Source organism: Eumetopias jubatus, unplaced genomic scaffold (assembly GCF_037043125.1).
Source record: "Eumetopias jubatus isolate StellerSeaLion01/CBP00866 unplaced genomic scaffold, mEumJub1_p1.0 scaffold_4, whole genome shotgun sequence".
Lineage (NCBI taxonomy): Eukaryota > Metazoa > Chordata > Mammalia > Carnivora > Otariidae > Eumetopias > Eumetopias jubatus.
In genome coordinates, this window is record NW_028274810.1 from 177,770,851 (window position 1) to 177,915,029 (window position 144,179).

The following is a 144,179-nucleotide window of genomic DNA, read 5'->3' on the forward strand; positions in this document are numbered from 1 at the left end:
ATGTCACTCATTTGTAATACAGGCAGGTTCATTCATTACTTTTTATTTCATTTTGAGTTCCCTGAACACCATGGCTGGTTTCAATTATTTTTGGACTACGGAAAACACTACTATGGTTCGGAGTCAGAGCTAAACAAAATCGTATACTGAAAGAGGGGTCACTTGTCCCAAATACACCATTCCCAATCCTCCTTACTTTCCACACTGAACCCACTCACCCTCTGTAGGTAAACAGTCTCATTAATTTCTATTCTTGCTGTTTCTTTTACACAAGTGAGCAGATACATGCCTATTTTCTTATATTACCTTCTTTATTATATTATGGTAACCCATAGACACCCTTGCACTTTGCTTTTCTCACTTAATATAACCTGGTTACGATGACATCAATTCATAGAGCTCTTCCTCATGCTTTGTAAACTGTGTAGGACTCCCTTGGGTGGATGTACTATAGTTTATATTCACTCACTCTATGTATAGACATTTAGGTCATCTCTCCAAAAACGTTGCAGTGAGCAACTTCGTGCATTACGCGTGTGCTTTTTGCACTGCTGGAAGGTTATTGTTGGGGTATTTTCCTAGAAGTGAGATCGCTGGGTAAATAAGTAAGTACATTTTGGTTTTCTTCGGTATGACCAAGTTCCTCTCCAGAAAGGCAGTACTAGTTTGCACTTCCACTGGCAACATCTGAGAGTTTTTCACCAACAGAGTGTGTTGTCGTGCTTTAAACTTCTTCCAATCTCACAGGTGAGAAATGTTATGTTTTAATTTCTGTATGTTTGAATTTTCATATTTTAGGGCTATTTCAAAATCTTAAGGGTGAACTTTTTCCTTTTTTTTCTATCAAGATTTTGGTCCTTTGTCCTTCAACTTTAGTAGGAGTTGGCCTCATGACATTAGAAAGCTTATGAATACTGAAATACACACACTGGCCCTTTAAAATTTCCCATCACGACTTCAACCAAGTACTGTTATCTAGTAAATACCAATGTAATACGAAACCTACCATGGGGCTAGTTTCCATTTTCATTTGAACACCAAGGCACATTGTAAACTCTTTTTTTCTAAGAAACACAAGTTGGTATTTCAGTTTGTCACTTTGTATAGTCAATTATTATAAAATAAGATTTATTTATTTTTTTTAGCTTATATAGTCAAACCCTATCCTGTCAACCTTAGTGCTGAGCTTCGAAAGGGTTCCACTACCTATGAGAGAATGAGTATTTAATGTGTTCCAAAGCCAGACATAAATCATTGAGTGATTAGACACAGTATCATTGGTATCATTTACATTCCCACCCTCTTGACTATGAGAAGATAAATAGGGACTATTTTCCTGTTAACAGGCTATTTTAAAATTAAAAACAAACTGTGTATGAAGATTCAGTTCAGCTCTCATGCGGTTTGAATTATGTATCAAATTATATGCTACTCTTTCAAAAATTTGCTCCTGATTCAGTTGTCTTAAATTCAGAAGACAAATAGTAATGCTCTGTCTTTATGAAGATTATGACTTTGGAATGTTACATTGGTAAGACATTAAAAGTTGTATTTAGTTTTTTTAAGGACTGATTTTCTAGCTCTTACATGTGTTCACAGATGCTGCAAAAATGGATCAAAGATTAATTAAAGACTCAATTACGGTATTAAAGATTCAATTACAGGTGCGGATATTATAGTATTTATGACAGGGCTAATAAAATGAGCAAAGAGGAGAAACCAGACACTAACACTGCTTTGTCAACTGACGTAGTAAAGGACTCATCACACATATTCCTTAACGGTAGATGAGATTTGTGGAGAAAGTGGTAATGGATTATAGAGAAGTCTACTACTCACCCCTGCTGCCCAAGACGGAAGCGGATTAAGGTTGCTGTGGTAAGGGCTGTAGGAGGGCTCCATCTTTTCTTAAGGTATTAAAATACACGTGCTAGTCTGCTGTTGTTTGTTTTTACCATTTGTTTCTCCTCCTATACATGATTTATAAAAGAATTAGGGGAGATGGCATGGAAAAGACACACACCGAACTTTTGGAAAAGTTAACGGTGGCTTAAAACTAACAATTTCCAAAGAATCATCTCCTTCCTGGGATAGAGCAGAACAAGTCCTAATCATTCAAACTTTTCCTACTCATCATTAATGACAGTGAATGGTAAGATCAGTGAATTTTATATGACGACTTTAAGGAGTGACAAGTTTATAACAATACTCAAGAAACTTGATTTCCTCTCACCTTTCCCTCTGGCCTCCAGGAGTTCGTTAAAACAAACCTAAGATAACATTAGGTGTTTTCCCACAAGAGTAATGGCAGAGCTTTGACGGAGTATTGCTGGATCTTCAGGAAAGACCTACAGAAGGTTGAAGTCAGTGAGTGAATTGAAAGGTGTTTCATACTTAGAACTTTTTTTAATTTTTTTTTTATTAAAGATTTTTATTTATTCATTTGAGGGAGAGAGAGAGAGAGAGAAGAAGCAGGGGGAGAGGCAGAGGGAGAGGGAGAAGCAGACTCCCTGCTGAGCAAGGAGCCCGATGCGGGACTCGATCCCAGGACCCTGGGATCATGACCTGAGCCGAAGGCAGACACTTAACCATCTGAGCCACCCAGGCGCCCTCATACTTAGAACTTCTTTATAAACCCTTCTTGTAGTTTGCGCCTTTGTGCTGGTTTTGAGAGGTAGTAAATACTTGCTTGCATCATCAGTCACAAAAAGAATTTCAATATTGTGAAGAGTTTTATCACATTTAAGCAAAATTTTTAAAAAGGGTGTTAAACAGGCTGACCCTTTAAAAAATATGCTCAAATAAATACATGTGGACGGACTAAAAAAATGATGCAGTCATAATAAAAAAAGGAACACTTTTATACATAGGATTTTATTTTGCACTGCTGTAACAATTTCATTATAGACCAAGGGGGAGAGAGGAAAAAAAAAAGGATAAAACCACCACACTGAGTAAATTACTAAAGCTTTCCTACTTTTGACAGGATTTTCCATCTGGTAGATTTATTGTCATATCCCCTTCAAAACAGACAAGATGCTTACCATATTTTAAAGATTACAGGTTGCCACTGAAAGAAAAATTTTACACAGTCACTGTACATCAAGGTTGAAAAACTGTCCTGCATGAAAAATATACTTAGAAATCATGTGAATAAAAGCAAAAGAAAACATTATTGTGTTTAAGGAAAGATTAAAGTCCTCATAATGTGCCATCTAAATGTGGACATTCATTCTTCTTGGAGTCGCTTAGGTGTAGGGAGTTCTTGCTTCTGCCCATTTCACTCATTATACTGTGTTTTTACCCAACAGTATTCATTAAGGCAAACAAATCCTTTTCCGAAGAGGTCTTAAAGAAACTGTGGACATATAGCAAACTTTTGGCATTAAAACAGGTTAACACATACATAGCCTTTAGTAATGTACATTAAGCATATTTTCTTGGACTAGTGACAAGAAAAGATGAACATGCTTGTTAACAATGTCAAAAAGTTTAAAATTCAGTGTCCAAGCAATTCCTAACAATGCTTCTGTAGCTTTAAGCTCTAAACAGTATAGAATTTATGCAAATGCATTAAAGAATTCAAGCTTGGCAAATTACACCCAAGCAGGTTAAACTGTATATACAGAAAGGAAATGATAAATACAGAAATCAAAGAGTCCTTCTGGTTTTCCTTATAGCCTTGAAAATTGACAAACTTTCTGAGGACAGTTCTAGAATATTAAACAGTAGGTCACCACAGGTGTGAAACCGAACCACACAAACTGATTTAAAATACTCAAGATGACTTTGTAGTGTTTTAATACAGTTTTCAGTTCGTAGGTAAGGGCACAAGACAACATTTAACAAAAATAATCACATCAATTGACCTAGAAATCAAATGCAAATAGATATGAATACAATCTCCAAAATCTGTCTTTTTAAGTGAACATTAACCATTTATTCAAAGTTATACAAGAATTTGAAGGATTAAGAGTCTCCTGTGACATAAAGCCATTTCAAACAGCTTCATGTCTCAGCTGAGCAGGAGGAGAGAGCGAAAGAGGAAGTGAGTAGCCGCATCTCGGCAGCGGAGACAGTAAAAACGGGCTCAGCAGCAGCCCCCCCCCGCCTGCTGTCCTCCCTGATTGCCTGCGTGTGTGGCGTTCGTAGCAGCGTGCTGAGGGCCAATTTTAATGCCGTTCGCCTGAAACAGAAGGGGGAAGGGATAACAAGTGTTAACCGGACCCGACCAGCCAGTACAGCTTCACTAAATTTGAAGAACTCCACTGAATTCCTTTTATTTAAAAAAAAAATTTTTTTCCCACTGAATTCTTAATGATGTAATTTTTACATCATTAAGAAAAAAAGACCTGCAGATTTTTGCGACAATTACAACCGTATCTCTGAGGGGATGTTCCTTCCCTGTAAAAATAATACCGTGGAAATCCTTCTGAAAAGAGTTCTTTACCCTACCAGGCCGTTGTGAGTGGACAGAGCCCGGGCAGTGCCGCTTCCCTGGGTGCTCTCACGATGGAGACACTGTTTAAAACGATGACCGCAAGTCACCTTTAAAGATAAAAACAGGCCCAGCCCTAGGCCGCTCTAATACGACGTCAAAGCTTTTCTCGAGACAGCGTTTCTGTTCCATGTTGAATCAGCTGTGCAGGCTGAGGGCATGTGAGTGTTCTGTGTCATCAATAATTTCTATGATCCCCAAAGACATGGCAGCTTGCCAAGAACCCACACACAGAGTAGTGCTTTCATTCATCAAACTCACACTTCTGTCTTAGCCCTCACTCCCTCGAGTGGGTTTTACCTACAAATACAACACTTTGAGAAAAGTAATACAGTAGCTTCAGAAATTAAGCTCTTAAGGAAACTTTACGTCACAGTAAATCTCAGATTTATAGCGCTTGGCAGTTGCTCTGCAACAGTAGTAGCCTGGGGGTTTCTGGCAGTCGCTCGGTATTGACAGCAGCTGATGTGGTTTCTTTTCGCTCTTTTGACTCCTCTTTAATAAAAAGCATGCCCTATGGCTCATTGGTTTTGCCCCCTCTGGGCTGGTAGCAACTTCTTGAGGAATCAAGGAGTCAGACTTGGCAGCAGGCCAAATAAATCGCACGGCCTGTTGGCTCCTGACAGCACAGTACAATCGAAGCTCCACCGGGCACAGCAAAGCAGTCAGCTACTATATGAAACCAGACAGGAACAGTGAACGTGCCCTTTTAAACACAGGCCCAATTACTGCTCCATTTATCCGGCATTAGTCTCTGAATGGTGGTGGCTTCAAAGTAACTCCAAATCTACTGCCCTATAAGCCCAGAAGATAGGATTTAGAAAACAGAGTACTCCAGACGAAAAGAAATGAGAAAATCAAGTACTTTTTGGAAACCTTAGGCAAAAGTGTTGTTTGTTTCAGCAAAGAATGTCAAAGAGCCTCATGTATGTACACGCCAAGAGCCACACATGCAATGAAGGATCCCTAACACCAGGCTTTCCTAATTGTGACTGTGGGAGGGCTAAGGGTTTTCTCTTGGAAGCACAAAGTCTCAATACGGAATGACAAAAATATTTGTGTAAAAGTAAATAATCTACCATACATCCACATAAACATTCTGAAATAAATCAGTCAGTGCAAGGTGGGGATTTAGGTCAGAATGATAACCTCTGGTAAACACTCTGAATTACATGCTTCAAAGCTTTGCATTTTATCCTAATCGAATTCATCAAGTAATTTTACAAAGGAGACAAAACCAAAAACAATGCCAATTGCCAATTATATATATTAGTCTCCTGAAAACATGCTATGTTTTGGAGTCATTTCCAAACTGGGTATTTCCCTCTTTCGTACTAGACAATAGAGAGAGCATCCTCCATCAGTAACATAGTACATGCATGTACACAGTAGAAAATTATTCCCCAAAGCAGATGACACCATATGGATGCATGGATGAAAGTGGATTTTCTTCTCTCTTTGGAGGGTTTTTTTGCATTGCTTGCAATAAATGGTCACTTATCTTAATCCATTTTCACAAAGTGATGCTCTACTAAGAACATAAAAACATTTACCTATTATAGAACATAGGACAAATTTTCAGTTGGAGGATTATAAACTAATAATGTGTTAACTGACATCATAGACCCATTTTAGGAATTTAAAAAAATATAAACTCATGAATCCATGTAGTAACTAAAATTCAACTCTAAATTAATACTAGCCAATAGTATTTATTTATGCATAATATATATACCTCGTTATTAATGTCAAAGACTCCTTCTTGGATTTTCTCATAAATTTCTTTTGCTGTATTAATAAATGCCTGAAATATAGAGAAATTGATTCGAATTATTTAAAATCACAGTAGTAAAAGAACATTATGTAAAAACTCTGTAGAATATCATAAGGTTCCATACAAGAAAATCAATCAATGTAGTACAGCCTGTTTATTAATAAAGGACAAAAACCATATGATCACTTCAATACAGGCGGAAGAAGCATTTAACAAGTTCCAACAACCTTTCATGATAAAAACACTCAACAAAATAGGATTAGAAGGGGCTTCCTCAACAGCTCCTATGAAAAACTCACAGCTAACATCATACCAAGTGGTGAAGACTGAAAGCTTTCCTAAAGATCAAGAACAAGGCAAGGATGTATATGAATGTTCACAGCAATAGCCAAAAAGTGGAAACAACACAAATGTTAATCTACTGATGAATAAAACCCAAAAGGTGGTATAACCTTATAATGCACTATTACTCAGCCATAAAAAAAAAATGAAGTACTCGTTCATACTACAATGTGGATGAACCTTGAAAACAGACCACACATAGCATGATTCCATTTACTGAAATGTTCAGAAGAGATAAATCCATAGAGAGAAATAGTAGATTATTGGTTGCCAAGGATTAGGGAAAAGGAGAATGACGGCTAATGCGTATGGGGTTTCTTTTGGGGTGATAAAAATGTTCTGGAATCAGATAGTGGTGATGGTTGCACAACCTTGTGAAAACTCTAAAACTTAACTGACTTGTACTCTTTAAAAGGGTAAATTTTATGGTATATGAGCTATATTCCAAAAGAAGAATTCATCACTGGAGGGGGTGGGCAGGGATACCCCAAATATTAAGATGTTTTATACAAAAAGTGCCAATGCTACTGAAGGTGTTTCTAAACTCACGTTCTAAACTATCCCATCGGAGAGAGCACATATAATAGCATTCACATTCTAAGGTCCTCTTCAGTGAGCATTCTCTGAAAAGTCATAAAACAGGGCGATTCTCCGCTAGCACTGCCACAGATTTAATTCCAAATTTAAAAAGTAAACAGGCTGACCTGGGTGGCTCAGTCGGTAAGCGTCTGCCTTCGGCTCAGGTCATGATCCCAGGGTCCTGGGATCAAGCCCCGCATCGGGCTCCCTGCTCCGCGGGAAGCCGGCTTCTCCCTCCCCCACTCCCCCTGCTTGTGTCCCCTCTCTCGCTGTGTTTCTCTCTCTGTCAAATGAATAAATAAAATCTTAGAAAAAAAAAAGTAAACAGGTTCACAGAGAGGAACCAATCCTACCTCTCGTCTTTTCCACACTGGAAACATCTGACTGCTGAACTTGCCACTGGAGCTTTTGTTTCCTAATTAACAGGACTGATCTGTTTTCACCTTTAAAGGCCTTACAGCTCCCCAGAGTAATCAATCTACTGCAGCTCAATTACTGCACCAAGAACACACCAGTCAGCGGCGGAGACGCGAGTGACTGCGGCAGGAGTGCAGAGATATGAATATGCATAAACTCTAAGTGGCTGATCGAATCATCAGAGAGGGTCATGAGAATTTGCAGCAAAATAATGAGAAGAATTAATCACTGCAGATTCACAAGGCACTTAGGAAGCGAGTGTGCTTTTTGTGTGCACGGGAGTTACAGTGAAGGAGAAATTGGCTTCCAGCCAACTCTGAATTGATTCACATTCCTCAAAATTGAAGTTACCCTTATAAATAAGGAAAAACTTAACTTTATTTCCAATAACATGTCAATTATGGTGATGGCCTTAGAAGCCAGGCTAACTAAATACTGAAGTCAACAGACTCAAATTCACAGGGCTCGAAATCCTTAAAGGGGCCCCCGCATGTGTACATCTCCCTTGAACATCAGACAGAACTACAAGATCCCATAAAGGAGTTATAACTTCATATAAACAGCAACTGTATTATAAAATACATTAAATGTGCCAATTTATGGAGAGAAATGGACATTTTTGCTAATCTGTTGATGAATCACTTTAAAAACTGGCTCAAGAAAGCTGTGCTATATGAAATTTTCTAAGTCACTACTAATTTTATGACCTGAACAGTACTTAATATTTATTAAACACCTTTAAGAACAGTTGTACCCAATGGACTTAAGATGTATTTTACATCTGAAGAACATGCAATCAACTGAAATATATACAAATGGTTATATTTCCTTTCATAATTCTCATCATCTCAATGAAACAGTCTTTAGACAATGCTACATTTACTTGCCATTCAACTCATGACTACGTGCTGAGAACATTGAAATAAAATATCTTCCACTCCTCTGGGCACATTATAAAGAGAATATTATATAAATGGGTTGTTTTGTTTACATGATGGCAAAATAATTATATTTAATCTGTATTATTAAATGATTAATTAATGATCAATTTTGATGAATCATTAGTTTAAAACCCAATGTGACTAATGCAGACATTAGTTCACATGTTTTAAAAGCCTGTGGCTATCGAATGAAAACTGCTGAATCCCCAAATATAACGAACATTAACCAAATACTGTTAAGGCTTATTAGAGATGAAATGAAACTTCTAAGAGAAGAGCCTTGGGTGTTACAGACATCTCTGATCCCTAGAGCTGCAAGCATCTCAAGAACTCGGAAAGACAAGGGATGCCTCTTTACAATAACTGGCTAGAACTTTAATTGCTCGTTTCACTCTACTCACTAAAAAGCAATCCCCGCATATGTTTTTCAATGTAGCGATGTAACCATGTGAAATACCCCTAGAACACAGACAACAATGAGGAAATGAGCAACCATTTAACAAGATACTACAAAGCCTTTACACTAAAGCTCTCATGTTTTCATAGGATAGTCTTAACTTGAAATTCCTTCCAGTTCTAAACATAATTTTAACCAGTTTCACTTCTGTATTTCAGGCCATACAGATTCTGAGAAGGGGGCAGGATAAAGAAAAGGGGAAGGGCGCCTGGGTGGCTCAGTTGGTTAAGCGTCTGCCTTCGGCTCAGGTCATGATCCCAGGGTCCTGGGACCGAGCCCCGCATTGGGCTCCCTGCTCGGCAGGAAGCCTGCTTCTCCCTCTGCCTGTCGCTTGCCCTGCTTGTGCTCTCGCTCTCTCTGACAAATAAATAAAATCTTAAAAAAAGGAAAGAAAGAAAAGAAAAGGGGAGCATGCATGAGGGCGTGTCTGTGAGTGGCAGGCGGTACGAACCTGTGCAGTATTAGGGGCAGAGGCAATGGGGGAGCCTGCATATGGCGGCAGCTGTGGGGACAGCAAACTTGTGGACACCTCACAGCTCCTGATGGCAGAGTACAAGTGCTAATGATGATGGTCCACGTCATTGAGAGAAGCTGTAACCTGGTAAATTAATCTACCTGGAATACTTAATTTCTTTATTATCAGAAAAATGAAGCAAGTTGATGGCACACCTACAGAAAATTTTTAACATTAATCAGTGCAATACTTTCAAAGCATAACAACCTAAAGATCACTGTTTTGTGACACATAAGTCAGAACTGTAAGCAAGAACACTGTATACTTCTATACTCCACAAACAGAATCAAATCTGAATATTAACAAATGGGTTATGGAACAGGAAAAAAAACATTTGCTGAGAAACTGATTTCAAAAGATTTCATTGTTAGTACTGTGAAACAAACAATATCTAGGCAGATCCACAACTACCTAGCAGAAACAGATTTCCGCGTAGCCAATTTAATTTGGGGGAGCCTCTTGCTTTCCCATGCAGGACTCCACTCCAGGATCAGAGGCCTGACTCTCTCATTTCACCATTAGCTCTCCCCCTTTGCCCTACTTTGATTAATTGCCATGGTCAGTTCTTTACCTTCATTGGCCATTAATTGCCTTCCAGCTCACACACTAATCTTTCAGCCCTTGGCAGTAGTCATCTGACTGGTCCTAATACCTAAAATTAAGTCAATTTTCAGTGACTTCCCTAGCAAAAACTAAAAGAAACATAACCACAAAGACTCACAAATGCATTATAATTCAAATAAATATTCAACACACAAGCTGATGCCTATCCTATCCATTTGTCATTCACCCAGGGGTACCTATTAAATTGTTACCTTAGACTCAGCACAGCCCTAGGTACTATGGGAGATACGGGGAGAGGAGGACAAAGTTCCTACTGCTGCTGAACTACAACAACTCAGTTGGGAGAGTCTAAGCACAAGGGCTTAAATCTCTCTTGAAGATGCAGGAAAAAGAAACTTTCTGCACTGACAGAGGGAGAGAGTGTGCAGGGCAGGACCGAGGCAGGTCTAGATGTAGGCCAAGGACAATGTGCGCAGAGGGCCTTCCTTCACAGCTGAGGAGAGAGAACAGAGGCAAAGGGGAACACCGAACAATGTTTCATTTTTATTATGGTTTAACAGTTTTTAAAGCAAAATACTGAAAACAGATGGTCTACAACAGAGTAAAAAATCTAAATTATTTCTTTATGTCACATGCTGCCACCTGGTGGCAAGAGAAAAAGTATAACATCTGACAGGTAAGAATTCCAAATAATCAAAGTATCTCAGTTTCATTTAAACATCTTGAACAGGGGTAGACCTGGCTGGCTCAGTTGGTAGAGCATGTGACTCTTGATCAGAGGGTTGTGAGTTCAAGCCCCAAGCTGGGTGTAGAGATTGCATAAAATCAAGTATTTAAATAAATAAACATCTTGAACAGACAGATGCTATACAGCAAAGTACCCTGTGAAATCAGTGATTCTTTAGTTTTTTTCTTAGAACTGGAAAATTTGAGGTAACTAAAATATTGTTCTCTATTCCTAATCAGTGCTATGAACATTACAGGTGTCCATGTGACGACGCTAATAATAACCAATATTTACTAAGTACTCACTAATGGGCTGGTCACTATGCTAAGTCATTTGCATAGGTTTTCATTATTTCTGCAAGAAATTCAAAATATGTATAAAAGGAAATTCATTTTAATTTTCTTTCATTTGCTTCCAAGAAGACCTGTGGGATGAAATTATCCTTTTAAGATTAACAGAATGGCCAAGGGTGGAGCTTAGAACCAGACTGTCTAGGTTCTAACTCTAGCACCACCTCTTACTAGATCTGTTGCTTTGGACCCACTGCTTAGCCTCTCTGTAGCATGAGGATAATATGGTGCCTACTTCATACCATCACTGGGAGGATGAATGTGTAGAGCACTGAGAACAGTGCTTAGCAAGTGGTAAGCACTCATGGCTCGTTAGCCTTCAGCATCATAAATGTGTGAGTGCAATGATGTGTGGGGAACAACAAAAGAGGGTACACATGTGAAATGCGAATGTGTCCTGAAACATGGCAGACAGGATCAAAGAGAGAAATAGTGATCAAGGGGCGCCTGGGTGGCTCAGTCGGTTAAGCGTCTGCCTTCGGCTCAGGTCGTGATCCCAGCGTCCTGGGATGGAGCCCTGTGTCGGGATCCTTGCTCAGCGGGGAGCCCGCTTCTCCCTCTGCCCCTCATCCCGCTCGTGCTGTATCCCTCACTCTTTCTGTCTCTCTCTCTCAAATAAAATCTTTAAAAAAAGGTAAAAAAAATGGTAACCAATATTCTTCAGTGAATTAAAATAACTTGGTTAAATAAAAACTAAACATTAGAAAAGTAGATTAGCAATATACAACGTGTACAGTGAGCCCTGAAAAGAAACTATATTGAGATACGGCTTAAATATTATGCAAAGACAGGAAAGTCTTGTGAAAAGAACACCAGACTAGAAGTTAAACACAAACTCCTTCAAATTCTTTGGCTTTAAAATGTTCTGAGTCTAGGGGCGCCTGGGTGGCTCAGTTGTTAAGTGTCTGCCTTCGGCTCGGGTCACGATCCCAGGGTCCTGGGATCGAGCCCCGCATCGGGCTCCCCGCTAAGCGGGAAGCCTGCTTCTCCCTCTTCTACTCCCCCTGCTTGTGTTCCCTCATTCGCTGTGTCTCTGTCAAATGAATAAATAAAATCTTTAAAAAAAAAAAAAGTCTGAGTCTATCTGATTTCGTTTCAGTAAGAGAGAACTCATACATACATCATCCAATACAATGGCTTTCATACTGTATCTCACAGACACCTTGCAGGGGCCACCACTTGGGATGAGGTAGGAAGTAGGGAGAACCCAGTGAAAGGAGAATGAAATCCCTCTTTCCCCCCCTTATCTTCCATAGCATCCCATTCTGCTTTTCTTTCTGTTTTATTAGAAGAAAGAGGGCCACTGCTAAATCTACTATTTACAGTAACTCTCACTTTATAAACAGGACTGAGCTGCAGAAGGAGAAACGACTTGCCCAAGACCATGCACAACTTGCAGCAGAAGCAAGATTAGCAGGACTGACATTCTGCCCACATTTATCCTCCCTTTATCAGGATCACTTATCTTTAACACAACTCAAAGGAATTTTCATTTTTTTATGTTTTCATTTTATTTTATGATGAATTTATAAGGAGGCAAGGTTGGCCATGGGGAGACCAGTACAGAGTCTAAAACAACAATCCAGTTAAGAAATGAAGGCCCAGTTGGTTAAGCAACTGCCTTCAGCTCAGGTCGTGATCCTGGGGTCCCGGGATCGAGTCCCACATTGGGCTCCCTGCTCAGCAGGGAGTCTGCTTCTCCCTCTGACCCTCCCCCCTCTCATGCTCTCTTTCTCTCTCTCTCTCACATAAATAAAGTCTAAAAAAAAAAGAGAGAGAAACCAGCTGCTTGGGGCGCCTGGGTGGCTCAGTTGTTAAGTGTCTGCCTTTGGCTCAGGTCAAGATCCCAGGGTCCTGGGATCGAGCCCCGCATCGGGCTCCCTGCTCCATGGGAAGCCTGCTTCTCCCTCTCCCACTCCCCCTGCTTGTGTTCCCTCTCTCACTGTGTCTCTCTCTGTCAAATAAATAAAAAATCTAAAAAAAAAAAAAAGAAAAAAGAAAAAAAAGAAATGAAGGCCTGACAAATTAATTGTGGCAACAAGAATGGAAAGCAAAGATCAAACTTAGTATCTACTTTGGAGAAATTAACAGGACTTGGTAAATAATAGGGAAAGAATGGTAAGGTATTTAAGGGTGACTCCACTTTTGGCTAAAGTGACTGACACGGAAGAATATGCCATGAATTGAGATACATAAAGTAGGAGGGGCACCTGAGTGGCTCAGACAGTTAAGCGTCCAACTCTTTTGATTTTGGCTCAGGTCATGATCTCAGGGTTATGAGATTGAGCCCCATGTCAGACTCCGCGATCAGTGGGGAGTCTGCCTCTCTCTCTCTCTCTCTCTCTTCCTTCCTCTGCCCCTCCCTCTGCTAGTGCTCTAAAACAAATAAATAAATCTTTAAAATAATAAAAAGGTAAAAAATCAGGTTTCAAGGAGAGAATGAAGAGTTTATTTTAGTCACATGGAATTTCAATGCTTATGTCAGATACAAGTGGAGAGGTCTTGGTAGCTGGTGATCTAGATAACTGTGTGCTTATATATGAATATGCACTATAAATGTTGGAATATGTAAGTGTGTGATATGCACATATCGGCAGGACTTTCTCCAGTAATGTTCAGCTACCTTAGTTTAGTCGAGAAAGCGGATGTAACTTTCAAAGTTAGTTTGGCTTGGATGATCCAAATTCTGTTGTGTGATGGCCAAGTAAGGGGTGGAGAAACTGACGCTATCAGCAAAATCTTCCCATTAGGGGAAGAGAGTAATAAATATTTATTAAACACTCCTCCAAGGATGCTGGAAACCTGGTATGGTCAGGCCAAATTTCCAGTGAAAAATTTGTATGGTACCCTTGACACTGAGAACAGGGTGAAGGGGACAAGAAGATGTCCTCTCAGTGCAAATTAAGTCTGGAGGTACTGGGATGGGACACGAGCATATTCAAGGGGCCTTGAAATTGGTGTTCTTAGGTACACAAGTCATGTGTTTTCCCCTAAACATAGAAATCCACCTATCCTGCCAGTTTAGATGGCTCGGCAAGCTACTGTAATCTGTCTTAGGGATAGCCAGTTGACTATGCTTTCCAACTATTATCTTGGCTCTATCTTTTATTGTTTTTGCTTAGCTTTTATTTATTTTAGAGAGAGTGTGCCTGAGAGAGAATATGAGACAGAGAGAGAGAGTGAGAGAGAGCACGCACGTACACACAAGCAAGGGGGAGGGGCAGAGGGAGAAGCAGATTCCCTGCCAAGCTGGGAGCCTGATGCGGGACTTGATCGCATGACCCTGGAATCATGACCTGAGTCAAAGGCAGACACTGAACTGAGCCACCCAGGTGCCCTTGGTTGTATCTTTTAGTACTTTAGCAGCTAGGCCAGGAATTGCCAGCCTTGATTTTTCAATAGTTTAAGATATTTTACTTAAAGATTTTTAAGTTTATTTATTCATTTAAAATGTCACCTCTACACCCAACATGGGGCTCGTACACATGACTCCAAGACGAAGAATCGGTCGCATGCTCTTCCAACTGAGCCAGCCAAGCGCCCCTCAACATATTAAGTAATCTCTACACCCAATGTGAAGCTCAAACTTACAACCCTGAGTTCAAGAGTCGAGTGCTCCACTGACTGAGCCAGCCAGGCGCCCCAAGAGCTTAAGATATATTTTTTTTAAGATATTTTAAATTATTAGACTCTTGCCTCAACACTGTTTGATGTTTATGTATTTTCCTGGGTTCCCGTAAGTAAAACTGATGAACATAGGGAAAAATAATCGATCAAATGGCTAAGAGTGAGAGTATCTGATATGGAGACAACTGTTAAGCAAATGGCAAATTTAACCGCAATTCACACCACAATCCTCTTTGGAATCCTAGAGGGAATATAATACTGAGTTTTGGTAATATACAACTCTGAGAAAATGGAATTTTCTCTATAGAGAAATACACAGAGAAAGACAGGGAAGGATACAGATAACTACATACACACACAGCAGAGTCACAGATATAATTATAATACAGTAATACATCACTTCTGGGGCATTTTGAAATTTTCATGAAGTTAGCATGAGGCTTTTGGGAAGGGGTATTTTTCCTAGCCTGCTGTGATCTTTGTGACGTTTATTCCTGGGTCTAAAAAAAATCTTTTCCAACTACCAGGACAGTAGGTAGCTACTGAAAGAAGCTCCTATCAAAGGAGAAGCCAATCTGTTCTTCTGGGTTTTCAAAAATCTCATGAGTTTTAGAATGCTTAGAGCAAAGAAGGTTTAGGACAGAATTCCACCTACATACTACCGAGTGGGACCAAAGGATAAAAGATTAAAGACTGAAGGAAAAAGGACAGAAGTAAATAAATACTTAACCATCCAAACATTTATTATCTACTATGCAGAGGAGAAAACTGTGCTAGGTGCTGGGAATGCAGAGATGAAAAGACAGTCCGTGTTTTCAGAGAATGCTGCCCTTATGTTGAACCAACATAAAAAACAAGCGTCATGACAGAGTGCTAAGATAAATTCCTGCTCAGGAAGATTCAGGAATGAACACAGAGAAGAGAGCATATAATTGTTATGTGTGCATGTGCGTGGTGCCTAGTGGTGGAGCGGGCAGGGAGGGTGTGTTGTGTGTCATGGCATTCCAAGAGGAGGTATGAGACTTTGTTATCCCCTTGAAGGATCAGGTAGGAAGAAAGGGCATCTCAAGGGTCAAAAATACTTTCTGTGGAGGCGGGTTGAAAGAGCACCACCCAGCTGATGAGCTCTTAGAATAGCATAGAGGGCACACTGTAAGGAGATGGCCAATAAGGGAACTTGTTTTCCAAGCTAATGAGTTTGATTCTGAAGCTGTGGGGAGCCCACTACACACGGTGTTAATAAAATTGGGGAGTGACATTCAATTTTCATTTTTATGAAGATCTCAGAGGCAACAAATGTAGAGGATTGAAAAATTAAGACAGGGAATCCAAGAGCAACGACAGAGGAGAACAACTTGGGGAGATATTTAACAGGTAGAAATAACAAGACACAGTGGAAAGCAATATATATTCACCACTGAATTATAAATGTCATTATAACTGACTATAAAGGGTTAGGGAAAAAGAAACACTTCAGGACAGAGGCTACTGAAGATTCCAATATCCCGAAGGAACTGTTTAAGGTAAGAACAGAAAAGTATTTGTTAGGATAGGCAATTAGGAAGTCCAGGGTAGCCTTGGCCACAGTAGAGGAAGTCGACCTGTGAACTGCGGTGTGAAAAAGGAGGAGGAAATGGAGATGGAGCTTACTAGAAGAAGCGAACATATCCAGAACTGGGAATGACAGGTTGTTGTTTTAAAATGGTTTAACCTTGATTATGTAATTATATGCTGATAGCCTAGAGGAGGAGAGGATGAAATCATTTGAAGGAATGTTTCTGAGGAACAGAAAAAGACAGTAGTCTCCCAGGTTCTTCTGTTAGGTAACAGAGCTGAAAGAACTTCAGTCTCCACACTCCTCAAAGCCTGACCAGGAGAGCAGCATGGACAAACACGAGACAGCTGGTTCCAAATGCAGGCTTTCAGGCCACACCCCTGACCTATGGAATCAGAATCTTCATTTTAACAGGATTCCTAGGTGATCTGCGTGCATATTAATGTTTGAGAAGCGCAGCTCTAAATACAACTGATTTGAGGGAAAAATTGTTTATTTTTATTTTTTTTTAAAGTAAGCTCTACATTCAACGCGGGGCTTGAACTCATGGCCCCAAGATCAAGAGTCATATCCTCCACTGAATGAGCCAGCCAGGTCCCCCTGGAAAAACATGTTTTTATAAGGTATTCTGAGCTAAGGAAAAAGCAGTCTCCACACCACCAACTGCAACCCATGTTACCATGAAGTAAGAGAATAAGCAAAATAAAAAAGACGTTCATCTTTCAGATATTACATATCCCCTATTCCAATTCTATTTTCGGGGGGAGAATGGTTAAATCACACTGGAAACCTCTAGGTTAAATAAAACTGAACAAGCTTAACAGGGGGTTCTCAGAAACTGATAAACTACTGTGAATTCTGGTTTTCTACAAGGGAGATACACACCAGCTCCTCCTCAACACATCTGACCATGGAACCCTATGCAGAGGTGATCATTTTATTATTTTTTAAAAGGATTTTATTTATTTGAGAGCAGAGAGAGAGAGCGTGAGCAGGGGGAGTGACAGAGGCGGAAGAAGGAGACTCCCTGCTGAGCAGGGAGCCTGACGCAGCACCCGATCCCAGGACCCTGGGATCATGACCTGAGCTGAAGGCAGATGCTTAACCGACTGCGCCACCCAGGCGCCCGTAGAGGTGCTCATTTTAATTAATGCTCCTCAAAGAAGGATAGAATAGTCTTCAGTACTGCTATTCTCTACTGTATGGCACCACAGAAAGGGGATAACAAATGTGAAAGAACTTTGACAGCGTGCCATACAAACATACAACAGCATTATTTCAGATACTTGGCATGTTTTAATCACCTGAAAATTCTTCTGAAATAAATTTTCCACTTATGAGACACTCTTCTAAATGCGGACACCACATATGTGCCCATCACTGGATCCGGTGACAGAAGGAGCTTCTTGTAACCTTCATACCAGTGCCTCAGTTTGTCACAGAGCAGACCACAGAGGCCAGATTTTCCCAGGACACTGGAGAGTAGAACGCCAGACAAAGCTGTGGTTCTACAGTGATCTGCCAGAGGGCGGCAGCTGAGGAGGTGTTTCCATGAGGAGCCAGGGCAGTTACCAGGTACACATGATATCTTGGTGTCCTCAATGACCTTCAGGTCTCAGTTGAAAACAGGAATCAAAACTAATATTCAAAAATATTTACTGCCGGTCACATAGCCAATTCTTAATTCTCCTATCAGCAGAATCTTCAGTAAAATGGAGGTCAAAGTAATTTTTTTCTTTTTTGTCAGCCAGAGATAAAAGAGCCTAAATCTCATTTTCCTAAAATGTAATGACACTATAAATGCTCTGTATACTCAGTGTGAATATTACTTGAATAAACCATACTCAACTAAATGGGTTTTTTTTTCCCTCCACATGCTATGAACTCAAATATATGTGTATAGTGCCCAAGTATCATGTTTAAAAAATCAGTACTAGAAACTGAAAATGTAAAGAATTAAGTTCTTATCTCCTATTACTCCTATTACTGTGGGAATACCATACAGACAAGACTATTTTGGTTGAAATTGGCTTTCTGATTTCATTGACATTGAGGGGATGAACTCCAGGGTGTATTTCTACTATCACATTTATGGGTGTATTTCCTCAGTGAATAACAAAAAGGAATTTTAATAGCACGTTTAGAGCTATCCCAAGTTATATTATGAAGTGACTAGAATCTACTTCACAGGAAGGATGAATTCCCTTATTATAACTTGTAACTCAGAAATTGTAACTCACAGTTTGGAAACTAATATATTTAAACACCGCAGTTGTATACTATAGTAGTTTGCTAATACAGAGAGGTTTTACATGGAGAAAGCTTTCGGTTTGTGTGTAGATAATAAATGTTTATATGTGTATTGGTATTAATGTTATATATGATTTTTTAAAAAGATTTTATTTATTTATTCATGAGAGAGAGAGAGAGAGAAGCAGAGGGAGAAGCATGCGGGACTTGATCCCAGGACCCTAGGATCATGACCTGAGCCGAAGGCAGATGCTTAACCATCTGAGCCACCCAGGCGCCCAATGTTATATATGATTTTATAAATAGTAGATCTTGTCTGAGGAATTTTATTTTTAAGGTATTTTATTTTTATGCTCGCTAGAAAAAAATTTGAAAAATATTTTTTTTGGGCGGGGGGAGGGGCAGAGGGAAAGGGAGAGCGAGAATCCCAGGCAGGCTCCTGCCCAGTATGGAGCCTGATGTGGAACTCAATCTCGACCCTGAGATCATGACCTGAGCTGAAATCAAGAGTCAGATGCTTAACTGACTGAGCCATCCAGGTGCCCCCAAAAAATAATATTTGAAAGTACAGTCTTGGTGTCATTTTAAATTTAAGATCCCCGCTGAAGATCAGCAGCATAAATTTGGGTAAGAGCAAAACAGTTGGTATAGGAGAGGGCAGAGTTAAGGAAAATATAAAGTTCAAGTACTATAAGTAGAGCAGTGCTGAATGATGGGATTAGTGGTCACAGGTCAGAGAGCCCATCAAACAGAAGTAGAAGTGGTGTCACTTCCTAATAGCACTTTGTCCTCACTCCCTCCCCAGACTGTCAATGAAATAAAGCACTTTTATTTCAGCAGAGGGAAGAGGGAGAGGGAGAGAGAGAATCTCAAGCAGACTCTGCACTGAGCTTGGAGCCTGACTGGGGTGGGGGCTGGGGGGCTCAATCTCACCACCCTGAGATCACGACCTGAGCTGAAATCAAGAGTCGGATACTTAATCAACTAAGCCACCCAGGCGCCTCTGAAATAAAGCATTTTTTAAAAAGATTTTATTTATTTGAGAGAGAGAGAGCACAAGCGAGAAAGAGCATGAATCGGGGGGGGGAGGGGTAGAAGGACAAGAAGACTCTCCCCTGAGCGGGGAGCCCGACGTGGGGCTCGATCCCAGGGTCCTGGGATCGTGACCCGAGCTGAAGGCAGACGCTTAACCGACTGAGCCACCCAGGCCCTCTGAAATAAAGCATTTTTAAGATCATCATACATCATCCCACCTACTTCTAAATGAATAAAGAGGATGCATGTATGACACAGAGTTGTTGGTGCTTCACTTCATGGGTTTTAATTGTATCCTGTCATTCTGGCTCAGTGTTTTTCAACCTCAATACTACTGATACACCAGACAATTCTTTGTTGTGGGGAGCTATCCTAGACATTTTTTTCTAACACCAGTTTGGCTGTTCTTCCCCTCAAAAGATCCTTCATAGATGAAATCATTTAGCTGAGTAGTAAATCCATGGACTAATAGCAAACTTACTTCCAGCAACAACTCAACTAATGCTGGAAAAATGCTGTCATCTGATGCTGCAAATTAATCAATCTCTTCCAGGGAAGTATAAGAGTTAAAAATTTCATGGTCTCTACTTGACACTATAGTAACTAGATCTTGATTAAAATATAAAAATAGATCAAAGCATAACAACAGAAGGCAACAGGTCTAGTTAATAAACAGAAAGGAATCATCACTCCATCAGGTTTAACCTTAATGAATAATGTAGTTAAAACAAATTTTTTTTTTTAAGATTCCATTTATTTGTCAGAGAAGAGAGAGAGAAAGTGAGTACGCATGCACACAACCAGAGGGAGCAGCAGACTCCCAGCTGAGCAAGGAGCCCACTGCAGGGCTCAATCCCAGGACCCTGGGATCATGACCTGAGCCAAAGGCAGATGCTTAACCGACTGGTCCACCCAGGCGCCCCTAGGTTTAAATTTCTAAAAAGAACTTTTAGTCAAATGGTCCATGTTCAGGACACTGGCTCTGTATAAATCATTCTATCTTTTAACATACAGAAGTCCCCCTTATCCATGGTTCTGCTTTCCATGGTTTCTATTACCCTTGGTCAACCATTCTCCAGAAGCAGATGATCCTCCTCCTGATGTACAGTCAGGTCAAGAGCAGCCTAACGCTACATCACAATGCCTACGTCACGCACCTCATTTCGTCTTATAACACAGGCACTGTACTGTCTCACATCATCACAAAGGTGAGTACAGTATAGGACGATGTATCATGGTTATGTTTTTTAGATTACTGTCACTGAAATATTTATAGGTAAAATATTTCTGGAATTTCCTTTAAAAAAAAACAGAGGACATAATAAAAAACATCGTCAAAATGGTGATAACTTCTGAAGCCAGATGACAGATGATAGATATATGGATTTACTTTTTTACTTTAAGTGGTGACAACTATTTAAATTGATTTAAAATAGCACCACCAACCTTACTGTGAACTGACCAAAATGCTTTAATATGGGTGATGTAGAAAAATAAACTAATGCATAAACATATCCTGTCATATAAATGCTCCTTACTTAATGATGTACTTAATTGGGTTTTAACGTCTGACATGCACAAAGGTCATAAATGAACTCTGTTTTAAAAAAAATACTAGATTATTTATGAAAGTGCAAAACATTTAATGTTTAGCCCAATTTTGGAGTTCTTCCCTTAGTTACTCTGCTCCATGTAAAACTCATTATTATCTTCCAACCAGGTCTTTCTTATTCTATATAGCTCAGCTGTCTCTTTTATGAATATTAGTATAATTTTCTTCAGTTACTTCTGAACAATCTTACTAAGAAAGCCTATGTATGCATAATTAAAGACTCAACAATAACTTTATTATTTGTTAGGCATAAGCTTTAAAACACATAATATTCAGCATAGAAAAACCTGGTTGTTGTAAAAAAAAAAAATTTGCTTTGTGCAAAAATGTGACAGAGATTCACCAAAGAGCCATACTTAAAAAAAAATTAGTAACTTAGTAATTTGAAAAAGAAATTGTGTTCTTCGTAAATTCAAAAAATATCACTTAAGCTTTTATAACTATGCTCCATATCTCACACTGGTATTTTATTATAATACAACCGTGAGGCTTCTTAATCTTTAATTAAAAAAAAATTGCCACTGTGATTTTTAAGAACAGGTTAACTTTAAAGTTGTTTGTATGTGGTTATTATTATTATTGTGTTTTGATCAAACTTTTCTGAGGTAACTACAGATTCACATGCAGGTTTAAGAGACAATACAGAGAGATCTTGTGTAACCTTTACCTGGTTTCCTCTAATGGTAGTATCTTGGAAACGTATAGTACATTGTTAAAATCAAAAGGTTGATAAGTGATACAGAACATTTCATTATAAGGATCCCTTGTGTTGGTCTTTTTATAAACATACCCACCTTCCTTCCACCCTGACACCCCCTCTTAAACCTGGCCATGACTAATCTGTTCTCCATTTCTCTAATTTTGTCATTTCAAGAAAGTCACAAATAGAACCGTACGGTATGCAATCTTTTGGGTTTGACTTTATTCACTAAGCATAGTTTTCTGGAGACTCATCTATGTTGTTGCATATATCAATAGTTCATCCCTTTTTACTGTTGAGTAGTATTCCGTAGTGTGGATGTACTATATAACTTTGTCTAACTATTCAACCGTTGAAGGACATCTAGGTTGTTTTCAGTGTTTGGCCATATTGTGAATAAAGATGCTATGAACATCTGTGTACAGGTTTCTGGGTAAACAGAAATCTTTGTTTCTCTGGGATAAATGCTCAGAGGTGCAACTGCTACGTAGCATGGCAGGTGAACGTCTAGTTTTTCTTTCTTTCTTTCTTTTTTTTAACATTTTATTTATTTTATTATGTAAGCTCTACCCCAAACATGGGGCCTGAACTCATGACCCCGAGGTCAAGAGTTGCATGCACTACTGACTGAGCCAGTTAGGTGTCCCTGAATATACAGTTTTTAAAGAAACTGTCAAACTGTTTCTAGAGTGGCCCTATCATTTAACATTCCCACCAGCAATGTATGAGTGATCTAGTTTCTCCATATCCTTGCCAGCATTTGGTGTTGTCACTTTTTTAAATTTTAGCCATTCTGATGGACGTATAGTGGTATCTCATGGAGGTCTTAAGTTGCATTTTCCTAACAGCTGGTTGACGAGTATCTTTTAGAGTGCTTATATGCCTCTTATATATCCTTTTTGATGAAATCTCTGGTCATGTCTTTTGTCCGTTTTCTATCGACTGATTTTTTTTTTTTAATTATTGAGTTTTGAGAGTTTTTTATTCTAGATACTAGTCCTTCGTTGGTATGTGGTTTACAAGTATTTTCTCCCAGTCTGTAGCCTGCATTTTCATCTTTTTACCAGGCTCATTCATAGAGCAAAAGTTTGAAAAGGCAAACATAGATTTTTCCTTCTATGGATCATGCTTTTAGTGACAAGCATGTCTATCACTACATCCTGAAGACTCTCTCCCCCCCCACCAAAGATAAATAGCTAAATGTTTTACATTTAACTCCATGATCTGATTTTAGTTTTTGTATAAGGTGTGAGACTCAGGTTCATTTATTTTGTCTATGAATGTCCAATTGCTGGAGCACCATTTACTGAAATGCTTATCTTCCTCTATGAGTTGTTTCTGCACCTCTGTTAAATTATTTGGGCATATCTGTGTGGGTCTATTTATTCTCTATTCTGTCCCACTGGTGTTAAGTATCCATTCCTTTACTGATATCACACAGCCTACGTTAAGGCTTGAAATCAAAGAGTGATTCCCCTACATTAAGGCTTGAAATCAAAGAGTGATTCCCCTACTTTATTGCTTTTCAAAATTGTTTTAGCTATCCTCTATCTATATTTTATAATAATACTGTCAGATAGCTACCAAAAAATCTTACTGGAACTTTGACAGGTATTGGGTTAAGCCTCTTTATCAATCTGTGAAGAAGTGACATCTTTATTAGATTGAGTACTCCAAACAATGAACATTGTATGTCTCCTTCATTTATTTATATCTTTCTTTCATTAGCATTTTGCAGTTTTTAGCATGTATGTCCTGTTCTGTATGTTATTTTTAGATTTATACCTAGGTATTTCACTTTCTTTTTGTGATTATAGATGGTATTGTATTTTAAATTTTGGTGTTCACTGCTATATACACAAATACAATAGATCTTTTTAAAGAGTAAACTCTATGCCCAACATGGGGCTCAAACTCACAACCCTGAGATCAAGAGTCACACACTCTACCAACTGAGCCAGCCAGGAGCCCCATATATACAATAGATTTTTATATATTTGTCTTGTATCCTGTAATTTTTTCTTTTTTCAGATTTTATTTATTTAACAGAGAGAGAGACACACTGAGAGAGGGAACACAAGCAGGAAGAGTGGGAGAGGGAAAAGCAGGCTTCCCATGGAGCAAGGAGCCCGATGTGGGGCTCAATCCCAGGTCCCTGGGATCATGACCTGAGCCGAAGGCAGACACTTAACAACTGAGCCACCCAGGTGCCCCGTATCCTGTAATTTTCTTGAACTCACTTATTAACTAGTGTGTGTGTGTGTGTGTGTGTGTGTGTGTGTGTAAATTCCTTGGGATTTCCTAGAGACAATCATGTTAGTCACAAATAAAAAGTTTTATTTCTTCCTTTCTGAGTTGTCTGCCTTTATCTCCCTTTCCTGCTTTATTGCACTAACTAGAACTTCCACCAATATCTTAAATAATGGTGAGAGCAGACATCCTTGTTCCCGATCAAGGACTAAAAGCATTTAGCCTTTCATCGTAAGTGTAATGTTAGCTGTGGTTTTGTAGATGCTTTTTTTAAAAAAATATTTTATTTGACAGAGAGAGAGACAGCTAGAGAGGAAACACAAACAGGGGGAGTGGCAGAGGGAGAAGCAGGCTTCCCGCGGAGCAGGGAGCCCAATGCGGGACTCGATCCCAGGACCCTGGAATCATGACCTGAGCCGAAGGCAGACGCTCAACGACTGAGCCACCCAGGCACCCTATTGTAGATGCTTTTTAATGAGCTGAGGAAGTATTCTTCAATTCCTTTTTTTTTTAAGTTTTAAAACATGTACAGGTGTTAAATTTTGTCAAATGCTTTTTCTGCACTGATTGCTACAGTGTGGTTTTATTTCTTCACCTAATTAAAATGGAGATTAGATCGACTGGTTTTCAAATACTGAACCAGCCTTGCATCCCTGGAATAAATTCCATTTGGCCATGATATATATATGTATGTACATGGGTATGATTTCATATATTGTTGAAAGTCTATTTGTTGATACTCTGTTAAGGAATTCTGCTTATACATTAATAAGAGGTATCAGTCTATACTTTTTTTTGGTACTTTCTTTGGTTTTGGTTATTATCAGTGTAATATAAGCTTCATAAAATAAGTAGGGAAATGTACCGTTTCTTTTTTTTCTGGGAAAAGATGCTGTAGAATTGGTGTTCATTCTTTCTTTAAATGTTTAGAAAAAAATAAATGAATGAGTGTATGTTTGGTAGAATTCTCCAGTGAAACCATCTGGACAGAGAGATTTCCTTTTAGGGAATTTTAAAATTATGAATTCAAATTTCCTTCATAATTATATAGGACTATTCAAATAATCTATCTCAGGGACACCTGGGTGGCTCAGTTGGTTAAGCGTCTGCCTTTGGCTCAGGTCATGATCCCAGGGTCCTGGAATTGAGTACCGCATCAGGCTCCCTGCTCAGAAGGGAGTCTGCTTCTCCCCCTGCCTGCCGTTTCCCCTGCTTGTGCTCAGTCTCTTTCTTTCTCTGACAAATAAATAAAACCTTAAAAAAAAAAAGGCAAATTAAAAAAAATTATCTCACATTAGTTGAGTTGTAGTAGTCTGTGTTGTTTTTTTTTGGCCATTTTATGTAATTTATTATATTTATGTATTGTTCCTCTGATGTCTGCAGGATCTGTAGTTTTATGTTCTGTTTTGTTCATGATATTGGTAATCTCTGCCTTCTCTCTTTGGTCAATCTTGATAGAGGTTTGTCAGTTTTAATGACCTTGAAAAAACACAGTATTTCATTCATTTTCTCTATATAATTTTCCTGTTTTCAATTTCATTGATTTCTGCTCTTACCTTTATTATTTCTTCTATTTGCTTTGGGTTTCTGAGGTGGGAGCTAAGATTCTTGATTTGAGACTTCTATTCTATTGCATGCATTTAATGCTATACATTTCCCTCTCTGTACTGAATTACCCGTTACCTATGATTTCTGATATGTTATAGTTTCATTTTCATTCAGTTCAATGTATTTTTTTAAAAAGATTATTTGACAGAGAGAGAGACAGCGAGAGAGGAAACACAAGCACGGGGAGTGGGAGAGGGAGAAGCAGGCCTCCCCCGGAGCACAGAGCCCTACTACGCTGGGCTCGATCCCAGGACTCCGGGATCACGACCCCATCCGAAGGCAGACGCCCAACGACTGAGCCACCCTGGCCCAGTTCAGTGTATTTTTTTTTTTCTAATAAAAAAACCGTATTTACTTAGAAGCATTCAGAATGTCAACAAAACAGCTGCAACTTTTTTTTTTTGCAATTACAGAGTGATATTCAGTTAACAGAACAACAATTATCTCGTAGAAGCTGCATCAGAGACAACTGAAGATGAAAAACTACCATCCCCATATATAAGTAATTTGTGCTGTGCACCAACAAGAACCTGCTTTAAATTTCCATGCCAATATACAGCCCCCATACTGTACCAGGCAAGGTTAGTGGCTATTGAAACTACCACCACCAGGACAGGGCTATCTTAAAGACACATTTGGTAGTGTGTTAACTATACAAAAAAAGACACTGTACAGTTTAAAAACAAATCTCACACAGCCTTACATTTCAGTTTTTTTCTTTAAAAGGAGTGAGTTGTGTACAGGGGGGTTAAATGCTTTATAGAAAAGGAAAAAAAAACTGCGCTAGAACCAACTTATTCATCATCATCTTCTTCTTCATCTTCCTCATCTTCCTCTTTTTCTTGCTCTCTTCAGCCTTGACAACTCCCTTTTTTGCCGCACCAGGCTTTCCTTTAGCTCGGTATGCAGCAATATCCTTTTCATATTTTTCCTTCAGCTTAGCAGCCTTCTTTTCAAAAGGCTGCTTGTCATCTGCAGCAGTGTTATTCCACATCTCTCCCAGTTTCTTTGCAACATCACCAATGGATCGGCCGGGATGTTCTCCTTTGATTTTTGGGCGATACTCAGAACAAAACACGAAAAAGGCCGAAGGAGGCCTCTTGGGTGCATTGGGATCCTTGAACTTCTTTTTTGTTTCCCCTTTAGGGGGGGATATAAGTTTTCATTTCTCTTTCATAACGGGCCTTGTCCGCCTTTGCCATGTCTTCAAATTTTCCTTTCTCTTTAGCAGACATGGTCTTCCACCTTTCTGAGCACTTCTTAGAAAACTCTGAGAAGTTGACTGAAGCATCTGGGTGCTTCTTCTTGTGATCCTCTCGGCAAGTTTGCACAAAGAATGTGTATGATGACATTTTGCCTCTCGGCTTCTTAGGATCTCCTTTGCCCATGTTTAATTAGTTCAGTGTATTTTTAAGTTTCCTTTAAGATGTCCGCTAGACAGAGAGAAGTGTGTTGTTTAGTTTCCAAGTCTTTGGAGATTTTTTTTCCAGTTATCGCTTATTGATAACCAGACTAATAGAACTGAAAGGAGAAATAGACAAATCCATAATCATAACTGGAGACTATTAATGATTTCTAGTTTAATTCCACTGTTTAGTTTAGTTCCAGATTTCTATTGGTTTTTGCTTCACATGTCTTGCAGCTCTATTGTTTGATATATACATATTTAGGATTGCTATGTCTTCCTGGTAGACTCATAATATCCCACTCTGTCTCTGGCTATTTTCTTTGCTCTTAAGTCTACTTTATTTGATATAAATAGAGCCACTTTTGTTTTCTTCTGATTAATGTTTGTATGATATATCTTCTCCAATAATTTTCTTTTCAACTTGCCTGTATCATTGTATTTGAAGTGAGTTTCTTATAGACACCCACGTAGTTGGGTCATGTTTTTTAATCCTCTCTGCCAATTATTTTTTGATTTGTGTCTTTAGATCATGTACATTTCATGTCATTATTGCAATGTGAGGGCTTATGTCTGCCACTTTGTTTTTTGTGGCTGGCTTTGGTTTTCTTTTTCCTACCTTTCTGAGGGTTAATTTGAACCTTTTTAAAAGTTTCATACTGATTTACCTATTGTTTATTAGTGTACCTTTTTGTATATTTTTTAGTAGTGACTCCAGGTATTACATTTATATACATAAGACTTAATATATAAATATAAAAAACTTAATCACAGTCTACCAGTGTTGTTCTTTTACCAAATCAGGTGAAGTGTAGTATAGTACAGTACCCTTACCTCCCCTGATATCCCTTTCTTCACCATGGTATTTCCTGTATGTACACCAAGAACACATTAGACATTATTGTTCTGCTTCACTTGTCAAACATAATTTGTAAGACTTAAAATGTTTTAAGAAAAATCTATCGTAATTATCCATACTTTTGGTTACTGGTGTCCCTTCAAAGATTCTTTTATTTCATTTCTGTTAGATAACTTCCATTAGCCACTGTTTTGTAGATCTGCTATTAATAAGTTCTTAGCTTTCTTTCATCCTGATAATGTTTTCACTTTTCTTCATTCCTGAAAGGTATTTTTGCTAATTCTACCATCCTGAAAATTATTCTCTTTCAGCTCTTGAAATTGCTGTGTATTTCTTTCTGACCCCACTGTTTCTGATGAGAAACTGCTGTCATTTGAATTGGTAAGTTTCTTACTGCTCTTGTCGTTTTTCCTTTGTCTTTAGCTGTCAGAGATTTGACCGTGGTCAGAAGTTTGGCGTGGTGTGGATTTATCTGGGTTTTATCCTGTTTGGAGGTAGCTCAGCCTCTTAAATCTAGGTTTATGTCTTCTGCCACACTTTGCAAGTTTTTGGTCACTGAGTACTTTTAGAGCCATCTTCTTTCTGCTTTCCTTCTAGGAATCTGATAACACAATGCTAGAGTTTGTGTTATGGTTCCACAGGTCCCTGATGCACTGCTCATTTTTTTTCCCCAGTCTATTTTCTCTCTGTAGAATAGACTGCGTAATTTCTATTTTTCTATCAATCAGTTCACTATTTCTTTCCTTTGTCCCCTTCATTCTGCTGTTGACCCCATCCACTGAGCCTTTTTTACGTTAATTATATTTTTTGTTCTAAAATTTCTATCTGGTTCTTCTTACTTGAATTACTTTTGCTGAGACTACTTTTCACTTGTTTCAAGAATGCTAATTTTTTTTTAAGATTTTTTATTTTTTATTTGACAGAGAGAGAAAGTACAAGCAGGGGGAGCAGCAGGCAGAGGGAGAGGGAGAAGCAGGCTCCCCACTCAGCGGGGAGCCCATGTGGGGCTTGATCCCAGGATCCCGGGATCATGACCTGAGCCAAAGGCAGACACTTAACCGTCTGAGCCACCCAGGTGCCCAAGAATGCTAATTGTTGAGGCATTTTTATGATGGTTGCCTAGAAAATCTTTGTCAGTTCTAACATCTCTGTCATCTTGCTGTTAGCATCTATTGATTTTTTTTTTTTTTTTCCCATTCAGTTTGAGATCTTCCTGGTTCTGGGTATGAAGAACGATTTTCTAATGACAGCTGGACATTTTGGGTACTGTGTTATGAGACTCTGGATCTTACTTAAACCTATACTTTTGCTGGTATAAGGTTTCTCTGACACCAATCCCACAGGAAAATGATGAGTATGGGAAACCTCATTGAAGTAAGCTGATGGTAGAAGCAGCACCATAATTTTTTCTGCCTTGTTTGGCCACAGTAGAATAGTTATTTTCTAAAAGCTTTCTGTCTTGCTAGGCTTTCCTGGTCCTTTGGCTAGAAAGTAGGCTTCTTTTTCCCCTCTGCACCTGCTGGCTTTTCTGGATTGCCAGTTTCTCTAGAACCCCATCTGAAGAAAACCAGGGGAAATCACTGCTGTGTCACTTTCCTCAGACCCCACGGCCTCTAAGCTGGTCAACCTACTTCCCTCTACCTTTCAGTCTTTTTGTAATTGTTTTACATACAATATTCAGAGTTCTAGCTGTACTTGGCAGGTGGAAGAGGTGAAAGGAAGTCTACTCCATTCTTCTAGATGCTGAAGCCCTTTGGTTATTGCTTTCACGCTCAATCAGTTCCTAAGTCATGTAGAGATTCAGATTTGATTTTGCCCTTTGTGGATCACAAAATGGTTCTCCACCTTCTCAAAATACTTGATCACGAAATATTTTTTGCTTTTAGGTAAAATCTCATGGAAGATTATATTATGTAATGCTTGTCTATGAATCTTTTAAAAATGGAATTCAAAAAGATTATTTCTTAATATCCTTGGTTTCTGAGAAGCAAATTAATTTACATAATTAAGTTCTCTCATGAGTATAGGAAATTCCTGCCCAGATCAAATTTAAACAATTATTTTTATTATTAACACAGAACTTCTGTAATAAGTACTGCCAAAACATTAATGGAATTTATTTAAGTGTTCAGCCAAATGAGAATAGTAATTCGCTGCTTACAAATACCTACTGTTACTAGTTAAGAATAAAGAAAATGAACACAAAGGCATGAGAAACAGAACTAGAAATCTAGGATTACTTTCTAGTATTTGATGTTTTGTCATTTGACATCACAGTATTTTTTTTTTTCTTTTTAAGTTTTATTTATTTAAGTAATCTCTACACCCAACACAGAGCTCAAACTCACAACCCGGAGATCAAGAGTTGTATGTTCTTCTGACTAAGCCAGCCAGGTGCCTCATAGTATGAGTTTTTTTAATCAAAATGTATTCAATTTTGGCCTTAGGGTTCTCAAAATCAATAATAATCCATAAGGATATGTTTCAGAGGTCCTGAAATCCTCACAACACATTGGCTTATTATGATTTCCAAATATAACACCTCTCTGAAACAGGCAGCTTGACCTATTTTAAAGTTGAACAAAGAGAACAAATTTCTCTCTGGGTTCACTATACAAAGTGCAATATTACTCTTGTATGTTATCAAATTGTAATTACTGGCAACAAGTAAAGCATTAATTGGTGGCTAGGAAATGTATTAAAGGACAGTCACAGAGCACCTCATCAAGTATAGATAAGTATAAATCATACTTTAGAATTTTCCAGTGAATATACCAATGCTATTGAACTACTGTAGTCAATTTCTAGGTTCAAAAGTTAATTAGAAGAGCCCCAAGTACATTCTTAATAAAAATTTACTCACTGTTTACTATGTTAAAGGCATAGTGTTAGCTGCTGCCTAACATCTTATTCTCTGCTATCCTTAGAAAAATGACATTTTAAAATCATTTATTTTTTAGAATCCCTTTTTGTAGCTGCTAAGATTCTTACCTAGAAGGTGGGAAGTAGAGCATTACTCTAGGCAAACTACTTATTTTTTTAGCATCTTTCCTGCCTTTTACAAAATAGACTGTAGCAATACTTTTACCTTAGAGGTAATTATCTACTCATCTATGTATAGTATATAAATACCATATCCAAATACAGAAAGCATAAAAAGAACATGATGTGTTCAGAAAACTTGTAGCAGTTCAGGCTGATCAATGGAAATAATTGAGACACTTTAAATTTTATTAAAGATGGCAGAATTCCCATGCTTTATATAATGTTACAAAGAAATAATATAATACCTTCCCTATTTAAGCAAAAGTAGAGAAAAATAGCTACAAATGTTTAGTATCTTGATACATTTCCAAATTTCATTAGTGTTCATTTTTTCCCTCTAGGACAAATATATGCAAAGATGTGTTAAAGCATTTTGGCTTCAGGGGAAGGCTCTGATTTAAGATGAATGTTACAAGGCAAGGCATTTCAAACAGAAGAAATTTTCCTACTCTATGATATTCAAAGATTAAAAAGCATATGGAAGATGTATCCATAAGTGAATATTAAAGTATACATTTCAATTAAGTGAGAAGATGATGAACATTTAAAAGGGACTCTTATTTACCTCTTCTACATTGGAAGCAGTCTTAGCAGAAGTTTCCATGAAGATAAGTCCATGTTCTCGTGCAAAAGCTTCACCTTCTTCTTTTTTTACTTCTCTTCTAGATTCTAAATCACTAAACATAGGAAATAAAAGGCCGTATTATTAACCATTACAGTATAAATAGAGGTATCTGTGGAAAGTGTACCAGAAGATTCAAAGTTGTGCTGACTATTCTTCCAATTAATTTTTAACATATAATAAACAACTGCATTATTTCGGGTATTATGAAGGTCAAATGGCTAGAACACAGTGCTTAGTGTCAACAAACAAATGATCCAAAAGGAGAAGGTTCTGAGTTAGAGTCCTAGAACACTAAAAGTAGAGAAACCTAAATGGAACACCTACCCAACATCTTGCTCTTGATTATAGTAGGTTCCCAAAGAAGGGAACCGTTTTACTCAAAATAATAATTCAAGAGAGTAGAGCTACACTAGTCTAATCTTTCAGCCAGACTGAGTCTCTATGAATGTGATTTAAAAATAAATCACATAATTTCCAGAAGCTCTAGGAAACTGCTTAATAAAATCCAAAGTACTAAAGACACATTAATTAGATTATTAATCTTGGTTTAACTCCTAGTAAAACTGTTAATAGAAAAAGGGAGAGTGAAACAAAAGTCTAAGCTAGAAGTTTTGGGGGAAAGCACAGTATTCATTTTTATCGTACGGAAACTGTATTAGTAAGGTGGGGGTAAAGTAGTGGTCTCTTTCAAGTGTGTTTTACTGTAAAAATTTTAAAACTTTATTATAAAGTATTTTTTATTACTATAAAATATTTTAAGCACACAAAAAAGGATGGAGAATAATAGAATACCCATGTACTTCCATCTAGCCCTGACATTATTTTGACACATTTATATCAGACTTCTTCACTGTGGAGAAATAAAATCAAGTTACAGTTGATTCGCCTCCTGTGCACCTGTCTGTTCCTGATCTCATTCTTCCCTCTTCCACCTCAAAGGTAACCACTTCTCTGTATTTGGTGTTTTCACTCTCTTGCATGTTTTTTATATGTATAATCATGTTTATAGCCAGACAATAGAGGGTTTTTCAGATGTAGCTATTACTCTGCAATGTGTTAATTTTGACGTGGGTCAAATGACGCTTTTGAGATTTATCAACGTAATAGATGTAGATCTAGTTTCTTAATGTTTTATTGCTATATTATATAGTCTACTGAATGAATGCAACACATTTTTAATTGTCCATTTGACAAAGTTATTTATAACTTTCCATTATTATAAACAATGTTACAATAAAAATTTATACATTTTTTTTTTGGTGTACATGTGCCAAAACTTTTCCCACGTGGTGAAATGTTAGAAAGTACTGTATTTCCCAAGTACCGTATTTGGTGTACATGCGCCATGACTCAGAACAGAAGAGAGAAAATATCAGAGTGTATTACCCACTGTTTCACGGAATTTTTGTTTTTGATGTAGATATACATATATTTGTGTACCAGGATACGATATAAAATGTATTTATTTTAAGTCAAATCAGAAAGCTCAAAAGCCATTGCACTTGAATATATACTTAGTACAAAGGCGCTTTCCAAAACAGTTGTGTAATTTATACTCTTAGTGGCAATGTGTGAAAGCTCCCATTGCATCACATCCTCCCCAACACATGGTAAGATCACACTTGTTAATATATGCCACTCGGATGAATGTGAATGGTATGGTACATTTATGTTAATTTTCCTTTAGTTCAGTATTAGTTTCATAAATGCCTATTATCATCATTATTAAATTAGAAATACAGAAAAATCCAAGAAAAGGAAATTATTCCTTCATTCAACAAATATTTACTGAATACCTTTTATAAGCCAGGAATTTTAGTAAGCACTTGGGATGTATTAATGAAGTCAGACAAGAAAGTGTACATTTCCAGTAGAGGACAGACAAAATATTGAGTAAAGAATATAGTATGTTAGGAAGTGGTACATGTGGAAAAGCAAAGTAAGCAGAATCAGGAATGCCAGGGAGAGGAGGAAGGTTACTTTATAGTGTAGTCACCCTAAAACTGACTGACTTAATCTTTCTTCTTCGGCCTGTTTTTCTACCCAAAAATGACCTTTCTCACATATATGCATAACCATGCTATATCTGCAATTTCGTGTCCTAATTTTCTTCACTTAATATTAGGATCTGTATCATTATATCTTTTCCACAAACACAATTTTTAGTGACTAATTAATATCCCATCACAATTCACTTAACCATTTCCTTCGATGATGAGGAATAAAGTGTAAAACTGGTACTGTGAAGTGTTTTACATGGGTTATCTCATTTAATGCACTTGACAGATGAGGAAATGGAGGAACAGAGAGTAGGTGAAACCACCAAGGTCACAGTCTAGGAAGAGCTGATGGAGGAGGTAGAATCACCATCCGGATCACTGTGCTCTACAAGGATTACTTTTTCTGATAATAACTGAAGAAGTTTTTGTCAAATATGGAAAAATACAAAGAAAGAAACTACCCATAATTTCAATTTCCATAGGTAATTAATATCTTGAATACAATTCTATATTATTCCTTTATTACTGGCTATTTCTTCCTACTGGAAGATGCTCATACCCACGACTGTATTTTACCTTTTTTTCATTTACTGTATATTGTGGATCATTTTCCCATTATGCAGTCTTTTACAATACTATTTTTACTGAGCATAAAGAATGGTGGTATTTTATGCAAACTGACATCACACAAATTAGGGATAAAACAAAACAAAGATGTTTAAAGTCTTATTCACCTAGTGTTAAGTTATATCACCGTTTCAACTTTACAAAATTCACCAGGAATTGGACACCTTTAAAGCTGGCTGGCCAGATAAGCTCTCAGTTATGTTTACAAAATTGTCACTTAGCTCATTATCAGTAACTGTTGTTTATGTAATTGAAACTTTTGAGTGATTTTGTAACTTTCACAGTTGTTATACTTTAAAAATAATTTACAATTTATAAAAATTCATCTAAGCATTTAGTGGTGCAAGTGCTCAAAAAACCATTCCTAAAATTCTGAAATGTTAGAAAGTCTGATATACAATATTACGAAGGGACCCACAAGAACGTGATATGCTGTTTAGATGCCCATGCTATGAAATACTAGTGGTAAGATGAGAACAAAAAGGAAGACAAACTAAGTTTACAAATACTATAGCACAGGTAGGGATAATATGCCCAACTATAATCTGAGGGCCTCCTGTGTGCCAAGCCCTATCCTGTATCTGGGGACAGACTACTCAGCAAAATAGACAAAAATCCCAAACCGCCACAGGCCTCAAAGAGCTTATATTCTAGTAGGAATAAAAAATGGGGGAAAAACACTAGCAACAGTGATGTGGTAACATGCTCCTGGAATTCAGACCCCTTATCTGACAGTCATTCTTAAGGGAAAATTAGCTTTCAATTACACAAAATCTTCAAGAAAACACCTCTCCCCTTAAGTACCCTTTATCCTATTTTAAGCTTATGGCATATGTTATTTAAACAATACTGTATTTGGGGATAAAATTATTGTTTTCCATACCATTATCTCTGATTGCATTTGCATTTGCAAATGTTATCTTAGCAGAGGGTTAAAGACTTGTACCTTTGAGGGACTATTCAAAACAAAAAAAAAAGGAAGTAACAATTTAGGATGCATGATCTTTTTTTTTTATCACACCCTTCTTTACTTCGGTTGTTTCTTCAGTTTTCCAGGCATAAATAAAACATTTAAACTGTTTTCATTACTTAATTATCCTTCTTTCCTAAACCATTCTCTTAATTCACACCCCCTTTTTGTTTAAGGTTTATATTATAATCCTTGACTATTTAAGAATTTTTCATCTTTGTAGACTCTGCTTCCTATTTCTTGTATAACCAATTTAAAATGCCATAGTAAGAAAAATCTGTATCATCTGTCACTCTGACTAGGTCACTGCCCTTCTCAAATCCCTTCACTGGCTCCTTACTGCTTAATGCATCTAATTCAAAAATTGCCTATTCCCTGTTTCCACGTCTACCCCAATTCACCTCATCTAATAATAATCACCTCATTTATCTCTGTTCATTCCCATTCACTCTTTGCATGTCATACATTCTTTGTTCCATTCTCCTAGTTTCTTCCTTAAAATGTCTTTCCATAGCTACTATATATACTCTTATAAGGGCCACCCACCTACAATCATTAGAAATACCTCTTGTATATAATATGCTTTTTCTTTTTTACATTTAGACTGTAAGCTCCTCATGGGCAGGAACAAAATTTAAGCCATCAGTAAGTTGCCACCCACCACGTCTGAGACACAAGGAAAACACTGGTAAGATTAAAAGTATGAAAATTCTCTTTATTCTCCAAATATTCTCCTCTTATTATTTCACACATCACCACTGAATGGTAGTATGAATACTTCTATATCACAAAGACTAAAGTTGCCCTACAATAGTCTTAATCTTAAAAGCTTTATTGAGATCATTTAAACGAGGAAAGAATAACCATGAAAGGCATTGAGCAAAGGCCAAGATGATAGATATTTCCAGTTACAAAGAAGTGATCAATAATTTGCCTTTTACAATTGAAATATCACTTAAGTAAATATTTTCTCTTATCAGCAAACCTTGATTTCTATTAAAATAACTCTTTCTAAAATTAAACCTATACAGTAAAATGCTATTTGCATTCTTACTATTTTTACAGCTTTATTGCAGTCTAATTGACATAAAAGAAACTGCACATTTAATATAAAATGATGAGTTTGACATGTTTACCTATGAAGCCATTCGCCTCCCATAGGTTTCCTCATACCCCATTGTAATCCATCCTTTCCTCCCACTCCCTTAGGTAACTAATGATCTGCTTTCTGCATTTTCCAGGATTTTATATAAATGGAATCACTTGATATGTCTTCATTTTTGTCTGGGTTTTTTCACTCAGCATAATTATTTTGAGATTCATCCATTTTGTTGCACATATCAATAGCTCATTCTTCTTTATTGCTGAGTGGTATTCCATTGTATGACTATATCACAATTTACCCATTCACTTATTATTTGAAATGTGGGTTGGTTTCCCACTTTTGGGCTATTACAAATAAAGCTGGTAGAATATTTGTGAATAATTCTGTGTGTGGCCCTATGAAAACATGTTTATATTAGATAAATATCTAGGAATGGAATGCCTAGGTAGTACGTTAGATGTTTACTTTCTAAAAAAACCATCAAATTGTTTTGCGATGTGGTTCTATCATTTTACATTCCTAAAAGCAGTATAAGGGTTTCAGTTCTACATCCTTGCCAACACTCGGTATGTTAATCTTTTTAATTTTAGCTATTTTAATGAATATGTAATGGTATATATATCATTGAGGTTTTTTTTTTTTTAAAGATTTTATTTATTTGCGTGAGAGAGTGACAGAGAGAGAGAGAGAAAACATGAGCGGAGGGGAGGGGCAGAGGGAGAAGCAGACTCCCCGTTGAAATGGGAGCCTGATGAGGTGCTCGATCTGGGGACTCCAGAATCATGACCTGAGCCAAAGGCAGACACCCAACCAAGTGAGCCAGCTAGGTGCCCCATCATTGAGGTTTTATCTGCATTTCCTTCAGGATTAGTGGTGTTAAATATTTTTATGTGCTTACTTGCCAACAATACATATCTTCTTTAATAGAGTGCTGGTTCAGATTTTTGCTCATTTAAAAAAACTGGGTTATCTTTTTATTAATGAATTGTACCAATTCTTCATATTAGATACAAACATTTTGTCAGATATAGGTTTTATGTTATAATATTTTCTCCTAGTCTGTAGCTTCTCTTTCATTTTTGAAACTTTTTTTGGGGGGGGGGCGTCTGGGTGGCTCAGTTGTTAGGCATCTGCCTTCGGCTGAAGTCATAATCCCAGGGTTGTGGGATCAAGCCCCACATGGTGCTCCCTGCTCAGTGGGAAGCCTGCTTCTCTCTCTCCCACTCCCTCTGCTTGTGTTCCCTCTCCGCTGTGTCTGTCAAATAAATAAATAAAATCTTAAAAAAAATGAAAAAATAAAACCTTTAAATAAAAAAAAAGAAACTTTTTTTTTTTAAGAGCAAAAATGTTCAGTTTTGTTGAATTTGAACCTTGAACAACATGGGTTTCAACTGCAAGGGTCCATTTACGTGTGAATTTTTTTCAGTAAAATATAGTATGGTACAGGGGAATGCCTGTGTGGCTCAGCTGGTCAAGTGTCTGACTCTTGATTTTGGCTCAAGTCATGATCTCCAGGTTGTGAGACTGAGCCCTGCATAAGGGTCCATACTGGGTGTGGAGCCTGCTTAGGACTCTCTCTCTCTCCCTCTGCCCCTCCCCTAAATTACAGTATAGTACTGCAAATGTATTTTTTCTCCCTTATGATGTTCTTAGTAACATTTTCTTTTCTCTAGCTTACTTTATTGTAAGAATACAATATATATAAGACATACAAAATATGTGTTAATCAACTATTTGCTCTCCGGTTTCTAGTCAACAGTAGCCTATTAGCAGTTAAGTTTTTGGGGAATCAAAGTTACATGCAAATTTCTGACTGTGTGTTGTTCGAGGGTCAAGTATACAATTGTTTTATCTCCCTTTTATGCCTTTCTTCTGTCCCATTTAAAAAATGTTTGACACATCAACAAAACTAAAAGGCAATCAATGGAATGGGAGAAGATATTTGCAATGACCTATCAGATAAAGGGCTAGTCTCTAAAATCTACAAAGAACCTACCAAACTCAACACCCAAAAAATAAACAATCCAGTTACAAAATAGGCAGAAGACATAAACAGACATTTCTCAAAAGAGGGCATACAAATGGCTAACAGACACATGAAAATATGTTCAACATCACCCATCATCAGGGAAATACAAATTAAAACCACAATGAGGGGGTGCCTGGGTGGCTCAGTCAGTTAAGCGCCTGCCTTCAGCTCAGGTCATGGTCTCACGCCCCATGTTGGGCTCCCTGCTCAGCAGATCTACTTTTCCCTCTCCCCACTGCTCTCTCTCTCAAATAAATACAGAAAATCTTAAAAAAAAAAAAAAAAAAAAGAAAAGAAAACCAAAAGCGCAGCAATGAAATACCACCTCACACTGGTCAGAATGGCTAAAATTAACTCAGGAAATAATGGATGTTGGTGAGGATGCAGAGAAAGCGGAACCCTCTCATGCTGTTGGTGAGAATGCAAACTGGTACAGTCACTCTGGAAATCAGTATGGAGGTTCCTCAAAAAGTTAAAAATAGAACTACCCTATGACCCAGCAATTATACTATTAGATGATTTGAAGGGGCATATGCACCCCAATGTTTATAGCAGCAATGTCCACAATAGCCAAAATATGGAAAGAGCCCAGATGTTCTCGATGGATGAATGGATAAAGAAAATATGGTATATATGTATATACACACACAATAGAATATTACTCAGCGTCAAAAAGAATGAAATCTTGCCATTTTGCAAAATGTGGACGGAACTAGAGGGCATTATGGTAAGTGAAATAAGTCAGCCAAAAACCAAATACCATATGATTTCACTTGTGGGGAATTTAAGAAACAAAATAGGTGAACACAGGGGGAGGAAAGGAAAAATAAAGTAAGATAAAAACAGGGAGGCAAGCCATAAGGGACTCCTGACTACAGGGAACTGAGGGTAGCTGGACTGGAGGTGGGTGGGGGGATGGGGTAAATGGGGGATGGGCATTAAGGAGGGCCCTTGTAATGAGCACTGGGTATTATATGCAAGTGATGAATCACCAAATTCTACCACTGAAACTAATACTACACTGTATGTTAACTAACTTGAATTTAAACAAAATCTTGAAAGGAAAAAAAAAATGTTTGACAAAACCAGAGTCACTAAAATTGTTTTCCTCTAGAATTTTTAAATATTTTTATTTCTTACATTTAGGTCCATGATTCACTTCAAGTTAACTTTTGTATATGGTGTGAGGTAAGGGTCAAGGTTCATTTTTTTGATACGTGGCTATTCAATTGTTCCAGCACCATTTGATGAAAAGATTATCCTCTCCCCACTGAACTGCCCTGGCACCTCTGTCAAAAAATTAACTGACTGTGTGTGTGTGTATGAATATACTTCTGGACTTCTCTATGTCTATCTATGCCAAAACTGATTACAGTACCTTATAATAACTCTTGAAATCAGTATAGTGAAACCAATAAATCCCCCAACTTTGGCTATTCTATGACCTTTGCATTTTCATACAAATTTTAAAAACAGCTTGTTAATTTCTACCTCCTTAAAAAAAGCCTAAAGAATTCTGATTGGGATTACAATGAATCTTTAGGTCAATTTGGGAAGACCTGCCATCTTAAAAATATTTAGTTTCCCAATCAATGAATACCCTATATCCTTCCATTAATTCAGGGTTTTTTTGTTTTTGTTTTTTTTTTTTTGACTGAAGGACTCTACAGTTAAGAAAGTAGTCATCTCACATAGGGAGTTTAGGAAGACCATGGTAACTACAGCTTACAGCTGCGGGATCAAATAGCTGTGAAAAAAATACTTTCTTAAAAATTATTTAGGGATTATTTATTTATTTTTAAAGATTTTATTTACTTGAGAGAGAGGGAGCAAGAGAGAGCGAAAGCAAGCATGAGCTGGGGGGAGGGGCAGAAGGAGAAGGAGAAGCAGGCTCTCCACTGAGCAGGGAGCCCGATGCAGAACTCGATCCCAGGACCCCGGGATCATGACCAGAAACGAAGGCAGACGCTTAACCGACTAAACCACCCAGGTGCCCCAGGGATTATTTATTTTTTATTGAGATATAACTGACATATAACACTGTGTAAGTTTAAGGTGTACAATGTGTTGATTTGATACATTTACATAACACAATATGATTACCACCAAAGGGGGTCTGCTTCTCCCTCTCCCACCTCCATCACATCACATAATTATTCCATTTTGTAGTGAGAAACATCTTTGTACATATTATGCTTTTCTTTTTCGTACTGGGACTATAAGGTCCTCATGGGGAACAACTAATTTTAAGTCATCAGTAAGATGTTACTCACCATGTTTCACACAAGGAAAACACTGGTAAGATAAAAGTACGAACATTTAAAAGTGCCAATTTTATTTGTTGCCACTGTAATTTTCAACTAAAATTAGTGAAAAAGTTTCCTACAATCTTTAAAGTTTAGAGAAACTATGGCCAAAAAACTCTTTTCCCATGTACTATTATTTTAAATGTAGAGCACAGGGACATTCATTGCAAATAATGCTCTCAGGAGTTATAAGATGAAATAAGATTAAAACAAAAAACCAACATTAGAATGACACTAATGTAAAGCCTTACTACTAAACAATATTAAAAGTATTTCAGAACTTTAAGTGGAAATAAACCTGAATAAGAGATGTACTGCATGAACTCATAATTCACATTAAGTCATAAAAAAGAGAAAAAGTATTTCTCTGAGTTCTGCACACATATTTCAACTGTGAAGTATTTAAAGTAATTTGGACAATATTTAACAGTGACCCATCCTCCAAATAAATCAGTGGGTTTCCTTTCAATTACTAATCAGATGAACTTCCTTCAGATTATTCTTTCAAGTTTACCTTCCAACAAAAACTATTTCTTACAATAATAATGATGATGATGATGATGACAATAATGATTTCCAACAAAGCTTATTATCCATATTTTAAAAACCAAAAGAAACATCTTAGGATTTTCAAAATTTTGTAATTTAAGAAACCAGTAACTTAAATTTGGACAAACGTGTAAGATAAGCAGTTACTGCATAAACACCTATCCACAGTCTTCATTATTAATACAAAAAGCTTTAAATTAGTCTTTTTACCTTTTATTTCCAATAAGCATAATGACCATGTTGGAATTGGAATGCTGGCGGGCATCCTCTAACCAGGTTGTCAAGTGGTTGAATGTATCTCTCCTAAATACAAAAGAAAATTTGATCACTATTCTCAAAGTGTTTCCCCTAGTAGTGTACAATGAACAGTATACATTCCATTAAAGGTAACTATTTTTAGCCGTATACACTTATGTAATGAGAAACAGATCTCAAGTACAGTATCTGGAAATTAAATGTAACCTCGCTTTGGAAAATTCCAGTGTATAAACAATATTACCAAATTGATTAACTTGGGGGTGCTTATTTATATAAGAAAACAATTTCGTTGCAGATCTCTGTAGTAAATTTAAATTTATTTAAAGACACACAAGTTTTAAAGTCAGATAGCCAGGGAATAAAGGCAAAACCATACTTTTATAACTGGCAGTCATGTTTATTTAAAGAAAGTCTCTGCACTGACCAAATGAACAGATACATTTCCAAGTTCTCACCTTGTAATATCATACACTAGTAAAGCCCCTGCTGCACCTCTGTAATATGACCTCGTGATGGAACGAAAGGACTCTTGCCCTGCCTGTGAGGAAAGAAAAGGTTGAGAGTTTTCTTTAATAAAAACTGTCGTCTACATTTTCTTTTTATTCATATATAGAATATGGGCAGGTAGGGAATGAGCGTGTAAAGGAAAAGAAAACTTCACCAGTCTCTGGAAAGAGTCACAAAATACCACTATTGCTCAAAGTCAACCAGACGCACATGCACCCCCCACCCCCCCAACAAGACCTCTAAACCTTTTTTGGCAATCCCTGACAACCCAATTTACTGAATGGCTTCACAATACATGAATCATTATTAGGACACAGAATGGACTCCTAGCAACTAAGCTCTGAAGACAAATTTGAAAGGAAGCAAATAACCCAGAGCCTCACATTTGAATTCAATAACCCACTCCCTGGGGCAGCTGTTGACACTAGAATAAATAAAGTCCATTGTAAATAAATGATGAATGACATCTTTACGCCCACCATCTGCTGGTGTAAAGGTTGTTGGAAGGCCAAGGATGCAGATTTTATCAGTTATATCATAAACTGCAGTGAGCTTTCAACAGTCATCAGATGGAATTCTTTGAGCAATCATTTTATTATGAAAAACAGAAAATGGTTCTGAATTTAATTTATGTATTTCTTTCTCCACACGTAATCAATTTCCTCTGTATGTGATATATAATGCTTGTCAAAAGGCAACAGGATGTAGAAGTCATCTTTATATCCACTTGTGAAAACAGACTTCCGAGATCATGCAAAATTAGTTAATTTCTCTCTTTTACTGGTGGCACTAATGTTCTGGTTTTTAAGAAGGCTGGTGAGGAATATCCATACTGCCTCTGAGTTTAAAATTGAGACGGCTCTTATCAAAAATACTTTTGCGTTTTTAATCACTTTTCTACTTTTGAGAAAAAAATATGTAAATTAAGTAAACACAAAGCCAGTTTTCACAATTTTTGCATTCAAATCCACTAACCCGGAAAATATTCATGTTTGGATGCTGAGTTTTGATCTTTCAGTGTAACTACTAAGCCCTTCCACCCCTCAGAATTCACACAGACAGTTCAAGTTCTGCCTTGTTCTAACACTCCACACTGTAATTCCTTGTTCTTCTTGGCCCTCGCAACATACCCCCTCCCTCCCATGCTCCCCCCACCCAGTGCCTAGCACTGGGGGAGGCACACAGCAGGCATGCACAGAAAGCCTTTCCAATGAAAGAATGAATCCTAATGTCTTAATCAAGTGCACAAAATGGTCATTACTCCATCCCACCTAAATAAGTGGACATCAGTAAAAACTAACATGCTAAGATACAGTAAAAATAACTTCTCTTAAGTGGAAACTAAAGATTAGGCCCTCTCTTGGTAACTTGCAAGCAATTCTGGCACTTCGAATAATGTCTTATACTAAACTGAAAACTGAGAAAGCCATCACACAAAATAACTGTACAAATAACCAACTCATTTCATAGTTTGAGGTTAAAACATTAGATGATACTAGTTGGAAGCACGAAATTTCATTAAAATTATTTTTGTATAATTTATTGAGATGTAATCTTTCCAAAAAAGTTCTTTTAATGAATCCAAGTTCAAAATATAAGCATTATGGGAATTTCTTTTTTTAACTGCTTAGCACGGGAAAACTAAGGACTACATTTTTAGGAGATTTATCTCACTGGGAATTACATATGCCAACTAAAGAGTCTTGGTAATACAAAAAAGGTAATTTTTTCTTTAGTTAGTGATCAGGTTTGAAGCTCTAAATATTGAGAAAAGGCAAAAGTCCTTTAAAACAATCTTGCAGGGGCGCCTGGGTGGCTCAGATGGTTAAGCGTCTGCCTTCGGCTCAGGTCATGATTCCGGGGTCCTGGGATCAAGCCCCACATCGGGCTCCCTGCTCAGCATGGAGTCTGCTTCTCCCTTGCCCTCTGCTGTTCCCCCTGCTTGTGCTCTCTGTCAAAAATAAATAAAATCTTTAAAAATAAAATAAAATAAAATAAAACAATCTTGCAGGGACATTCTGTGAGATGAGTTAAAATGAATACACTGTCAAGAGGAACACTACTATAAGATTTAAAACTTGTGTTTATAGCTCAGATAAAAAAAGTAGTAGAAGGGAAAACATTTTTATTATTTCTTTTTAATATTTTATTTATTTGTCAGAGAGAGAGGGAGCGCGCACAAGCAGGGGGAGCAGCAAGCAGAGGGAGAAGCGGGCTCTCCGCTGAGCAAGGAGCCCAATGCGGAACTCGATCCCAGGACCCTGGGATCACGACCTGAGCTGAAGGCAGATGCTTAACCGACTGAGCCACCCAGGTGTCCCGGGAAAACAGATTTTTAAAAAGGAGAACAGCACATGTCTATACACCATTCTCATTCTTCCTGTATTGTTTTACCAAGAACATGTTATAATATGAAAATACTGCATATAATGGATCACTTTATACTGAATCCAATCTGGTTTTGCCTACCATTACAAATTAAGCAAAAACTCGAGCAAACAAAAATCAAACATTCCAAGTAAGGTCTATGAACATAACTGTGCATCTTAAAATCTATGTTTACTTTAAAATAAGCAAAGATCAGTATTCAGAATAGTTTCTGAATTCTTGAGGCCTGCCTGGTAAGGAAGACACCCCACACATTGGCCTAGTCTCTCTGTTAATGGTATTGATAGCCTTGAAACAAATCTTGCCCAGTTAAGTCAACCTAACATGGGACTCGAACTCATGGCCCCAAGATCAAGAGTAGCATGCTCTACTGACTAAGCCAGCCAGGCACCCCAGCCCATACCTTTAAAAGTGATTTCCAACTGCCAGATAAAGATCCCCCAACTTCACTTCCCCATTTGCCTGAGTCTTTCTGTTGCCAACAGTTATTTGTGGTAGCCTGGCTGGAAATTTAACTCCTCCTCTTCTCCTGTTACCTCCGTAACATATAACTTTACACAACAGTAAGCTACTGCTCAAATATTTCTAAATACCCTAGCTTTAAGTCTTAAGCTCTTGGGAATCTGCTATTTGTTTCTCTAGAACTTTATCTTCTTCTTCAATAAAAGTCTTGTTCATAAAGCCAGTCTGTTTTCCTGATATCCTGCTCATATTCTGAATATTCCTGCTTTTGGGCTTGTGTAACTCTGCCTGAAAAACTATTTTCCTCCACCTACCCAATTTCCCTTCTCCTTGAGGACCTGTTCAAACTCCCTGATTCTCTCACAAAGCTAGGAAGCTTGTCTACTACAGCCCGTAGTTACCCATTTCTTCTCACATACCTAAGAGCACTTCCATGTGATCATTTGGTTCTAGTACTGTTGATTATATAAAAGGTAACACACTGCTCAAATGCTGGTCTTCTTTCCTCTTTAGTTCTCTCTGAGGGGAGCCTAACTCAGAATACTGAAGTATATACAGTAGGCACTCACATTATGTTTTCTTGACCGATCCCAAAGGGCCAATAAAGTTAGAAAATCGAGGTTTGTGAGAATCAGTATTACATAATACCTCTACTTTCATTGTTAATGATTTATCTAACAATTCCAGCTACAAAGAACCCAGCCAAGAACCAAAAAAAAGAAAAGGATTTCTAAGTAGCCAAACAAGTTGTCCAGTGCCCAAGAATAAAATCTCGGGTACTTTTTACTAAAGATTCAACTTAAAAATCTAGACCTGTAATCAAGGAACTGCTATCATTCAGGAAAAAAGATTTTGAAATGAACACACATGAACAAGACTTCTGTTTTGGATGACAATAACATTAGTAAAAGTCAAAGTGAGTTTTAGGCTGCCTGGGTCCACAGCAAGATAAAAAGTCAACCTGGACTATTTAAGTCTAGGCTTTCTAAGGGAGTCTCCTGCAGAAACAAAAATGTATCATCCTGAGAAGAGAAACAGGATTGTAAATATCTAGAAAGAACAGCGATGTTAAATTCTTTAAAAAATTAAGCATATTTACTTTGAAAAAGAGAGGATTTCAGATTCTTTTAACACTGCCGTATAAGAAACTGGAGACTACAGGTGGGAAGTAAACATTAGTGTAGAATGAAATGTCTTAAGATAGTTTCCCGTCCCTGTAGTTGTTCAAGAGAAGGCTGATGAATAGCTGCCGCAGGAGGCGAAAGCCTCTCCACTCCTGGGCTTGTGGGGCTGGGAGTGGGGAGGAGTGGCAAAGGTGGAACTGGGTCCTGGTGCTTGGTCCCAAGGCCCTTTCCCTGGTCGCACTGAATTCTGGTCAGCCATCCTTGGCACCTCACTGATATAAAAAAACACTCATTGTTTGGGGGTAAGAAGTTGGGTATAAATGGATACATTTTACAAAGGACCAAAAAAATGCCTGTGATTTGCTGAGAAGGTACTTTCAGCATACAGGTTGCACACAAGTATTTTTATACAGTTCCAATGTCCCATTTGAGGGGGAAAATATTGGTAAATCTAAAATCTTTTGAGGGAAGTTGAGCAGAAACATGGACTTAAAACATCCATACTACAAATCTGGGGGGAGAGAATAAAATTTATTTGGATATACTAGGAAGGCAACTGAAAATCTGACAAAAAACAAAAAGAGGAGTAAGAATAAAAAAAGGCGGGTAAAGGCTGGATGAGGGTCTAAGAGTGAGAATGGACTTCTTAGGCCCTCGTTCCATCAGTCAAAGAGTAAGAACTGGGTGCAACTTGTTTTCTTCTTTGACTCACCCTGACAGAGACTAAGAATATCACACATTTGACTTTTGACCAAAGAAAAAAAGTTACACAGGGCCAAAGGAAAGTGCTTTATGGGAGGCACTGATAAACTGTTACCACTGCCTGCAGCAAGGCCTCTGGGGAGGATCTGCTGGCAACTATACTTACTATTTTCAAAGCAAAGCAAAGATGCTGGATGGTGGATGTGGCAATTTTGCAAGGAAAACTTTTTACTTTTTGTGAATGGAAATGGATATACAGTGGATGACAAACATCCCAAGATACTGGGACTTAGTCACTGGGGGAAAAAATCATTTCTTTAAGGCTGATGAAACAATAATATTTGGCAAATTTTTGTCGGAAGGATCCTAGGATGGTTTTGTAAATGTCCTGGGCCAGAAAAAGACATGATCCTTGCTACTAAAAATGTAGTTACCTATCCAAATGTATAGACATTTGATGATATGGGAAACCGTGTTCCATTCAGATATAAAACTAAGTGTGGAACCAACCTTAATGTGTCAGATAATTGTCTATTAAAGAGTTTTGGAAGTTAGGTGAAAGTAAGAAGAAAACCAAGGACAATAAGAGGCAAACCTCTAAGGCAGAGACTCAAGAAGCAACTTTCAAGAGTAAGTAAACAGAGTTGTTTGAACATTCTTTAAAATCTGAAACAGGCTATTGTGTTCCTAGCACCCTCCATGTGAAAGCCCCAGACTTCTTTTTTGGGAGTCATGATGTCTTCAAAGGTACTAGTCTCTTTTAGATACAGAGGAGAAAAGACTTCCTCTGCCTTTACAGAGGAAGTGTGAACAAGGTTTTTTTTTCTTCTCTATTTCCCTTTCATACTGGTCCGAAATAAGTAATTACTACAGATTTCTTCTGAAAGATCACTACAGTATAAAATAATCAACTCATAAAAAAGGCAGGACTAGTTAATCTATAAAAGAAACAACTGGGGGAATGAATGACTTGTTCAAGTTTCAAAAATTGGAGGGCAGGGGATTAAGAGAACACCTTAAGGATAGAAGAATGAATACACTAGAATAAACTACAATGAAGTGGTTTGTGCCTCTAATGTCACATACTTTTCATTACAATATCAATCTTCCCTCTGGAACTATGTACTTTAGTAATGATGTATCTTTTTTTTTAAAAAGATTTTTATTTATTTATTTGACAGAGAGAGACACAGTGAGAGAAGGAACATAAGCAGGGGGGTGGGAGGAGGGAGAAGCAGGCTCCCTGCTGAGTAAGGAGCCCGATGCAGGACTCTGCAGGACTCGACCCAGGACCCTGGGATCATGACCTGAGCCGAAGGCAGACACTCAACGACTGAGCCACCCAGGCGCCCCAGTAATGATGTCTCTTGAACATATCCAATGATCCTACCAGCTGCTTAGAATGAGATGCTTTTACTCATTCATTCAATAAAATCTACCAAACATTTTATCAGTCAACAATCTATGAATGTAAGACAAAGCTGAGTACACGCTTATTCTGAGGAGGGTAAACAAACAACTGTAGTAACAGCAAGGTCAGAGCTCCAACAAAAATATGCATAAAATACTATGGGGAGACTCAGCTAACCCATGGGTGTCAGAAAGGCTCCACAACAGTTGACATCTGAGCTAGTCTTAAATGGAAAAAGGGAGTAAAATACTTTGAGCAAAGCAGTATTCATGCACAGTACAAGGTATGAAAACCGTGTTTATTATAGAATAGCAAGTAGTCTGGTTCACACTACACTGTGCTGGCTGGTTTATTAGGTAAAAAAGCAACCTAGCTTATGCCAAACAATCAGTTCTGAAAAAGAAGAGTAAACTCTTTTAATATAGAAGTAGAAAATACTTCCTTTTGGCTGGAGAGCATTAATTTTAAATCTCTAGGAAGGAATGGACTTTGCATATTTCATTTTTCTCTTTTCCATGCAGTTCTGAAATCATGTTGCCTGAGAGAATATAAATCAAAAAGGTTATGAGACACTACAGGCTCAGGGTCAGGGGGGACCCTAAGACACCATAAAAGCATAAATTTCCACTTAAAAAGAAGAGGTAAGAAACCACAAGAACCTAGAGTCCAATGTATAACTCTGGCACAGAGCAAGATAGAGATGTAGGGTTTTCCATTTCAGGGACGATTATGTGATACGTAGAAAGTGTAAGGAAACCTCAATCACACGACAGCCTGCAGCAACTTTCTTGGTCTTCTTGAGAATCAAGTCTGTGAGACTGAATATTCTCCAAGGTTGCTTCCTTCAGTAATTATTATAGGTGACAGCTAAGAAACCAAGACTGAGTGACAAGAGAAAACAAAACAAACAAACCAAAAAAACAGGGGTATATAATGATAAAATTCCCCATATTTTTAAAAATTTATTTATTTTTTAGATTTTATTTATTTCTTTGACAGAGAGAGAGAGAGAGAGATCACAAGGGGTGGGGGCAGAGGGAGAGGGAGAAGCAGGCTCCTGGCCGAGCAGGGAGACTGATGTGGGGCTCGATCCCAGGACTTTGGGATCATGACCTGAGCCGAAGGCACCCAGGCGCCCCAAAATTCCCATATTTTATATTTCACTTACTAGTTTAGAGAATATGCTCTTTGTCCTAACAGGTGACCCTTTTTGATTTTTCTCAACTGGGGATCCGTGAAGAATTAAGTCTTAATTGCCCTACAGCAGTGGTTCTTAAAGTGTGATCCCAGGACCCCTCGGAGTCCCCAACTCTTTAAGGGTCCACGAGGTCCTCTGTTTCCCAACTACCTATTTGTGTGAGGGTGTATTTTCTTCTGCACTCCAACTAAACACACCTAAGACTCAAGGAAGAAGCAGACATGAGAATCCAAGCTGTTTTCTATTAGGTAGACAGTGAAGAGATTTTTCAAAATGTAACAAAACAACACTTCTCACTAGAAAAATAAAGTTTTGTTTTCGAAAAACAGTCAATTTTTTGTTTTGGAAAAACAGTCAATTCCCATAAAAACTGCTTTGCTTATCCTAACATATGAGTTTATTACGCTTATTTTTTAAAAGATTTTATTTATTTGAGAGAGAGAGAACGAGCATGAGTGTGCACGGCAAGGGGGGGAGGGGCAGAGTGAGAGGGGGGCAGCAGATTCCCCGCTGAGCAGGGAGCCCGACGAGGGACTCGATGCCAGAACCCTGGGGTCATGATCGGAGCTGAAGGCAGATGCTTAACTGACTGAGCCACCCAGACGCTTCATTATGGTTATTTTTAAATGTCTGCACTGGGCAGGGAGGCTGCTTGAGATTCTCTCTCCCTCCTCCTCTAGCCTTTCTCCCTATCCCTCTCTAAAAAAAAAAGTTTCTCAATTTTGATTTCTACTATGGTAAATACCGATAGCTATAAGGCACATAAGCAAAGGCCCTTTGGGGTCCTCAATTTTGAAAAGCATAAAGAAAGGGATTCTGAGAACAAAAAGTTTGAGAACCACTACCTTAAGGCATCCATTGTATGTAATAAAGTAACTTCTCTTTTATGCATTTAAGTTGGGAGAATAGAGAAAACAGTCACTCAAATCCTGTTCTGTGGTTCAGATGACAAACTGTTATCAGAAGCCATAGTGCATGGGAGCACCTGGGTGGCTCAGTTAAGCGGCTGCCTTTGGCTCAGGTTCTGATCCTGGGATCCCAGACTGAGCCCCGCATCAGGCTCCCTGCTCAGCAGGGAGCCTGCCTCTCCCTCTCCTACTGCCCCGTGGCTTGTGCTCTCTCTATCCAAAAAAAAAAAAAAAAAAAAAGCCATACAGCATGGCATGGAATGGAACAGGCACTCAGTGACTGTGAGAGAAGCAAGGTGGCTTCAAGCGGTTGGGACTAAATCAAACTTTTTTTATTTTTAATTTTTTAAAAAAAATTTTCTTTGACACAGAGAGAGAGAGAGAGAGAGAGAGAGAGAGAGAGAGAGAGAGAGAGAGTGTGTGTGAGCACACGTGTGCACAGGCAGGGGGAGCAGTAGGCAGGCAGCAGGCAGAGGGAGAGAAGAAGCAGGCTCCTGACTGAGCTGAGAGCCCGATGTGGGACTCAATCCCAGGATCCCGGGATCATGACCTAAGCCGAAGGCAGACACTTAACCAACTGAGCCACCCAGGCGCCTCTCAAACTTTTATTTTTAAATCAAACGTTTAATATTAACAAACTGTCAGATCAAGCGACTCTACAGGGTTTACATTCGTTATTTTATCTCATACGTGTACTTTAAATATGCTGCTGCTTTATTTTCTTAAAAACATAGTTTCTAGAGCATTTCCACTTAGAGCACGTAGCCTGGGCATTTGTTCAGATATGTTCACTACCACCCAACATCTGCGGTACACCTGTTGAAAAACGCTGCATAAGAAAACCTTATCTTTTCTGGCACCACATTTCATCTTATGACTGTAGGGGTGTTGGTATCCAACAAACCATAACAGGCATAAAATGACATTAAAACAAAACATATACTGTACTTTCACAAAACAACTTTATTGAGGGCATACAATGTATTTACTATACTTACCGTATCCCATATCTGAAGTTTTATCTGTTTCCCATCAATAGTTATCATTCGAGCACCAAACTCTACACCTGAACAGACAAAAAATGATTTGTTACACAAACTAGAGGGACTATATTTCACATTTAAGGATTTTTAAAAAAGAATGTCTATTCCCAGGACATACTATGCCAGGTGATACATAGATGAACTTTAACAATATATCGCTCCTACCCTTAGAAAACATAATCTAAGGCAGAGGTGCTAAAAAGCGTAAGGTAAAGACACAATTATATTCAAGTCTAGTACAGTTAGAAAACAAACTGTGGTCTTCCTGTTTCACAGGCTCAATAATATAAAAACAACTAGAAATGAGATTCAAGAACCATAATTATTAGTGACAAACACTAAAATTTCTTAAAAACTATTAATGTGGTATAAAAATCACTGAAAGGGATAAATGCACTTCAATACCAGTTTTGGTTCCCAGTGTGGGTTATCAACCAGAAAAGAAATCTCCAAATCTACCCAGTGGAGATAACCACTGTTTAAACATACTTCCAAACATTGCTCCATAGGTAGCATATTCTGTGTATACACACAGAAGTGTACATTTATATAAATGGGAGCATATAAATGCTGTTCTGCAACTTGCTTTTCAGTCAATAACATAAACATTATTCCATATCACAAATCTCATTACACATCAATAAATATATAAAACTATGCCATTATCTTTGATGGCTGCATAATAAGCCAACTTTACTGAGTTGGTACTCTATTGCTACAAATTCAGGTCATTCCCAAATTTTCACTACGTAGTTAAAATGGAAATGAACTTTCTGCATACTTTTTTCAGCCAATGATTATGATTTTAGGCAAATTACAAGAAACAATTGTAGGTCAAAGGGAGTACATACTTTACACTTATAAGTTAACTACTTAGGCTTTTTTCCTTCATTTATCATCTTTTTTTGAAAGCACTCAGGCAATCATCAAAACAGGAGGAGGCGAAGAGGATAATTTCAGAACAGCACACAGCTGTGAAGGAGATTCTGAAAGAAGTCTATCACTTATATTACACCAAGTCATTACTGCTTCAAGTGTGCTCTATCAGTATTTAGATCAGAGTCAGGGTGAAGGGAAGACACACATGGTCCTCAGAAACCAGATGTCATCCTGGCAGAAAAACAGCTTCTAGTTGCCCAGGGAAGGGCATACTGCCCAGTGTCAGAATTCCATTTCAGCAACTCCTGTAATTCCCCCAACCATGATCAGGAGGATGGGACAGGCAGGGAATTTGTCCTTTCATGATATGTAACTTGAAGGTTTTAGTCTACATTTTAATACTGATTCCATCCTAGGGACATAGTCAATACCAAAAAACGAATGGTATGTTTCTCAGCCTCAGAAATAAAGAAAAAGTAGAGAGGCCCAGGAGTCATGATGTACTAGAATGAAAAATGCAAAATTCCAAAATTATGCAATATAAAACCATTTTTTATATCTACCTAACTATATATTCATTACAAATACATGTAAATATACACATACATATATTCACATGTATTCTGTGCCGCAGGGTGGGAGACACACAAAACAACCACCCATCAGCTTACCATTAATGACATGAAAATGAGAGTAGCTGAGGGGAGAAACCACTGGCTAAATATTATACAAATGTTCTTTGAGGTGTCAGTATTTAAAAGGAATGTACTAATATACAAAATTCTACATAGCTAGACATTTAACTAAGTGGGAGCCTTTTCATGACTCTATTGTTTCTGGCCACAAACGAGAGAGAAATCCTGTTTTTCCTTTCATTGTCATAGGCGAGCTTTTAACCATAATCCGAAAATGCATTGTTCACCGGGATTAAGGATTTCTTCAACCCAATGCACAATGTCAAATTTGACAAACAACAACAACAACAACAAAAAACAACTAAAAACTAGAAATAGACCCTTGGACTGATACCAAGGTTGGACAGGCAATGCAAGCAAGGGCAAGCAGATGCTCCTTCTCGGGAACTGACATCTTGAGCACAGGGATGCAGATATGACAAGTGACCGGCATGCATTCTGTCCTAGCAGATGAAAGGCACAGAAAAGCTCCTGCTTCCTGGCCCCTCACATGCTTCATTCCTGCCCACTCCCAAGTCCAAGGCTTCTCTCTTCTGTAGGTTCTATATAAAACTCCAGGTATTCTAATATATATCCCCTTTTGCTTAGCTTAGCCACAATTGCATTTTGGGACATTTATCTCTTTATTCAAAGTAATAAAGGTTGTTTGAAACAAAACAAAAACCGAATCTGATTTCAACTTCAGAACCGTAACTCTTTCTCATTTACCTACTTTAACTGGGCTCAATGCGGGTTTTACCTTTGTAGTCTATGTGCCAAAAGAAAATACTGAAACCTAAATGTCCTGTAAGACTTGGTAACACACAAAAAACTGAAAATCTTATTTCTCTTCTGCATTATTAAAATTTTTTAATCTTTTTCCTTAAGTATATACATATGCTTGAGAATCCCATTTTCCCTATCTTTTTCTCAAGGGATAAACCATCATCCTCTATGCCCTTGAGGCTCTCTTCCCAGATACATTTTCAATTAACAGCCAATTTGGCTGCCAGAGAAATTGTCTGTGGAGCCAAATGCAAGAAGGCCTCATTTACCTGACATTGTTAGGGAGCGATTCTGATTTTTTCAGATATGTTATTCACTTGCAACCTTCCAGAACAAAATACTCTGAATGTAAATACATATATTTTTTTACCTCTCTCTAGATTATCATCCTTACATGGTAAGAATTTGAAACCTTGCAGAGTAACCATTTATTGAGCATTCAATGATCGATACCTACTAACTGTGGGACCTTGGGCAAATTGTTAAATCTCTTCTGTGTCACAGTTTTCTTATCTGTAAAATGGTATTAATGATACCCATCTCCGAAGATTTTTTTCAAGATTAAAATGGTTATTACACACAAAAACACAACAGTGTTTGGCATACAGTAAACACTCAATATGTGTAAGCTATTATTATTATTCCATACTGTACACCAAAATTTCTAAACCACCACTCACATAAACTAATGATGACAGCCTGTTTGAGAAAGAGCCACCTATTGGAGCCAGATGATTGTGGGGCTGCCAAAGCAGAGAGCAGAGGTAGACCAGCAAGAGAACATACGGACTTGTTCCAGGACCTAGACGTTACAGGGGTTCAAAACAGGGACTTGTGGGAAGAAGGCTTTATTCCCCTAATTCTGGAAACAAGAGGAAAATGAGATATTAAAGAGTAATTCCCCTAATTTTCTATGAAAAATGAACAGCACATGCCATACTTAAAGGTAATCCACTAGAGGAATTCAAATTACAGAGAAAATGATTATAATGCCCTCAACTTATAAATTATTCTAGAGGTTTTGGTCACAAATTACAAGAACAAAACTAAAAGGTGCAAATGTTAGCTAAAGAAAAAATTATGACTTACAGATATGACCAGGCTACCCAGAGCATGCAAACTAAGTAAACAAAAATAATGGTGGAAAAAAAACCTCTATCCACAATAGTAACGAAATCTATAAAATACCAAAATAAACTTAAAAAAAGCACAAGGCCTGTATGAAGAAAATTATAAAACTTTACCAAAGGGCATTAAAAAAGTTGGAAGAAATGAAAACACATGTGTATATAAACAGGTGATCTTAATATACTAAAAAACGTAAACTGTCTCCAAATTAATCCATAAATAAAATTCTTCTCAACCTTTAAAAGCCTCACTAGAAATTTTGCAATTTGGCAAACTGAGACTAAATTTCATTTGGAAGAACAAATTCACAAGAATGATCAAGAGAACTTAGAAAAGGAAAAATGCCCATCACAAATTAAGTATACTGCAGTTACTATAAATATCACTGTGATATTTTCTCATGAAATAGAGGGGAAAAAAAAAACCCAAAACAAAAAGAAAAACCCCTAAACATAAATGGAATAGATTTGAGAGCACCCTAACAAGCTTGCTTACATATGGAGATTTAGCACAGGATAGAGGTAATAGTTCAAACAGGAAAGAAAGATGGCTTATTTAATTAATGGTATGGGGCCACATGTTATACATGGATTAAAGAAAATCATATACATGGCCATATACCAGATAGGTACAAATTTATAGTATTCGAAGAATAATTAAGAGAATATTATACAAGTTTTGTATTGGGGAGCCTTCCTTAATAAGACCTGAAAGATATAAAGAAAAACATTAAAGGATCTAACAAAATGAAAAACTAGTACTAGAAGGGGCAAAGATAAAAACAGGCAATTCAAAGAGAAAAGACAAAGAAGTAGTTCTTAAACATATAAAAAATGCTCAGCCTCACTAAAATTTCAGGAACTGGAAAGTAAAAAAAAACACTTTTCTCTCTCCATTTTACAGAGTAATAACACAGAAGCAGCAGCGAAGGGCAAGGACAAACAGAAACAGGTACTTTTTTCAGTACTCCGGTGGAGGGAGTGCACCCAGAACAGCTTTGTGTGTTTGTTTATGAATACATTTTAAAATTCTAGAAGGCGACATACACACCAGTGGATCCTGGAGGGCCAAAGGCAAGTCATACGGGGAATTTAACTTTCTCTGGATTTTTAATAATGTTTTCATAATAACCACACCCTGTCAAGAAAATACATTTACATTTTATTATTCAGGTAACATAGACTTTGTGAGATCTAAATTAGATGTTCACAGGTCCTCTAAGCTACCTTCCTAGTTCTTGGCAATGTTATTTTAGGTAACTAGAGTTATCTGAGAAAATTGAATCCCAAATAAATGAGGTGTTTTTAACTGATTTGTGGGAAGCCAGATACCAGAAATAATGCTTTGATTCTACCACCTTTCCCCACAATGACTACTCTCAGTCATTTCTTATAGGATGCCTAGTTTAAGGACGTGGGGGAGATAGGCAGGAAGATGGCATCAACATATAAATGGCCTGGCCTCTAGATCAGTGTTTGTCAAACTGTCCATTAGTAGGTAGTCAAATAAATGTAGTGGGAATTAGTGGGCTGTAACTAGAATTATCTCTATACAATGTAATTAAACACCATTAAACAAATGCACCCATCAAGAACTGTAATGTATTTAAATGTTACTTTATGCAGCTTTCTACCCAGACAGAGAGTATATTCTAAATTTAGAAAACATTTATAGAGTCTTTGTATGTACCAGGCCCTGGAGATACAGCAATGAACAAAACAGATAACTCTGCTATCATGAACTTCACTTTTATACTGGAGGGAGACAATATACACTTATAATCACTTATGTAAAAAGTTAAGGAGAAAAACAAATCTAGGCGAGAGGATGGATATGAGGGTGTGTGTGTGCATACAGGTACACTTGCGAAGAGGTAGCAGGAAAAAAATCAGGAGCTATTTGGATCACGTTAAGTGATCATCTAAGAGAAAGGAGAATGTTGAGGCAGCAGTTGGATATGTACACATGGGGAGGAGAGAGCCTAGTTGGAGTGAATTCAAAAAAGAATGAGCGGAGGAGAAAAACGAGAGATAGAAAATACAAACAATTCTTTCTAAGGACTTTTGCTGAAAGGGAACAAAAGGACTGAAAGCTGGAAAAGATAAGTCATGAAAAATGACAATCAAAAAAGGAAAAATGAATGACACCTAGGAGAAAAAAGAACTGCTGAAGCAGTGTTCTTGAGCAGGCCTCGGCTAGCAACTCCTAGTTCATCCAGGTAGCAAGGAAAAGGTGGCGTTTATGGGCTCAACACAGGTAGGCAGGTCTACGTGGTGATGGAGACCTGTGAAAATGCTCCTCTGCTTGCCTCTATTTTCTGAAATAGAGACCAAAGTTATTATATGAGAGAAAGAAAGGTGCTGCACGCTTCAAGAGCAAGAAGGTCTAACACAGTTGTACAGGACAGTGGAAAATGAATGGACTGGAAATAAAGTGTAATTGTCAAGCTGTTGGAAGTCAGCGTCTAAGAAATTAACAGGACATTAGTTAGCATGGCTCTGTGTTTTTCTCGAAGCAGGATGGAGTGGGTAGTCAGATTTTACCTATGGGTTAGCCACAAGAATGTAATGAAGCAAAGGAGGGGGCAGGGGATTGAGGGTACATGCAGGAGTGATTAGAATGACTTGATTACAGTGGCTAGAATCAAAGCTGGGTAAGGAGGGAAGCAGGACCACCAGAGCGGTGAGAGTAGAAAGACAGTAGGATCAATGGATCCTAGGATTGATGGCCCAAATAAATCGTTAGTGTTAGCAACCAGAGGGTGTGAGTTGGAAGGATGGGAGAACAGTCAAAAGGCCAGATGCATGAAACTGAGATTCTGGAGTGCTTCCAGATACTGGTAATGAACAGGTCCTGGGCGTGACTAAGGGAGTGAGTAGCTGAGGCAGAGGGGAAGCAAGATCACAGGAGGAGAGGAAGTAAAGCAACTGAGAGGCCAGGATGTGTGTGGGGGGGCATGGGAGGGTGCACTCACATGTATGCATAAGTCAACAATATAAAACCAATTCCTAGCTGGGTAATCAATATTTAAAAGCCACTGCTCCAGTGCTTCTCAAACTTTTCATATGAATCAGAGATCCTGCTCAAATGCAATATCTGACTCCGTAGACTCTTTAACAAGCTCCCACAGAATACTGATGCCGCTGATCAGTGCAATAGTGCTTGAACACACTTTCTGAGTAGCAAGGCTCTAGTCTAGACCTTCAGTGTAACTGGATCCAGGATGCTATTTGTAAACTGCTTCTTTGATTCCTACGTTAACAATTCTCACCGAGACAACAGTCAAAGGTAAGGGGTATTTCACAGACTCATCCTTGTCTTTTACTTTCTCTGCTCCCCTGTTTAATAATTCTTAGTCATGACCCGACCTTAGCTTTTTCACCTTCTTCTATTCATCAGACAAAAGGAAAGTATGCAGCAGAATCAAGATAATGTCTTATGCCTATTTTCAGCAAACATTCCAATGTTCCTTTAAAACAAATACATGCCACTAACCTGAAAAATAAATTGCCATGATGGGTGTCATAAGGTATAGCAGTCAGGGTCCAACCAGAAAAACAGAAACCATATTTAAATATTTAAAACAGACGGGGGAATTTAATGTAGGGAGTTAGTTACAGGAAAGAAAGAGCTAAGAAGCTCAAAGAAGGGATGGTGGAGAAGCCGAGAGATTAACACCAGCAGGAAAGTGCTACCATCCCAAGGCTGGGGGAACAGAGAATCCAGGGTTGGCAGACCTTAGAAGCCAGACCATCAGTGGGCCTGTCACCACCAGAGGTTGGGGCTAGAGTCTTGGAGGACATAAAGTTAATCCAGGCAGACAGAGAAAAGAAGACGCTTGGCTTCCCTTTGCTTTTAGCCTCCAACCTCCCAAAGCCTCCCACCAGCAAACCCAGAGGGAAGCCAGCTGGTACAGCTGCGGGAGTTACAGTTCCAAACAACCCCCTTTGGTCTACCTCCTCTCTCTCCACAGGTACAGGCCTTGCCGATTTCTGACAGAAGGCTTAAGCCCATCCTCTCCTAAGGTGCCCTAACACCTTAGAAATGTATACGAAAACTTCACGAAAAGGGAGACACTTCTGGTGAGTTCCCTATATTAAAACCAACTGAGTCAGGCCTAAGAGACCGCTACCCAGGTTTAGACCATCTGGGCAAAGAGCGGATTCTACACAAAACTGAGCTCACTGAAGTTAAACTATGAAATGAAATAAGGACCAGCATGAAACAATAGTATCTGTTTTACCCTTCATTACTGTATATACTTAAAACTAGCAAAATTAAAATGGAATCTGAATATTCTCATTGATAGTAGCCACTTGGGAAAAGATTTCCATATATCCACAAAGTACATGTGGCTTGGCTGAAAATTATTAATTCATCTAATAATTTGATTAACAAACTCTATGCTTGATTTGATATTCTAAAAATACACAGGACATGAGAATCAACTTGCTTTTAAGGATGATTTAAAGATATCTGTAGAAAATAAGCAGTCACCAGCTGAGAAGATACACCAAGCTATCAGTTATAAAATCAAAGTAGATTTCAGTCTAACAGTTACTGGTAACTGTCTCATTTATTCTTTGCAACTTAGGACACTAAAAATGCCTGCTGGCAGTTTTTCTCAATTAGTAATTATAGGTAAACCTAGAGCAACTACCATGTTGCCAGGCACTGTTCCAATGCTTCACATTTATTGCTCACAATAATTTTGTGAGATTGGTACCACTATTATTCTCATTTTACAGATAAAAGAAACTGAGGCATGGAATGGTAATGTGGCTTACCCAGCTAGTTAGTTGCACAGCCTTGATTTGAATCCTGGCAAGCTGGTCTAGTCTCTGATCATACCCCTATGCTATATTGTTTTGCAATCATTTGTTTAACTGTTAAATACAATCAAAATCTTAAAATATTTATGTCTTCCTGCTGTTTTCTGACCACTTTTACAAAGTTGGATAATATTTTTACCATACTCACATATTTTTAAAAAGTGATGGGACGAAACTGCACAGCAACAAATCTAGTTCATGGATTCTTTTTGATTCATCATCAATAGAATGGACCCCCTTTAGCACATTCCATTTCTACTACCCAAAACTTCTGAATGTTTCTCATCTCTTGTATAAAACTTACCGATAGTCAGGTCATGCACTGGCTGAAACCTCTTGTCTGTAAACTGTAGCAATAAGCATGATTTACCAACACCTGAAAGTTAAAAAAATATATATTATGAGACAAAACTCACAAAAATTAAGAAACACTTTATGAAAGCACATAGAAAAGAGGCAGCTAGGGTTTCTGGTGCTCTGTGAACAATCTAACCAGAAGTTCTCGGTGCTCTGATTTCCTGGGAAATTATGGGATTGATTCAGGTGGAAGGTGTTAACCAATCCAAAACACCTTTTCATCCTTCGTTACTCATTCGACATTTTAACCTGAAAGATAAAACTGGCAAGAACTCTTAGGAGACAACCAAGCAGGTCCCCCTAGTAGCCCATACCACAGTACTCTAGCAATTAAGGGTTCATGCCTTTGTTTTGTTGTGTAGTAGTGAAAATATTTAAAAACAAAGTAATCTCTTTTTGTAGTTTATCTTACCTTCCTACAACCAACCAACCAAACAAATTGGCAGTTAAATGTGTGGGATCTACTTTGCTCTATCTTCTGGCTAATTCATTTCAGGATCAACTCTAACCGTTTTTGGTTTTTTTTTTTTTAAGATTTTATTTATCTGAGAGAGAGAGAGAGAGAGAGCAGGAGCAGGGGGAGTGGGAGAGGGAGAAGCAGCCTTCCTGGCGAGCAGGGAGCCCAACGCGGGGCTCGATCCCAGGACCCTGGGATCATGACCTGAGCCAAAGGCAGACGCTTAACCGACTGAGCCACCCAGGCGCCCCCAGGATCAACTCTAATCTGAATTGCATCCCTTCACTCTATCACCAAATTTCACTTCACTAAGATCATGAATAACTTCCACAGTCCGAATTAAAGATAAATTTTCTGTATTCATCCTACTCATCCTCTGAGAACTGGTTACTGAATACCACACCATCTTCCTACTCATTTTCAGGCCCTTACCTTCACACTAAACCAACTCTGCTTACTTGAGAGCATCCTGTGCTTCGTTCATTCTTGCACTCAAAAGGCTTTACTGAAATGCTAACTGTGCTTTGCACGTGGGACCAAGACACAATCATGTGGAATGTTACCTTCCTTACAGTCAAGTACAGGTAGAAAAATTAAACATTACGAATGACAAATAACCTATATGAACTGTAATTTAATTGTAGTAACTGCCATTTGAAAGAAGAGAGGACTATGAGGAAGAGTAACAAGATTAATTTAGACTGAAGGGCTGGAGGTCTTTTTGAAGAAGTGACACTGAAACTAAGCTGTTCAAGGTCTCCTAGATTATAAACTCAATGAGAGAAGGATGATGAATATCTTGCTGTCTTATGGCAGAGATAAGGCAATTAATGATTTTGCTGAATGACTGGCCCTAGTGTCAAATGGTACAAAGATTGTCAAAATGCCCAGTAAACAAATCAAAGAAATGTGTGTGTATATGGTTATGCTTTGGGAAATACTTTATTTGTTCAAAGTTTTCTGAATGTTTTAACTAAAAATAAACACATTTGACCTTAGTTTTCTTCTCTTTTCTTTTATCCATGATTTCTTTTTTACATTACAAAACGTGTAAAGCCAAACTCATTTTATCAGATTTCTAGCTCCTCTGAATAGTCTTTCAGATCTAGGATAGAAAGGAAATCATTTTTTAAGTGTGAATGTACAAAGTAAGTGAACATTTGAGATATGAATCTTCAGGTTTGTTTTTTTTTAAGATTAAAAAAAAATATTTTTAAGTACAATCTACCCCTTAATGTGGGGTTTGAACTCACGATCCCAAGACCAAGAGCCACAGGCTCTAGGACTGAGCCAGTCAGGTGCCCCAAGGGTTTGCTGTTGTTTTTCCAGATTGGAAGGGGGAGGGGGCAGAAGGAGAGGGGAAGACAGAATCTTCAGCAGGCTCCACAACCCTGAGATCATGACCTAAGCCCAAATCAAGAGCTGGACGCTTAACTGACTGAGCCACCTAGGCAGCCCCCCACCCCTTTTAAGTAGACTTTTTGTTTTTCTTTCTTTTTTTTCTTAGACTTTTTATTTTGAAGAGCAGTTTTAGGTTCACTAAAACTAAAAACTGGGCAGAAAGTACAAAGTTCCCAAATACTTCCTGCCCCACAGGAACACAGCCTTTTCCACCAATACTATCTACACCAGAGCCATCACACTTGCTACAGTCCATGAGCCTACCCTGACACATAACTATTAAAGTCCATAGTTTACATTAGGGTTCACTCTTGGTGTTGTCTATTCTATGGGTTTTGACAAATGTATAATGTATTTACCACTATGGTATCATACAGAATAGTTTCACTGACTTAAAAATCCTCTATGCTCTGCTTATTAGTCCCTCTCTCACCCCCAAACCCTGGGAAATGCTAATCTTTTTACTGTCTCCATAGTTTGCCTCTTCCAGAATGTCATATAGCTGGAATCAACAGTGTATGTAGCCTTTTCAGATTGGCTTCTTTCACCCAGTAACATGTATTTAAGATTCCTGTGTCTTTTCTTCATTTATATTTTTAAACATCCAAATTTTCCCACGTGGTATAGAAAAAAATTATAATTAATCAGAAATCACAGATTTTATTGTGATTTATTGATTTTATTGTGAAACCTCAAGAATCATCTAACAGACTGGCAATCATTTAAGTAATACAAGAGCCTAAAAATCTTTCTTACCTCACAACAGAACATGTATTGCTTCAGTGATACTAATACCACTTATTCTGACCAAGTGCTAGTTAAATATAGAAAAGGCTTGCTGTTTCGTTCTTCACTTTAAAGACTCCATATTCTTTCTTCAAGTAATCAAAGTATCTTTCAAGTTAGAGGGTTTGGGTAATTTGCATCCTTTGCAGGACAACTTTGATTTAATACTTGTCCTTTTTATAATATAAAATTGGCAAAAATCTCCAAGGTTTCTTTCACTAATTTTCCTAAGAGCCTCTCTTAATCCTTGATATTCAGATAGTTCTTTAAAAGCATCCTCCATATCTTTCCTCTTCTTCAGCTATTTATTAGTCTAAATATCAGATCCCCATTCATCAATGGCATTATATGGAATTCAAGCAGTACTCCCAACATTTTTACATACTTAAAGAAATCCTATATATTTTGCGGGACTTGTAACTGATTCGTCCTTCATTTTCATGGAGAATGATAGTCAAATATGTTGATTTTCCTGAGGGGAGACACTTAGAAAAGATAACAGAATGAAGAATAGTTTAAGTGGCCAATGAATATTTTCACGTTATTTTAACTGTATTGTCAAGAACTTTGAAATATTTAAAATTCATGATTCCCAACAACAGATAAACTTATATAAAGCTTCTCTCATGCCAGATATTGTTTTAAGCAATTTACATGTCAGCACATTTAATGCTTAAGAACAGCATAACATAGCGGTTATCATTTCTGACTCCAAAGCCAAACCACACTCCTCGGGTTCCAACCCCAGCCTTGCCAATCACTATCAACAGAACCTCAAATTAGTTATCTTCTCAGGGCCTCACTTTCCTAATCTGTAAAAAGTAGGCTAATAATACCTCTCTCAGATGTTTATTGGGATTATTAAATGAGTTCATGCATTAGGTGCTTAAAACAGTATCTGGCACACAATAAAATTCAATAAAGAATTCAATAAATGTTTGTTACTATTAATGCTATTACTTATTACTATGTCTATGTATACTTCAAGCTCCCTAAAAGCAAGAAGCACATTTTATTCATTTTTAGTTTCACAACATGTACTTCCAATGCATGCCAAAATTCAAACTTTCTAGAAATATTTAAGTATGTACTATGTTCTAAGGCTAAGCAACTGGAATATCAGTAAACAATAAGATAAAGGCGTCTGCCCTTCTGGAGAAGAGACTATGAAAAAACTTTTTTTTTAAAATGTGTGTGTGCATGTTTGTATGTATGTGTATATACTGGGGAGGTGGGGAGTGTGGACGGATAGATGGATGGATGAAGTAGACGTGGTAGTGCAGAGGGTTATGTGTTATGGTACAGAGAAAAAGCTGAGCAAACAGACGGGACTGGAATACTGGGGAAAAGGTAAAAGGTATTTAAATGAGGTGGCCTCTCACTGGGAAAGTGAGATTTAGGTCAAGACTCCAGGAAGTGAGGAAACAGGCAGGTGCATTACTGAGGGAAGGGCACTTTAGGCTAAGGAAAGGGCTGAAGGGGGCTCAGTCGGTTAAGCGTCTGCCTTCAGCTCAGGTTGTGATCCCAGGGCCTGGGATCGAGTCCAGCATCGGGCCTGCTTCTCCCTCTGCCTCTCCCTTTCCCTTTGTGCTCTCTCTCTCTCTCACACGTGGGCTCTCTCAAATAAATAAAATCTTAAAAAAAAAAAAAAGGGCTAGAGGAAAAGCTGTATGTGGGATGTGTTGGAGAAACTGCCATGAAGCCAAATATGGCTACAGCTCAGAAGGCAAGGGAGAGCCCTGCCCCTAGGAGGTGAGGCTGCAGGCATCATAGGGCCTGATCTTGCAGACTCCATAGGAATTTTAAAATTTACTTGTGATAAAATGGGCGATTTTGGGGGGGGGGGTTGAGCAGAAGAGTAATAAATTTGACCTTAATTCTAAAATAATCATTGTGGCTGCTATACTGAGAATGACCTGTTAAGTATATGCAGATGAGAGAAGCAAAGATTGGTTAAGGAGGCTTTCTCAATGAGACAAGAAATGGTGTCTTGGACAAGGGTGGTAGCAATGGAGGGATTTGAAGTGACTGAATTCTATAAACATTTTAAAGCAGAGGCAAGAGAATATGTTGACAGTGTGTGGACATGGGCTCTGAGAGAAGGATAATTGCATTAAGAATGGCTCCAATATTTTTGCCTGATCAAATGGAAGAATCAATGAAGATGGGGAAAATTTTAAGTGGAGCAGGAAGGACTATCAATTCCAGTTTAGTTATTTTGAGTTGAGAGATTAGACATCACAGTGGTAAAACTGGGTAGGCAACAGAATATATGAGTTTAGACTTCAGGAAAGATACTGAGGTTGGAGATATAAATTAGAACTGTCAGCATAAGATGGTATTTAAAGCCCCAGAAAGAGAGGAACCAGCAAAAAGACATGTTTTATAAAAACACGTTTGTTTTATGTAATAGCAGAATTAAACAGAAACAAAACAAACATAAAAGTGGCCTCTCCCAGTCCTTCTACCACTGGTTTTCATTCTACATCTAGAACCTGCAAGGCCTTCAAACATCCTCTTCTCTTTCCATGCAGACAGACTCCCATGGCTGGTTTTTCACCACTGCAGATGCCTTCCTTCCCTGACCATTCTATGTAAAGTAGCTCCCACTTTCTACCCATTAGAAGTTTTTGATCTTTACCCAAAAAATCACCAAATCCTTATCAGGTCTCAACCTCAGAGGTTCTGAATGAATTGTCAGCACTATGTAGTGGTTAAAAGCACTAGCTGGGTGGCCTTGGATGAACCACTGACCTCTGTGGTTTTTTTGCTATGCAGAAGCCTTTGAGTTTGATGTAGTCCCACTCGTTTATTTTTGCTTTCATTGCTTTGCTTTTGGTGTCAGATTCAAAAATCATCACCGAGACCAATGTCCAGGAGCTTAATGCCTATGTTTCCTTCTGTAAGTTTTATGGTTTCAGGTCTTACATTGAGGAGGTCTTTAATCCATTTTGAGTTAATTTTTGTGTATGATATAAGTTGGTGGTCGAGTTTCATGCTTTTGTATGTGGCTGTCCAGTTTTCCTAACACCATTTATTCAAGAGATTGCCCTTTCCTCATTGTATATGCTTGGCTCCTTGTCATGAGTGAGTTTACCTATATGTGTGGTTTATCTGGGCTCTCTATTCTATTGACCCTTGTCTGTGTTTTTATGCCAATACTATACTGTTTTGATTTCCTACGGCTTTGTAATATAGTTTGAAATCAGGAAGCATGGTGAAGCCTCCAGCTTTGTTTTTTCTCAAGATCGCTTTGGCTATTCATTCTTTGATTAATACAAATTAATATACTTAATAAGGCCACTGTCAGAGTTCCTACCATGAAGTCACCTTAACTTTTTCTTTTACTTTAGGTCCACATTGCCATCCACTCAGTAGGACAGTATTGTGGTGAGAACTGAGTACCTAAGTACCACATGAATGCCAAACAATCACAAGTAATACTCATTAAACTGCATTCCTACAGCCCCACCCCAGAGCTTCTGATTCAGGAACTCTTTGCTTGGACCAAAAATCAAATTAATAAGCCCTCCATGGGTTTTTAGGCAATGTGTTCTCCATAAGAAACAATGGTGTAAGTGCCTGGTATTCTACTGAGGTTCATATGAAAAGTACCAGAGCCAAAGCCAATTCCTTTTTTTTTTTTTAATTAAAGATTTTACTTATTTATTTGACAGCGAGACACACAGCTAGAGAGGGAACACAAGAGGGGGAGTGGGAGAGGGAGAAGCAGGTTTCCTGTCGAGCAGGGAGCCCGATGCGGGGCTCGATCCCAGGATCCTAGGATCATGACCTGAGCCAAAGGCAACCGCTTAACAACTGAGTCACCCAGGCGCCCCCCCAGAGCCAATTCCTAACCACTGAAGAAAAGTTTTGTCCAACTATCATTCTGAAATCATGGCTGCATATTTTCATCTACCATATTTGGCTCTCAAAAACAAAATGTGACAAAAGTTCCATGAATGAATGACTAAAAGTAACCCACTGAAGAACTGTATATTTTATTTTTCTGATTTTGTTTATGTGAGGCCTCTCTTTTGATGAGTCTGGCTAAAGGTTTATCAATTTTGCTGATCTTTCCAAAGAACCAGCTTTGTTTAACTGATCTGTTCAACCGTTCTTTGTTTTTTGTGGGGTTTTCGTTTGTTTTTTAAGAACTGTATGTTTTAAAGTCACACCAAAAAACTGATAGACCTCCAACACAGATCGTTCAGAGATGTGGTTGAAATATTAGTAGCTTATTTTGCAAACAGAGAAAATTTTATTCTTCTTTGCACTAACATTCCAAATGGAGAAACATGTAATGAAAAAACAATAAAGTCTGCTTTTTTTAAACAGAAAATTAATAAACTCAGCATGGTGTATTAGAAAGAACGCAAGCTTTACAGTGGAAACACCAATGTTCAAGTCCATTTGTATCATTTCATAACCTGTGAACTGGGACAAATTAGATACAGAAACTATGCTCCATTTCCACATCTGGAAAATGGAAAAAGAAAATACAGTATTCCTACTTCAAAGGAATACCATAAAGCTCAAATGTGAAAATTTCAAATTTGGAAATTCAAAAGTTTTAATAAAAATGTTGAGGATTCTTCAAGATGAATACAGCTAAGGAGCAAATCTCCCACCAAACCCATCTGATCTTGAGTTCAAAATTTTAAATACATATTTTCTAAAATTAACTGAAGACAATATTCACATATCTCTAATTTTCTTTTAAATAAAATGATTTCAGAGTTGTTCTTATGCTATTGGTTCTCCTTACATCGTCCTCCCTCACATCTAAGACAGCAGTCCTCTCAACTACTTCAATTAGATACTGATCTGGTTCCTTACCATAGTAGGCTGAAGAGTGGCCCCAAAGAGATATGTCCAAGCACTAACCCCTAGAACCTGTGAATGTGACCTTATTTAGGAAAAGGATCTTTGCAGATATAATTAAGGATTTTGAGATAATTTCAGTCTGGATTTGGCTGGGGCCTAAATCCAATGACAAATGTACTCATAAGAGAAAGGCAGGGGGAAACAAAGACAGATACACAGGTGATAGGCTATGTGAAGACAGAGGCAGAGACTGAGTCAGGCTGCCACAAGCCAAGGCACACACGGAGCCCCAGAAGCTGCAAGAGGCAAGGAAGGATTTTCCCTGGAGCCTTCAGAGCAACAGTAGTCCTGCAGATTCCTGGATTCTGGACTTCTGGGCTCCAGAACTATAAGAGAAGAGGTTTTTGTTGTGTTAAGCCCTAAAACAAGTTTGTGATAATCTGTTACAGCAGCCCTAGGAAACCAATACATTTATCAAGAGTCATCTTTCATTCTTCCTCCTCCTGGGACTTTTATGTTGTTAGTCTTCCAGGCTTGTTGACGTCATCTGTAATAATTCCTACTGTAATCAGTAAAGTGCTTCAAACACCAGAAATATTAAGAGCAGTAAGGGAAGAGGAAACAGGAAATATAGAACATTTATTTGAGAAATCTGTCAGTGAAGGCTAGGAGCAAAGGTTAGAGATACTCACTCAAAAAATATTTATGGAGTACTTACTATATTCTAGGCACTAGTAAAAATAAATTAGTAATAAAGATAAAGAAATTAAAGAAAGTTTCCAAGAGCATGCAGCTTTCAAAACACAAGATATCTTTCCCCTGAAAATGGAACGTATGGAAACAAGTATGCTGACAAGGCTGAAAGAGTTGCTAAAGAATCAATAAAGTGAGGGGTGCCGGGATGGCTCACTCGGTTGAGTGTCGGGACTCCTGATTTCAGCTCAGGTCATGATCTCAGGGTCGGGAGATCAAGCCCTGCATGGGGCTCTGTGCTCAGCGGGGAGTCTGCTTCTCTCCTTCTCCCTTTGCCTCTGCCCTTCCCTCTGCTAGAGCACACACACACATGCACATGCTCGGGCTCAGTCTCTCAAATAAATAAATAAAGCTTTAAAGAAAGAAAAGAATTGATAAAGTGAAAAGGAAATAGGAAGTTGTTGGGATACAGCCCTCCTTCCCTTGAAGCAAATTATCTACTTCCATTTCTGTTATCTTTGGTGTTAAAATATTAAAGTACACTAAGTACTTTAAATACCTCTGGGATAAGACCAAAACCATGAAAATGACTAAAGCAGATAATGCCAGTATTTCTTACACATCTGGCTGTTTGCACATATTTATTTAGCATGCTTTAAGTGTTCTTTCCCCAATACTCAGTGACTATTCCACTTAGCTAATAGCTACTTATCTTTACAACTTAACTCAAGTGCCATAACCCCTAGGAAGCTTCCATAATACATAACCTACCTTCACAAAGTGAGATAGGTATTCTTCTAACTTTAAAATATGGAGACTTTCTGTCTGTGTGTATAAAATAAACAATGTAATTGTCTGGTTTCAGGGGAAAAAAAACCAGTATCTTCTGCTCTAAATGCTGGGGAAGAAGAACACTGATGGCCTTCTATGATGATCTCACTTGCCCTGGGTGTGGCACGGACTCAAGGAAACCAAATCTAGACCTGAGCTCAAGACCAAAAGATGAAGTCAGGCCTCACTGAGGAGCACAATTCATTTTTAAAAACAGGCTTAGGAAGAGCTCCAACCCTACTATTTATTCAGCCACTATTTGCTGAGAACCTACGATGGACACATAATAGTGAAGAAGCCTTATCTTCATGGCTTATTCCTTACCCTGCATTCTTTATGAAATCTCTTTGCTTTTACCTCTCCCCAAGTTTTGATTTTTTCCCTCTTGTTTTTCACCTACTGTCCTTTTTCTGTCCCAGGATCCCATAGATGACACCATATTACATTTGGTGATGTCTCCTTAGGCATCTCTTGGCTATGACAGTTTCTCAGACTTTCCTTGTTTTTGATGACCATAACAGTTTTGAGGAGTACTAAGGAGTACTGGTCAAGGCATCATAGAGTGTCCCTCAATTGGGATCTGTTGGACTTTTCCCCCATGACTGACTGGAGTTACTGACATTTGGGAGGAAGACCAAAGAGATAAGTAGATTTTCTTACCTCTACAAAGGTGGACCCACTATCATAACAAGGGTACATACCATTGACATGACTGATTACTGTTGACATTAACATTGATCACCTGCCTGAGGTAGTTTGACAAGTTTCTCTACTGTAAAGTAACTGTTTCCTTCTCTTTCCACACTACAGTCTTTCCATAGCCCACTCCTTTGGGGAGTGGACCTTACCAAAGTTTTAACCACTGACCTGTTTCTCTATGTTGTCATCTTTCACCACCATGTCCCGCTGCCCCTAGCCAATCTTCTGCCCTTTCACAGTGCTTTAATGTTATCATGTGTACTTATTACTTTTCTAATTAAAAATAAATGAAAAATAGCCTGTATTTGAAGTATTCTTCTAAAATGGAAAAATGCCTGAAAATTACCTTCATCTTTATTTTCACTCCCTACAATGTCCTTCCCTAAACCCTGTTAATTCCAACTCTCACCAGTAACCACCTCTTCATTTTCACTACTACTGCCTTACATAAGATCTTCATTACCTCCTACCTGGACCACTGTAATAACCACCTAACTATATACTATATACACTCCAGCTTCCTAATCTGTCCTACATATGACTGCACCAGGGATGAATGAGAAAAGACAGAAGGACTACATTTAACATCTAGAATGTCTCTGCTACTGTATTATAATCTGAATATACACACATGTGTATTTAGTTTCTAATGGAATCATAACTTCAGCCTGGTACTCTCCTTTTAAAAAAACTTCTACCTTTTCTACTGCCTACAGAATAAAGTTCAAATTCAACCACTCTCTATCACAACCCAAGTCCAATATGTTTAATGAATTTATCTTTCCAGTCTTATTTCCAGTTTGTTTGATATGAGACTCTACTATAGTTAAACTGGATGGTTTATACTGAGGAAGGTACAAGGTGTGGTACTTAACAGATACATGATAAATGACAACTTTTCCCCCTATTTTTACATTTTGCTTATTTACCATTTCTACTTGTCTAAACTCTACCCATTTTTCAAGGACCAGCTCAAATGCCATCTTCTTTTTCTTTCTCTTTTCTTTCAATGCTCAATTTTTTTTCTTTCAAATGTCATCTTACCGTAAGGTTTCCAAGAAGGAAGACAGGCATTCTGGATTGTGGAATTTCTCATGAAATCCCAAGCTTTCTCCAGCACCTCCATCAGAGCCCTTCTCGTATTCAATCAGCCCAGCTAGACTATACACCCCTTAAAGGCAGAGGCATATGTAATTCACTTTTTAAATTCTTCACAGTAGTAGTCCCGTGCTTTACATTTGGAAACTTTTACTGTAAAGCCTTCTGCATTTCAAAGCACACCACTAATTTAAGAGATAACAAATCTTCTGGACTAGATTAGGATCCTGTGTGTGACACTGGAAGGAACAGCTGTTTCAGGTCTCTAGACCTTATTTGCTTCTTTGTGTAATGGTAATCATACCACCTACTTTATTCATAAGGCTATTTGAGGAATACAAGAGATAGCACACAGATCACATGTCTGTGCTTCTTTTTCCTTCCCCAGTACTGAAAGGCAGGTTGACACTTTATCCCATGCTAAGGCCATAGTACTCTATACATACTTTATTAAGCACTTATCACATTATACTTTTATTATCAGTTTACACATCTACCTTCTTCCTTCAGGAGCAGTAACATTCACCTTTTTGTATTTTGAAAACCACCTTGCACTGTGGCCCAATTTAGAAGGCAGATGCTCAGTGAATACTAGCTTAATGTACCACATGCTCACTGAAAAGGTCACAAAGTGAGACTAGCCTTTTCTACGTAATGACAAACTCTAGTCTACATTTAAAAACATTCAATTTCTCAAAAAATAATAATAAACATTTTTTCCTCAACAGTGAATTTTTCAGAGACGAAAATGAGGCTAGAGAATTAAAACCTTACTGTGCTGAATTAGAATTCCATCTCTGATTATCATCGGCCCCTAACTTCCGTGTGATTTTCCTTTGAGGAGTTCAGCGTTTCATTGTATACAGGAGTTAGCAATCAAGGGCCTCCCAGCTCCAAACCTTCACTGCCCTGCTGGAGAGACCAGAACATCTCCCCCTGGCCAGCTGGCGAGACAGCAAGTGTCACCCACAGAAGGCAGCACTCGACACCTCTCCGCAGCCAACTTCCCCGGCACTCCTTTGGGCTGCTTCCCACGAAGGTCCCAACGTAGCTCCTCCCCACGGAAGGCTTCCCACGGCACACAGACGGCACCCTTCCAATCCATCACAGCCCCTCAGTGAAATTCTCTGCCACCCAGCGGGCCTCAGCTGTGCCCCTCCAAAAAGCTCTGGATGCCAGATTGGCTCCTTCCTTCCAGGCTCTGCCTGGGACTTGGGGGAGTGACTGTGCCCTCTATCTGCTGTTACTGTACTCTTTAGAGTTCTCTTTACCTCTGAGCTAATTCCCTGTTACTCTAATCCCATGGTATTGTTAATGATTCTTTACATTAGACTTTCCCTATGCAAATTCCTGTGTGGTTTCAGTCTCTTAGCTGGACTCTCACTGATCCAACCAGTATGGTTAATAGATCCTTCATTAAGACAAACCAAATTTAATTTGGTGAAGTGGAAGGTTTTTGAATCTAAGCCAAGTTTAGATTTTCTTAGGGAAGGTCTAGGTGGGTTTTTTTGTTTTTGTTTTCTAGTGCAGTATTTTCAAAAACTACAAAGTCAGATACAATTTGAATTGTTAAAAATTGTAAAATAAAATGGAGCATTTGCTAATTTCCACAGTAAATAATTGATAAAATATTAAATCTAATAGCAAGTAAGATAGCACCCTGTGGTAAAAATAACATACCTTTCCTTTCTTCTCCCCAACTCCTGGGACTTTCCCCCACTTGTTTTAATGGTGGAAAAAGGCTGGAGTGTTTGAGAAGAATCAGAATGAAGAAAGCTGAAGTACAACTACCTCTCCGACTCTTAAGAGTGTCACAATTTGCTGGAACCATAGAGGTCCTCTGTGCTGTGTTTTTTAAACAGTAGTAGACTGTAACCAGTTAGGTCATGAAATCAATTTAATGGATCACAACCAGCATTAAAAAAGACAGAAAATAGCAAATATGAGACTGTATGTCCTATACAAGGATAAGTACTATTTGGAGACTTCTACTTTAAAGAGATATATGCACTTACACACATATCTGAACCCTGGGCTGCAATCAAATATGTACCTATTACTGTGACTTACAAAAACAAACCTGGAAATTACTCTCTAGTGTCTAATCCAACCACACATCCAATGAAAGAACTCATCTACAATACTTTTGCTAGCATTCATGGCAAAATAAATCAGCTGAAGAATCCAGAATACCTATATTCTCTTTTAATTAACATTTAAAAGGACAGAGATCAAGGGAAAAATCTGACTGAATAGTTTGCTGGCAATTTAATGTACGTACCTACACAAATAGAGAAATTTAAGTATCATGAGTCACCCACCAGGTGATAATTCTATTACAGAAACCTCTTTGTAAAAAGATTTTTCCATTAGGTGAAATTAGGATGACCCTACACTCTGGTTTGCCAGGGAAGGCTCAGTAACTCCTGTTTTCCTAATAAATTATGGATCGGCTTGGATGATAAATTATACGGTTTCCCTAAAGCACTGATTCTCAAAACATGGTCCTCACACCAGAAGCTTATGCATTACCTGGAAACTTGTTAGAATGCAAATAATCAGTCCCACCCCAGATCTACTGAATCAGAAACTGGGGTGAAGCCCTGCAATCTGTGTTTTACCAAGCTGTCCTGGTGCTGCTGATGTGCACTGAAGTTTGAGAAGCAGTGCCCTAGATACAGCCAACAAAAATGCTGGTTTCAGTGGCCAAGCCTCTTCAGTTTAGTTTTTCAGCTATAACTAACATGAAGCTCCTACATGGTTGGTAGGACATAACTAAAAATACCGGAGATACGTTTCCCCACAGTAGGGGGTAAAGTTCAAAACACGGTTATCCTGGTTTCCACTTAGTATCTTTGGCAATTACCTCGCTTAGAATAGCTGGGCTACATGCTACCTGCCAAATATCCAAAGGACTCACTTCAATACAGATATTCTTCCTTTCTTTTTTATTGCATCTAAGGAGTCCTGTAATCAAGTTATGCTAATATACTTTTGTCTTATTTAAAATATCTGCAACGCTTTTGACAGTTTGAAGGTCTAAATATGCTCCTTCCTCGCACACAATCTTATTTGACCATAATAGTAAGCTTGGGTGGTTAGTAAAGCAGAAATGATAACCTCCTTTTAAAGATGAAGAAACTGAGGTTTAAGTGATATGCTTCAAGTAAGAGGCAGAATTGAAATTCCAAATTGGGTTTTCTTTTTATTATTATTATTTATTTGAGAGAAAGAGAGAATGTGAGTGGGGGGACGGGCAGAGGGAGAGAGAGAATCGTAAGGGGACTCTGTGCTAAGCATAGAGCTCAATGCGGGGCTCGTTCTCACAACCCTCAGATCATGACCTGAGCCGAAATCAAGTCTGGTGCCCAACTGACTGAGCCACCCAGGCACCCCTTAAATCATATTTTTCCACTCTACCACCCAACCACCTCAATTTATTCTTTTCAGATAGACGGTAACCAATACCTTTCCTAACTAAAAATAATGTTATCTCACTTTCCAGGTATTATTAGTAGCAATACTAAGAGAAAGAAGGAAATACTCTGTAACTAAATGACTCACAGGGCAGAAATGTAAAAAGGAAGAAGGTTTAAAAAAATAAATATGGGGGCGCCTGGGTGGCTCAGCTGGTTAAGCGTCTGCCTGCGGCTCAGGTTGTGATCCTGGGGTCCTGGGATCGAGCCCTGCATCGGGCTCCCTGCTCGGCAGGGAGTCTGCTTCTCCTTCTCCCTCTGCCTCTCTCCCTCTTTCTCTCTGTCTCTGCCTCTCCCCCTGCTTGTGCTCTGTCTCTCCCTCCCTGTCAAATAAATAAAATCTTTAAAAAAAAATATGACTTCCTTGACACTAGCTTTATCCCAACAGCATTTCAGTTAATATATCAGGTATATTACATTTTAATCTGACCATTTTCCTAATCCTTTCATAAGCAAAGATTCCAAATAAGAACTGCAGCATCTCAAAATCACATTTCAATCAAGTAGCTTGCAGAGGATACTCTTCCATGATGTTATGGAAGGAAGGAAGGAGTTTTGTGATATAAATGTACACTACAATTATTATACAATAAATTTACTGTACATGATCTCTAAGTAGTATGCTATGCTATAAATGATATCAAAGTTAAAGACTGTAAGCAGAAAGCTATTTCATGCAGTTGCTAGATGAAACAGGCAAGAGCCCAAGGAAGCACATAATAGTAACTAAATCAAACCACTAAATTCCTAAACAAAGACTAGGCATCAGTCAACACAGACAATGTTGAGATTAGCCTGTTGATTGAATTAAGTACACAAAACATACACCACACTCAAAACTAGATATTCGAAGTCCATTATTTTTAATGAAAGGTGATTTGGCAGTATTTATCAAAATACAAATATAAATCCTAGTTGGCCACAGATTTTACTTCTTACACAAACCCACAAGAATCGTGTTATACTGTGTATAACAATATTCATCAATAGGTCGTAGGTGAACATTTGTTATTTCTGGCAATCTAGCATCAGAACACTTTTCTTTGAACTCTCCAGCAGCTAGGGTATAAACACGTGACTAGCCAAACAGATGCTCTTGTCCAGAATCTGGAATCTTGAAGGAGCGCTCCAGTATCAGGGACCTAAAGAAAGAATCCATGGTGACTACAGTGGAGATGAGAGACCACTGATATGTCCCCAGCATCTTCTTCAGCAGGTTGCACTGACAGCAGGAATTCAACTTGTGCCTTGCCTTCCTTGGTTTTGCCATTTTCAAGGTGGATTATATTGCTTTCCTATCAATCTATGAATATTCAATCTTTCTAATAAAATCTTCTGCTTAAATTAACCACAGTAGGTTTCTGCTGTTTGCTACCACAGACAAGGAATAACAGAATCAGGAACTGAATAAATTATGGTTGAGCTATGCAGGTGTTTAGAAAGAATGAGATAGATTTATATATGTGATATGTTAAGACACCTAAGATGTACCCTCAAGAGAAAAAAAATACAGACGTAGAACAGTACTAAGTGTATAATGCTATTGGTAAAATTGGGACACACTCATACACACAAGCTTGGAGATGGATAGAGAATTTCTGGAAGGATACACAAAACCATCATTTACCATACTTACATAAGGTGGTAGAGTATTTTCATTTTTTATCACGAGCATTTATCACTTGCACCATTATATATAAGTTTTTCAAAGGATCTATTTTAGCATCAAACACTACATAAGCAATACTTTTACGGGCCTCACCTAACAACCTCCATATTGATGTGGCTTTTAAATAATTAGCAAACTTCCGTGTGACCAAAAATAGTTACATTAAATGTTGGTCTGAGGAGAAAATCATGAGAGCCTGTGAGTAAAATAATGTGCTATGAAAAGATTTTGACTTCCTTTTTTTTAAACTCCTAAAAGCCGCTAAAGAATATTAATCAGTAGTACTTTTTAACAAGATTTACTCATAGCTAAGGCTGAAAATTCACATATTCATGCTCAAATCCAACATGGTTTTTCCATTTCAAAGGTAAATTCTCCAAGAAAGGAAACCTGAAGCCAGAAAGAATGGGGGGGAAAGGCCAAAAAAGAAATAAAAGGTGGAAAGGGATCACTAATTCCTGCCAGAAATCTGAGTGAAGGGCAGAAATTTATACCATTTAGAGATGGGGAATAAGGCTTCTGTAAAGCTATCCAGAGGATAAACAAACCAACCCTTTAAACTATGCCACACAGTGCTCGTCACAGTATGGTCCCCAGATCTCCTTTAGTCTTAAGCCTCCACAAAATCCTGAAAAAAACCCTATCCTGCCACATTCTGTATAACCTGACTTCGAGGAGCTCAGCTCAATTTTCTGTTCTCCACATAACAAATATAAAACTAGTGGCAAAAGTACAAACTGATTCCACAGGATTGTTAGGTGGGGGAATTATTCAAACAAATGAGACCATGTCGGATGATATCATACCTGATACATAATTTGTAAAATGAAGTCAATAGGCACCTAGGATTACTGTGAGAACATATATGAAAGCCAAAGCACAGCACTCAGCACACAGTTGGTGCTCAATAAATGTTTGCTGACAATCTGAGTATGTTACAAGCCATTCACTGCAATTAGAATGAATCCTCTCCATGCTCCTTCAGTACTTTGTGCCCAGGGCTGTTACATTATCTTGTAATTTCTGTGGCAAATTGGTCTTCCCAATAGGATGCGATTGTCCTGTCCATTTTTCTAACTCTAACACAAGGACTGCCCACATAGTACCTTAAATTTCTTTTAAAACAAAAACAAGGTCGGGGGGGCCTGGGTGGCACAGTTGGTTAAGCGTCTGACTCTTGGGTTTTGGCTCAGGTGGTGATCTCAGGGTCACGGGATCAAGCCCCAAGTGGGGCTCTGTGCTCAGTGTGGAGTCTGCTTGGGATTCTCTCTCCCTCTCCTTCTGCCCCTCCCGCTCATGCTCTCTTTCTCAAAAAAAGAAATTTTTTTTTTTAAGATTTTATTTATTTATTTGACAGAGACACAGCAAGAGAAGGAACACAAGCAAGGGGAGTGAGAGATGGGAGAAGCAGGCTTCCCACGGAGCAGGGAGCCAATGCGGGGCTCAATCCCAGGAGCCTGGGATCATGACCTGAGCTGAAGGCAGACGCTTAACGACTGAGCCACCCAGGAGCTCCTCAAATAAATAAATCTTTTAAAAAGTAAATAAAAATTAAAAAAATAAAAACAAATGAGGGGTGCCTGGGTGGCTCAGTTGGTTGAGTGTCCACCTCTTGATTTCAGCTCAGGTTGTGATCTTAGGGTTGTGGGATTGAGCCCCGCATCATGCTCCGCACTGGGCACGGAGCCTGCTTGGGATTTTCTCTCTCCTTAAGCTCCTCCCCACCCCCTACAACTCATGTGTGCACCCACACTGTCTAAAAAACCCAAAAAACAAAACCAAAAAATAAAAACTAATCAAATCCTCTAATCTTTGTATAAATTCCATTCTCCAAGCCCTAATATGTGTAAATCAAACCTCTATTTGAACAAATCCAGTAATAAACCAATTCACCACTTAACAAATTCTTTCCGTTTTTTTTTTAAGTTTTTGTTTTTTGTTTTTTTGTTTTTTAAGATTTTATTTATTTATTTGACAGAGAGAGACACAGTGAGAGAGCGAACACAAGCAGGGGGAGTGGGAGAGGGAGAAGCAGGCCTCCCCATGGAGCAGGCAGCCCAATGCGGGGCTCGATCCCAGGACCCTGGGATCATGACCTGAGCCGAAGGCAGATGCTCAACGACTGAGCCACCAAGTTTTTGTTTTTAAGTAATCTCTATACCCAACGTAGGGCTTGAACTCGCAACCCCAAGATCAAGAGTTGCATGCTCTTCCAGCTGAGCCAGCCAGGCACCCCCTCCCCTTTCCATTTCATAGGGAGTCCAAGTATCTCTTTTACTCATGGTCCTGGTTCTGCCCATGAAAACCTACAAAGGGTAGGTTTAAGTCTCTTTTATTTGAATACATAAGTATTAAAAGTCATTATTATATGTTCCTTTAAATCTCTTTTTTTATGGGCGCCTGAGTGGCTCAGTTGGTTAAGCGGCTGCCTTCGGCTCAGGTCATGATCCTGGAGTCCCTGGATTGAGTCCCGCATCAGGCTCCCAGTCTGCTTCTCCCTCTGACCTTCCCCTCCTCTCATGCTCTATCTCATTCTCTCTCTCAAATAAACAAATAAAATCTTAAAAAAAAAAAATCTTCTTTTTTTAGATTAGAATATTTCCATTATTTCGGAGCAGGGGGAGGGAAAATTAAAAACAAAAATGTTTCCCATGCCTGGGTGGCTCAGTTGGTTAAGCGTCTGCCTTCTGCTCAGGTCATGATCCCAGGGTCCTGGGACAGAGTCTTGAATGGGGCTCCCTGCTCTGCGGGGAGTCTGCTTCTCCTACTCCCTCTGCCCCTCCCTCCTGCTCATGTGAGCTTTCTCCCCCCACAACCCTGCTCTCTCTCAAATAAAATTTTTAAAAAAAATGTTTCCAGGGGCGCCTGGGTGGCTCAGTTGGCTAAGCGACTGCCTTCGGCTCAGGTCATGATCCTGGAGTCCCGGGATCGAGTCCCACATCGGGCTCCCTGCTCGGCAGGGAGTCTGCTTCTCCCTCTGACCCTCTTCCCTCTTGTGCTCTCTGTCTCTCATTCTCTCCCTCTCAAATAAATAAATAAAATCTTAAAAAAATAAAAATAAAAATAAAAATAAAAAAATGTTTCCATTAGTTGTTCCTACAATGTCATGGTTGATACAGTTTTCATACTACCCTGATTGGTCTCTTCAGCTTAGACTCCAATGTTTAGATATCCCTCTGAAACAAGTTTCCATAATTGAATTGTAGAGTAGAATTATTACCTGCCTTGTCTGTACATTATACTTTTATTAACCCAGCATCACATTTATTCCTTTGTTGGTTTTATTACTCATCTGACTCATACTGACCCAAGTCATGTAAAACTTTAAGTGTTTAGACATGTGCTATTTACCAGCTGACCTCCATCTTGTATTTGTATGGTTGTTTTTATTTTTTTAAAAAGATTTTATATATTTATTTATTTGAGAGAGAGAGAGAGAGAGAGAACACACGCATCCCAAGCAGACTTTGCACTGAGCCCAGGGCAGGCCTCTATTACATGACCTGAGCCAAAATCAAGAGTTGCCTGCTCAACTGATTCAGACACTCAGGTGCCCCTGTACGGTTGTTTTTAAAGTAAATATAAGGCTTTAATTTCATTAATTTCCATTTTGCTAAATTTAGCCAATCGTTCTGCCCGTCAAGGTAATTTTGGATTCTATCTGGTATAATCCACACATTAGCTCTTTTAACCAAACTGGATTTTATCCAAGTTGTTACTAATATGAAATGTAAAAAAATCAGGACTGAATGCAGCAGCATGCCCCTCCAGCTTGCCTATAAGGGCAGCCCTTTATGGACACAGTTATTCAACCACTTAAAAATCCACCTAGCTTGGGGCGTCTGGGTGGCTCAGTAGGTTAAGTGTCTGTCTCCAGTTTGGGTCATGATCCCAGGATCCTGGGATCGAGCCCCACATCGGGCTCCCTGCTCAGTGGGAAGCCTTCTCCCTCTCCCACTCCCCCTGCTTGTGTTCTCTCTCTTGCTGTGTCTCTCCCTGTCAAATAAATAAAATCTTAAAAAAAATCCACCTAGCTGTGAAACCACAATTTCTTCACCTTATACCAAGGGTTATATTGAAAAAGTGTAACACATACTTTTACTTTGAAGACAGGTGAATCAATTCACCACATATACAATTATTGCTTTAATTTATAATTAATAACTCATTTCCCTATTTATTAATTTTTGAATCAAGTTAAGTAAAGCTTTGAGCACAGTGATTTTGGAAACGTGTACTTCTACTTTGCCCTTTGAAATGGTTAAGACTATAACAATACTTTGTCCAAGGAGATAAAAAGATAACCTTTGATCAACAGATTCATTATATTGAAGACTTCTGTAGACCTAAAAAAAACTGCCTCTTTCCAAAGGGGTTCAAAATCTAGAGAACTCATCCAAGAGGTATCTCAGGGTACCAAGAGTGGATGTAGAAGAAATCGAGGAAACAACAATTGACCTTAACATCCCTTTCCTGAAGACTACTGAAAAAGAGCACCTCCTACTTGACATTATTCTCAATCTCAAGTGGCCTATAAGGATATCTGAGATAGGAAATGACTTTCCTTTATGGAGTCCAAAGAAAACTTCAGGATCAAAGAATCGCCATTTTGCATATTAACACGTGATTTTATTTCCATCAATTCAAGTAATTACAGTTTGAAGTCAGCACAATGAATAGCTTTTTCTACAGATGAGATCTCCCCCCCCAAATAACTTAATTTTAGGATGCTGAACAGATTAAAAAAATTCTCTCTAAGACATTACTATTAATAAAGCACTTTGCAGCTTACAAGGCACCTGCACACTTTTTTTTTACTTCAAATACAAAAATCCTGTGGGGCAGATACAAGTCAGGCATTCCTGCTGTCTTTTTCTGGATAAGAAAAATAGAAGTTGAAGAGGTTTGAACTTCACCAAGGTAACAAGCAGAGGAGTCTTCGAACTAATCAAGATATTGTAATTACAAGTATTAGGCTCTTTGAAAACTTTCAAGAGTGCTGTCTAAGCTAAAATAACCAGAGAGGACTTAGAATAACATATTACAGTTGACCTTTGAACAACATGGGTTTGAACTGCATGAATCCACTTATATGTGGATTTTTTCAATAAATAAAGTACTGTAAATGTATTTTCTCTTATGGTTTTCTTAATAACATTTTATCTTTAGTTTATCATAAGACTACAATATATATAACATACAAAGTATTTGTTAATTGGCTGTTTATATTACTGGTAAGGCTTCTGATCAACAGTATACAATTAGAAATTTTTGAGGAGTCAAAGTCGTGCGTGGATTTGACTGTGTGGTCATCTCCACGTTATTCACGGGTCAACTGTAGTTGCCTCCTAGATGCATAGTAATTATTGCTAAAGGTGGACAAATGCTAAAGGAGTCATTCATTGACATTAGTAACACTGGGGGCAGCAGAACAAGCGTGAATACACCACTTACACCGACATATCAACTGTAAATAAATTAAGGGAAACAAATTAATGATATCTGAATTTCAAAGACAGCTATAAAGTTTGAAAAAAAAAACACAAAAAAACAAAAACCCACAGCATTGGTGAACAAGCCTACAGGGTGTACTTGGCAGGTACTATATTCATTTTACAAACAGGACACTCAGGAATTTTAATTAATTGTTCATTTGGGCAAATAAGATTTAGTAACAGGTATCCTCTTTCATTAGACTCTTTCTACATCATCCTAAAAAGAAGAGGTGACATTATACATGCTTGCGAAATCTGACCACCATATTGCTTCCTATGTGGGACATAGTAGGACATAACAGGACACAGTGCCTGCCTTATCCAAAAGCCCATGGCAAACGGGCATGCTTGTGATCCATGCCTTGATCCCTGCCCATGCGACTGAACAAAGGTGGGACCTGAGAGCATAAATTAATTCAAATTTATCAATGATTGGGCGCCTGAGTGGCTCAGGGGGTTAAGTGTCCAACTCTGGATCTCATCTCAGGTCTTGATCTCAGCATCCTGAGTTCAAGCCCCGAGATGGGTTCCACTTAAAAATAAATAAGTAAATAAATAAATTCACCAATGATTAAATTCTCCTAGTAAAAGCCTCTCAGACTGAATCTTTTAATAAAATAGCAATAGGCTTTATAAAAAAGAAAAAGGTCTTAAAGGCCTTAAAAAAAAAAGAAAAAGACGACAATAGGGCTGAAAGAACAAGAATGAGAGTTAACTGATAACTACTCTTAAAGAATGATTTAGATTCATAGATAAAGCACATGTGCACACCTCGCACCCAGAATTCCACTTCAAGGTCTATCTCCAGAATTCTAGCATACATGTTCAAGGAGGCACACACAAAAATAATCCATGTAGTATATGGCCTTTTTTTTTTTTTTTAAGATTTTATTTATTTGACAGAGAGCACAAGCAGGGTGAATAGCAGAGGGAGAAGCAGGCTCCCCACTGAGCAGGGAGCCAATATGGGGCTTCATCCCAGGACCCTGGGATCACAACCTGAGCCGAAGGTAGCTGCTTAACGACTGAGCCACCCAGGTACCCCTATACTGTCTTTTATAACATGACAGACAACCCAGCCAAAAATTTCCTTAGGGGAAAAGTGTGGTATAGTCAAACAACAGGATATAACTAAAATTAAACCAATAGAATATAATTAAAATTAAACCAACCTAGCAATTAATACCAATAAAATAGAACAAAATATTTAATACAGATAACTCTCCCAAAATAATGTTGAACAAAAAAGTTTGAGAGCAAGTACAGTAAAATTCCGTTAATATAAAGTTGAAAAAAATACATAAACAATTGTGCACTGTTTGCAAATACACACATACATATGTAGTAATCATTTGGAAACTTTCATAGAAATAATAAACACATTCAGGAGAGTAGTTACCTCTAGGGACAAAGGGCAGTGAAGGAAGGGTATACAAGGAGCTTCAACTGTATCTGTAATATTTGTTTCCTAAACAAAGCACAACAAAATAAACCCTTCTTTCTTTTCCAAAGAAAAAAGGAGAAATGAGGAAAAAGTATACACTAGGCAAATATGAACCAAAAAATAAGATTCAAAATTAGTATCAAACACTTGAGTACCCAAAACTATACTACCAAATAAATCATATGTAAAAAACAAACAACTCCACAGTATATAAAAAGTGGAGGGTAACTTAATGACAAAGAATAACTCTTCAGTGAGATGTAAAGACCTGAGCCCCATATACTATACCTTACAAATTAGCCCTCAAATTTACTGGGGGAGGGAATCACTCTGACAAAACTAAAATAAAACAAAACAAAACCACTGTCATAATAGATGCTAACATCTTACCCCAAAACTCAAGAGACTATCAAGAATATACAGATAGCAAGTCGGATCTCATGAACGTGTATGGGACCCTGAACCAACCATGTACACAATACACTTTTCAAGCACACACAAAATAGGTACACACACTGACCAAGTAGCTGGCTACAAAATTAGCTTCAAAAACTGAAGAATCGATAAACACAGTCTCCATGCTCTTACCTATGTGAAATAAAGTCAGAAATCAAGAATAAAAACATTGTTAAAAAGAAAAAAAAAACATATTTAAAACAAAAAACACATGGGGTGCCTGGCTGGCTGAGTTGGTAGAGCATGTAACTCTTGATCTCAGGGTTGTGAGTTTGAGCCCCACATTAGGTATAAAGATTACTTAAAATAAAATCTTAAAAAAAAAAAAAAACCCAAAACAAAAAACACACAAAACACCTGGGTGGTTCAGTTAAGCGTCTGCCTACAGCTCAGGTCATGATCCCAGGGTCCTGGGATAGAGCCCCGTGTGGTCGGGCTTCCTGCTCAGCAGAGAGTCTGCTTCTCCCTGACCCTCTGCCCCTCTTCCCTGCTCGCAGGCTCATGCTGGCTCTCTCTTTCTCTCTCTCAAATAAATAAAGTCTTTGGAAACAAAAACAAACAAAAACAAAAAACACACACCCTAATTATCTCAAGGTTCAAAAGAAAAGCCATGAAAGGAAAATATTTCAGAGTGGCCAGTTCCCTAACACTTGTTTACAATTTTTCTTAGTTTCCTATGGGCACTCTTTAAATTATTATCAAAAATTGTTTTCTTGAGCTAGGTGGAGTAGATTTCCGTTCTTTATAATCAAACAGGTCCTTCTAGAACAAAATCCTACAGTCTTTCTAAATCATTAGTGGACTTGAATGGTCATGTAGACTAAATTAAGCAAAGGTGCTAAATATGTATATATACCTGGAATAGAATGAATCTTGATGAACAATTTTGGATCTTGTTAAAACAATGTTGATAAAATAAGGAACTTTCCATAAAAACTTTCTGCTACATGCAAACAAATATAGTAAAAATATAGTAAGTGCAAGAAAACACCAATATAGTTAGGAAAGAAACAATCGATTAAGAGTCAAGGACAGTAGACTCCTCAAAGTATCAGCTGGCCACAAACTAGCAAGCTAAGCAGGGATGTGGAGGGAAAAAGATCAACATATTAGGATACACAGAGGACAAAAGAAATTTTTGCTATGAACAGCATTACTCAAACCTATATAGCACTGGTCAAGTTTGTGTTACTCTTTCAACACACATGGGGGAAATTACAGTAACATTCAAAGAGCAGGATATAAAGTTAAGAGGAAATAGTAACCATTTCTCATTCAAGTCACTATTATGTATCTTATCTCATTTATTCATTCCATTTTATAGATGAGGACACCAAGGCAGATTAAAGATGTTGCCCAAGCTCATATAGCTGATAAGGAACAGAGAAAGGACTTTATTCTTGTTTTATATAGGACTTCATTGTTGTTTTATCCTTTATTCCCATTTTGCATGATTGGATGTCGTTGTCTGTTTTAGTAAAGGGGACTGAGGGACTATGTACTCCCATAACAACTCAACAAACCCAGCAGCTGTTGGTAAGCCAATAAAAGAGGTCTGAATGGAATTTGTGGGAATCAAGAAATACGTATGATATGGCAGAGCATGGACTTTGGAGTCAGAAAGACCTGGGTTCAAATTCCAAATTCCAGCTTAGTCAGTTACTAGCTCTGTGTTGTGACAGCCTCCCTTTCCTCACCTGTAAAATGGAGCCTTCATCATGGATATTACTGTTCAGATTCAACGAGTTGTACCAGTAGAAAAGGCCCTATAAATATTTAAATATACTGGTTGTATATTTACATTCTTCACTACACTACACTGTAGCCTTTTATTTTTCTTTATTTTTTACATTGTAGCCTTTTAAAGAGGAGGCAGAGGAAAAATGCCTTTCAAGACCCATGATCAGGAATAATTAAGTATACCCATACATGCTTTGAAGAAAAAATAATGCATACTATAATTAAAGTAAATGAGCAGGGTTCTCTGCATAGCTTAATACAGTGCCCACTTCAAAAAGGTGTACACAAAAAGTCAAGTATTATTGTTGCTTCTGACTTTACTGTTTCTATTTACTGTTTCTCCTTTGCCCTCGAGGTAGGCAGAATGCCACTCCCCACACACAAAGAAATGTACACCCTAATCCCTAGAACCTGTAACTATGTTACTCTACATGGCAAAAGGCACCTTGCAGATGTGATTAAAATTACAGACTTTGAGATGAGATAATCCTGGATTATCCAGATAAAGTCAATTTGATCACACAAGTCTTTACTCGCAGAGAACCTTCCCCAACTTCAGTCAGAGAGATGGGATGACCTGACTTGCTGTTCCTGTGCCTGAAGATGGAGGAAGGGGACCGGAGGCCGAAGAATGTGGGTATGTGGTGGGCTCTAGAAGCATCGAGCAGTCCTCAGATGACAGCCAGCAAGAAAATGGAGATCTTAGCCCTACAGCTGCAACAAAGTATATTCTACCAACAACCTGAAAGAGCAACCTGGATCCCTCAAAAAGGGAACCCAGTCCTGCTGAAACCTTGATGTCAGCCTGCTGAGAAACATGTCAGACTTCCGACATATGCTGATATGTACATGAACTTATATAGAACTTTAGAACTATAAGATAATAAATTTGTGTTCTCTGAGCTGCTTTAGTGTATGGTGGTTTGTTATGGTAGCAAAACTAATGTACCTTCTTCCTCCCATTTGAATAAAACGATCACGTTTTTATATAAATGTCCTTAAATCCTTCTTGAAACAAAAAGAAACAAATTGGCCAATGCATGTAGCCTACCCAGTAGGCTACCTAGCACACATTCATGATTTTCTGAAGCACCAGCTCTGCGCCAGGCACTGTCTTGCTCCAAGAGCTTCACTGCAGTATGCATCCATCAATATTCATTTTCTTCCTTTCTCCCTCAGATTTGACCAGAAACACACTGTCAGCCACACCTGAAAATAGAACATTTTGAAGAGCAAACTGGGAGAAACTTAAAGAGCTACATCATAGCTGTGAAGAGTAAAAACTTACAAGGGAAGAAGTACATAAATAACTTGCCCCAAATGACGCTCAGTTTCTTCATCTATAAAATGGTAACCTCATATATCTTTTGAAGCAATAAAAAATGAAAAGCTTTTGATAGTGTGTACAAACTAGAAGTGTGAAGAATGGCTCATAAGAATCTACTACACAGACAGTCCCAAAAACTAATGTGATGAAGAATTCCATATAAATTCAGCCTGGATATACTTTAGGGATTAATTTAAAATTCCAGAAAGCAGAAAATTTGACAAGAGGAAAAAAAAAGATAAATTCTAGAAAAATATATACAAAGGCCCATGACAGACCTGCAGAGGAATGCCACAGTACTACCACTAAAAAATAGTGCTTGTAGGGGTGCCTGGGTCGCTCAGTCAGTTAAGTGTCTGCCTTCAGCTCAGGTCATGATCCCAGGGTCCTGGGTTTGAGTCCCGCATCGGGCTCCCTGCTCAAGGGAGAGCCTGCTTCTCTCTCTCCCTCTGCTTGTGCTCTCTCTCAAATAAATAAATAAACAGCATCTCCAAGGATAATACCCAAGCTGGCTGCACTGAGAAATTCTGTAAGAATTAAAAGGGAGGTGACTACATGTGAATGATAGCAGAGGGAATCTAGCATCTTTTTGCCAGATGTCTTTTATTTTTAAGTGAAGAACAGCAGCTAGAATGTATTCTAAAACTTGAAAATAAACAAGGCTGATGAACCAAATGGGAAAGTTTCACATAGAAAGCAAAGCAAAGTTAGAAAGGGGGACAAGGGAGGCCAGTATCCGGCTGCAGCTTTTGTAGCGAAGGACACAGCCTCAGAGATCAGGATGAGCAAAGAATAACAAAATGGAGCAAGCACAGCTGGGCCAGAGTGAAAGGGAAAAACAGCTGAGCTGGCAAAATTAGGATCTGCTCAAAAACACCAGCAAAATTACTGGCTACTGCAAGAGGCAATGAGCTGGGAAGATAAAATGGGAGAGAGGAATCAGAGCTGCAGATAGAGGAGAAAATTCGTTTCATGGTGGAGCAGGAACAGAATGAGAACAAAAGGGACAAGTGCACCGAGGAAGAAGAGAGGGGCATTATTTGAGATGAGGAGGAGGCAGGTTCACCAGGAGAGATGAAGGGAAAAAAAGACAAGAACAACAGGACTATGGCCTCTATGATTCAACAGAAGTCTCGGTAGCAAAATACATATGAGGGGAGGCAAGCAGCAAACAAACTAGTTAGAAGAAAGAGAAAAGGAAAGGACTAGTCAAAGATCTTGGAAGACTACAAATAACATGCATAAAGCAACAATTTAAGTAGACCGGAATATACTGTCTAGGGCCGCCTGGGTGACGCAGTTAAGTAGCTGACTCTTGAGTTTGGCTGAGGTCATGATCTCAGGGTCCTAGGATCAAGCCCCGCATTGGGCTCCATGCTCAACGTGGAGTCTGGGTCAGATTCTTTCTCTCTCTGCCCCTCCCACTTGTGCTGTCTCTCTCTATAATAAATAAATAAAATAAAGATTTATCTATTTGACAAAGAGAGAGAGACACAGTGAGAGAGAGAACACAAGCAGGGGGGGTGGGAGAGGGAGAAGCAGGGTTCCCGCCGAGCAGGGAGCCCGATGCGGGGCTCGATCCCAGGAGCCTGGGATCATGACCTGAGCCGAAGGCAGAAGCTTAACTAATGGGCCACCCAGTCGCCCCAAATAAATAAAATCTTTTTAAAAAAGAATATACTATCTCAATTCTAGATGATGTTAAAAGGTATGCTTCAGACATGTTTTAGCTCTCTCACTGAATAAAACAAACACATGTAAAAACAGATAAAATGAAACAATATAGAGATGCAAAAGTTCCACAACTATGAAGAAAAGCAAGGGAAGGATTAATACAGAATTCAAGCTGGTGGAAGCCTGGGAAAGGAAGACATAGGTGATGGGGATCTGTGTTTCTTTAGCAAGGGTGTGTAATAATTCATAACTGTTCTTTAAAACTATTAAACTATACATACATAATATACACATATATATATGCTTTTTATATGCATATTTCATCATAAAATAAGTAGAATTTTTCTACCTTCGAATTTCTTAGTTTTTCCCTGTTTGTTTTTTGAAGATAATCTAACAAACTTGTTCATATGATTAAATAAAATCATTGGTGTTTCTGGCCTCAGGTTTTGCAACAACGAGCTTCACCTCAGACCTAGTGAATCAAAATCTCTGGGGTTTGGGCCACTGAATCTTTATTTTAAAAAAAGAAAAAAAACACCCTAGGTGATTCATAAGAACCTAAAGAAACTCTAGTTTGAGTCTCCCACAGGACAGGTCTTCCTTCTGTCACAGCTCTAAAGCTTTAGAGAATCTGATGCCATCTTTCCCAAGTCCTTTAAGATTTTGCCTCTATGTTGCATTTTCTTGACCTTTCAAGTCTCCCCTATTTTCATACACATACACACTCCACACCCTCTCACATTCCTGCCAGCCTGATCTTGTAGTCAACTCTTCACCTCTCTCTCACAGTCTTCAATAAAATGGCTCACACTATGGCTCTATTTTTAATTTTCTAAAATCACAAGTAGTATATGTGAGATTGACTGATCAAGCAGTAAACATGCACTTCCAATTACCTACCAGACATTTCCCGCACGCCCACCTGGCAAATCCTTATGCATCCTTCTAATTTCAGCTCAAGTATCACCTTCCAAATAAAGCCTTGCAGCACCTCCTCCAAGGATCCAGCTACTTATCTATTATAAATTTTATTTATTTTCTTATATAGCACTTGTCCTCTAAAGATTTTAAGAAAAATAAAAAAAAAAAATAAAAGCATGTGGGAGTGGGGTGAAGGGGAAACAAAGAATGAAGAAAGAGTGGAGGGGGTGAGTATGATGCAAGAGGGAGTAGTGGGGTTTGTTAATCTTAAAAGAATGGATGAACAAGAGTTGGTCAGGTGAAAAAGTTTTGACCTAACCTTCCTTTTTTTCTTTTTTTTTGGGGGGGGGCAAGGTAAGAGGGTCATTTCAATAGAATACAACTGGGTTTGAGCTTTTGTGTGCCTAGTTGAGTGGCACAGAAGAGAAGGGACGGTTAGTAATCAGGTTAAAATGGTAGGCAGTTGCCAAAATTTTAGGAGCAACAATTACAGGTTTATTACAATTTTTCTCTTTTCATATTTGATAATTATCTGGTTATGCTATTAGGCCAGGCTTGTTAAAAACCAATTTCCACTTTATATCTAGATTTAAATGACACATTTACCTAAATGATTTTTCAGGAACAAGACACTACCAATGAAAAATTTTAAAGCTACATTTTAACTGCATTTGGCCCCAGAGTTAAGAAAACAATTATTTCAACAGTATCATCATGCTCATGGGAAAAGTTTTTTAAAAAAATCTCTTCTATGAAGCTGGAACTCTGAAAAACAAAATGTGCATGGTACTTTCACATTTGTCCTCATTTTAACTCATCACTGAGAGAAAAGGAAAAGTTAAAAATGAGATAATATGATAATGATAAAATAATAAATAATAATAAAGATTATTATAAACTAGGGAAAGTGAGAAACAGGAAAGGTAGCAATTTCCTTCATTCTAAGACATATTTTTCATACTATGACTTTTGAAGACATCAGGATAGATATCACACTACTGATTTAATATCATCTTTTTTGTGGGGAGGGTCATATTAAGTGTACCTTACAACTGTGCATACATTTGGGATTAAGGAAACACGGTAAAGGATTTTGGCCAAAGTTGGTTAAAAAAGTGGCAGAATCGGGCTAAAAAATCCTACAGTCAAGTTATTAATGTATATTAACATGAACATAGTGGCCTGTTTGTCTATTCTTTCATTAATTTAACTAAATGTACAGGGCCTTCTACTAGGCTCTTCCTGAAATGCAAAGCTATACTAAACATCTTTTCTGCTCTCCAGAGGTATATAATCAGATACAGATGTCTACACAAGTATCTATAAAACAGTCTGGCATTAATATCAGAAAAATACAAAGTGTGAAACATCCAGATAAAGGAGTAGTAGTCACTGCCAGCCAGGATACCAGAAAACGCCTGACACATCAAAAGACCTTAATGTATGTTGACTCTGAAAGCATTATGGAAGACCTGGGTTAGACTTTGAAGGACTGATAGAATTTCCACAGAGAAGGCACGCCAAGCAGAGGGAGCAATAAGAACCAGGAAAAAGCACAGAAATCAGCCACTGGGCCTCACTGGCAGAAGGCAGGGAATAATGGGAAAGAAGGCTAGCAAACAAAACAGAGGCTAAAATAATGGAGTTCCTGGAAGGTCAAACTAAAGAATGTGAGCAGAGGAACAGTCTCCTAACAGCCAGGTTTCACGAAGATTAATGTGACAGTAAACTAGATTGGCTGGAGTGGGGAGAAAATACTGCTGTCAAGTATTCAGCCTGGGGGTTATTTTTGAAGAGGGCAAATTCCAAGAGCACAGAGCGCCAGCTTGCTACAATTTGTAGCTCCACTACTCCCAGAACAATACCCACAGTAGATGCTCAGTTAGTAAGTTGAAGGAAGGCAACCTACAAAGGATAATTTGCATCTTCACCACTGCTAAATGTCTACATTCACTCTTCTTTCTACCTCTCAAACACATTCATATCATAATTAACATAAATTCCCTCTCCAACTCGGGTTTACAGCCTAAATAAAACTTTTCTAATAGGCTTTGGACCCACTTCCTTCTCCTTCAAAACATGCCACAGCTTTTTTAAAAAAAGTACATACATTTGCTACTAAACATTTGCAAAACATTCCTCTACCCAAGGCATTACATAGAAAACCATCCAGACTCTGCACAGACACACATCAAAAAAACCTTGCTAAAAAGACATGTTTACAGCAGCAAGTTTTTTAGGCTGCAATCAACGTGCTTCTTGTGTTACTTATTGAATCTGCTACATCAGTAGTGCAACCACAAGCTGCTGCAGACGTTTCCAAAGTTCTGCAAAGGGCCCAAAGTTGTGCAAGAGTCCTCACTGAAATCAGACTCTGGTATATAAATAGTTGTAACACCTGAACAAGCCTTAGTTTTATTATTAGATTCAAAATAATGCCAAAATCACAGGTATTAAATATTTTACAATGAGTCTGTTTACTTATCTGTGAAATATACTCAGATGTTATTTCAAGTGAGAACAGCTGAATTTCTTTCTGCTTCCAATGTACATCGCGTCACCTGGAAATTGGTTGTTGCGACCCTCAATTGATATATCCAAGAAATCACAGTGCCCCCAACACACGCACAGGCACACTACACGCAAGCACACACCCAGAGCATTGAACGGCCTTGCATTACTACCAAATAACCCCAGTTTACACGTGGCAAAATCGACAGAACTTTTACGCTTTAATGACCTCGAAAGGGACTCCCCAGCTGCCAAGCGATGGGCCATGACTTATGCTGACTTGGGATCTGAGGGTGTTAAACACATTTTTTTTTAAAGGTTGCCTGCTCTCCTTCTCAGCTGGCTGTCTCCCACCAGGAGCACTTTGCCCAGCCCCTGACAGATGCGTGTAGGATGGAAAAGGTGGGACTGATCAGGAAATCCAAGACCCTCCTCCCATCACCTCCTGCTCTCTTCTGCCTGCCTTTTTCTTTCTCGAGGGCGTTGAAGAGACCCAAGGTGAGGGGCCCTGGCGAGGGGGTGCAATCATCTAAGTCAGGCCCTGACCGCCCTCGGCTTGGCCGCTCCTCCTGTCACACAGTTCCTAGATCTTAAGCCGCAAACGGCTGCCGCGACCCCCAGCTGCAGGGCTGTCCGGGGCGGGAGCCGCGGACAGGGCCTGGCCAGGCCGCGGCCGCTCGCAGTGCCCACGTCACCAGCTCCAGCACTGCGGAAATGGAGCGGGGCGGCCGGGAGGGAGGCGCCGGGCGGCGTTGGCGCCCGCGCCCCTGCCAGACGGCGTTTGGCCCTCAGCCCGGGCCCGGAGGCCGCCGACGCCCGCCTGGCCGCACCCCGGGCCCTCACCTGTGTCGCCGATGATGATGTACTTGAAGAGATAGGCGTACGCCATGGCCGCGGCCGCTCGGTGCCAGGGCACACGGCTCCTCCTCCTGCTACTGCTCCTCCTCCTCCGCGCCCCTCACCCCGGCGCCACTCGGCCTTGAAACGCCAGGCCCCGCCCGCCGCAGCCGTCGCCGTCAGCCGCCGGGAGTGAGGGGCCGAGAGGAAGCCGGACAAACTGACACCCGCAGGGCCAACAGAGACAGCTCCCAGCCGAGCTCAGTCGAACAATAACAGCCGCCGCGGTGCTCCGCCCCGCCTCCGCGTCGACCCGGAAGTGCTGCGGCCGTCGGCGCCGCGGAGGAAAGGGGAGGAGCCCCGCACGCCGGCCGGAGCCCCGCCCAGCCAGAGCCCCGCCCCGCCCCGCCGGAGCCCCGCCCAGCGCCGAGCCGGCAGCGCCCCGGCCGCGCCCCGTCCACCCCGAGCCGGGCTAGGCCCGGCGCCGGTCGTTCCGGCACGTTTCAGCGGGCGACGCCGGCGGCCGGGAGACGCTAGGGGAGGGGAGGGAAGTGGAACGTTCGGTTCCGTCGCGGCGACGCGCATGGGCGCCGAGTCTTTCCGCCTTGCAGTGGTGGTGTGGGGCACGTGTGGGAAGGCGGAGGTAGCGTTCGGTGCGGGGCCCCGCCCTGGGCTTATGAAAAGGTGTTTGAAAATGGTGGGTTGGAGGGCGGTGATATTTCCGTGTTTGGGGACCAGGGCTTGACAGGGAAAATGGAGTTATTTGTAAACTGCAAACCGTAAATCAGAGAATGTGAAGTAAATTATGGTATGCCCTATGGTGGAATATTACACGGCTCTTAAAAAAAAGCCTGACAGGCAAAAACAAGGCACAGAAATTGGTGCATACATACATGTTTATATGTATTACTTATCTAGAAGATATATAACAATTATGTTATGCTAAATAGTTATTGTAATTATACTATTATATGTTAAATATGTTCATATATTTGTAAATTATACTTTATTGTCATATAGATAATATATATATTTTTTACCATTTTATAAAAAAAAAAAATGACAGGGTTGCACCGAAATACCTGTGTGTGTGTAGTCAGCTGAAAGGAAACACAACTGGCACCAAGGGGAGGGTGGATGGGCATGGAGGAAAGATCTACTTTTCCCTGAATTTTTCATGTGCAGTTGGAACTTTTTTGCAAGTGTTCATGAATTACCCATTGAAAAAATATGTTTAAAGGAAAAACAAAGCAACTTTTTTGTTCATTCAACCAACATTTATTAAGTACATACTATGTTTCTGCATTGCTAGGCATTGCAACTGAAGGCAGACCCTGTTCCAAGGAGCACAGTTTTGGAAGAGGAGGTAGTAGAGTTCGTTTAAGTGTTAGGATAGGTTACCTAGAGAAGATGCTGTTTGAACCAGGCTTATGGTTGATGACTAAGAGTTTGTCGAAAGGACTAAGGTTTGGGAATGGGAAGTGAAGTTCAGGCAAAGGAGCAGAGTCTGCAAAGTTCATGGCTCCATTGATGGAGTTGCTTGAGGAAGCTCATTTACCAACCCATATCCTCTAATGTAGTAGAGGATGTGTACTGAGTAGCATCACTCCAGTCCTGAGATGCACAGGAGTTGTAATGATAGCTTGCTACCTGGCAGTATAATCGGATGAAAACAGCAAAGACTCGATGTTCAAGTCCTTTGAGCCTCATTTTCCTTATCTGGAAAATGTAGATAATAACTGCCTCACAAAGTCAATTTAGGATCAAATAAGATATCGTATGTGGAGACATTTTATAAATTATGAAAAATATATACTTAATCCATAACTCTTAGTACTAAATAATTATTTAAAATTACCTTGAGTTTGTATTTTATTTTTTTAAGATTTTATTTACTCGAGAGAGAGAGAGCACAAGCAGGGGAGGGGCAGAGGGAGAAGGAGACTCCCTGCTGAGCAGGAAGCCTGACATGGGGCTCCATTCCAGAACCCTGGGATCATGACCTGAGCCGAAGGTGGATGCTTAACCCACTGAGCCACCTAGGTGCCCCAAGAACTCATGTTTTAAAATCAGCTCCATTCCTGGCTTTATTTTATGTCTCTACCTTTATTTTCTTTCTATATTTAATTCATAATATTTTGCTATATTTTCTCTATGCCTATATGCTGTCTTAAATCCTCTTTGAAACAATACAGGGCATAAATAAAAACCACAAGCTTCATTTGAAACATTTGATTTAGCCCCCAAAATCCAAAAACAGTTTTCAAGAAAAATTCCTCAGGCAAAATGACAGAAATAAACCTCTTTTCCCCTAAGTGGTAGTGTACTTCCTGGGATTTTCCATTCAGTTTGATTCTCAGCTATTTCACTCCCTTGGGGATGAATTCTGATAACCTCATCTCTTAGTCTTACATCATATTTGGTCTGAAGGTCAAAACTGTGAAGTGTAAAGATTGTTAGACTACATTCTCTAAGGTCTCGTTGAAGTTCTCCACGACATTTTAAAATACAGTATTATATTGGAATTTTGCATTTACTGTTCCCAATCAAACTTCTCCTGTGCTTACATTTTCTCTGGTTTTGATTGCTCTCAGACTGTGGAAAGAAGCAGTGGGGTAGATGGGATGGGAGAGGGGTGGTTTGAAATAGTGGAATCCACAGGTTCTTACTTCAGTTTCTGTGGTTCCTTAGCTAGTCCTTGAATGCACGCTGAGGGCTCTGGGATCCTCCAGAAATAGTATGCAAAATGTTGTATGTGTTTGCATATATGTAATTTTATGGGGGAGATTCTTGTACGGGGCTGTGACCCAGAAATCATTAAGAACCACTGTGAAATGTTTTCTTTCAGCCATCTGTAAATGCCATGATGGAACTAACTTTCCAGGAAATAATCGGCTCAGTGTCAGTGTTAGAGAAAGAAAGAACTAGGTTCAGATCCTGACTTTAGTACTTACCAGTTGATAAATTGATGGATAAATCACCAAACACTCTAAACCTTAGTTGTCTCAGGAGATGACACAAAGTGTCTAGCACAATGTCAAGCTCATAGTAGACATTAAATAAACATTTAAATTATTTCCTCCTACCTTTCATCCTTTCCCTGTTCTCCACCTCCAACCTGTCATTAAGAATGATTAGGAGTTCCCATGAGCCCAAGAGAGACCCTGCCTTAAAGTAGACTATACTCTCTTTGTGCTAAGTCATGGGTAGCTTTGACCTGATAAAGTCCACAGGACAGGTAATGTGTCATTTTAGAGGACAGAATTTTGTTCTGGGAAATGAGAGTAGATTTTTACAGAGGGAGGGTCATTCAAGTTGGGTCTTAAAGGGCATCATCTTTCATAGTTATTGCTTTAATTGATTCTTTTCAGATGCTCCAACAGCCCTCCCCTTTGTTCTTTGCTCACCTTATCCACCTCATCTACCATTTATATTCTAGTTGGAGAACACACTTAATATTCCCTGTTTTCTTTTTTTAAAATTTTATTTATTTATTTGGCAGAACAAGAGAGCAGGAGAGCACAAACAGTGGAAGTGGCAGAAGGAGAGGGAGAAGCAGACCCCCCGCCGAGCAGGGAGCCAGACACGGGGCTCGATCTCAGGACCCCGGGATCATGACCCGAGCCAAAGGAAGTCACCCAACCAACTGAGCCACCCAGGCCCCCCGTCCCTATTTTATTTTCTATTTATGGCCTATTTCTGACCCCTTGTCAAAGCCAGGAATGACTATTCTCTGTCTTCCACTTCATTCTGCTTATCCTTCAAAAGTTTACTTGAAGAGTATAAATTTAATGATCACAAATTCATATCCTTAATCGATGTGTGTGTAGGTGTTTGAGGAAACTTTCTTTTATACATAGGCTATTCTTTTTACCAATGGACTGATCATTTGTAATAAAGGAGACCTACATAAGTGCACAGATGAAACAGTGAATATTAGAATAATAAGCTCATGTTATAAAATAGTAGATTAAAAAGTATAACTACATAAAATACTTTGAATTAATAATGAAAAAAAAAAACCTTAAAGTGAGCTAAAACCCAGGACAGTAGTCTTAATTAACTACTTTTTTTTTAAAGATTTTATTTATTTATTTGAGAGAGAGCGAGAGTGAGAGAGAGCACAAGTAGGGGGTGGGGTGAAGGAAGGAGAAACAGATCCCCACCACAGACTCCCCACCAAGCTGGGAGCCCAATGCAGGGCTTCATCCCAGGACCACAGGATCATGACCTGAGCTGAAGGCAGACGCTTGACCAACTGAGCCACCCAGGCACTCTAATCAACTACTTTTCTAACTCCTTTACATTTGCCTGGTGTTTTCAGCAGAGAAAGTGGTCTAGAGAAGGGCCTAATGTTGAATTCCAGGAGGCCTGAATTACAGTCTTCCCTGCTGCTAACTAGCTGATTTCGAGAAAATCCTCTTCAAACGTTTTGTCATCTGTTCAATAGAGATAATAATTCTGGTTGCTTACACAATAAAACTGCTGAGAGGTAGATGTGAGAGCACTCTGAAAAGCATGTCATTCCCAGGAGCAAGCATAGATGCGAAATTGCAGGTGAATGATTTTTTGCAAATGTATATAAGTAAATAAAAGACCAACTCCTACAGAACAGTGAAATATCAGCAGTATTTTATTATCTGCAATGTTAGTCTTTTTCGTCAGCAGAAACTACAGCGTGCAACTGCTTCAGACCCTACTCTCCATTTATCTCTAATGTGTTGTAAGTCTTGTGTTAACTGGTAGGCGTTCCTTGTTTTGGCAAATTTGGGGTTGGAATGAGAATGGGGATGCATGAGGCATTTATCTCACATTGGCTGAAGACAAAACCACTTCCTGTCCCATGAGTGCCTCAATTTCTTTTAATCTCTCTCCCTAAAGGTCTTCAAATTTTGATAAAGAGAAATCCATTTTCTCTCCATTTTTGAGGAAATGATAAGCAGGCTATGTCCCAGTGGGAGATGTAGACACAGAAAACCTTCTGTCACTGATGTCTTTTGAGTGAGAAGAGAACATAGAAAGTAAGTGGTACAGGGCATCATGAGATCACATTTCACCCCTCAGCTATACCCCCTCCCTCCAATGCACTCTTTATCTCTGCTTCGAACAATCTCACTGTCAGAATTTTAACATATAGACTGAAAGAGGGGAAAATGACCACCACAGAATCATTATTTCACTTGTAATCTGGAGAACACAGAAATATATTTTCCCACACTTTCTTATTTTTAAAAATAAAAATGATTCAAAAAACAAATATCTTCTTCAAAACTGAGATGCGATCTAAAGGCTCTCACATTTAATAACCTGCAGGGCTAATTTAGGTTTCTGCCAAGAATTACTGCTACACTTCTGTTCTTCTAAATTCTCAACTTGAGGGACACCTGGGTGGCTCAGTTGGTTATGTGCTGCCTTCAGCTCAGGTCATGATCCCAGGGTCCTGGAATCAAGTCCCTCGTCGGGCTCCCTGCTCAGCGGGGAATCTGCTTCTCTCCCTCTCCTTCTGCCCCTCCCCCTGCTTGTGTTCTCTCTCTCTCTCTCTCTAAAATAAATAAATAAATCTTTAAAAAAATTCTCAATTTGAAGAATCTAGGGATAAATTCTCAGGGACCTCTTCAAAGGGGGTGCCTGGTTGGCTCAGTTGGCTAAGCACCTGACTCTTGATTTCGGCTCAGGTCGTGATCTCAGGGTCATGCAATAGAGCCCTGCGTCAGGTTCCATGCTCAGCATGCAGGCTGCTTGAGATTCTCTCTTCCTCTTCCTCTGCCCCTCCTCCTGCTTGCGTGGGCTCTCTCTCAAAATAAATAAAATCTTAAAAAAAAAAAAAGAAGAACCTCTTCAGATAAACATGAAAAAGTACACTACAACTTTAAAACAGCAATAAACATTGATTCTCATACAATTTTTGTGCATTAGAAGTCAGAGAGCAGCTTAGCTGTGTGGTTCTGGCATGGGCTCTCTCATGGGGTTGCAGTTAATCTTTCAGCCAGGGCTGTAGTCCTCTGAAGGATTGACTGGGGCTTGAGAATCCACTTCCAAGCTGGCTCTCTCCCTGCTGGCTGTTGGTAGAGAGGTCTCAGCTCTTTCCTACATGGATTTCTCCGTAGGACTGCTTGAGTATCCTCATGACACAGCAGTGGATCACAAGGCTAGAACCTCAGTGTCTTTTATCACCTAGCCTCAGAAGTTGCATGCCATCACTTCTGCTGTATTCTTTTGGTCCCACAGATGCACTATGATAAAAATATAGGAAGGGACGACACGGGGCATTAACATCTAGAGGCAAGGACCCCTGAGAATTATCTTAGAAGTCACCCTAGAAGCATCACAACCTGAAGAGATCAAGAAGTGAAAACAGGAATCTAATAAATGTCTCACCATCAGAAATCAGATACATTTGGGGTCAAACCAGGTCCATTTAACCTGTCTACAGTAAAATTTTACTATGGGGGTGCCTGGGTGGCTCAGTTGGTTAAGCATCTGCCTTCAGCTCCGGTCATGATCCCAGAGTCCTGAGATGGAGACTGACATCGGGCTCCCTGCTCAGTGGGGGAGTCTGCTTCTCCCTCTGACCCTCCCCCCTCTCATGCCCTCTCTCTCTTACACTCTCTCAAATAAATAAAATCTTTTAAAAAGATAAAAAACTGTATTTCAGAACAGTTGTTTTGAGGACACAATATAATGACAAAGTAGCTCCAAAATAGGATTTTTTTAAGTTGCTATTTGCTCCCATCCCAAGTCCCTAATGATTCATGTGTTTCAACAGAATAAACAAATTATTTTCAACTTCTCATTAACTTCTTGAATAGTTTTATGGGAACTCAATATTTTTCTACCTACAAAAACTCTTGTACCCAAATATTACAGCGGTTGATTACGCATTTTAAGTTTGAAGTTTAAAAAAATCTAGATTAAGTGGAGGTAGGGGAAGCCTTTAGTTAAGCAAGTTTAGGATACAAACAAGTAGAAGTTTGATTATCATCTTATTCCCTGAAAGTAGTCTTTTCTGATGCTATAGGTTAGTAATCTTCATTAGAGGAACTGCAAGCTCACATCAATTTTGGAATCATATTTTGAAGTTTTCATTACTAGACTTAATGAAGAACATTTTTTACTCTTAGTAAATAGGTATTCACATTTTTTTGAAACCACACTTGACACAAATTGCACAAAAGTGTCTGTTAGCAAGAGCAGATTATTTGGCATTGATATACTATACTTTCTGTTAATTTTTCCTGTTGAAAAATTGATTATAGGCAGAACCCTCTTTGGAACTAGAGGGGTCTTCTCTGAATCAAGTGAATGCATTTCTGTAAGATTATCTTTCACTTCATCCCAAAGACATTAAATCCAAACACGAAATATGAGATGGTCTCATCTGAACCCAGAGATAAGCCATTTTGCTTATCTATAGAACAGACTGATAACTAATTACTAATTGAAACTCCCAAACTGAATTACTTACCTTTTCTTTCTTGGAAACAAGCAGAGATGAGGAAGTCAATATATATAATATGTTTTATTATGAGTGACCCAGGATACAAGAAATAGAAAGTGGACTCCATAGATAGGCATTCCTCAATGAACATTTATTCACTTAAAATTTTGAAGGCACTGAAGTAAGCAACTATTTAATGATTAATTTAATATAGCTACATGAAAAAGAATTATTTGAGACCTGCCATTCATATGCCAGGCACTAAGAATACAGAAAGAGAAAGAGATTTACCTTGAAGCTAATAGAGCTGAAGTTCAGGGACCCTTACTTGCATGAAACCCTTCCAAGGCGAATATGTTCACACGGATAAGTTTCTTTTGGGGAGGGGTGTAAAATTAGCAAAAGTAAGATATTTAAACCTTAATCAGTAAATTCGGTTGTGACTCTCCACTCAGACTTCCTTTTTATCACATTTGCCTTTGCGTTGGGGGTACTACAGTACCTACAATTATTATTATTGTTTTGTTTTTTTTTGGTACTGATTGAGGGAGAGTTGAATTGGGACACATTTGGCCTCAGAGGATACACTTATTCAATCACTTGTGTGTATAGTCGAATTATTGCAAGTTGTCCATTGTAGAAATGGTTTCCAAGAATATTGCAATCCCTATTGTGCTGATTCATACCACATCATATAGTGTAGAGATCATATCTCAATATAAGCAAGTTCTACTTAATGCATTTTCTATTACTGAGCAAACAAACAAATGAATCTTAATGGCAAAAAATATACCTATTAATTATGTTTCAATTCTGCAGGGCAAAAGTCTGAGCATGGTGAGGACGCATTCCCTACACAAGGCCTCATAAAGCTAAAATCAGTCAGCTTCATTGCATTCTCCTCTGGCGTGCTTTTCCAAGCTTCCATGGTATAGCAGAATTAAGTTTCTTGCTGTTGTAGGACTGACATCCCTGTTTCCTTGCTGGCTATTTTACAGGCACTGCTCTTAACAACTAGAGGCTGCCTGCATCCCTTGCCACAAGGCTGACTCCATCTTCGAAGCCAACAATAGAGAATCTGCTTTTCATTTTTTTTCCTTTTTAAAGATTATTTATTTATTTGAGAAAGAGAAAGAGCATGAGCAGGGGGGAGGAGCAGAGGGAGAGGGAGAAGCAGACTCCCTGCTGAGCAGGGAGCCTGATGCAGGGCTTGATGGGGGCTTGATGCTGGGTTTGGTCCCAGGACTCTGGGATCATGACCCGAACTGAAAGCAGATGCTTAACCGACTGAGCCACCCAAGCATCCCTGCTTTTCATTTTTAGTCCCTCATGTTTTGAATCTATTTTTGTCAGGAAGGGCCGGTTCCTTTTAGGGACTCAGCTGATTGGGTCTGGCCCACCCAGGATAATTGTCCCATCTTGAAGTCAACTGACTTGGGACATTAATTACATCTGCAAAATCCCTTCACTGCTTCATCTAAGTTAGTGTTTGAATGAACAACTGGAAGAAGGTTTGTGTATAGAATGGAATGGAGGGCTTGGGGGCCATCTTAGATTTCTGCCCAGCACCGGACATATGTGGTTTAGTGGAAGGTGTACCTCTTATAAAGCTTTTTTAAAAAAATTAATTAATTAAAGTAGGCTCCACACCCAGCATGGAGCCCAAGGCAGGGCTTGAATTCACACCCCTGAGATCAAGAGTCCAGGTGTCCCAAAGGTTTTCAACTCAGAATATGTCTCTTCAAAGACTTGGAAGAAAAATTCCAGCATAAATAAAATGAAAATTTTTTCAAAAACTTGACACAGCTCTAAAATACCATTTTAACTGCAATGTTTTGATTAAAACTAATACAAAATTACAGACTCCTGATTTATTTATTAGAAACTTAGAGGTTTTTATTTATTAAAAACAAAGCATTCATAAAATATTAACAGATTATACAATAAAAGTAATAAAGATGAGTGATAAAATTAATAAAAAGTATCCTGTCATGGAGAATTAAACTGTAACAAAGGGTCTTATGGAACACACCAGTTGTTTACTACAAGGAAGAAGTAAATTTTGAAAAGAGGTAATAAGTAGGCTCAGTGCCTGTCTTGGACTCAGAGAAGAGGGGCCCTGCCCTGATCCCTCTACTTGAGAGCACCTTGCACATTACAAATCCTGAAGCACAGGAACCCTTGGATGGCTTAGTCGGTTAAACAATCGCCTTCAGCTCAAGTCATAATCCCTGGGTCCTGGGATCAAGCCCCGTATCAGCCTCCCTGCTCAGCACGGAGTCCACTTCTCACTCTCCAGTTGCACCCCCCCACCCCATGCTCTCCCCCCTCTCTCTCAGATAAATAAATAAAATCTTTTTTAAAAAACAAAAAACAAATACTGAAGCACAGAGATTGTGAATGTTCTTTTTGACCTCATACGAATATTTTGGTAACCGGCAGAGGACCAGACACTGAGAGGAGGATGTGTAAGGAGGCTGTCCCTGAGGCCAGAGGAGAGTAAATGAGAGCAGAAGAGAATGTTTGGGTTGGGAGGAAAGCCACAACCCAGCCTATGGAAGCCAGGGAATGGGGAGCTTCGTCCAGGTGGTCACCCCAAGTTACCCAGGTGGGTGTCTAGGCAGATCAGTGTCCCTAGACACTTGCTCTTTTTTCCTGTCTCTTCTGCTCAGCTGGTGTAGCTTTGAGAGGTGAAGTTCCAGAAGGGGATTGATTTTTGAGAGGAAAGAAAGAAGGCAGGTGCCCATCCTGGCTCCCTGAGGAACTTGACCAGGTCACTCTTCTCTGGCTTCTGGGTAGGTCCAAGTACTACCCAAGAGTCCAAGTTTAGCTAGCCCCAGCTTGCTGACACAGTGTACTTGGAAGGACTAGGAAGGAGAAAAATTAAGCACAGTTCCTAGGTATCTTTCCTGATGAACAGGGTAATGTAATTAATTGAGGTAGAGGACCAGGTGTGTGTGGGAAAGAGGGGAGAGACTCAGACTTCTGTTTTGGGCATACAGAATTGAAACGCCAACAGGCATCCAAGTGGACATGTCCAATGAGCAACTAGACATTTGAGTCTGGAGCTTGTGGGGAGTGATCTGAGCCAGAGAGAGAAACCCAATAGCTGGTACTATCGTTGGGGACAAATGTTTTCTCAAGTGCTTGATAGATATATGGAGTTCCTCCATTGCAGATTATATATTTGTATCATCTACTTATTTATCTATCAAGTCTCTGACAATTATTGTTAAAAATTTCCTATCAACTTAATACCATCGAAAATATGTGACAAACCATGCCAAATCACCTAATCTTCACAACAAATCTGATACAGTTTTCTAAATCTTTATTTTATAGAGAAAGAGATGGAGGCTTAAAGAGATTAAATAATTTCTCTTGTCATGACAGCTAGTAAGTGGCAGAGCTGGAAGCTGGATATATGGGTCTAATGAAAGTTCTGACCTCTACACACAAACTTAGAAGTCATCAGCACGTGACACCTAAGAAAAACATATTTGTCCTCCACAAGGAGGTGATGGATGCTTTCTGCTCACGAAGAAGGGATATATTGGGTCTCCCAAGAGAACTCACGGGATGGTATATATAGTAAATCAGGATTAGAAGCCTGATTTTTTCTGCACATCAAGAGTGAATCCATCTTTCAGGAATGGACTCCCATTAACCTAGTTTATGGGTCTGGTTTTTAAATGCAGAAAGTCAAATTGCAATGAGAAATCACTGTTTCAGAAGCAAGAATATGTAAAATCCATGAAACTAGTTTTTGCTTCTCCTGGACAATGAATAAAGAGTATGGAAATATTTAATAACTTTAAGCTAAGAGGACAGGAGACATCCATCTCACTTTTGGGATCATCTTTCTAGGGAAGAACATCTGGCTTATCAGTTCATTCAATCCCTCATTTCATCCTCTGATTGTGTCTCTCCCTGACCTGCATGATGTATCCGTTTGGCCTTTGATGGCATTTATAACCCTGGCCCAATGGCCTGACCAAGTACGAAACACTTCAATGAGTGAAAAACTCCCCCAAGTAGTATTCAATAGAGAATGCCAATTTATATCTCTAAGATCTTCCTTTTTTCAGCCTCGAAGGCAAACCAACCTTCCTTCTGATATATAGTCACTTCAGACACTTTAACAAATTCAATCAAATTACCATCAAGCCGTGGCCCTGGGATCCAATCTGGATCTTTAGGTCACTCCCATAACTTTATTTTGCAGTATACTAAGGCCTCAGCCTCATTAATTACCGACCACGTGACATAGCCAAGTCTTTGATTCCGTCTACACTTCAGTTTCTTAATCTGCCTAGTGGGGAAGTCAGAGGGTTACTGTGCAGGGCCCAGGGTGGGGAAGCTTTCAGGTTATTATCATCATTACATGCTGAATTTTAACATTAACTCTCAAGGTACAAATGTATTTCCAACTTCTGAGGTGAATGCTTGCTGTAAAACCCAGGGACTATGATGGCAGTCACAGATGGTTTGGAGGCTAAAAAAAATGGGACAGTGACTTTGTAACATGAGCTTCAAAACTGAATAGAGAAGCGGTTAGAGAAATTTTTAAAAATTAGGCAGGAAACATTATGCGGTGTTTTCTTTCTCTCCTCCTCCTCCTCCTCCCCCTCCTCCCCCTCCTCCTCCTCCTCCTCTTCTTCCTCTTCTTCCTCTTCTTCCTCTTCTTCCTCTTCTTCCTCTTCTTCCTCTTCTTCTTCTTCTTCTTCTTCTTCTTCTTGTAATCACCCCCATTTAGCAGTTTGGTAAAGCTCGTAGATGCCTTCTCAAAATAATGATTTTAAAGGTACAAAGTAGGGGCACCTGGGTGGCTCAATAGGTTGAGCATCAGACTCTTGATTTCAGCTCAGGTCATGATCTCAGTGTAGTGAGACTGAGCTCTGCATCAGGCTCTGTGTTCAGTGGGGAGTCTGCTTTTCTCTCTCTCTCTCCCTCTCTCTCTTCCCCTCCCCCTCCTCACTCTCTTTCTCTCTCTCTAAAATAAAGAAATAGATCTTAAAAAAATAAAGGTACAAAATAAAATACAGTGGATTACAAAAAATTATTTTGGAATTATTACCCAAATATTCCTCAAATTTGTGTTAGAGTAATATATGAGCTTCTTTATTAATACATTAATTAAAGAGATCTAACATGAGGTCTAATAATGACCATAGTTTGGCAGTTGGGATGAGCATAAATAATATGATACTTGTACCAATTATACTGTGTAGTGAAAACATCTGTATTTCTATTGGTGAAAAGCCGTGAGGGCTACGAATATACCACCATGGTTTGTTGACAACAATCATAATTGAAGAGAGTTACATTCCGCTAGAGTTAATACAAATAAAGATGCAGTTTTTCCATATCTATGTGGTTCACAGACCCCACATTAGGAAACTATGTATCAAAGGGTGGTAGTGCAGACACCAAAAGAAGAGAGAATTTTTTTTTAAGATTTTATTTATTTATTTGAGAGAGAGCATGAGAGGGGAGAGGGTCAGAGGGAGAAGCAGACTCCCCACTGAGTGGGGAGCCCGATGTGGGACTCAATCCTGGGACTCCAGGATCATGACCTGAGCCGAAGGCAGTTGCTTAACCACCTGAGACACCCAGGCGCCCAGAAGAGAGAATTTTTGTAGGAGAAACTGACTAATGCTCTTCGTGGAAAGATTAGAAATTATAAAGATGAAAATGCTTATTGGGTTTATTGTTTAGGAGATCATCAGCGAGCAGTGCAGTTTCATTAGAGCAGTTGGGGGCATAAATCAGATAACAGTAGTTTAAGGATGAGTGGGGGAGGGGAGTGCAAACACGAGGCAGTGGAGAAATAAATGTAGACATCACTTTTAAGGGGCTTGGCTGTGAAGGGCTTGAGAGGGGGGTGTCATAGATAAAAAGTGCATTAGTCTCAGGGAGGGCTGGGTTAGTAGGAAAGAGGTCTGGGCCTAGAGTGTGAGTGTGTTCTTTGCACAAAGAGCTGTAGAAAGGGAGAGGTTGAGCAGTCAAGAGAGAGGGAAAATACATGATGGAGAGAGACGTGTGAGGAAGCAGGAAGCATGGGGACCCAGAGGGCAAGCAGAGGAATCCACCCTCGACAGAAACTGGAGCATTGCTTCTACTGAGGATGGAATGACATGGAAGCCAGTGCAGAAAGAATGCTGGAGTAGCAATCAGAAAGGAAAGTTTCCACATTGAAATACACACATTTGTGCTGCCCTTTGCTATCGCTAGCCTACAGGGGCAATGTTCTCTGCTTTAGGTAGAGGAGTGGGACCGCAAAGCCTAAAAAAGATATATCAGGTGGGATGTTGACCTCTGTAAACAACAGAAAGCCCAACATCTGGGATTTATTATTTAACTTCCTTAGCTTCAGGAATCAAGGTGATTTATTGGTTCGCTCAACTGAGAAAGTCCAGAGATGAGTGAGCGATCAGTTGTAGCCCCGTTGCCTTTCTAAGAGCTTTTCAGCTCTGCTTGCCTCCAGGATTTGGCTGGCAGCCCCAAAAGGAATTCCAGGGTGTACCACCATACATGAAAGGTTCCAGGGCAAACAAGCTGTTTCTTCCGGGTGGGCTCTTTTGCGAGAACTCGCTAGCAAACCTCCTCCTGCACCCTATGGGCCCAAATTGCTTTCCCGTTCCTGGACCGTTCCCTGTGGTGGGGAAATTCTGTTCCGTGCCTGGCTTACTGACTCCTGGGAAAGTTCCTGAACCATCACAGGCAGAAGGCACTGCACTCCCCATGACACAGCCATTCTCAAGCAGAGCACTGACATGCAGGTGTGTGTTGGATATTTTGAGTTGTTAGAATGATTTCCCGTGGAAGCCAAGATGGAAAACATGCTATGATGTATGGCACAGTCCTGCAGAGTAAAGATAACTGGCCAGCCTGAAATACCAGTTGTGGCCAGGGCTAAGAAATACTGCTGCGGACAAAGGGGCTCACCCTTGATTTTCACTGGCTTCATAAGGAGGTGCGGTACAATAAAACATACAGTTGGTCTTTGTCCCTGATTCCTGGCATAGAGCTCCTAAAACCGTTGGAATTTCCTGAGCAATAGGAGTGTCTTTTGTTTTTTATAAGGAGCCCCTTTTATCACACCTGATAATGCTAATTGATGTGAAATGTTGGGAGAATTCTTGAGATGTCTTTGGTGCAAAAAAGGTGGTTTTATTAAAGCATGGGGATAGGACCCGTGGGCAGAAAGAACCGCACTGGGGTTGTGAGGAGAGACTGATTATATACTTTCAAGTTGGGAGGGGGTTAGGGATAGCGTAAGTTTCCAAGAGATTTGGAAGGAAGGTTTCCAGGACCTTGAGGGGTCATTTACTTCTATCTAGTAAAACCTTAGTCAGGAGACCCCTCAGGTGTTTATCAGTGGGCCATATATTTGGAAGATGATTGCTAACATATATCTTGGCAGGGCAGGATTTTTATATGTTGAAGAAGCCTTACACGGGATCCTGGAGGTCGGGCTAATGTCAAGCTAAGGTTGCCTTTTGCCTCTAGCAAAGTATTAACCTGGAGGCAGTTGAGCTCCTGGAGAAAGGTCACCCTGCCTGTCCCAAGTACTTGTTAATGGGCTGTAAGTTATAGGGAAATTTGATTTTTTCTCTATTTCTTTTGCTTTTGTTCTCCACATCACTAATGAAATGACTTGAGGTGGGGTCCCTACATGGCCTCAGGGTGGGGCTGGTCACCAGGAAAACCGAGTGATTAGAGGGGGCGGATTTCAAGGCCCACCCACCAACCTCTAGGAAGGGAGGAGGTGCTGCAAATTAAGCCCTACGAAAACCTTGAACAAGGAAAAATATTATGTGCTGTTGTGTTGGTGAATCTGTGGAGGCGCTGGGAGCTGGGTGCACCCTGAGGGTGTATCTCATTCAACCAGGTGTTCCTGTGTAGTATCCCTTTATAATAAACTGGTAAATGCAAGTGAATGTTTTCCCGAGGTTTGTGAGCCATTCTAGCAAGCTCTCAGACCTGAGGAGCAGGTCTTGGCCAGTCAGCCATACAGATGGCCCTGGGTCTTGCAATTGGCATCTAAAGTGGGGGTGGTCTGGTGAGTCCGAGCCCTCAAACTGTGAGATCTGATGGCATCTCCAAGGAGATAGTATCGGAATTTAGTTAAATTGGTAGGACACCCAGTTGACGTCTGCTGAGCATTGCAGAACTGCTTGATGGGGTTGGAAAACACCCCAGGAGGATATGGATATCTGAACAAGAATCTGGAAGGAGGGGGTAAGCAGGTGTGCAAGGGAAGCAACTAGCAACAGCTACTCTAAATATCACAGATCTCAGAAGCGGAGGGCCTGGGATTCAAATCCTAGCTCTACCTCTTTGCAGCTGTATGATCTTGGGCAAGTTAATGAGTCTTTAAAAGCCTTATTTTCTTGAATAAGAAAAAATAGAATAATAGCTACCTGATAGATTACTGAGTGGATTAATGAGAGAATGATTACAAAGCGTCTTAAATGTCCTGGGCCACAGAAGGGACTCAATGCATGTTCCTTTCTTTCTGTACTTTCATGCATTAGTTTACCGTATAGCCACTTGATAGTATCTGAAGGGATCAGCACTTTGCTGTTTCCAACAAATGTTTTTTGAGGTGCTAATATCTGCTAATGAGAGCATGAGCCATCATTGAAACCATTAGATCAGGAACATTACAGATGGTCCTGTACAATGTGTTCATGTCACAGATGGTTCATCATAGCAAATCTGTATTAATAAGCAAGAATAGACATATCAGTTTTAGCTTTGGGCTTTCATTTCCTTCTTAAATATACCATTGCTATATAAAATAAATAAAATATGTACGCACACATACGTTTGCCTTTCTATATGTTTCATAATTGGGTAAAGATGTATAATGCCCCTCATTATAGTGCATCTTCTTGCCTTTCAAACACAGGTCTTTGTACATTCTGTTCCTCTGTCTGGCGTATAACACTTAGTTCTCTTTCAGAGTCCATGTAAAGCATCAATTTTTGTGGAAGGCCTCCCAGTTTTGCAGACTAGATAGGACCTTTTGTTTTTGTTTTCATAGGCTTGTGTTTTTGTTATCAATTGCTGGGTTACCAACTACCCTGAAATTCAATGGTTTAAATACTAACGGTATTATTCCCCATGATTCTTGGGATCAGGTGGTTCTTCTGTTTCATGTGGTCTTGACTGAGGTGCTGAGATAGCTGAACGGTAACAAAGCTGGCATATCGTGCTGGCCACCGATTGGGAGTTCAGCTGGGGTGTTTGGCCAGGGCCTTTGGCTATCCCCCATATGGAGCATGCGCTACTAGTGAACTTCTTCATAGAATGGCAACTGGCTTCTAAGAAAGTGCATTCCAAGGGGTCTAGTCCCATCATGCAGGTGCACATCAAACCTCTGCTTGCACTCTGTTTGTAATGTCCCAGTAGTCTGGGACACCTGGGTGGTCAGTCAGTTAAGCGTCTGCCTTCGGCTCAGGTCATGATCCCAGGGTCCTGGAATCGAGTACCACATTGGGCTCCTTGCTCAGCGGGGAGCCTGCCGCTCCCCCTGCTTGTGCATGTGTGCTCTCTCTCTCTCTCTGACAAATAAATAAATAAATAAATAAATAAATAAATAAATAAATAAAAATCTGTAATATTCCAATAGTCAAAGTTAGTTGAGGCCAAACCAGTATCAACATGGAAGGGGAGGTTGCACACAGGAAACATACCAGGAGGCATGATTCCTTGGGGGCCACCCAAGTCTATCCAGCCAGTGAATCTTTCCTTCATAGTACTCATCATTGTTTACGATGATATATTTATATGTGTTACTGTTTTCTCTCTCAACAAACTCCAAGACCCAGCAAAACAGGGATCCTTTTGTTTTTGTTTTTGTTTTTTTTTTTGCTAACCATTGTGAAACAGACCCTTAAAAAGTCACTTTATTTTTTATCTTTTAATTTAATTTAATTTAATTTAATTATTTGCACTTGAGAGGTTTTGAAGAAGCTCAAGTGATTGATAATTTAACCATAGGTGCCACAGTGCAGGATTTGCCAAAGAGATTGGTCCAAAGGTGACCTGACCATTGCTAATTGATCACCCACCTCCACACCATTCAGGAGAGAGATGCAGGTGTTCTTGTCCTCTCTCCCCATCATGGCGGAGGGGGCGGGGCTGGGGTGGGGGATGCTCCTTTCTCACATCTAGTCCAGTGAGAGGGATTTTAAAAACTATTTGGAGAACTTAACATGGGATCCTTGGATTCTGATGCACCATCCCTGTTAACATCTTATTGTTTGCAGGCACCAGCCCTGTTCCTGGGCATCACATCCTGCTGGGGGATTATCTCAGGAAGATCTTACCAGGCTTTCCCTCTGAAGGGAGGAAAGGCTGCCAGAGAAATCTCTACATGTCCTGGACAGACACCCAATGATGTCTTCTGCTAAACAACATGAGCTCCATTTACTGAGTTCTTCCATGTACCACAGATGTCACATATGTTATATTTCTAATCTGTATGACAACCCTGCAAGGTGGGTAGGTTTCATCCATATTTTCCAGATGAGAACACTGAGGTTGAATTACCTTTCCGAGATCACACAGCTAGTAAGGGGAGAGCTGTGCTTTGAACCCGGGTGGGTCTGTGGTCAAAATTCACGTGCTTTCAGGGGCGTCTGGGTGGCTCAGTCGTTAAGCGTCTGCTTTAGCTCAGGTCACGGCCCCCGGGTCCTGGGATCAAGCCCCGCATCGGGCTCCCTGCTCAGTGGGGAGTCTGCTTCTCTCTCCCTCTGCCCCTCCCCCTGCTTGTGCTCTCTCTCTGTCAAATAAATAAATAAAATCTTTAAAGAAAAATTTATGTGCTTTCACCGGTGCCCTACTGTCACAGGTCAGGCAGACATGGAGAAGATATGTGTTTGGGGGAAGACACAGAGACCCCTTCTGGGGTACAAGATATTTACTAGGGATCAACACTCATGAAACGAAGGGGAGAAGCAGGATTAGACAGATGGAGAGGCTGCGCTGGAATGCGGGCCTCCATGGTCCTGCAGGAGCCCTGGAACAACTCTCCATGAGGGGTCCCCCTCAGGTGGATGGCGGGGCCTTGCATCTCTGCCTCACCCAGGCACAGGAAGCAGCCGGCCCTGGTGTGATGAGTAATTTTGTGTTAACTTGACTGGGACATGGAGCGCCCAGGTGTTTGGCCAAACATTATTTCTGGGTGTATCTGAGGGAGTGTTTCTGGATGAGATTAGTATTTGAATTGGTAGAGTGAGGGCAGCGCACTGCCCTCTTCAGTGTGAGTGGGCATCATTCCATCAGAACAAAAAAGAGGGATATATATCTCTCCTATTGGTTGTGTTTCTCTGGAGAATAATATATCCAGGAAGTGCATGTCCTCAGGCAGGGTGGCTCTCCGCAGCTGAGACCAGCCCCGTAGTGGATGCCAGCTGGAGGCCTTCTGATGATTCTACAACCCACAGCTGGGCAGCCCAGCCTTCCTTGAAGGGTTCTTGGCAATATACCTCCCCACGTCTACCACACAGCTCTGAGCTGTTCATTTTAAGTGTTTTTTTTTTTTTTTAAGATTTTATTTATTTATTTGACAGAGAGAGAGACAGCGAGAGAGGAAACAGAAGCGGGGGGAGCAGGAGAGGGAGAAGCAGGCTTCCTGAGGAGCAGGGAGCCCGACTCGGGGCTTGATCCCATGACCCTGGGATCATGACCTGAGCTGAAGGCAGACGCTTAACGACTGAGCCACCCAGGCGCCCCCATTTTAAGTTTTCCTTCAGTAGTTTTATTAAAAAATTATACTATATTATTATTTGTTTTAATAATATTATTATCTTGAGATCCATTTAATAGCTTACCAGATTTGAGTATGTGACTCCTATGTTTAAAATCTGACACCAGGTTAAAATGGGAAAATTTATGGTAGGTACATTTTATCACAAAACAAAAAGTCTATGACTGCCACATATTACCTATGTGAGAGTCTAAATCCCTTAGCATGGTCCACTAAACCTATCAGAATCAGGTCTTAAACTGCATTTACAAGCTTCTGCTATTGGTCACTCCTCCCCCATCCTCAGCCTCCTGTCTCTGACTCCCTCACTTCCGGACAATGCTTTAGCAACACCACCCTTCTCACTGATTCCAGAATATTCCATCTTCTATAACCACTCAGCGTTTTTGCACTCCCACATTATCTGCCTCGTGCTTCCCCGACCTCTCTATCTGATGAAATCCTACTGATCCTTCAAGATAAAATGTAAATACTCTTTGTCCTGGCAATTTTTTGTTGTATCCCTGTGTTTTCCCATTATGTAGCTTCTAAAGTATTCTTGGTTTTTATGTACACGTATGTATGATTTGGTTATACATACAGGCTTCATCACTGAATTGTGTTAGGATGGTCTGGGCTGTAGGTAACAAAAGGATAGGTCTTGACTCTCTATCAGCTCCATCCCTTTGGCCCGTAATTCTGCTTAATGTGGGTAGACATTGCAAAATCCAGTGGATATGTTTCAGTTCTTAATTTACTTGACTTCAGCTCTAGTGATCTATGGCTGTGCGTGGTATAATAACAAATGTGGGTGTTGTCTCAGGTTCCAGGCATAGGGCTTCACAAATCCTTGGAATTCCCAGTGTGACAGGAGTGTCTTTGTTCTGCTAATGAAATGAGTCATGGTAGGAGTCCTAGAGAGCTTCTGGATGGGGGGCTTGTCACCAGAGAGAGCAACCACAGGATTAGAGGGTTAGGACATTCAGCCGCCTCTAGGGAGGAGGGCTGGAAATTGAGTTCAGGCACGTGGCCAGTGATTTAATCAATCGTGCCTATGTAATGAAACCCCAATAAAACCTCTGGACACAGAGGTTTGGAGGAGTTTACTGGTTGGTGGACATATGGGTGTACCAGGAGGGCGATGGGCCCTCATCCCTTGGGGCCAGGGCATAGAAGCTGTGCATTTGGGACCCTCCCAGACCTTGTCCTATGTGTATCCATTATAATAAAACTGCAATAATAAGCAGAGCACTTTCCTGAGTGCTGTGAGTCACTCTAGTAAATTATTGGACCTGAGGGGGTCGTGAGAACCTGTGAATTTGTATTCAGTTAGTCAGAAGTGAGTGTGGCCTGGGGACCTCTTAAGATTTGCAGCTAGCATCTGAAGTGAGGGCCGTCTTGTGGGGGACTTTGCCCTCAACCTGTGGGATCTGTGCTACGGATCCATCCATCTGGATGGATCATGTTGGAATTGAATTGCAGTACACCCGGATGGAGTTGAAATGAACTACTGTAAAATTAACCATCAGAATACCCCGTTATTTAAAATAATTTAAAAATTGGGGCACCTGGGAGGCTCAGCCGGTTAAGCATCTGCCTTTAGCTCAGTTTGTGATCCCAGGGTCCTGGGACCAAGTCCCACATGGGGCTCCCTGCTCAGTGGGGAGTCTGCTTCTCTCTCTCTCCCTCTCCCTCCATGTGCTTTCTCTCTTTCTCTCTCCCAAATAAATAGACAAATCTTAAAAAAAAAATAATTTAAAAATCATGTCTTTCCCAGTTTTGCAAGTTGACTGAGCTCAGCTGATTGGTCCTCACCCGAGGTCTCTCATGCAGGTGCAGGGAGAAAGCAGCTGTGGCCCGGGCTGGGCTTGCTGGAACAGCCGAGGCTGGCTCACCATTTCTCTCTCTCCGGCTGGCTTGGACTTTCTCACAGTATAGTGATTCCAGCGAAGTCAGACCTCTTGCATGTTGGTTGTGTCACAGGATTTCTTTTCCTTTGGTGCCTGCGGTTCTTGGTCGTGCCACTTCAAAGAATGAAGAGGTAGACCAGATGAAGGGTGGTGGGCAGCAAAGCAAAGAAGAAAGCTCCTGAAGAGGAAGGGGACCCAAGAGGGTTGCCACCAGAGTTACTAAGTCTAGGGGTTTTTATGGGCTTGTTGGTGGGCTGTTTTAATATGATTAACCCTCCATGTGCCTGTTATCCAATCAGGTTTTTGTCATCTACCTACCATATGGGAAAGGGTCAGGGGGCTCCTTCCAGGGTGGTGTAAAATCCTTTTAAGGGTGGTTTCCTCTTTGGGCAGGGCCCCTTTTCCCTGCCTACCTTTCTGCCCGCTATCCTTCATTAGTTGTCTTCCCCCTGATGGAGCACTGCAAAAGCCAGGAATTGGAAGCTGCTGGCCTCTTAAAACCAAGGCCAGAAAATGGGCACAGCACCACTTCCACTCACTTCCACTGTACTCTAATGGGAAAACAGTCACAAAACCCACCCGGACTGAAGTGAAGGGGACATAGAACCCCACTTCTTGGTAGAAAGAGCATCATGAATAATTTGTGGCCATCTTCAATCTGCCTCACCTTCTCTTTGACATTTGGGACTGTTCACCACAAATGATATGACATGTCCCTTGGTTTTTCTTTGATCTCTGACTAGTTTCCTCTGACCTTTTCCAATGCTATCTTTCCCCTACTATCACTTCAACATCCTGTTCTCCTTTCTCTCTCTTTACTCATTTACCCTTGATGATCATATCTACTCTTATGACTTCAATCACCACCTTCAGGCTGCTGATCCCCCAAATCTCTAAATACTCTGACTCATATAGCTAAGAAATCTTTACAACGCCTGTGGTCTGAACAGGCTTTGTGCCCTTAGTAGGACTCCTACCCACCATGGGCAGAGCCACTGGTTTTATCCTAAAGCTAGTTGGGTCTTCCTTGTTTCGCTTTCCTGAGAGTCTTCTGCTTCTAGCCAACTGTAACACATTCATGGCAACTTCTACATTTCCAGAATGACCCAGGTAGTTAGAACCCCAAAATGTCCAAAAGAGAGGGGAAGGCTAACTAGTTGTATGAACAAGAATAGTTTACATGAACCTTTAAAATATTTCACTGTAGAATATGAATTCAGTGACTTCCAGGTCACTCACTCAGTTATAAGAAGTATAGATATGGTTGGCATATTTTTATTAACTGCATTTTGTCATACTTATACTTTTATAGTTAAGAAATGAACAACCCAATTGACCAATTCATGATCCATAGCACCCATTCCTATAAAAACAATGTCCAGCTGGACCCTTTCTCACAGAGCACGTGGACATGACTCAATCATAAAAATAAGCTGGTAGTTGTCCCTGAAAATAGATAAAGATCTAAAAGATCTGTTTGCTTAAAAAAAGAAAAAGAAATTGACTACATACATTATTTCATAAATCCTAATTTCATTTTATTTATATAACAATTTTTGTTAACTTTGTTATATTCATACTTGAGTTTTGTGTGAGAGGACCATTTCTGTGTCATATCACTTATTAGATTCAAGGTGTAAGGACTTATGCACTAATATGGGCCCCCAATGTGGTTTTTTCCCCTATAACTGGTTCAAATCTGGGACTGATCTTAGTAATCAGTCCGCTATACAAGTATTCCAATTTATGGATGGACTAAAATTTGGCACCCTCAATCTGTTGCCATCTTCAACAGCATTTAGCAAACATTCATAAGGCACTGGGGTGGCTCAGTTGGTTAAGCATCTGCCTTGGCTCAGGTCACGATCCCAGGGTTCTGGGGTGGAGTCCTGCATCCGGCTTCCTTCTCAATTGTCTGTGGGGACTCTGCTTCTCCCTCTATCCCTGCCCCCCTGCTCATCATCTCTCCCTCTCTCAAAATTTTATTTATTTATTTATTATTTATTTATTTATTTATTTATTTATTTTTTTATGGTACTGTGTTCCATGCTATGGAACATATAGAGCCTGAGGAGTTAAGATCAATGAGGGAGGCAGGAGTCATAGACAACTGACAAGACAGTATATCTAGGGGAAAGTGTCAACGAGGAACAGGCCTGTTGTAGCATGCAGGCAATTAACTATTGCTTTCCACTGGAGGGAAGAAAGGGATAAGTATTCTAGAGAGAAGGAACAGAAAAGAGGCATGGATCAGGATAGTGCAGGCTGTGGTTGGGAATGGTGAGTAAGCCCTTTGCTAGGGCACAGAGTATGTGCAGATGGGTACCAGGGAAAAAGACTGAATGAAAAATTAGGGTGGCTTTATTCAGAGAGAGGTGAGTCATCAAGGCTTTTGAGCATAATCAGGACTTGCTCCCAACACTGTTCCATGACTGTGTCTCTCTGGGAGAATCATGTCAGTGCTTGATGGCACAGGTGTCTTGTCTTGTTATGACTCTTCCATGACAGGAAAAGACTCACCTTAAAAGAAAAAGCAAAACAAAACAAAAAACCCTATCCTTGAACTGAGATCCTTTCTGATACGTTTCTCCCTAAATAGCAAAGCCTGTCAGAATAGGCTAGAATCTGTGTCTGAAGGCCCCTTCTAATATTTTTCTTAAAACCTTCAACTTATCACCATCAACAAAAATCCACTTTTACATGAGATATGTACTTATCAAAGGAAATTTAGAAAAAAGGAAATTTAGAAAATATATGTGACCAAAAATATAAAATTAAAATTCACCCATTAATCAATGCCTCAAAAATTACTGTAGCTGAAATGTTGGTACATGTTCTTCTGTTCAATGTATTATGTTTTATCTCTCTATACACAAAATGTTTGATTTATATAGCTTATTTTATAATCTGCTTTCTTCACTTATTAATATTACATGATCACCATTTCATATTGTTAAATATTTTTCTACAACTTCAATTTTTTAGGTCAGATTTATTGAGGTATAATTTACATACAGTAGAACTTACCCTTTTTAAGTGCTTAGTTTGATGATTCTGAAAACCATATACAGTCATGTAAGGCCCACAAAACCAAGATACAGAACATTTCTGTCATCCCCAAGTTTCCTTTCCCAACCCCAGTCCCTGACAACAACAGATCTGATTTCTATTGCTATAGTTTGATCTTTTCCCGAATGTCATCTGGAATGGAATCATACAGTACGTAGCCTTTTATGTATGTGACTTCTTTCACTTACAATAAGGCCTTTGAGATTCATTTATGCTGTTGAATGCATCACTAGTTTCTATTTATTGTTGAGTAGTATTCGACTGTGTGGGTATAGGACAGATTATTTATCCATTCACCAGTTGATGGACATTTGAGTTGTTTCTAGTTCTTGGCGATCATTCATAAAGCTTCTATAAACATTCTCCTACAGGTCTTTTTGTGAACCCATGTCTTCATTCATCTTAGATAAATTCTGAGGAGTGAGATTACTGAGTCATATGGTAAGTATATGTTTAATTGTATAAGAAGTTGCCAAATTGTTTTACAAAGTAGTGCTACCATTTTGCATTCCCATCAATAATGTAGGAGAGCTCTAATTGCCCTGCATCCTCATCAGTATTAAAAAATTTTTAGCCATTCTAGTAGGTGAGAAGTGGTAACTTTTTTTTTTTAACACATAATGTATTATTTGTTTCAGGGGTACAGGTCTGTGATTCATCAGTCTTACACAATTCACAGCACTCACCGTAGCACATACCTGCCCAAATGTCCATCATCCAGCTACCCCATCCCTCCCACCCCCAACCACTCCAGCAACCCTCAGTTTGTTTCCCGAGATTAAGAGTCTCTTATGGTTTGTCTCCCTCTCAGGTTTCATCTTGTTTCATTTTCTTATTTCTCAAATCAGTGAGATCATATGATACTTGTCTTTCTCTGTTTGACTTATTTTGCTTAGCATAACATGCTCTAGTTCCATCCACATCATTGCAAATCGCAAGATTTCATTTATTGATGGCTGCATAATATTCCAGTGTGTGTGTGTGTGTGTGTGTGTGTGTGTGTGTGTGTGTATGTGTGTATACACACACCACATCTTTTTTATCCAATCATCTGTTGATGGACATCTAGGCTCTTTCCATAGTTTGGCTATTGTAGACAATGCTGCTATAAACATTGGGGTGCAGGTGCCCCTTCAGTTCACTACATTTGTATCTTTGGGGTAAATACCAAATAGTGCAATTGCTAGGTCATAGGGTAGCACTATTTTCAACTTTTTGAGGAACCTCCATACTGTTTTCCGGAGTGGCTGTACCAGCTTGCATTCCTACCAACAGTGTAGGAGGGTTCCCCTTTCTCTGCAACCCCACCAACATCTGTCGTTTCCTGACTTGTTAATTTCCTGACTGGTGTGAGGTGGTATCTCATTGAGGTTTTGATTTGGATTTCCCTGATGCTGAGCGATGTTGAGCACTTTTTCATGTGCCTGTTGGCCATTTGGATGTCTTCTTTGCAGAAATATCTGTTCATGTCTTCTGCCCATTTCTTGATTGGATTATTTGTTCTTTGGGTGTTGAGTTTGATAAGTTCTTTATAGATTTTGGATACTAGCCCTTTATCTGTCATTTGCAAATATCTTCTCCCATTCTGTCGGTTGTCTTTTGGTTTTGTTGACTGTTTCTTTTGCTGTGCAAAAGCTTTTTATCTTGATGAAGTCCTAGTAGTTCATTTTTGCCCTTGCCTCCCTTGCCTTTGGTGATGTTTCTAGGAAGAAGCTGCTGCGGCTGAGGTCGAAGAGGTTGCTGCCTATGTTCTCCTCAAGGATTTTGATGGATTCCTATCTCACATTTAGGTCTTTTATCCATTTTGAGTCTATTTTTGTGTGTGGTGTAAGCAAATGATCCAGTTTCATTCTTCTGCATGTGGCTGTCCAATTTTCCCAACACCATTTGTGGAAGAGACTGTCTTTTTTCCATTGGACATTCTTTCCTGCGTTGTTGAAGATTAGTTGACCACAGAGTTGAGGGTCAATTTCTGGGCTCTCTATTCTGTTCCACTGATCTATGTGTCTGTTTTTGTGCCAGTACCATACTGTCTTGATGATTATAGCTTTGCAGTAGAGCTTGAAGTCCGGAATTGTGATGCCACCACCTTTGCTTTTCTTTTTCAACATTCCTCTGGCTATTCGGGGACTTTTCTGGTTCCATACAAATTTTAGGATTACTTGTTCCATTTCTTTGAAAAAAGTTGGTGCTATTTTGATAGGGATTGCATTAAATATGTAGAGTGCTCTAGGTAGCGTAGCCATTTTCACAATATTTGTTCTTCTAATCCATGAGCATGAAACGTTTTTCCATTTCTTGTTGTCTTCCTCAATTTCTTTCATGAGTATTCTATAGTTTTCTGAGTACAGATTCTCTGCCTCTTTGGTTACTTTTATTCCTAGGTATCTCAGGTTTTGGGTGCAATTGTAAGTGGGATCGACTCCTTAATTTCTCTTTCTTCTGTCTTGTTGTTGGTGTATAGAAATGCAGCTGATTTCTGTGTATTGATTTTATATCCTGCCACTATACCAAATTCCTGTATGAGTTCTAGCAGTTTTGGGGTGGAGTCTTTTGGGTTTTCCACATAAAGTATCATATAGTCTGCAAAAAGTGAGAGTTTCACTTCTTTGCTGATTCGGATGCCTTTTATTTCATTTTGTAGTCTGATTGCCGAGGCTAGGACTTCTAGTACTATTTTGAATAGCAGTGGTGATAGTGGACATCCTTGCCATGTTCCTGACCTTAGGGGAAAAGCTCTCAGTTTTTCCCCATTGAGAATGATATTCACTGTGGGTTTTTCATAGATGGCTTTTATGATATTGAGCTATGTACCCTCTAACCCTACACTGTGAAGGGTTTTAATCAAGAAAGGATGCTGTACTTTGTCAAATGCTTTTTCTGCATCTATTGAGAGGATCATATGGTTCTTGTTCTTTCTTTTATTAATGTATTGTATCACATTGATTGATTTGCGGATGTTGAACCAACCTTGCAGCCCAGGAATAAATCCCACTTGGTCATGGTGAATAATCCTTTTAATGTACCGTTGGATCCTATTGGCTAGTATTTTGCTAAGAATTTTTGCATCCATGTTCATCAGGGATATTGGTCTGTAGTTCTCCTTTTTGATGGGGTCTTTGTCTGGTTTTGGGATCAAGGTAATGCTGGCCTCATAAAATGAGTTTGGAAGTTTTTTTCCATTTATATTTTTTGGAACAGTTTCAGAAGAATAGGTATTAATTCTTCCTTAAATGTTTGGTGGAATTCCCCTGGGAAGTCATCTTGTTTGTTGGGAGATTTTTGATTACTGCTTCAATTTCCTTAGTGGTTATGGGTCTGTTCAGGTTTTCCATTTCTTCCTGGTTCAGTTTTGGTAGTTTATAGGTCTCTTGGAATGCATCCATTTCTTCCAGATTGTCTAATTTGCTGGCATAGAGTTGCTCCTAATGTGTTCTTATAATTGTATTTCTTGGTGTTGGTTGTGATCTCTCCTCTTTCATTCATGATTTTATTTATTTGGGTCATTTTTCTTTTCTTTTTGATAAGTCTGGCCAGGGGTTTATCAATCTTATTAATTCTTTCAAAGAACCAGCTCCTAGTTTTGTTGATCTGTTCTACTGTTCTTATGGGTTCTATTTCATTGATTTCTGCTCTGATCTTTATTATGTCCCTTCTCCTGCTGGGTTTCGGCTTTATTCGCTGTTTTTTCTCCAGCTCCTTTAGGTGTAGGGTTAGGTTGTATATTTGAGACCTTTCTTGTTTCTTGAGAAAGTCTTGTATTGCTATATACTTTCCTCTTAGGACTGCCTTTGCTGCATCCCAAAGATTTTGAACAGTTGTGTTTTCATTTCCATTTGTTTCCAAGAATTTTTTTAATTCTTCTTTAATTTCCTGGTTGACCCATTCATTCTTTAGTAGGATGCTCTTTAGCCTCCATATATTTGAGTTCTTTCCGACTTTCCTCTTGTGATTGAGTTCTAGTTTCAAAGCATTGTGGTCTGAAAATATGCAGGGAATGATTCCAATCTTTTGGTACCGGTTGAGACCTGATTTATGACCTAGGATGTGATCTATTCTGGAGAATGTTCCATGGGCACTGGAGAAGAATATGTATTCTGTTGCTTTGGGATGGAATGTTCTGACTATATCTGTGAAGCCCATCTGGTCCAGTGTGTCATTTACAGCCTTTATTTCCTTGTTGATCTTCTGCTTAGATGATCTGTCCATTTCAGTGAGGGGGGGTGTTAAAGTCCCCCACTATTACTGCATTATTGTCAATGTGTTTCTTTGATTTTGTTATTAATTGGCTTGTATAATTGGCTGCTCCTATGTTAGGGGCATAGATATTTACAATTGTTACAATTCTTGTTGGATAGACCCTTTAAGTATGATGTAATGTCCTTCCTCATCTTTTATTATAATCTTTTGTTTAAAATCTAATTTGCCTGATATAAGGATTGCCACCCCAGCTTTCTTTGATGTCCATTTGCATGGTAAATGGTTTTCTACCCCCTTATTTTCAATCTGTAGGTGTCTTTGGGTCTAAAATGAGTCTCTTGCAGATAGCATATTGATGGGTCTTGTTTTTTTAATCCAATCTGATACCCTGTGTCTTTTGATTGGGGCATTTAGCCCATTTACATTCAGGGTAACTATTGAAAGATATGTATTTAGTGCCATTGTATTGTCTGTAAGTTTACTGTTACTGTATATCGTCTCTGTTCCTTTCTGGTCTATGTTACTTTTAGGGTCTTTCTTTGCTTAGAGGACCCCTTTCAATATTTCTTGTAGGGCTGGTCTGGTGTTTGCAAATTCTTTAATTTTTATTTGTCCTGGAAGCATTTTCTCTCTCCTTCTATTTTCAATGACAGCCTAACTGGATATGGTATTCTTGGCTGTATATTTTTCTTGTTTGGTTCTCTGAATATATCATGTTAGTCCTTTCTGACCTGCCAGGTCTCTGTGGATAGGTCTGCTGCCAATCTAATGTTTCTACCATTGTAGGTTACATATCTCTTGTCCCGAGCTGCTTTCAGGATTTTGTCTTTGTATCTGAGACTTGTGAGTTTTACTATTAGATGTCAGCGTGTTGACCTATTTTCACTGATGTTGAGGGGGATTCTCTGTGCCTCCTGGATTTTGATGTCTATTTCCTTTCCCAAATTAAGGAAGTTCTCTGCTATAATTTGCTCCAATATACCTTCTGCCCCTCTCTCTCTTTCTTCTTCTTCTTCTGGGATCCCAATTATTCTAATGTTGTTTCACTTTATGGTAGCACTTATCTCTCGAATTTGCCCCTTGTGATCCAAAAGTAGTTATTTCTATTTTTCTCAGCTTATTTATTCTCCATCATTTGGTCTTCTATATAACTAATTCTCTCTTCCGCCTCATTTATCCTAGGAGTTAGAGCCTCCATTTTTTTTTTGTTAGAGCCTCCATTTTTTATTGCATCTCATTAATAGTCTTTTTGATTTCAACTCGGTTAGATTTTAGTTCTTTTATTTCTCCAGAAAGGGATTCTGTAGTATCTTCTATGCTTTTTTCAAGCCCAGCTAGTATCTTTATAATTGTCATTCTGAACTCTAGTTCCGACATCTCACTAACATCTGTATTGATTAGGTCCCTGGCAGTCGGTACTGCCTCCTGTTCTTTTTTCTGAGGTGAGTTTTTCCGTCTTGTCATTTTTGTTCAGAGGAGAATAGATGCATGAGAGAACAAAATGCTAAAAGGGTTACAACAACCCCGGAAAAATATACAGTAACCAAATCAGAAGAGACCTGAAACCGGGGGGGAATAGAAAGCGAAAAAAAGAAAGAATATAATCAGCCTGGTGACTAGAACAGAGCCACACACTAGATTTTGGGTGTATTTTGGTCTGTTAGAAGAAATTGCCTCCCAAAACTTTAAAGAAAGAAAAACTTATATATATACAAAAATGAGGGTAAATACAATGAAGGGATGGAATATGACTGTAAAGATGACAATTATAAAAGATTTTAAAAAAGGAATTGATAAGAAGTTGGATGAAAAAAGAATGAAAAAATTAAAAAAAGAGAATGTTATCAGGCGGGAGACTGGGAAACATCATACACTAGATTTAGGGTATATTTTGGTCTGTTAGAAGAAATTGTATCCCAAAATTTTAAAGAAAGAAAAACTTATATATATATATATACATATATATATATATACACACACAAAATAAGGTTAAATACAATGAAGGGATAAAATATGACTGTAAAAATGAAAATTAAAAAAGATTTTTAAAAAGGAATTGATAAGATGTTGGTTGAAAAAGGGAAGAAGAAAAATTCAACTAAAAAAATAGAAAAAAATTAAGAAAAATTTAAAAATTAACTTTGAAAGACCAAAGAATCATGGGGAAAAAGCCATGAATTCTATGTGCTATATTCCCCTAGCTCTGGGGTTCAGCCGTTCTCATTGATCGGTGTACTTGGTCTTGGCTGGCTGTTCTTGCTGATGTCCTGGGGGAGGGGCCTGTCGCCGTGGTTCCCAAATGTCTTTGCCTGAGGCGGAATTGCCCCGCCCTTGCCAGGGGCGGGGCTAAGTAATCTGCTGGAGTTTGCTCTGGGGAGCTTTTGTTCCCTGCAGGCTTTCTGTACAGCTTTGGTGGACGAGAGTGAAAATGGCGGCCTCCAATCTCCGCCCCAGAGGAGCCGAGAACTCGGGGCCCCACTCCTCAGTGCACCCCCAGAGAAAAGCAATTACTCCCGTCTCCCCAGTCTCTGGCCGCACTCTGTGCGCACCCAGCCTGTGACCGAGCATTTCTATCTCTGGCACACGACCCTGTGTGGAGTCTCCAAACCCAGCAGATCCCTGTGGTGTCATTCTCCCTGCCGCTCCTCCTGGGGGAGGAAGGGGAGTCTCCCCGGATCTGCCTCTTGTTGGGTCCCTGCTGGAAGAGCAGCGGCCCGACTGTGCCACAGATCACGGGGTTTATGGCAACCCCGAGCTGAGAGCCTGCGCCTCGGCTCCATCTCTGCAGCTGGCTTCCCTGCTCTGATCCCTGGGAGCTCTGTCGCACTCAGGCACCCCCAGTCTTCCTGTGACCCCAAAGGTCCTGAGACCACACTGTCCCGAGAGGGTTCCACCCCCCACTTAGCCACTGGAGCGACGTCCCTCAGCGGAGCCGACTTCTAAAAGTTCTGATTTTGGCTCCGTGGCTCTATCACTTGCCAGAAGCGGCCGACGGAGGCCCCCTCCCCCGCCGTCTATCCTCCCGAATATCGCCTCGGATTCACTTCTCTGCACGTCCTACCTTCCAGTAAGTGGTCGTTTTTCTGTTCAGAGTTGTTGCTATTCTTTTCTTCGATCTCCTGTTGAGTTTGTGGGTGTTCAGAATGGTTTGATTCCTACCTAGCTGAATTCCTGGGACCAGACGAAATTTAGGTCTCCTATGCCTCTGCCATCTTGCTCCTCTCTGAGAAGTGGTATCTTATTAGGGTTGTGTTTTGCATTTCCTTGACCATCAGTATCTCTTCTGTGATGAAATACCCATTCAAATCATTTGCCCATTTGGGTGGTAATTATTTGTCTTATTGAACACAAGTTTATGTTTATAACTATATGAATACATCCAGAGGAGATCTGGGTTTGGAGGAGCTTAAAGCATACAATTTGGAGAGTCCTATTTAAAGAAAAGACTATAAAATTATTCAAATAGTCATTATTTGAGGGTCCTAAAGCTTCACTTTCATTACCTTCACTGTAAATCTGACCTAGATAGGACATACTGCTTTACTCAATACCCTGTTATTATACATTTAAATTCTTTTTTTTAAAAAAACATTGAAAACCATATTCAGATGAATACCTTTCTTTTTTTTTTTTAAAGATTTTATTTATTTATTTGACAGAGAAAGACACAGCGAGAGAGGGAACAGAAGTGGGAGTGGGAGAGGGAGAAGCAGTCTTCCTCCTGAGCAGGGAGCCCGATGCAGGGCTCGATCCCAGGAACCTGGGATCATGACTGAGCAGAAGGCAGACGCTTAACCGACTGAACCACCCAGGCGCCCCTTCGGATGAATACCTTACAGATGAATCTTGGCATAGATATATTTTCATTTCTTCCATATAATGAAAAAAATTTTTCATTTGAATTCAATTTAGTTAACATATACTATATTACTAGTTTCAGGGATAGAATTTAGTGATTTATCAGTTGCATGTAACGCCCAGTGCTCATTACAATTGCCCTCCTTAATGGCCATCACCCATTTACCCCATCCCCCCACCCACCTCCCTTCTAGCAACCCTCAGTTTGTTTCCTGGAGTTAAGAGTCTCTTAATGGTTTCTCTGTGTTTTCATCTTATTTTTCCTTCCCTTCCCCTATGTTCATCTGTTTTGTTTCTTAAATTCCACATATGAGTGAAATCATATATTTGTCTTTTTCTTACTGACTTATTTTGCTTAGCATAATACCCTTAGTTCCATCCATGTTGTTGCAAGTGGTAAGATTTCATTCTTTTTAATGGCTGAGTAATATTCCATTATATATATAATATACACCACATCTTCTTTATCCATTCATCTGTCAATGGACATCTGGGCTCTTTCTACAGTTTGGCTACTGTGGACATTGCTGCTATAAACATTGGGGTGCATATGCCCCTTTGAATCATTATGTTTGTATCCTTTTTAGGATTTTATTTATTTATTTGTCAGGGAGAGAGAGAGCACAAGCAAGGGGAGTGGCAGGCAGAGCGAGAAGCAGGCTTCCTGCTGAGCAGGGAGCCCGATGCGGGGCTTGATCCCAGGACCCTGGGATCATGACCTGAGCTGAAGGCAGACTCTTACCGACTGAGCCAACTAGGCGCCCCCCAATTCTCATTTTAGTACCAAGAAGCCATCTTGTGCTGATGTCAAAAGGTTTTAAGTCCTAAAAGAATTGAGAGGAAGAGTATCTCATGCTGCAAAAGCAACACAGATCTCCTTTCCCGGTCCAGACAGCGTGAAAGGAGAAGCCCTGGGTAAACAGGAGTCAGGGGGTGGTGTCAGCCAGTGGTGATGCTGCCATACACCTCATACCACATGATCTGGCAGTGGGTATAAGGCTGAGACGGGACTCGCCTTGCTTCCCACACGTGCTACATGCGAACCAGGCTGCCCCATTACTGATTTTTAATCAGAAACCCTGTGTGGCAGTTGGATTTTCTGAATCTATCCTGGGCTTTAGGGAAGAACCCTGCGCTCAAGTTGCCTTTCACGCAACCACTGTAAAAGAACTCAAAAAAGAAAAAGTAGGATTCTTTTTTTAGAAATTTATTTATTTATTTTAGAGAGAGAGAGGGGGAGAGAGAGAGAGAGAGAGAGAGAGTGAGTACGAGCACAAGTGGCAGGGGCAGAGGGAGAAAGCATCTCAAGCAGACTCCATGCTGAGTGCGGAGTCCCACACAGGGTTCCATCTCACAGCCCTGAGATCAGGACCTGGGCTGAAACCACAAGTTGGATGCTTAACCAACTGTACCACCCAGGAGCCCCAGAAAAACTAGGATTCTTGACTAATCTTGTTCTAATTCCCTTTTCTTGATGGCACAATTTCTCTGAAAGGTTAAAAAACATGTTCTTCCTGAAGCATGGGTCAGAATGTTTCCCTTTCTTCCAGAGATCCCCCATTTTAGGCTTAGATAGTACCAGAATAACACCAACAGAACGACAATGATGGCAACAGAATGGTAGCAGGAGCTACTATTTGGTGGACAGAGAGAGGCTGGTTTCCGAGCTCTGTGCTAGCCATTTGGCCCACATTGCCTCATTGAATTTCCTTGATAACCCTCTGTGATAAGTACTCTTGTTATGTCCACTTTACAGATGGGTAAATAAGCTCAGATAGATTAAGGAACTTGTCTAAAGCCACAGAGCTGGTAAGTGGCGGAGCTGAGAAATGACTCCAGGTCTGTCTGACTCCAAATTCCTCTGAACTACAGAGTCTTCTCTACTTCTGAACTATCCTGATTTGATAGCATATACTCAAAAATTGATATTAGGGATTTTCTATTCCTTGAATTCAACCCTTTTCTCTTGAATTGATTGAGCAGTTATATGCATAGTCATGTACAATTAGAAGAGAACTTATGACAACTTGAAAATATAGATCCTAGGATTTTTCTTTTTTTTTCTTTCTTTCTTTCTTTTTTTTTTTTAAGATTTTGTTTATTTATTTGACTGGAAGAGAGCACAAGTGGGGGGAACAGCAGAGGGAGAGGGAGAAGCAGGCTTCCCGCCGAACAGGGAGCCCGATGCGGGACTCGATCCCAGGACCCTGGGACAATGACCTGAGCCCAAGGCAGACGCTTAACTGACTGACACCCAGGTGCCTGATCCTAGGTTTTTTTCTGATTAAAAAAAAGAAAGAAAAACAAAAACCAGACCAACCAATCAACCAACAAACCTCTGATGTTAGAAACTTTGTCCTAAACAAAAATGCATTCTGAATATTGGCGAAGCCACAGGTTTACAGATTTGTAGGTCATGTAGTGAATCATTTTTCACCTCTAATGTGCAATCCATTCCCAAACACCTCATCAGAGGTTCATGCATGAACTCTGAAAGTCTTAATAATTATTCACTATATGTCTTTACCTGCTCATCAGCCGAATACTTTCCCCACCTACGGTTCTTCAAATATGTTATATTTCCAGTGATAATTCCCTACTCATACGTTCCCTACTCATACAAGTTCACTTCTTCTGAGTCCTGTCTCCTACCAGCTGCTTCTATTAAAAACATTTTTTGTAAAAACAAAAAACATTTCTCGTGATGAACAATCTTTCACTGCTAACTGTTGTGACTCATAGGTAATGACAAGTCTGGAAAGTGAAGGAAAGACTTTTCTTATTTTTACCTTGGTGTGGCTGCTCCAACACTGACTTATGGTATCATCCCTCCCACCTTCACCCCATACTGTGAGGCTATCTGATCCTTTTCTCTTGAAATCTTAAGATCTGTGAGTGACAGAAAAAGATTAAGCTCATTCTCTGTGGAAACCCTGCATCGGTTGCGGTAGAGACATTTCAGCTAAAAAGGACTTGGCTGGACACATGCACCCTAAGGTCCTGCTCTTCCTCCCCAGTTTTGGGGATCATAGCTAAATACCTCCAGGTTGCAGGCTCTCTTGGCTCATCTTTATCTCCTTGAGATTGGTAGCCACATTTTCCAGACTGCTGCCATCCATGACTGACTCAGAATTCCCACAGGGCACAACCACCAAAGATTGCCCCCAGGCAGAGCCCTAGCTAGCAGTTTGGACACTTGGAGCCAAGAGGCTAAAACTTTCTTCAAGTCAACTTTGTAATTTTAACTAGCCATTCTGACTGATTAGGTGCTAACATTTATGAAATCATTATTCAATTAGTGGGGTCTGGGACAAAGCTTTGTCACCCCTCATTGCTCATGTGTCCCTGTGCTTGCTGCCCCAGTCCCCTTTCAGGAAGAAGGGATTTGTGTCCTGGCAGCCAGCCCTCCGCTGTCAGTCCCTTCAGGAACCCCCTCAGCTGAGGGGAGCTGCCGTCCCCAAGAGCTTGCTCCATCTTAGCGTGGTATGTCTCTAGGGACTAAGGGTATGAGGGCAGGCTCTCTCAGCCCAACTTGAGACTACTCTGAGGGACCACTTTGATTCCAGAGCTCTCCATGGCTGTGGTGGTCAGCTTGGGCTGTGGTCTGCCACCGGAGTGGACTGCAGTCCCCCAGCTCCCAGACAGCTCCAGGTGAGAAGGCTTCTGCTAGTTACTTTCGATTTTCTGGAGAAGGGTTTGGACAAGCACAGCAGCTGGGGATAGCATGCATCGGCAGACACACCAGACTGGTGAAGGGCTCTGGGTGGGGTGCCACACTGTCCCTAAGAACAAACAACAGCCCACTAGTGTCCCTAATCGACACATAGGCAGAATCTGAATAATTGTTTCTTCAAGGGTCTCTGGAGGCGAGGTAGGAACATAGGACAAGCAGAATTCAGTAAAAGCAATTCTATTAAGTGCCAAGACGGTGTGACAAAGTGTAAATCTCAGTGAAGCCGAATCTGGCTCAGAGACACACTTAGACTGTCTCAGAAGTGGATGGACCGCTTACTCTTTAGACAAGCTTCCTGGGACACGAAATCTTAACATCTAAGCTTTAACATGAAACAAGCTGCTGAGCGCTTGTCCCAAACTTCAGTTACACATATTTAACAATGCAGACTAGAGTAAATCCACAGGCTTCAAAAATAAAGCCAAAGTACTTATTTATTCACGACTTCTACCTCATCTCCTTTGTGCCAGGCACGAGTCTCAGTGTTGTACAAATATTAATTCATTCAATTATCTTCACGAGTCTCAGTGTTGTACAAATATTAATTCATTCAATTATCTTCACGACTCTGTGGTGGATTTGATTACTGTTCCTATTCTATAAATGAGGAAATTGAGGCACAGAGTTTAGTAGCTCAAAGCACATAGTTAAGAAATGGTTTAGGCCATTTACTAAGTAAGGTAAAATCTAATTATGACTGTTAAGATGCTTAATTAGGAGTAAAACCAATTAAACCTGGCATTGCCAGCTCAATTTCAAACCGATCCATCAAGAATATGTCGAGGCACTCAGAGACTTCAAGGAATACTGAAGCCATAGTCTGCAACCGATGGAACCGTGTCAGCTGGTTAACATAGTTTGTTCATCTCTGTGATTTTAATAATTTTTGCCTTTAATGTTATGGCCAACTCTCAATTAAGTCACTAATGGGAGGTCATAGATAAACTGAAATTATAATTAGAGCAAATTTAGAGGAAATCTGTTTTAAGTCTCAGAGCCATATGACAGTCTAATGGAAGTTCTAGATTTCCTTCCCCCCAAAAGGCACCTAAAGATATAAAAAAATTTTTCCATACAGTTTCAGAGAGCTCATAGATTCTTTGAAACCTCTGGGATTTTTGAAAGAATCTTTAGAAATTGCACTATTAGCCCTTTTGGTGATATCAAGGTCTTCTGAGACAAGTCAGGACAGTGACATTTCCCCTCTCCAGTGGCCCCAGGAAACTTGCATGTGTGCATGGTGAACTTGAGATTTATTGAGCTGATGGGGCTGTCTGGGATCATATGTGGTAATTGGTCCTCTGAGTTTCATTCTCAGGGAGAATAGTTAATTATGTATCTGCCTATACATCCTTACTGAAGCCTCTTGGTGGCAGGGACTAAGCTTGCGTATCTTTATAGAATCCGTAAGAGCTTATCAGCACCTCACAGAGTAGGTGATCAGAATGAAAACATGACATTTTAGTGCAGAATTTTTGAAATGGGGAAACATCTGTATGCATCAAAATGTGAATATGACTTTTTTTTAACAAGTAACCTTTGGAGCAAGTATCACTGACTTTCACACTCTTATTCCACTCCTGAGCCTTGCAACATCCTCCAGGGAGCAGATACCCGTTATGTACAATTCTTGGCAAATAAAGACATTAAAAGTTAAATGCTTGATATCTACCAAAACAACTGCATCACAATTAACAGAAAAGTGTGTATTCTTTTTTTTAATTTTATTTATTTATTTGAGAGAGAGAATGAAAGAGAGAGAGAGAGAGCATGAAAGGGCGGAGGGTTGGAGGAAGAAGCAGACTCCCTGCTCGGCAGGGAGCCCGATGTGGGACTCAATCCCGGGACTCCAAGATCACCTGAGCCAAAGGCAGTTGCTTAACCAACTGAGCCACCCAGGTGCCCCCTGTGTATTCTTCTTTATGCATCGAGTTAACTCATTGGCTTTAGGCATGATATGGGTTCTATTTATTTAGATGTTCCAGTTTCCATAATCATCTACCCAAGTTCAGGAAGACTTAGTACCTCCAATTTCCCACTCTGCAAGTGTAAGCTATCTCCAGTGGTCAAGAAGTAGTTAAATAGCAACACTGTGGGCAGTCGGTTAAGTTTCAGCTGTAATTGGAGGAGATATTTACAAGTGTAAGATGGTATTACTACCACCATAAATGTTTATTGAAAATGTACTATGAACTAAGTGTTTACATCATCATCTCACTTAGCTTTGCCAATAAGCCCCTGAGATAGGATATTGGCTTTTTGACTTTATTAGAAACTTTCAATTTGGGCGCCTGGGTGGCTCAGTTGGTTAAGTGACTGCCTTCGGCTCAGATCATGATCCCGGAGTCCTGGGATCGAGTCCCACATCAGGCTCCCGGCTCAGCGGGGAGCCTGCTTCTCCCTCTGACCCTTTCCCCTCTCATGCTGTTTCTCTCTCTCTCTCTCTCTCTCAAATAAATAAATAAATAAAATCTTTAAAAAAAAAGAAAAAAAATTTCAATTTTCCGAAGTGGTCACATGATTTTATACTCTCATCAACAATGTGTGAGGGTTCCAGTTCTTCTGCATCCTAGCTGACCCTTGGCATTATCAGTCTTTTTAATTTTAGCCTTTCTGGAAAGTGTGTAATAGGTATCTCATGGCAGCTTTAATTTGCATTTCCCAAGACTAATGTTGTTGAGCACCTTTCTCTATGTTTATTGGTCATTCAGACATCTTCTTTTGGCTTTTGTACATGATCTTATTCGTTGTTTGATTTCTTTTTATGGCTTTGCAGGAATTCTTTATATATCGTATCTTCTGGATATGAGTCTATATTTTTTGAAAGGTTTTATTTATTTATTTATTTGACACAGAGAGAGAGCACAAGCAGGGGGAGCGGCAGCCAGAGGGAGAAGCAGGCTTTCCGCAGAGCAGGGAGCCCAATGCGGGGCTTGATCCCAGGACCCTGGGATCATGACCTGAGCCAAAGGCAGATGCTTAACCGACTGAGCCACACAGGCGCCCCTGGATATATATATTTGTGTATATATAAAATATTTTTTTCCCTAACTGGCTTATCATTTCATTTTCTTAATGGCGTCTTTTGATAAGATGTTTTAAATTTTGTTGAAATCTAATGTAGAACTTCATCCTTTTTTATGGCTGAATAATAAGTTCATTGTATGAATGTACCACATTTTGCTTATTGATTCTCCAGTTGATGGAGATTTGGTTTGCAATTGCTTCTGCTTTTGGGCTACAATGAATAATACTGCTATGAACAGGTGTTAGTTTTTGTGTGAACATACATTTTCTTTTTTTTAAAGATTTTATTAATTTATTTGACAGAGACAAATCGAGAGAGGGAACACAAGCAGGGGGAGTGGGAGAGGGAGAAGCAGGCTTCCTGCTGAGCAGGGAGCCCAATGCGGGGCTCAATCCCAGAACCCTGGGATCATGACCTGAGCCGAAGGCAGACGCTTAATGACTGAGCCACCCAGGTGCTCCTGAACTTACATTTTCAGTTCTCTTGGGTGTATATCTAGGAATGGAACTGCTGGGTCATATTGCTAACTTTATGTTTAACTTTTTGGGGAACTGCCAAACTAGCTGCACCATTTTAAATTCTCACCAGCAATTTCTCCACGAGCTTTGCAACACTTGTAAATATCTAATTATCTGTCATTTTGATTAGTAGACATCCTAATGGGAGTTAAGTAGTATCTCACTGTAGTTTTGATTTACATTTCCCTAATAACTAATGAGGTTGAACATCTTTTAGTATGTTTATTAGCCTCTATATATCTTCTCTGGAGAAATGTCTATTCAGATCATTTGCCCATATTTTAGTCAGATTATTTGTCCTTTAAGAGTTCTTTATACAAACCTGATACTAGTCTCTGAGGGGATATATAATTTGCAAATATTTTCTCCCATGCTGGGGGCTGTCTTTTCACATTGATGAAAAGTGAAGAAGACTATCTTAGTTCGAGGTTCTTCCAGATTCTAATCTATCACAGCACCACATGTGAACATCAAAGTTTAGCTGGGGTCTCCCCACCCCAGCAGCACACCTCCCCTGCCCCTCCCAGGTTCAGCTGCATGGGGACGAGACAAACACACCCAAGAATGAAAGCAGCTCATCTCTGCTCACCTAGCAATGGTAGCGTTACTCAGGAATGGAGTTATTTTACACTTTGTTGCATGCTCAGCTCTTCAGTAGTTTTAATGAAAAAAATATGTAAGTTTTTTTGCTTAAAAAAAAAATCTCCTCATTGTTTTAGAGGGGGTGGTGGCCTTTCTCCACTTTTCTTCTAGTCTTAACAGGAGCCAGAATGCAAGCCAGAGATAGATACTATATTATTATTTCATATGTTGTGTTTTTTTTTTTTTTTTTTAACTAACAGTATCTCCAAAGTCATTCTTATTTTAGTGGCAAATTTAAGACTTGGACTAAATCTGTCTGATTGCAAATTCCCTGTACCTCAGTGTTAAAGTATGATGCACCCATAGAAGAAAGGATTTCTTTTTTTTAAATTATTTTAATTTTAATTTAATTAATTAACCTATAAAGTGTTATTAGGGGGTGCCTGGGTGGCTCAGTCGTTAAGTGTCTGCCTTTGGCTCAGGTCATGATCCCGGGGTCCTGAAATCAAGCCCCATGTCGGGCTCCCTGCTCCATGGGGAGCCTGCTTCTTCCTCTCCCTCTACCCTGCTTGTGTTCCTTCTCTCAGTGTGTCTCTCTGTCAAATAAATGAAATCTTTAAAAAAATAAAAAAAAATAAAGTGTTACTAGTTTCAGAGGTACAGGTCTGGGGCTCATCAGTCTTCTATAATACCCAGTACTCATTACATCCCACGCCCTCTTTAATGTCCATCCCCCAGTAGCCCCATCCCCCCACTCCCTGCCCTCCAGCAACCTTCAGTGTGTTTAGTATGATTAAGAGTCTCTTATGGTGGGGCGCCTGGGTGGCTCAGTTGTTAAGGCTCTGCCTTCGGCTCAGGTCATGGTCCCAGGGTCCTGGGATCGAGCCCCACATCGGGCTCCCTGCTCTGAGGGAAGCCTGCTTCTCCCTCTCCCACTCCCCCTGCTTGTGTTCCAGCTCTCGCTGTGTCTCTCTCTGTCAAATAACTAAATAAAATCTTAAAAAAAAAAAAAAAGAGTCTCTTATGGTTTGTCTCCCTCTCTGGTTTCGTCTTGTTTTATTTTTTCCTCTCTTCCCTTATGATCCTCTTTTGTAGAAGAAAGGATTTCTGCATACTCAGAACAGATTTGGGCTATATGCAATCTGAAAAAAAACCTTTACTTCATTTCCTTAAAAAGTAGGGCATCTCTCACATCAGCTACATAAAGTGTCTGCAAACGAGATTTGTAGATAGAGGGGCTTTATTCAGAATGCTCTTATTCAAGTGAGGTTTCGTGTTCAGCATCTGTTGCCTGGTACAACCTTGTGCAAAGATAATAGAGCCGAAATAGACCCGTGTGGAACTCAGTTGTAAATCAGAGGGTGAAAAATCAGGCTGGGAAGGAGGAAGATCTCGCTCCATATCAGAACAGACTCTTGTGTAACCGCTCCTGGTAAAGAAATTATACCTCTTTGTCACTTGTATTTTCGATATGTATATATATTCAAATCAATTGTTTAATAATATTTCATTCATTCATTTAGTCACTTAACAAATGGCACATTTCACGCCTGGTATGTGCCAGTTGTTGCTAGGAGCTGGCTGTATGATGGTGGATGAAATAGTCTTGGGAATGTCTTCCTGAACCTTATCATATATATGCCTCATTCATAGTGAGTTTTTCCTCTTTTCATAGTTAGACCTGGTGTTTTCTTTGGAAACCTCAACTTGCGTAGGTGCTATCTTCCTAGTCAGATTGTGAACTATTTGAGGGTAGGTATTCTATAATTTTCACCGTTGTAAGCAGAATCTAGAACATGTACTACTCTTAGAAGGTTCTTAAGACATGTTTGTGGATGTGACTCAATCTCTGTTGCTGTGATTTAGGAGGGTCACCTATATTGGCTACACCTGACGGTTACAGCAGGCAAATCGTAAATCATGTTTCTCATGAAATAGGTGCACTTATGGAACAAGCATGCTTATGGAATGGGTGGTTTCCCATCATATGAGCCACCTAGGGGCACCAGCACTGCTGCATCTCCAAGGGATGTCACTTATGTCACCGTTTATGCAAATGCAATGCACAACCTGTTGGCTGTATTCTGAGAAGTACCTAATTTGAACTACTCATTCCTGCCCAAGCCAAATGATCTCCACTGGCCACCATTCCACTGTTACACAGTGATCTTTACCTTTGACTCTCTTTTTATTCCCTATGCCAACTATTTAAAACTTTCCTCTATGTAAGCTCCTGCCCTTCTTTTTATTCCACACTTTATCAGCATAGCACCTTGTGTATCATGAAGAATTAGCTTTACCCAAGGAGGGGTTTGGCCTTTACCCTCAGCTACTGGAAGATGATCTGTAGGCCCTAAGAATGTCATACCTGATTGGAGTGTCTTCGTTTTCCTGGAGGCTTAAGCCACCAGAGAGTCTAACAGTATGATTTATGTTGGGGTGTTCGGCCACGGCATATCAGTTTTGTCTCTAGAGGGGACTGACTACTAAAGGTAATGGTTTGACCGCTAAGAAGCACCAGACTAAAGGTCAACCACATGGACAGTATGTGAGGGAGCCCCACAGTAAAACTGAATACCAGTGGCTTGGGTGAGCTTCCCTGGTGGGCGGTACTCTGTGCATACTGTCTCAGGTGTATGCTGGTAGCGTACCTGTCCATGCCTCAATGTGAAGAGGACAGCTCAAGTTCCACGTTTGACATGTATCATGAACGTAGCATGTGAAGTGTTTTGTTACAGGAAATACAGGGAACAATAGCGGCTTCCTGGGCCTTTCTCTGTAGCATTTGATACTATGGACCAGGCCCTGGTTCTTTTTTTTTTTTCTCCTGGGTCTTCTGTTTTTCTATTTCTTTTCATTCCCTTTGCCTGCTCCTTTGTCTTTGCCCACACCTTAAGCCTTGGTGTTTTCTAGCAGCTGAGCTCCGAACTCTTCTCTCTTCCTTCTCTGCCCTTTTGTTTGTTTGTTTTTTAAAGATTTTATTTATTTATTTATTTGACAGAGAGAGAGAGACAGCAAGAGAGAGAGCACAAGCAGGGGGAGTGGCAGGCAGAGGGAGAAGCAGGCTTCCCGCTGAGCAGGGAGCCCAATGCGGGGCTGGATCCCAGGACCCCAGGATCATGACCTGAGCCGAAGGCAGACACTTAACCGACTGAGCCACCCAGGTGCCCTGTTCTCTGCCCTTTTGGAATAGGTCTCCTTCACTGTTACAGCTGTAATGACCACCTGTGTATCAGTGATTTTACCGCATCTGTATCTCTCAATTAGGCCATACTCCCGAGCTCTAGATGGAGATCATCTACTCCCTTCTGGACATACTTCACATGAGTGAAATGGAACCTCACGCCGTTCCCCTCAAATTACTTCTCCCTTCTGTGTTTCTTACCCTGATGAAGAAATATAATGCCATCGTCTACCCAGCTCCCGATGCCAGAGCCCTGGCCGTCCCCCTACACTTCCTCTCTCCTGCCGCATCTCTTCACCAAGTCCTTGGAGCCTACTGTGTGGTGGACACTTGTCATTCCAGCATCTGACTCCCACTCCTGTTTGTGGGGGATTCTGTCATCACATGAGATTTGGTAGAGTCAAAACTGTGCCCGCCACTATGGAAGCCAGGTTCTTGCTCTCTAACCCCGGAAGCTGTGCTGTAGGCACACGACGTGCATAATGCTAACTGGATGCTCTTTGGCATTTCAAATCTGGTTTCTCATTCCACTCTTGCACCTCCGTTTCTTTTCAATAAACTAATCGTTTAAAAATAGAAGTCAGGTCATGTCACTCTCAGCTCAAAGTCTTTCAATGCCTTTCCATCCTATTTAATATAAAATTCAAGGTCTTTATTGTGACCTACAAGGTCCTACACCATCAACAACTGGCTAACATTCCTTGTTCACTGCCTATCCCTCTTCTATTTGTATAGCCTGTTCCAGGCTCCTCCTTGTTCCTGAAAGTTGCCAAGCACACACCAGACTCAGAGACTTTGCACCTGCTGTTCCTTTTGTCTGAAAGGCTCTTTGCATGGATTTGTACATGGTTCACTCTCTTACTTAATATAAGTCTTTATTCAAGTGTTTGCAGAGAGGCTTCCTCTGACCATCCCATCTAAAATAGTCACCCCTCTCCCTCTTTATTTTTCTTTGGCACTTCCCAATGTCTGATATTATACTGTTTACCTATTTGTTTGCTGGTCTGTTTTCTACCTCCCCCCACTAGAACATAATGCCACAGAGCTTGCCAGCCCCTTTCACCATTCGGGGATGCAGAGAGAAGTCTGCAACCAGGAGAGGGCCTGACCATGCTGACACCCTGATCCTGGACTTCCCATTTCCAGAACTGTGAGAGAAGAATTTCCATTGTTAGCATTTTCTATTACCCAATCTGTGGTATTTTGTTATAGCAGCCCTAATAGGCTAAGACATCGGACAACCAAAATTATGCAACACTTTTCTAAATGTCCCCTTAGAGGGAAGGTGCTGCATAGCCCCGGATTGAGAACCAGCATTAGAGGAAGTGAGGGGGTAGGTAGAGAGTCCGATGCTCATATTTCCATCATGGCCTGCAAGATGCTGTGCTTCAGCTATTCATTCCACCTTGGTCTCCTTCCACTAGTCTGTGAGCTCTCTGAGGGTAGGAACTATGATTTGTCCGAATGTATTAGCCCATCTGAATACATGAATATGTATGTGTCTTTATATTTATACCTTTTCCCTGTTGGACTGCCCAGCCTCCACAGCCATATTCTTTTCTGACCCACCCACCTCTGACCCACCTGGTGTCACTCAGGCAGGTGTAGACAAAGCTGGGACTTTTGACATCACACATGCTGACCCTTGTGTGACTGCCTGGTCCAGCCCTGAGCCAGAATCTGCTCCTGTTACTACAAATAAGATCATCTCTGTCATATAGATGAGGAAATCGAAGCTCATATTCTTCATCTGTAACTCATTGATTGATAACCAATCAATAATCATCTCAAAAAGCTCTACCCTCAGACTTAGGTCATGATTTTATTTTCTTTTTTTAAGATTTTATTTATTTATTTTCTTTTTTTGGAAGATTTTATTTATTTATTTGACAGAGAGAGACACAGGAGAGAGGGAACTCAAGCAAGGGAGTGGGAGAGGGAGAAGCAGGCTTCCCACTGAGCAGGGAGCCCAATGTGGGGCTCAATCCCAGGACCCTGGGATCATGACCTGAGCCAAAGGCAGATGCTTAATGATTGAGCCACCTAGGCACCCCAAGATTTTATTTATTTATTTGAGATAGAGAGAGAGCGAGCAAGAGAGCACAAGCAGGGGGAGGGGCAGAGGGAGAGGGAGAATCAGGCTTTGCACTGAGCAGGGAACCCGACTCGGGGCTCGATCCCAGGACCCTGGGATCATGACCTGACCCAAAGGCAGATGCTTAACCCACTGAGCCACACAGGTGCCCCTTAGGTCATGATTTTAAAGCAAAGTCTCCCCAGGTAGTAGGACAGTGTCATTGCTGCAGGTCAGGTGACCACTAGACCCACAGTGGCCCCATCCCTCCACGCTGAGCCTGCTGTTGGTGCCTACAGTCGTTACCACGGACTGTGCTGCTTTGCCTCATGAGACATTAAGTGACCTGCTTGGATTGACTGAACTGATTAGTGACCTAGGTGGGACTGGAACCGAATATTCCCTTCTCCCGGTCACTAGGGTTCCTCTACACTAGGTGTCTTCGTGACTTCGAATAGCCTTATTTGCAGGACCCCGAATCTTCATAACTTTCATTAGCTAAATGAAAGCCCCAAAAGGTCCATGGAGCACAGAGGACAATCCCAGCAAAGCTTATCCCAGGGTGCTTTGCCACCCACTGGGACTTTTGTCCCCACACTCTTCTATCTTGGTGATTTGGGCTGCAACACATATGAACCCTTTTAGTTTAAGGTTTAGAGAAACTTGCCAGACCCTTGGCCTATTTCTCCTAGCCTGGACCCACACCCTATTTTTTGCCCTCTGACTGAAACATAAAAATATGAATTCTTATCTCTCAGCCCTGGAGCAAAGCTCCCCTCTTTCCCCATAGCAGTGTTTTTCAAACTTTGGGTCATGACCAGTTAGAAAGTTGTAAAATCAATTTGTTGGAGTTGACCAATATTTTTAAAAAATGAATAGAATAGAATAGAAGTAGTGAATTACTATTCTATGAAATCCTTTGTCAGTGATGTGCATGTGTGTATGTGTGTGTGTGTATGTAAGTGTACACTGGGTCAGTTTCAAATGTATTTCCTTATGAAAACACTAATTCGAAGGTATACAGACACCCCTGTTTATAGCAGCGTTAGTTACAATAGCCAAACTAAGGAAACAGCCCAAGTGTCCATCAATGGATGGATGGATAAAGAAGATGTGGCACATACATACAATGGAATATAACTCAGCCATAAAAAGAAGGAAATCTTGCCATTTGCAACAACATGGATGGATCCAGAGACTATAATGCAAAGTGAAATAAGTTAGAGAAAGACAAACACCATGATTTCACCCACATGTGAAATTTAAGAACCAAAATGAATAAAGAAAAAAAGGGAGACCAATAAAAAAACAGACTCTTAATTATAGAGAACAAACTGGTGCTTACCAGAGGGGAGTGGGTCATGTCACCATCCATAGGTGAAGGGGATGAAGATTATATTTATCACGATGAGTGAGCACTGAGTAATGCATAAAACTGAATCACTATATTGTACATTTGAAACTAACATAACACTGTATATTAACTGTACTGGATTTCAGTTTTTAAAAATAAAAATAAATTTCTTATTAAATTTTGAGGTAAAAGTAATAGGGGTTCTTAACTTGCAGGTGATGATTATGATTTGGCAGAAGGTATCAGAATGATATGCCACTAAAGACAAATCAGAGTCTCTGGAGGGAGGGACTTGGTGTGTGCGTTTTTTAAGTTCCTCAACTGATTATGACACACCACCCTTGCTTACTTCCCCAGCACACTCGCAGGCACGCAGTCTCCCCTGTTGCTGAGAACAACCCTATTGTATTCATCTGAATACTCCCCGGACGTCTGAGACAGTGTCTGGCACTCAGATGGTTCTAAATGCTTATACTTGTCAAATGGCAAAGAAAGGTTTGAAGGGGACAAAGGGGAAACTATGTAGTTTTCTTCCACCGTGACTGGCAAACACGTGGCACTTGATGAATGTCAGTGGGTGTGATCATAATGACTTCTGGAAAACATCAGGACAGCCGTGAGAAGCTATATGAATAGAGCATACAGGTGCGATGAACAGCCATTGAACGGGGCTGGCCCTCAACACCACAGAAGAAAGCTCTCTTTCCCCCTCAGTGCACTGCAACAAACCAATCCAAACCAGGAAACCTCAGAGAAGGAGTGACTGTCACCTCCCTAAGTCATAGCGCCTATCTCCTCTTAACCTCTGTGACCCTCGAAAACCAGTAAATTCCTTCTTTTATCTATCCTAAATCCTTTATATTACCCTCTAAGCCAATTTTCTGTTGTACTGTATTCAGTGGGAATTGAATACAGCTGGTCACCATCTGCTGCAGATTAATTCTTCATGTACTTGAAGCCTGTAATTAGGTCATTCCTCAGCCTCCTCTTCTCCAGGCTAAATATCTTATTTCCTTTAGCCCTTCCCAAAAGGTTGTATTTTCCAATTATTTAATTGTCTTCCTAGTGTTACTCTCAACATCAGGCTCTCTGTTCCCCATACACCTCAAGTTGAGGAGGTTGACCTGTGTGAAGGTCACCCCTGCCACTTTGGAGGAGTCTTTTTTTTTTTTTTCCTCCGAGTTGTTTATTTTCAGAGGGTCATTTAGACATGAACAGCAGCCTTCAACTGAACAGGACTCTGCCAGGTTGAAATTGGAAACAGAGGAATCAGAATGTTATGCTTTGCTTGTACACTTACTCCAGATAAACTGGGCCATAGCCTTGTATTTTGCACCCCAAATCTTTGGGAAGGCCAGTGCAAATCTCCAGGGAGTAAGTGTCATTCTTGATTATGGATGCATCATTAAAATAGCATTTTGAAAGGGTCTTGGAAACCTGGATGGTCTGTGACTGCTGGAGAAAGATTCTAACTTGACTAAGCTCAGGCGACAAGAGTCTGCTACAGAGAAGTGTACGTCCTCTCAAGTCCAAGAAACATCCCGCTGGTGGAGTGACCCAGAGAGGAGGAAGAATATTTCTTCAAGCACCTTTCTCCAAGGCGGAAGTTCTTTACCTTTTTCCCTTCTGGAATTATATAGGTGCAACACATTCTCCAGCATCCAGATTTTTATGAAATACAGAAATACTTTGTGGGTCAATAGATGCTTGAAATAATTGAAATTATATTTTCACTTCTGTGGCTCTCTGTGTGGTCTGTCTCTGGAATTGTGTTGGAATTTTGCAGCGTGACTTTTGGTCGGAAGAATAAACCCCCGATTGTCCCTTCACGAGGCAGATGTTATCACCCTCTTTTTTACAGATGAAACAGATACAGAGACGTTCTTAAAAAATATGCTTATGGTTACTTAGGGGGCGGAGCTGGGATTTGGATCCAGGTCTGGCTGGTCTCCCTAGTGTTATAAAAATTGCCCTGGCATGCTTGGCGTACGGATATCTGGACCTCACGCTCAGACTCCGATTTAGGAAGTGGGGCCCAGGAATCTGAATTTTCAAATATCCCAGCGATGCTGACGTAGGTAACCCAAGTCCCGTGAGCCCAAAAACACGAACTGGCTGTTCCTGGGGCGCCTGAATAAGAAAATGTAGGTCATTTTCCCCCCAACTCTGCTGTACATCTACCCAGGGGCTTGTGGAAAAGAAGCCTAGATTCTCCTCCACAGTTATCGAATCAGGAGCAAGGAAGGGCGGAGTCTAGCCATGGTGTTATTCCCACGCAGCCCTGGGTATTCTGAGTCACGGTGAAGTTTGAAAAACACGGGTATGAGTCCTTCTGCCCATGGTTTCCTATCCCCAGCAATTCTAGATGCTTCCGAGCCTGAGTCAGCCAAGGTGAAAGATGAGATAGTACTGTGGAAGGAAGCTCCTGGCTAAGGAAACTGGGGGGAGAGGACTCTTGGGGATGCCTGCTCTCCGGCAGGCAGGTATCCCCTAAAGAAAAAAACCTTAACCCTACGGATAAGAAGCCATGGTTTTGAAAGCCAAGTGTTGCATTTGATATCTGAAGTCTAGTGAAGGGATAACCATTTGTTATGATTGATGTTGTAGCGGGTAGTGTTGCCTTGGCAACATAGCAGGGGACTTACAGAGGAGCTAGACAGAAGAACAGATGGGCAGGGTGTCATTCCATTGAGAACTTAGGAGACATAAAAAGGTTTACTAAAATGAGCAATATAAAAAAAATCCCTGGCACATTGAGAAATCCAGTCATAGAAGACGAAAACTCAGAAGACTTGGTTCCATGAATATATTTTAAATCTACAAAATATGTTTTAGCAGCAGGAGCAGAAGAGATTTTCATTCTACAGACCTCCTTTGTAGGCAGCTTTCTAGTAAATCATGCACTGTACCATATGCTAGGAGTAGTAGACCGGGTATGAGAAAAAGACTATAATGTTTGCACTTAAAAGCCAAAGCCACACAAGGATAATTAAACTGTCACTAGATGACCTAAAGATAACTGATTGAATTCAGCCCAGCAATTTCTTGAGTCAGTATTTATCAAGTAAATAGATGGAAATAATTTTGAAGGTTCGTACACATTTGTATTTAAATTTCCGCAACATAATATTTATAGGCAATGTTTTAAAATATCTCATTTTAATTCCCTAGATTAATTTTGACTCATATTTATTTAACTCACTTCTACTTTGGACCAAGGGAAGGTCATTATTTACCATGTCAACATTGATACTCCCTCAATTCCTCAAATTCATGATAACCAAATCAAAACGATTGAAAAAAATTCTCTCTTCTTTAGCAATTAGACTTCACTAATTCCTTAAATACTCAATTACTAAATTAAGATGATTTCTATTATTATTTATTTATTTTTAAAGATTTTATTTATTTATTTGAGAGAGAGAATGAGCGGGGTGGGGAGGGGCAGAGAGAGGGAGAAGCAGACTCCCTGCTGAGCAGCACCCCCCCCCCCCCCATAATCACAGGGCTCAATCCCAGAACCTGGAGATCATGACCAGAGCTAAAGGCAGATGCTCAACTGACTGAGCCACCCAGGCACCCCTTAAGATGATTTTTAAAATAAAAAAAGGAATCTGGACAAATGTTCATCCCATCACTTGAGGAAGGTCAGGCAGGTTTTCTGCCATGCCGAGCAATAAACAGAATGCTGACCTCATCAGACAGGTCACAGGAATTCCACACATTTTTCTTGTTTGAATTGGTCTCTGAACTCTAAGGATGGGGGCGGGGAACAAGAATCACATCTTACACTCATGAATGTATTTCCCTCCAATACTCCTTGGGATAAGCCTCTGAGAGACTGCATCCTTCCTGCGGACCTGAGCATTCCTGCTTTCCCTGGGGCTGCTTCCTGTGAGAAGTGCAGCTCCTGCCATCTGACTCGGAAGCAGGTGTACTTGGACTTGCTCGGGACACTGACCAAGAGCTGAGCACGCACAGGGCTGCGTGGGATTGAAGCGGTCTACTCCTGGCCGCTCAAATCCCACACTCTCCTTATGTGAGTCCCAAGGTAGACAATTTGAGGGGAAACTGAGACCTGCTTTTACAGTGGGTGACTGTATGAGGCAATTATGATTGCATGATGGAAATAGATTGGGATAAAGATGGTCGGAATGGGATGATGTAATTAATGGTTCATTCAGTCTCTTCATGTAGACTGTGTTTACAATCACTAGATTGCTCCTGTACACAGAAAAGTCTCGAAACAAAGGTTTCCTATACAAAAAAAAGGGGAATGTCTCAAATCCTGGGATGAATCTCTTTATTCCTTAGGACTCCACTGGTTGCAAATTACAGAAACTGATTTGAGCTAGCTTCAGCCAAGAGGGGGGCTTTGTTTTAAAGGTAAGGGACTGTCTTCTGAAATCCAAGGGCAGGGATGTAACCTGGAACCAGAGCTTGGAAGTCCATCACATGTCTCTCTGTGCTGGCCTCTGCTGGTCTTTCATGCTCGAACATTCCTCTCTCTGTAGATCGGTTTCCACCGCTTCTCATTCTTCACATTGGAAAGCATGGCTACAGTCAAATCCTGGGGCTTTGTTTCGTCCATTCAGGAGGGACCCACACTGAAGTGGAGATCTTTTGAGTTCATTTCCAACTTCCTTGGCCCAGTTTGGAACAGGTGTATTCTCTTGGTCCCATTAGGTATGGTTTGAGGGAGTGGTCATCTTGTCCAAACATGGCTTTCAGGAGCCCTGCTGCTCTGGCCACGTGGATGGCAATGGGGTTAGGGAGCAGAAAGGGCATTCCCAGAGTTGGGGACATGGGTTTGTGCTGGGCAAACTATAAGACCTTCTCCCTGCCATACACAGACACCTTTTTTCCCCTTTCATACATTTAAAGATCCCCCACCTAAGATGATCTACCTGAACATGTATATAATCATTTCTATACAGTATATGCCCCTTTCTTCCACAGTATACCCTAAAGTCATGTTCTGCCACTGCAACCAAAAGAGTTTTTATGGAGATTATTATTCAGGATCAGAGCACATGATTTCAGGGCGAATTGCATGCCTCTTCCAATTCAGTCTTGGCTCTTGCCTACATTTGATATCTCACCATCTTGCAACCTCTGTACTATTTAAAGATGAACACTTCTTACACA

General features: G+C 39.8%; 1 protein-coding gene and 1 pseudogene across 1 annotated transcript; both read right to left on the reverse strand.

Annotated features, from left to right (window-relative positions):
* Positions 1-2,855: 2,855 nt before the first annotated feature.
* On the reverse strand, positions 2,856-92,641 carry RAB2A (RAB2A, member RAS oncogene family). Its single transcript, XM_028108837.2, has 8 exons — positions 92,329-92,641; positions 59,925-59,996; positions 51,277-51,344; positions 42,034-42,116; positions 41,531-41,623; positions 31,675-31,786; positions 6,234-6,302; positions 2,856-4,186 (listed from the first exon to the last, which is right to left on the reverse strand). Exons 1-8 carry the CDS (start codon positions 92,372-92,374, stop codon positions 4,091-4,093), a joined length of 639 nt encoding a protein of 212 aa, XP_027964638.1. The 5' UTR covers positions 92,375-92,641; the 3' UTR covers positions 2,856-4,090.
* LOC148164635 (high mobility group protein B1-like) lies at positions 21,772-27,343 on the reverse strand (annotated as a pseudogene).
* Positions 92,642-144,179: the final 51,538 nt, after the last annotated feature.

Coding starts and splice junctions, on each gene's coding strand:
- RAB2A (XM_028108837.2), bottom strand. CDS start 92,374: ATGGCGTACGCCTATCTCTTCAAGTACATCATCATCGGCGACACAG. Junction 59,997..92,328: donor CATCATCATCGGCGACACAG/GTGAGGGCCCGG, acceptor TTTAACTTTCAG/GTGTTGGTAAATCATGCTTA. Junction 31,787..41,530: donor ATGCTTATTGGAAATAAAAG/GTAAAAAGACTA, acceptor TCCTATGTTTAG/TGATTTAGAATCTAGAAGAG.